Source organism: Anastrepha obliqua, chromosome 4 (assembly GCF_027943255.1).
Source record: "Anastrepha obliqua isolate idAnaObli1 chromosome 4, idAnaObli1_1.0, whole genome shotgun sequence".
Taxonomy (NCBI): domain Eukaryota; kingdom Metazoa; phylum Arthropoda; class Insecta; order Diptera; family Tephritidae; genus Anastrepha; species Anastrepha obliqua.
The window spans coordinates 33001480-33119007 of NC_072895.1; the positions used below are offsets into that span (position 1 = coordinate 33001480).

Consider the following 117528-nt stretch of genomic DNA (forward strand, 5'->3'; position numbering starts at 1 on the left):
CGTTGATTTTTGATAATTTTTTATTGACGTTGTTATGCATTTTCTTCCATATGACGAATGCTCGAAATTTTTTTAAATGAGAATATGCAAAAAGAATCGCCAAAAATCAACGCAATTTTCGAACCACTTTAAATTTGCAGTTTAAACTGCCAATTTTTTAGGTATGAATGCCTGGTTTGGTGGGAAGCTCTATAAGGAAGGGCTATAATATCACTAAACTTGGGGGGTCCAAAGGATCACCGGAGCTTGTAAAACTTGCCCCAGTGCCGCCCTGAATGTCGTTTTGCGTTATTTCCATCGCTGCTGAAAGTGCAATCAGGTTAAAGGAGGTTGGTGGTCCCTCCAGGGGCATGGTAGCATTTTTAGGCAGTTAACGCCGTATATCTCTGAACTTCGGACAGATCTCTCTATCCGCAAACTGGAGTTTGATGGTCGTGCCAGGGCAATCTTTCTAAGTAGGCTGTATCGGAACGAGAGGAAAATTTGCACCGAAGCTGGTACCTCTGTCTTCATTGACGACTCTAAGATAGAATTGGTAAAACTGCCGAATATTGCTAGTGTTTTTTATGCAGAAGTCTTTGCGCTCCTGTAGGCATGCAAAATGCTTACGAACGATATAAACATTTTTGCATGCCGCGATAGTCAAGCCGTAATCAAGGCTCTGGCGACGCCATGGTGCAGATCCAAACTGGTGAACTCCTGTAAGGATTAGGTCAAATCTCTTGGGTGTGTAGCTAACATTTCTCTTTGATCTGAGTTCCAGTATATAAGAACATAGAGGGGAATGAAATTGCTGATAAAAATGCTAGGAAATGGTCTAAATTGGTCTCAGAGACTTCCTACCCGATCATCGGCATCCCCCTGACAATTGTTATGGGCAACTATGACAACTTATTTCTCAGAAAAGCGCTGATATTTCGAAAACCCTGTGGCCCCAGTACAATAGACGCAGGATCCAGTAGTCTTGGCGACTCCACTCCAAAAAAATTTTTTCTTATATAATTAAAAAAAATCGAGTTTGAGGCGAAAAACAAAATTGCCGATAACTCTTGAAAAAAAATTTTTTCGGGCGAACAAAAAAATACGTGTCTCATTATTTTGACCAGAGAGCAACATATTTGAGTTACATCGAAATCGAAGAACATGTCCCGAATAGCCCTTTTGAATTGAAATGGAAATAATCTATATAAGAAATTTTTTTTTAATTGCTCATAACTTAGTCAAAAATGAACCGATTTTAATAATTTTGGGTTCAAAATGATCGTCATTACTTACACGAGCGATTTCATGTAGAAATAGTTGCAAAAAAGTAGTTAAAAATTTTTTATTTTGCAAAAACCAAAAAGTGCGAAACAGGGTGTTTACTCAAAAATTCATTACTCAAAAACAACTCATTTTAGCTACTAGGCATGCAGCTCAATTAAAGTTTGACATGTTTTCTTGATTTGGAAAAAGTTATAAAAAAAAAAAAAATACACTTTTTGAAATATTGAATTTTGAAAAAATTTAAATTTTTTTTCTTTTTTACTAAATAAAAAATTTTCAACTACTTTTTTGCAATTGTTTCTACATGAAGTCGCTTGTGTAAGTAATTACGATCATTTTGAACTCAGAATTATTAAAATCGGTTCATTTTTGACTAAGTTATGGGCATTTAAAAAAATTTTTTTCTTATATAATTAAAAAAAATCGAGTTTGAGGCGAAAAACAAAATTGCCGATAACTCTTGAAAAAAATTTTTTTCGGGCGAACAAAAAAATACGTGTCTCATTATTTTGACCAGAGAGCAACATATTTAAGTTACATCGAAATCGAACAACATGACCCGAATAGCCCGGTTGAATTGAAATGGAAAGCATCAACTGTTTCCTGCAGTGGAAAGACCGCTACCAGCGGTGTATTGACGCTCAAGGGTAATATTTTGAAGAATATTAGTTGTATAAGCCAAAAGGTTTAATAAAACTGCTTAAAAAAAATAAGGCTCATTACTTTTCAATCAAACCCTGTAAATATAAGCCCGTTGGAGATCTCATAATGGCATCAAATCGTCACCTTTTTAATAAGCATCGAAATACTCGAAATTTTTCTAAAAATTTTATTTTAAAACTTTTGAAATTTTAATGGAAATATTTTTATTTTTTTTTATTTTTTTGTATAAACAATGTTTTCATAAAAAAAAGAAAAAAAACTAAATACAAAATAAATAAATACGTAGTTAAATAGTTAAAATTTTGTATGTCTGTACGGAAATGAGGGCAATAAGTTCGCACACTTAGTATTTTTAGTTAGAATTAAGTTTATTATTACATTCGTTAAATCGTTGTATGTACATACACTACATTTTTACAACTAATTACATTTATAACAATTTTATGGATACTTTATAAACAATTCGGAAAGTTATTCAAATACTCCATTACACTAAAAATTGCTTCTTCACCACACTTAATTGTATTTGTAAATGGAAATTTTATGGTTAGTACAATTTCAATAAATAAACTTAGTTTAACTAACAGCTAAATAAATAATACATTTACAGTATTCGTGCAATATTCATTTCTTACTTTAATTTAACAATAGTATTTTATTTCATTACTCCTTATGTACAACTACTCACTTAACGACTAGCTCTTAGTACATATTACAAGAAATAGTTTTTATTGTTAACTATGTATGTATGTATGTAATGAATCCCAATGTCTAGTGTGCAGTGTGCATCGGAACTCCAATAAGTAAATGTGCTTATGTGTATGTACTTATACGCATATCTATGTATTAATATACCTATATGTATACGCATCAGCTATACTATTTCATATAGTAACTACTTGGACCTCTTCCTGATGTGTAAGTGCTCATTGGTATACCTTGTGGTCCTGGTATGTGATTATTGCCACTGTGCGAGTGTGAGTGCGTATGCGAGTGCGATGATGACTGATTTTGTGAACCATATAAATGGTCCACACTCGTATTGCCAATGCCATTGCCTGATGGCTCATAATCTACATCATAGTAGATGCCCGATTGATTCTGAAATACATAAAAAAGTATTAATTAATTTTTATACCGAAATTTGCATGTTTTAAGTGATCTATAAATCTTTGGTTTTAGTTTTATTAAGCCTAGAGTACTAATGTTAGCCGTAATACAGTTTTTCTCTCACTTTGCCGAATGCCTACAAATATCGTGCACTCTCAGTTGCCGATGTTTTCTTGTTGTATGCTGTAATGTCATTGCAGGAAGTGTTGCTGTTTTGTAGTTATGAAGCTCGTGTTAATCGCTTCGGCTAATAATTAACATTTATGTAAGCTTTACATTTACATAACTTTCAGCCTTCTTTTTGACAACATTCTGCTCTGGAGTTAGATTTAAAGAGTTTATGTTGTTCGTGCCTTTTCAATTTCAGGGTTGGAAAAATGAGTTTAACAGTCGATTAACAGACAGCACTGAAAGGCCAAGTCTATTTATATGTACATATGCGAAGTGCAATAAAAGCAAATGTGGGGAACACACGACACGCGTTTCCACGACAGTCGGTTCTATGTACGTTACCGAAACGACCCGGATTTATACCCGGCCAAGGACTGTCACTCCAGCAGCATTCCCCGTATGTAAGTATGGGGAGTGTTTATGCTGCTACAACAACAATAAGAACACAAAGTTCAAGTCTTCAACAATTGCTTTTGAAACAAAGAACGTATTATTTTTTAAGCGCTATGTATTTTTTAAATTCATTTTGTTTTGGTTTCTATTGAATTTTGTAATTGCGATTTTTTTCTATTTATGCGTTTGTTTATTTTTTTACGCCTGATCCTAGAGAAAGCTTCTCGAGATGTTATTTAAACAAAAATGAATTTTTCAAATTTTAGTAGTAACAAAAGGGAAAAAGTTTTATTTGATTACACGTAGACAAATAAAAAAAATTTTATTTATTTTATTTTATTTTATAAAGGTTTACATAACAATAAAATTATTATACAAACTGAAAGTAGTGCAGCGCTAGCATCGGAGGCTTTCGGCTGGAAAAAAAAAAAAAATAATAATAATATTTTAACCTTTTGTGGATGATTGATGCCCCGAGCATAACATAACTGAAAATCCAAACCCTTACAGGACTTCGTCATATAATTCACCAGATGTTCCTGGTATTCTTCCTTTTTGACTTCGTTTTTTAATTATTAGTAAGCTTACAATAACAAACAAAATCGTGGTTTTTTGTTGTCTTCCAGGTGTTACGAAAAAATTGAAAATTGAAAAATGATTATCCCAGGGATACCTAGGGCCACATTTCTTTTAACAAATGATTGCCAGACAATTTAGAAAAATGTTGCTTTATAAAGGGTTTTCAGATTGGAGGTGCTTTTTCCAATAGGGGTATTTTGACAGATCACGCGTAACTACAAATTTTTTTTTTCAGTATTCAGCATGGAAAGACTTACGCCTCAACATCGTTTACAAACCGTACAATTATTACCAAATATTACGAAAATGGACGCTCTGTGAAAAATCTTCATCGCGCACTCAGGCTCACTTATGATGATGAGCGAATGGCCCATTTTTGGCTTAATGGCTATGTCAGTAAGCAAAATTGCCGTATTTGAGCAATCCGCAGCCATTCAAGAACAGCCATTACATCCAGTGAAAACAAGCGTTTGATGCGGCCTATAGGCTGGAGGAATCATCGGCCCATATTTCTTCAAAGACGAGGTTTTGGCGCCAACCTGGCGAACTCTATCCCGCCATGATATACGACTTTTTGCTACTAGAAATTGAAGCTCGTGATCTACACAATGCGCTCGTGGTTCCAACAAGACGGCGCCCGTGAAAAAGTGGATTTACTGCGTCGTCGTTTCGGTGAGCAATTTCTCACACGTCTCGAGCCAGTAGATTGGCCACCAAGTTTGTTTAATATCACACCTTTGGACTCTTATTTGTGGCGGTATGTAAAGTGTACTCGTAAATGCTTTGTGAATAACCAGCTTTAATGGAAGCATTGGCAGCCAGAATTACTAAAATTATTCACGAGATACCGACTGAAGTCCTCCAGGGAGTCACTCAAAGTTGGTGTTTACGGATGACCGAATTATGAAAGGGATTTTCTTTAAAAAATAAATATCATGAATGGTTCTACACTAAAAAAATAAAAATTGTACAATCAATTTGAATTTTTGTTTTTTTTATTTCAATTTAAAATCCGATACCTCCGAATTGATCACCCTTTATATGGAAATAGACTGAATAAACTAACACTAGCTGCATCCCAAAAAAAATTCATAAAACCATGCCTGTGTTCACCGAATAAACCTTTTGTCCCCATTCACATAGCAAAAACTATTTATTAAAAATCCTTTGTTTTTTTAATTCTGAAAAACGTACTTCTGCTTTTATTATATTTCTATTACAGTTTTCGAAAACTCACCGCTATGCTGCCATTGCTTCTACTCTTTGGTCGTGGTACTTGAAAATTACGTCCGAGCAGATCGGTTCGATCCTCCTCTTCGCTCGAGCTGGAATTCTCCAGCGTTCGCATGCCGTTCGATCGTGAACTCAACCCCAGTCTTCTGGAAAAAATGCAATGGTTAAAAGAGGAATAGCAATTGGATGGAAATGGAACAACTTTTTATGCGTATTTGAGGAATTGTCTGAGGGGTATACGCACTCATACCGTGGCAGAGGAACCGGTGGTGCCATACTGCCAGACTGATGCATCTGCATGGTGCTCTGCATCGACATGCCGCCAAGGGTGCCTATACCCATTGTCTGTAGATTTGGATAAGCGAACATTGCCGATGACGGACGTGTGGGTCCCACTGGTTCAGCCTGTAAAAATAGCAGATGCCATTAAACCCATACCAAATGTACAAATATTTATTTCTATTACAGAGTTACTTTAAGGTTTCCAGTCTCTGCAATTTCTCTTCGATATACTCACAATCGGACTTACCCCGTAATGGTTTGTCTGTGCCATTACATCAGCAATCTGCGCCCAGCGCATGCGATCTTCCAAAGTCACTTGATAGCCCGGTTGTCCCGGCAAACCGGCCGATTTCATTGGTGCCGTATTCATGTATCCAAACACCGGCGAACCTATGGCATTTTTCTGTTCGCGTTGCCAACGACGCGACCACATTATCAGACAAACCAAAGTCAATACAATGATAACAACAGCAGCTAAGGAGGCACCAATGGCCACACCCAGCACTTCGCCATCGATTTCACATTGGCCACCATAGTGGCTAGAATCGCAAGAGCAAACCTGATTTCCTTCTTCGTTATAGCTGCAAGTGCCACGATTATTGCAGTACGAGTCTGGACACGATTGACAGTCACGACCGGCGCGCTGTGGTTGATCGGCCCATGGATCACGCATGCCCGTCTCGCAGGCGCAACGAAAACTACCCCATGAATTCGAACAGGTGGCACTCGCATGGCAATCATTCAACTCGCGCGACTGGCATTCGTCCAGATCATGCAAGGCAGTTATGGCGCTTTCCGGTGACGTCACATAGAGTACAGAGTTGCCAATGTTATTGTTGCGCCGGTGGAGCACACCAAGCAAGTGTTTTTGTACATCAGCGCGCAAGTTGGGACGAAGCGTTTCAACACTTTCATCGAGCTGCAAAGGATTAAAGACAGTATTAGCTCCGGCGAAGCTATAATTGATGTTTACTCACTTTAATCGTCATGTTCACATACACACCGCTGCCACCGAAATTTGGGTCGCCACGGTAGATATTGTTGACGCGCGCTTCCATAAACTCATCCGAGTAGGGTGTCATCGACATGGCGGAGTCGATCTAAAAGCAAGGATTATAGCGTAACTCTTCATATTCTGAAAACATTGGACTTACTGCGCGTATCGACTCGTAGCTCAGCTGTCCGTAGGGCTCACTATGCTTATCCAACAATTTATTATCCCACACAATGCGATGCTCATAAATACGATCGACGCGCATGCCCAGGTAAAAGGATATAACTTTTCTACACGGTTCCCGATGCTTGCGGCGCGAGTAACCTAAAGAGCATTAATTAAATGAAGGCATTCTTGCGTGAAATTCCTTTTCGCCATAACTTACCCGGTCGACAGTGACAACTCGAGACTCCATTCTCTGTTTTACAGCGTTCATGTTGCGCTTGGTCACAAGTTGAGTCATCGCCCACGATGCAAGTGTCTATACGCACTGGCGGTTGCGTCGGTCGTGATCGATAAATCGGTCGCGTTGGTCCAGCATTAGTGGTGGGCGATTGCGTTTTCACGCTGTTCGATTTCGTCGGTTCTAAATCCACAACCTCCGTCTCCGGTATACCATATCCCGACCCCAGGCTGGGTAGAGTGTTTTGAGTAGCTGCATTATTACCACCGCCGCTACCATTTCCACTGCTTCCGCTTCCGCTACCGCTACCACTACCAGTTCCAGGTAAATGTGTCACTCCGCCACCAGGTAATTGTGGTATGGCCGTTGCTGGCGTTGTGGGTACTCCAATGGGCGAATCTGTTGGATCACCAAAGAGATTGATGTAAGTGCGCTTACCATCGATTGAAACAAAACCATCATCACCTGCCGCAGACACTATGATGTCGCCTTGATGACCACCACCGCTACCATAGGAGCCATACGGTTTGATGTTGATCGTTTGCTGTGAACCGCCCACAGACCCTGGTCCTTGTATAGCCGAGAGTGTAACATCAAAGATTTCGCCATAGCCCGGAGGCAAATGTTGTCGTGTGGGTTGAATATGGGTTGGCGGCATCTGTTGCGGATCTAAAGGACGGGATTGTTGAGGTCGTGGGGGTCGGGGTCTTCCACCTGGTTTGAATTCAGGGTCATCAAGTACAATACCTGGACGTGGTTGGTAGTCGTTTGGTGGTTGTGGTAATGGCGTAGGGATGGTGTTAGCAGTGGACGTCGCTGCTGTCGTAGCGACGGACATAGAATTGGTTGTAGTGGTAGTAAAAATTTTGGTGGTGGTGGTGGTAGTGGTAGTGGAAGGTATGGGAGTGATATTAGTTGGAGCGGGTGCAATAGTTGCCAGCAGTTCAGTGCTACTCGCTGAGCTCAACTCAATTGAGCTCGTAACTGTGTCTGGTAATGCAGCCGTTGCTATTGAGTTCTGTGTGGTTAATATATTAGATAAAGCGGCATCAGCCTGTTTGGAGGTGCTCTCGAGTACAGGCGTCTTACTCGGCGTCATGAAAATGACCTCTTCGGTAGATGGATCAAGACCAAGACCCTCGATATTCTCCATGGGCATAGGTGCGTAAGTTGAAGACATTTGCATTTCAGTGTTTGCAACAGAGCTTGCCTCGATTTGTGCCGTAAGAACGCCTTGAGTTGGTTTCTTCTTGTCGGCCGTCTTATGCTTCGTGGGTTTCTTCTTGTTGCTGTATTCATCTTTCTTCATAGGTGGCGGTGAAGCCTGTGTGGGCGCGGATTCTTCCTCTTCCAATTCTGCACTCTCCACCGTCATAGGCGCTGCATCGGCAGTTTCATTAGAGTCTTGATCGGACACCTCAATATATTGTGAATTGGTATCTTCATTTGAAAATTCAGAATCATAGGAGGCGTCGGTTGGCTTGGGCATGTCTGCGTTTGCATCATTGTAGTCCGGCGGTACAGATATTTCAGTTTCTGCAGAATGTTGTAATGTCGGCGCCTCTGGTGTTTCTTTAGCAGGGATTGGAGATTCTTCCGCAGCCGGCGGTGCCAATTGTGAAGTCGGCAGCGGCTTGTACTGCGGTATGGGGCGTCTGCCACCTATAGCTGTAGTAATCGGAGGACGTGGTTTGGGTCTATGCCACGGCGGCCGTTGACTAATGAAACCCGGTCGTAAAGGCACAATTTGTTCCGGTATTGGCACACCTGTAATAAACGGCCGCTCGGGACGATCAAATAGTCCAGTATAAGGTGGTGGGCGATTGGACGAACCCAATGGTTTCTTTTGCGTATCGTAATCGATCGGTAACGTCTGCACATCAGAGATACGTGGCGGTCCGCGGTTATTGATGCGACTAGCTGACGGACGTCGATGGCCCTGTGTATTTGCATGAACGTTCACATTGCCATTCAACAGCTTCACGATGCCCGTTATGATATCTTGTATATCGGGGTTAGAGTTTTGACGCGGATTATGTGACAATGCCGTGGCAGTGGCCGCCGTCGAGGTAGCAATACTGCGCGTCGGATTGATCGGGGACCCCGACATAAGCGGTCGTAGGTCCCCTTTCACTAAAAAAGAATCCGATGCTGAAGCTGAAGCTGTAGCTGCCATAGACGGCACTGCAATGCCACTAAATGTTGGCTTAAATGTTTTGCCTGCACGAACGCGTTGTGTGCGTTCCGGTGCCTCAGAGCTTGCGTCGTTCAGTGTGACCGTCGGTTTGATGTTGTATTGAAAGTAGCGTCCAGCACCAGCTTCCTTCTCTGTATCACTAGGAAAATGCACATCATTGGGACCAGATTTTGGGTAATTGTCATTCAGTATGGGCAAGGCGGATCGTTCTATGCGTATATGTTGGCGTGTTTCGTTATCTTCGTGACTCAGCGGGACCTCATCAATCGGTAGTATATGATCGGCCATGGATGTGTCTGCAATTGTGCTCTCGATCCTCAGGTTCGATGTGGTGTGCAAAGACAAGCCGTCGGCTATTACTTGATTGCTAGATTTCGGAGATATTTGTGAAATGGAGGGATGTGCGAATTCGTCCTGCAGACACTCTGAAAGAGAATGAAGGAACACATAAGCGAATTAGAATGTATGAGTAAACAAAGAAAATTTGGAATAAATTATAATTAGCGCTTAGATGCATGCATGTATATGTGTGTGTAATTATAAAAGTTGAAGTACGTAATGGCAGTAATAAACAATTTTTTTAACTACATGCATTTTAACACACACACACACACACACACCCAAGTTTATGCTCTGTTGTAATTCTTGGCTAATAAAGCTTCTCACAATCTCAATTAGCACATTTTAACCATTACAGAAAAGAAATTAAATTGTTAAAACATACTTAGTTAGCCTTTGGGAGCACCAGTTATGCGCGGGTAGAATACCGCGGCCAGCATAACTCTGCTTTTATAGGCAGATCTCACTCAGCCAGTTGGCTAGCAGCGGTCCGAAAAGCGGCATTTAACCAACTTGGGCATTTAAATGCTTATGTGCAGGTAAGCGCGTTTTTATAAGCCACTAAATGCGCATGCACCCTGCAGGAAAACCCAAAGTTAGTGAAACCGAATTGCAATCTTGTCAAGTTAGGTTAGCCAGGTTGCTTGTCTAATAAGAGACACTCGGTGGCCCTAAGACCCAATCTGATGCCTGTATTTGATTTCCACGCCCTTACTAAGTTGCTTAAGCTACTTAGATCTTTTTAAGAAGGCAACTAGGCGGCCGCCGTAGCCGAATGGATTGGTGCGTGACTACCATTTGGAGTTCAGAGAGAATGTAGGTTTGAATCTCGGTGAAACACCAAAATGAAGAAAAAGTTTTTTCTAATAGCGGTCACCCCTCGGCAGGCAATGGCAAACCTCCGAGTGTATTTCTGCCATGAAAAAGCTCCTCATAAAAAATATCTGCCGTTCGGAGTCGGCTTGAAACTGTAGGTCCCTTTATTTGTCGAACAACATCAAGACACACGCCACAAATAGGAGGAGAAGCGTGGCCAAATACCCAGAAAGGATGCAGTCCCTCCAGTGAGACTTCTTACAAATTTCGCAGGTCTTCGAAGAAATAGTCGCCAAGATATTTGCACGGCTTCTTTGCAGTATATTCAGAGAAGAAGTGTTGTATCGACTCAACTTCTTCTTCATCTCCATAACTCCTGCAGAAGTCTTTGGCTGTTATCGCTCTTAATCACGTATCCGCCAACTGGAAGAAAACGAGGGTTGTTTTCATACCCAAGGCAGGGAGGAAGGTCGACGACTCGGCCAATGAATTTGGGCCTATAAGTCTTACCTCATTTATCCTAAAGGTGTTTGAAAGATTGATTGCTTATCATATCCGAGCGCACATCGAATCCAAATTATCTCCAGCGCAACATGCTTATCTGAAAGGGGAATCCACGGAATCAGCCTCGCACGAGGTCGTAGGGACTGTGAAAAAATCTCTAGAAGGCACAGTTCACTTTGACGGAATTCGTGGATATAGGGAGTGCTTTTAATAAAATCAGGGTGGAGCCAATTGTTTCTGTGTTAGATAGACTAGAGGTGGAGACACCTCAGTAATGCGGTGGCAAGAGGGGATAAAGTCACTAGATTCGTTCACAGGGGGACGCCGCAGAGTGGTGTCGTTTCGCCACTACTTTGGCTAGTTGCTATTGACAAAGTTCTGATAATGCTAAATAAGTGTGGGGTTAAGGGACATAAGAACATAGGAACATAGAGGGAAATGAAATGGCTGATGAGCTTCCAAAGAAGGTGACTGAATTGGAAGACCTCCTACCCGGTCATCGGCATCCCCCTGACAGTTGTTAAAGCGGAACTGCACAAGTTATTTCTCAAGAAAGCGTAGACAAGATGGAGCTCCATTTCTTCATGTGCTATTTCGGAAACCCTTTGGCCTCAGTACAATACACGGAGGACTAAGAAAGTCCTTTGGACTCCTCGCTATTCAATTTCCAACCTCGTAACTGTGTTTACCGGTCCTGGACGATGGACACACACGCGGAGAAGCTAGGGTTACCATTTAACCCCCATTGCAGAAGTTATGGGGACCTTTCAGAGAAGGAGACTGTAGAGCATTTTCTCTGTAAATGTTTGGGTTTGGCAGCTAGACGATTCAAATCACTGGGTGCTCCTTTCTTCGATAGCCTGGGGCAGTGCGCCAACCTAAATCCAATCAGTATCTTCCATTATATCAAAAGCTCTGGCTGGCTGTAGAAATCTGCCTGTTGGAGGTCTTGTTATGGTATCAAAACGGCGCTTCAGTGCTGTCTGAGGAGTGCCACACCGGCACTTCAACCATTTCACCTACCTACACCCATTCCACTGGCTAGGATGCCAATAGTGGAGTGCCACGTTTTAACACCTGTGAGGGCGCTGGTAGTTAATCTCTTGAATCTAAACAGATATTTTGTCCTTTTAAGATTCAATTTTGGCCAGAGAGCTTTGGAGACCCTGCAGTTAGTGGTCAGAAACCATGGTTTCCGCGATTACGTTCAAGCCAATCGCAGTGTAGAGTTCGTTAAATTGAAATGCTTATGTCCTCCATCACTCGCTGAAGGTCAAGCTCAGAGCTTTTCCATGTACAGTCTGTGTGAAAAGAAAAGAACCGGTTTTTTTCTTATAACTTCAAAATATATTTCGTTCTGCTTTTTGCTGCATAAAAGTCCCACTCAAGGGCTACGATGCCAGTGCTAACTCAGGTTAGTGTCATTCGAAACCTTCCCGTAAGCGCAACCAAACAAAAATGAGTGCGAAGTAATGATATTAATGACTTTTCCGAGCGTGGCTTGAAGCGAGTGTCGACAAAAAAGCAGGGTAAAGTGATCGTACAACTTTTTAAGGGGGACCCTTCTTTGTGACTACGCCAAGCACGCACAATTCTTGCTAAAAAGGCAATAGATGTGAGTATCAACACCATCGAATGTCGACTGAAGGAGGCGAACATATTCTACCATCCCACATCGTCAAAACCACTGCTCTCAGAAGAACACTTTGAAAAACAACAAAACAAGAAAATGGTGTCACAGTAATGGACTGGCTTTCCCAGTCCCCAGATGCCGACCCCATTGAAAATGTGTGGGGAACTATGAAAATGCGTCTTGCCGGAACGCCAGTCCATGATTTAAAGCAACTCGTGCGTCAAGTTCGCAAAATCTAGTCCTGCTTGTTGACGAGCTACGCAGAAAAGTTGGCTCAAAGCATGAAGAAGATGCCAGGCTATACTCGACAACGATGAAGACTACACGGCTTATTGAGTAATCTCGACTCGTAGTTTTTTACTTTCATGCAAATTTTTTTTAAAATATATATATCTTTTATACTTCATGAATAATCGGAGTTCCTTTTTTCTGGCATTCATTTCCCTCCACTCCACAGTGGCCGGAGACCCAACAAAGTGTGGTGTTGTGTTGTTCGATAAGCGATAGCGACCTCCTGCATTCTTTAACACATCTTGAATTGATGCGCGCTGAGGCCAGTGTCTTGAACGCGGCTTGACTATCAACAAAAATTGTGAGTCTTGCTGGAGGTAAATCCATTAGTCTTATCGATCTTATCTATTTGTTGTTTTGTCTTTAGCGTAGATCTCAGCTTGGAAGGCGTTGCACCGATTTGGGAGTCTAAAGGATCATTTTAAGGTAGAATTTTGTTAGAGAGTTATCAAAAATAAAAGCCAAAATTGCTCTTGCCCTTTCAAAGAATCTGTGCAAGTATCTCCTAAAATGTAGACTCACTTTGAGTTATAATTGCGCGTGCAACTAAAAACAGCAACAACAAAGCAAATTAAGAGCAGAAAAACGGTATTATCCCAGCTATCATTCAGTTGAAGACAATTTTAATACATTAAACGCAGGCGTAAATATTCTACCGAGAAGGCCAGAGTAGAGATTTTGTGCAAATATGGGAAATTTTACCATTTTTTCTCAGATAGACCTTTGGATTATTACAACAGCACTTACGGAGCCTAAATACACTCTGTCCCATTTAGAACTAAGTAATTTAGAACTAACGAAAAAGAGATGCAGCGCGTGTCTATTTACACTTTTTAAGCATTGTCGGGTACAATTCACCAGTTGCTTATATAAAAAAGAGTGTTTTCATTATTTAGCCTTTGTGCCAAATTAGCTACAAGGACGCCAGTTAAGAGCTAACGGACTTCCCTGCAGGGTATTAGCTACAGCTCTCGCAGCCGATGCATCAGCACGTGAAGAACGGTAACGTTGCGTTCGATTTAGCAAATAGAACAAACAACTTCAGGCGATCTGCAGTGGAGCAGATTTAAGTGACTGTTTAATGAACACGAAATTGTGTCTAAGAAATTACATATTTTCCTTCAGCAAAAAACTAAGCTTTTTGCTAGTTCAGGTCGAGATTCGCCAACCAGTTGCACATATTTGTCAAAAATATGGAGATTCCTTGACTAATAGGAACTTTTATCTTTATAAGCGCATTTTTACTAAAGGGAAATTACTATTAACAGGTGGCGCAAAATTAATCAATTATGGAAAGATTTATAATATTTGCAAATATCGTCCTACGGCAATCATATTTGACACTTGTGAGCTAGACAGCTGTAGCATACAAACAGACAATCAATGGAGCACGTAAGGGTCATTCCGTCATTCAAAATAATTTGTTTTTTTAGTAAACAGTTGAATGGTTAATTTTGCGCCACCCTTTAGATAAATTGTTTTTTTTTTTTAATTTGCAACGATTTCTTTTGTTTCTGTTTGATGAAAGTTCGGCGCGAAAACTTTATCGCCATGCAGCGAAACAAATTTGTCGATTCTCTGCGTTAACGCGATATATATTTTTTTTCATGCCCATCCAAAAAATGAAAGGTTAAAGGTGCTTGCCAATCGCTAATTGTCATTTGTACTGCCTTCTGCATATGGGTACTTTTCTTAAATTTTGTAAAGACAAAATTTTGAAGTTGGTTTATGTGTGAAGCCATGTTTTTATATATGCCATACAATTTCAACTTACTAATTTTTATTAGTTATTTTATTTATATTTTATATGTGTAATATTGAAATAATAAAACAATTTTTTGTTCTATTTTTAATTATTTTTACTTTTAAACAGTAATAACTTTTTAAATACAAAATAAAAAAACCTGTTGATTTTCGCTACATTTCTTTAAAAGACTCCCGAGCGTCAAGTGATTAAACTAATTTCGTGAGCAATATTTTGCAAAACCCTCAAAACGCTATTTTTAAGTATTGGCAAAAAATGTCCAAATTCAAGATTTATTGTCACTATTGCGATATGGACGTGTGCAGCTATAGCTCGGTCAAACCAGAATAAGCACATGAAACCAGAAGTGTATATAGAGGGACGATGGGCCATAATCGTAATGAGAGGCATAGTGATATTCTTTCTCTTTTAGATATAATTCTCAGCAGCATTTTTCCAACCGTTACATCCACAAAATTCTCAGCTGCATCGGTTATAGCACAGTCATATGGGAGATAATACAACAAATACTTGAGTCTCTTCGTCGCCATTTAAAACTAACCTCGTCAATGTGACAGAAGTGTATATATCATCATAGTAATTATAATGGCGTACATACGTATATAAAGATCTTTCAAAATACGCGTCTAGATGTTGTGTGAAAATAAAACATATACAAATTTAACTTATTTCAGGTTTCACAATTTTCATTCAAAATACGGCTCTTAACAATTATATGTGAAAAATTACATCATTCAAATGTCCAAAACTACAAGTAAAATCCGCTGTTAATTTAGGCACCGCAACATTACATTTGGTTCACGCCACAGCGCCAGTTCTGCTTACTAAAAGTGGCCCACAGTAGATTCAGGAATTCCTAATTATTGAGAACGTCGAAATAGCAATGTTGAAGGTTTTTCAACAGCAGCCATACTTTGCGCTACAGCAGCAATATTCTCAATAGAACGTCCAGTTTTTTTTTTTTGTTTTTCTCTGTCAGTCATTTTTCCTCGCCAGAAGCTTTTCCTTGAAATTTTTTCATCAACCTTGACATGTCGACTCATTCCGACGATTACTTTGACCAAAAAAAATCGAATTTTGCATATTTATATTGCGTTGCGAATTTAAACGCGTCATTCTATCATGTAAAATTATTCTGTCTACTTGACAAATATCAAAGATGACATAAAAAAGGTACCGCCTACGAATTATTCACTACTGGCATCACTTTTGAAAGATACTTTGCATACCTTTTGAACCTTTTGCAATTCAAAATTAAATCAATTTTAACCTTTTCAATGCGTATTTTGGACAAAAATCTTAATTTCATATATTGGCAAAATTATCAACTTTTTACTTCAAAATATAGTAAAATGTGAATAATTGAACGGTGGATCGTACTTCCCGTGCATGCTCTGCGTCTAAATATTTTTGAGAATTGTAGGAAATGTGAATGTTATATTTGATTCTACTTTTTAAATAGATAAATAATAAAGATGTATTTAAATTTTCTCAGAGCAACTGGAAGAACCATTGCGCTTAAAATACGGGCATTTTGATGCTTCTGCTTCAATCAAAAATGTAAAATTAAACAACTTGTCGCTTGTTACCTCCTATTTACCAAGTAATAAGTTCGACTACAAAATAGGAAGAAAAGTTACTCAAAGGTAAATTTTAATACGAGTGGAAATTGCATTGCCACTCTAAAATAAGCCTGTAAAGCGACAAAATAACAGAGGAAAGTGTGAGTGTAGTTAGCATTCAGGAGGCATTAATACGCAGTAGGTATGTTGCCTTTGCAACTTTGAAAAAGTAAACATTATCTTATTAACTTTTCAATTTCCCTAATATGATCCTCGTAATGATATTGAAATTCGTATTTGAATTCATTTTTTTATACTTATAAACTACCAGCGCACGCACCCATGCGTAGATTCCAGCGCTTTACTGAACAGCTTTCCATATAATCCTAATTTTTTATGAATAATAGTAATACTCATGATGATCAACTATCATTCAATAAAACTTAATTTGAGTTTATGTGCAATTACCAAAGCTTTTAAAAATAAGTGGAAAGTAAGTAAATAAGTTCTACACGCTTCACTTATGAATGTTCACACTTTCACACTTTCTTCATAGCGAAATCTTTTCACCTGCAAGATGAGTATGTATTTTATTGATATTGACATTCCTCCCGCCCTCTCATTATGCTTGTTCTTTTAAATTCACTTTGAATTGTATGTAGATATGTACATACATTTGTTCACACACTCGTAGTATCACGCGGGCGCACTATTTTACTATATTATTAACACTTTTACTAGTTTTTTCCCCACTTAGTGGCATTGATTCTTTAATTTCAAATGTGTACATATCACATTACTCCACATAGAGTCGTTGGCAATCGTAGAGCCACTGCACATATGTACACACACATATACATATAATCGGGTGAGCTCTAGTGCAGAGAATCAGATATACTGGCAAGAGAGGACATGGAAAGGCAAACAAGCAGTTGAAGATGATAGTAATCTTATTTACAACGCAAGATTATATTGCCACCAGAATCACTAGACTACAAGTACTTTGTTGATGCTAATCGGTATCTGCAAGAGCGAAACCAACGTCTTGTTACAAAGAAAGCTGACAGGCACGTACATATTTGTGCATTCATACGTACCCATATATATGTTTGTATGTATTTCAGTGCCTTAAAGTTTGTATTGAGTTGCACACACCTCTTCATATATTTATTTAGTACAAATGCGAACGTTTCTTATCAACGTAAGAGAATCGGAATGACATTGTTTTAGCTTATTTTGTTATTGTGCCGACGCATTGTATTTCACTTTTCAATGTAATGCGAAACTCACACTCTCATTTAAATTTGAATAAGCTCTCCATTGCCTTTCAAAGTGTTGGTCTGCACATGCATAAATTCGTTTATCTTGCACTACCATTTTCAAATGACATTAGTGCCAAGGTTTTAACAACAATAAATATGTATTTGTATTATATTATATTACACTTAAGAATTCAAGCTGTGAAGAATGGCTGGCTATTTATTCTTCTAATGCACTAACAAAATACATACAAAATATGAAATGCCTTTTCTAACACAAGTAGAGTACGAAGGCAATTAAAGCGAAGTGTTAGTGTTAGGTTCGTGACAGAAGGCTTTCGTCTCTACACAGTATGTGTGTATGTAAGCACATACGTATATAAATACAGGGTTGGCCATATTAAACTGACCCATTGAGTAACCCTATAACTTTTTACTGTAATTTGAAATCTAAGGTTTACGTCAACAAGCCAAAGACACTAGGCGCACTTAAGGCCAATATCCGACGGGAAATAGCCGCCATATCGGCCGAGACGCTGTCCAAAACTATGGAAAACGCCGAAAAACGGGCACATTACGCTATACGAGCTAAGGGCGACCACTTGCGCGATATCATATTCAAAAAGTGATGTAAACGAATCTCCTTGAACTAAATTAAATGTTATTCACAATGAAACACAAAAAAATGTTTCTTTTTCCATATTTTTTTAATAATCACATGGGTCAGTTTAATATGGCCAACCCTGTACATATCCAAATACGTGCTAAGGGCGACCACTTGCGCGATATCATATTCAAAAAGTGATGTAAACGAATCTCCTTGAACTAAATTAAATGTTTTTCACAATGAAACACAAAAAAATGTTTCTTTTTCCATATTTTTTTAATAATCACATGGGTCAATTTAATATGGCCAACCCTGTACATACAATAGAATTTTGACATTGATAATAGCAGCATGCGACTATTTACAAATACAAATTACAAGATGTAATGACTTCGCCTTTATTCGTCTACGAGTACATACAAACTTCATATATTTCCCTTCAAGTACACAACCTCCAATGCAGAAAAGGCATTGCAGCGTAAAGTGCGCTCATCCACTAACAAGTGAAGCACTCATTTTATAGCTTGCATCTTGTGTTGCGAATAAAAATAAGCCCACAATAATAGCAACGCGACATATTTCAAAGTTTTGACCACATATTTATTTATTTTCTATTTAATTTTTCTATTTTTTTAATAAACATGTATGTAGTTCGTACTGCAGCAAAAACTGTATAATTTAAAGTTTGAAACTTTGTAATAAAATACAAAAAATCAACAAATTTTCTTCAAAATTTATAACTTTTTAATTAGAGTTTTTAGAAGAACTCCAGATATACAGTTTTGAAGCCCATTTAATTTTGATATAAGATTATGCCAGTTTAAAGTGGTTCAAAATCACGTTGATTTTTGATTATTTTTTTGTTGACGTTGAATTGAATTTTTTAGTTTGCGGAAAATGCACAAAAGAATCAACAATCAATTTTTGACTACTTTATTGCACTAAATTTGAATGGGCCGAAGTTTTGTAAAAATTGTGATTAAAAACTTAAAAATGTTTTGAAACTTCTTAAATTTAGTGAGTTTTATAAAGAGTTTGGAACTTTAACTTATACGATTCTTGTTATATGTATAATGAAAAATATTTTTTTAAAAAAGTAACAAAAAAATAGCATAAAAAATATTGTGAATATTGTAAAGAAATTACTTAAATATTTTCGCACGAGTGCATTTACTGCAAACGGCGCATAATCCAAAAACAAATTTTTTTAGGAAAGTATAGTATGCAGAAGTGCAACCAACCAACCAATACAGAAGTAATCAAAAACACAATGTCCAGTGATTGGGTTCCGAATAAAAATTTCGCATGCAAATGTACAAAAACAGCATTGTAATCCTGATAGGAATCTGATTGAATTTATGATCCGTTCCATTCGTTTTGTTTTTCGCCCTCAGTTTGGCTTTTTCTAATTTCACTGACAAGCGAATGTATACGTAAACATAAAGTTATATGAAGTAAATTAGAAAAGATTTTATTTTTAATGAAAAAAAAGTTAGAATACACCTATTGTTTGTTGCATAGAGAAAAATTCTACGAAAAGTAATTTTGCAGAACATTTTAACTATTAGCAAAAGGGTTGTTGTGGCCCCTCTTTTGGAGAGACCGGATGAAATGGCATTTTGAAGGCTAGAGAGTTAAAATGTGGTGGAAAATTATTTGCATTGAATTTCACTAAGGGTCTCCTCAGACAAAATCTTTGTAAAAAGAATCTGTAGGTTAGGTTAGGCTGAAGCGGTTATCCATTGTAGGACACACTCAGGCTCATGGCCCATTGTGATGCCGCGTGGTGAACTAGCCATTATCCTTCCTGAAGTCAATGTGTATTATTCAAATCGAGGTCTTCTAATTCGGTAAAGAAATGTTCGTCCGGAGCCGAGGTCTTATAATTTGTTAAGCTTTGTTTTATATATTGTTCATATTTATTTATATTTTTCATTGGGAAATAATTTTTGCGGGGCGGGTCCAAATCCAGCGCAAAACCAGATATCGTGGGTTGATTCGCCTTCTTACATTAGCTGGCTCCCAAACAGTAGTTCGAATGCTATGCAGAGAATACTTGGGCGAAGCCCGAAAGCTGTGAGCGGCTTGAACCATATGCAGAAAAATCGTTCTGGCCGCACCCGAGTGAATGGAAAACAAGTACTTCCCCCACTTACGTGGACTTCTACATACGGAACCATCCTCCAAATATGCCGTCAAAATACCCCAAGTCCTGGAAAAGACCCATAAAACGAAAATTGACACACACCATTTTTTGCCGATTTTAAAGCTGCGGTGCCGCGATGTCTGAATTAAGTATTCCCACAAAACTAACACGCCTATGCAATATGACGTTGCTCAATACCAGCAGCGCCGTCAGAATTGGGACAAGCCGTTTGATACCAAACGAGCTTTTAGACAGGGTGACTCGCTGTCGTGTAACTTCTTTAACCAGATGCTGGGAGAGAACGTACGAGCCGCAGAACTTAACCTCCCAGGCCCAACAAGAGCGTACAATTGTTGGTCTATGCCGATGATATCGACATCATCGGCCTTAACAACCGCGCTGTTAGTTCTTCCTTTTCCAAACTGGAAAAGAAAGCAAAGCGAATGGGTCTGGTGGTGAACGAAGACAAAACGAAGTACTTCCTGTCATCAAACATCATCAAACAAACAGTCGGCGCACTCGCGTATCGGCACCCACGTCACTGTTGACAGTTATAATTTCGAGGTTGTAAAAAACTTCGTTTATTTAGGAACCAGCATTAACGTGTCAGCCTGGAAACCCAACGGAGAATCTCTCTTGCCAACAAGAGCTACTTTGGATTAGGAAGGCAATTGAGTAGTAAAGTTCTCTTTCGACGAACAAAACTAACACTTCACAAGGCTCTCATCATGCCCCTCCTAACGCATGGCGCAGAAGCGTGGACGATGACAACATCCGATGAAGCGACGCTTGCAGTATTTGAGAGAAAGATTCTGCGCAAGATTTTTGGACATTTGCACGTTGGCAATGGCGAATATCGCAGGCGATGGAACGATGAGCTGTATGAGCTTCACGACGACATAGACATAGCGCAGCGAATAAAGATCCAGCGGCTACGTTCATGTCGTCCGAATGGATGCAAACGCTCCGGCTCTGAAAGTATTCGATGCGGTATCAGCTGGTGGTAGCAGAGGAAGAGGAACGCCTCTTCTGCGTTGGAAAGATCAGGTGGAAAAGGACTTGGCTGCACTTATTGTGTCGAACTGGCGCCGGTTAGCACGAGAAAGAAACGACTGGCGCGCTATGTTAAACTCGGCCAAAACCGCGTAAGCGATTATTACGCCAATCAAGAAGAAGAGAAGATAATTTAAATATATGTGAACTTATTAAAAATTATTGTATATGAGTGCAATTAAAATCGAATAAGTCAGGCTGTTCAAAGAAAAAAATCATATCATCAACATACGCGCGGGCATATCTTCACTACTTTTATTTTATGCAATATTTGCTCCACTGGCATTTTCTGTTATCCACATTTGAGTTAGACGCTCAGTTGCCGATAAAACTGAAGTTATTGAAGCGTACGAAAAAGTAAAAGCGAATTCAAGCCACAAATGGTTATCGAATGACGCGAAGAGCAGCATTTAAGAAATACAATAATATTTTTAATGAAAATAAACTTTGAAAATCATTCAAGCAACTGAATAGTTAGGCTGTTGGCTGCAAGTTAGGCTCTGTTAGCTGTAATTGCCATCGTCTTTTATAGTTAAACTTACTTTGGCCTATGAAGCAGAAGAGGAATGGGCAATGCAAGCATTAGAGAAAAATGTAACATTAAATTAAAGTATTCCAATCAGTTTTGAAAAAGGTAAACACTTTCACAAAATCCGCGCAGCATCGATAAATATTCGAAGAAAAGCGATCACTGTGACAAATGTTCACCGAGTTTTTGATAAACACACACACACACATAAGCAAACCAGTCAAGTAAACATGGCGTGTGTGTAGGTATTTGTGGTCTAATTGTCAAATGGAGCCAGTTTTGCGCTCATCCAAACGAAGGTAAAAGTGTTTGGAAACTGCATAAATGGAATGGATTTAAGTTATGTCAAAAAGCGATAGCAAAAAAAAAAAACAGAAAAAAAAAAATACCGTAACAAACTTTTACTTTCTTTACAGCGCCTAACAAGTTTACAATATTTATAATTAATAGACAAAGCATTAAAATGCTTTACAGCTATGACTGGGTGGTGCCACTTTTTTGCAGATCAACCTCTATACAAAAACAAATATCAACAAAGCGTAATTGCTTGCGGGTATCGAGCGTTTCAAATATTCAGTGGCAAACCAAAAGACTCATAAATTTCAGCGCATAATACAAAAGCGAAAAATTTTGCAAACAACTTAGGCGCAATTTTAATATTTTTTCAAAATATTTTATCTATTGTTGAGTAAGTTCGTTGGCCAATCGTTGCTATTGTCTGTTAAGCGTTCGTCGACGTCTGGCTGTCAAGACATTAGTTCCACTACTTGACTTAATTAGTACCCAAATCGTATGTAAAACAACCACACACACACACACACACGCATGCTAGGGTGTGTATGAAAGAAAATCCACGCACGCGTGCACGAGTATTCATTAGGCAAATGCATGAAATAAGCCCATAACGGCGCAACAAAATCATACCCGCGGATATGTGTAACTTTTTCGACCTACAGCAACACTCGCGCGCGCCATTACGAAGTTTGTAGGAAAATACTTTCTATTTCGTTGAGTCGACGTCGCCGAAATTACTTCAAATCACTTTGCAATGACTGCGTAATTCACTCGCTCACTGACTGCAACTTCCTGTCACGGAAAACGATAGTGCACCCCACCGAAGCGCGCAAAGGTGGTTGGCATATAAACGCAAATTGTGCAAACAGAAATGTGCCGGGAGACTTGAAGCTCATAAAAATCAAAATACCGTGAATGAAATCCAATCAAACGCCTTGGTGGCGACACACACTAATTTCGCCAAAAGGGAAGCCAAAACGCGGCTTACAACACCGTAGCGGCGGTGAAAAATGGCACAGCAGAGAAGCAACGCAAACGGCAATTAGTCACAAGCCAACTGGCAGTGCTGGCGCCAAGTAACGCGGGACATGCACACTCACACACACATACACGCCCACTATACAAATTTGGCTACCTTTGGCGACAATAATTACGAAACACTGACGTGCTTGCATTTATGCACACCAAGCGCGTGTGTGTGAGTATGCATTGGTGTATGTATGCATGTATGCACATGCCCAACAAGCACCAAAAAGTGGTTTATCCGCCCTTGAGAAATTTTTAATTCTTAAGTTGAGCTAAAGTTGAGAGTAAATATTTTCGCACAGAATAATAATTTTCCCACCGCCAAAGGCCTTGCAGCCAGTGCTGTAAAATTTTGCACGCGGTATAATTATTTGTAATTATATTGCATTTTAATAAATAAAGATAGTAGTTTTCTCCAAGTTCCCAACATCGTTTTAATATATAAAAACATGCAATGGCAGCACTGGCAAATCCTACATATTTTAGAAAAGATTCTTTCATCCGCGTATGTACTCACAGTGAGCAAGCAACGCAAGTACAGTGTGTTTCCCAAAATAGATTCGCCTGTAAAATTTTTCGGAAAAAGTTAGTTAGTTACACCTTCCCTATTTCATTTTCTTTAAATCTACTCGACCCCCAAAGAAATCTGAGTAGATCTTGTGGTGCCAAGGAGCTGAGGTGATCATGTCTTAAGATATCAGGGCCAAAGACCTCAAGCCTGATTCGAGCGAAGGACGGGCAGACGGCAAAGTGGACCGCCGTCTCATCCTCCTCTCCTCATGCTGGGCAGAGTGCACTGTCCGAGGTGCCCACCTTTTCCATGTGCTTTGCCCATAGAAAGTGGCCCGTCATCAGTCCAACCAGCCTCCTACAGTCCCCTCTGCTTAATGGCAGGAGGAACTGCAATAGTCGATCAAACATTACAGATAACATCAGTTTTGTTCATCTGCAGCCTCTCTCAGCCTGTCAAGCTAGAGTAACTCATTTGCTAACCGTGACTTTGATGGCTGCAGAAGGTAGTGGCAGAATGAGCTCCGGGCCAAGGAAGTTGGATAGCTGGATTGTGACTCCTTTTAGCTTAGGCAGAACGAATCCATCAAGCTTCCTCCTTCTGGTGAAAAGGGCAATGCCAGTCTCGGTGAGATTTGCCGATAGCTCATTCGCACAGCACCAAGTTTCAATCATATCCAGAGTTTCCTGCACTTTCCTACAGATGTTCATAAGCGAAGGGCCTGTTACCAAACAGGTAACGTCGTCCGTATATGCTTGTATGTAGCCTCCCGAATCGTTTAAGGTGGTGAGCAGAGGATCGATCACCATGCACCAGCGCAATGGAGGCAGCACCCCGCCTTGGAGGCAGTCTCTATTAATCCCGTATGACACCAGCAGATCTTCCTCTGCACGCACCGAAACGATTTTTTGGGACAGCATCGAACACCTTTTGCTTTTAATTATACAGGTAGCCCTCCTTCAACACGGCGTCTTACAACACGGTTTCGCTATAGCACGACAAGAAAATTGCAAAAACCTTTGTAATGTACTGTACTTCTACAGCCGCGGTTAGGTTTGCCGTCTTAAGGATGTATACATTTCTATCTCAGTGAGTGTTGGGGAAGTTATTTCTTTTCCTCTCCGTGGCCTGAAAACAAAAGTGTTTCACTCTGCTGGTCGGCAGTCTGCGTCGAGCCACGGTGTGTTAAAAGAATACATTTTTCTTTAGAAGTGAAGAAATAAATCTTGGGTCGTCTTTTGAAAGGAGAAAAGGCACTTCACATTGGAAGGAGCCTTAATTTTAATGAAGCAACAGTCCGGACTATCAAGAAAAATGAAAAAGAAATAAAAAGTGCAGTAACTGCAGAATCATTGGCATCCGCAAAACGTGCAGCTCGCCGCCGGGCGTCAATAATTGAGAAAATGGAAAAGGCACTCAGCATTTGGACTGGCGATTGCTTTAAAAAAACAAAAATCCACCAGATGGCAATATCACCAAAGAAAAAGCACTAAAAATTTGCAAACAAATTAATGTGCAGGGAAAATCCTCTGTCAACACAGATTTTGTGGCAAGTAAAGGTTGGTTCGAAGAATTCAAACAGCGTTTTGCAATTCATAGTATAAGAATCCAAGAAGAGGCTGTGCCAGCTGATTATAAAGGCGCTAGGATGCATCCAGAAAAAATTAAAAACATAGAAGAGTAAGGATGCACAGCAGATCAAGTTTTCAATGCCGCCGAAATTGGGCTTTGATGGAAAAAAAGTCATGGCTTGTGCCTCCGGAATTTTTTCTCATGAATACAGAAGAATTTATAAAGACGAGGAAGAAACAATAAAACACTTCCTCTGTAATTGTTCAGCCTTAGTTAGATGCAGAACAAGGTTGTTAGGAAAGAAACAAGAAAAAACATTTAATTTTTTTGTTTTGGCGCTCTGAACGATTATGACGAGAACCACATTTGAAATGAGGTTGTGAATTATTCTGAAATATTTTGCCACCCAAAAATGAAATGACTCTTTATTGTGAATGCGAGGTTTCTCAATTGGTGGTATTAATGAGAGCCAACCTAAAAAGCAATACCACAAACTCCAGAATGGAGAGACTAATAAAGTGACGCCGATTGTGGTACCGCTACTTTGCTCTCAGCGAGTTTGCAGAATCGCTGTGTGTGTGATGTCGCACTTATGCAATTTATTCGTATGTTGTTCGTGTAATTTCTTCTTGTATTCTTGCTCGCATTTTCACATCTCTCTCATGCACCAAGTTACGTACTCTCTGATGGGCACAATCTTGTTTCTATCCTTCTTGCTCAAACTCAACTCAAATCTAGGTTAGATTACTGTGGTTGCCACTCTCCATAAAGGTGTAGAGGGCCCCATCTATGTGATATTAAATCTAAATGTTTGTTGGGTTTATAAAAAAATATTTCCATAAGAGCACACCCAGGCATGCATATATGTATGTATTTACTTATGTATGTTTGTATGTCTACTACATATTCACGTTTTCAATACTTTTTTGTTTGTTTTTACTTTCGCATTGAAACCACAACCGCACTTGTCATCAGCCATTACTTTATTATTATGAAATAAATTTGATGGGCGCGTAAACGCAGGTAGACTTATAATTTTTATTAACATTAATTACAAGCACTCACCCGTCAACGTATGCATGTACGTGTGCATGTAAGCCTACACAAGCGCTTGAAAGTGAGTGTTTATGTGAGCGGTTGTACTTTTAAGTATTTATAGGTAAGTGTTACAGCACCATTTTTATGCATTTTCGACAGTCACTGACTTGTTTTGTTTGGCTATGCGTTCAAAGTTTTTGCTGTACTGAAGCAAAAGTGTAACTTGCATTTCTTTAACTAAAAATATTACTATTATATAATAAAATGTTTCAGCCATCACCAAAGGGACCCAATACGCCTTACCGCATTTGCATAGAAAAATTAGCCAAAAAGATGGACATATTTTTATTTTGAGCTGACCACAAAATATTTCCAATGAATGAATTTGAGTTAAAAATTGGGCCAAACGAATTTACAGAGTTTTACAAAACCGTCATTCGTCAATCGTATTTGACACCTATAAGTTAGGAAGCTGTTGTATACAAACATACAAGCAATGGAGTGCGTAAAGGTCAAACTAAATATTTCCATTTCTCAAAATAATTTTTTTTATTTAGTAAAAATGTTATTCAATAACCAAACAAGCAGTTTCGCGCCACCTTGTGTATATATAATTAGTATAGCACTTATATACGTGTGTGTATTTTTAATTTTTAAATATATTGCTCAGTAGAATGCCGCATTGAGAAAAATTTTAAAATTCCGTACAACGCCTATTGCAGAAGCTGTGCGGATCCTGCAGAGAAAGAGACTGTGGAACACTTTCTCTGTAAATGTCCGGCTCTGGCAGCTAGGCGCTTGAGATTCCTTAGCATGCCCTTTGGGGATGACTTGAAGAAATTCTCCAGCACAGGATGGCTGTAGACGGTTTTTTTTCTGTTTGTCTCTTCCCTAAATCCTTTCACAGGTAGTGGTTCACATTATTTAAAATTCATATGAGGGCATTTGTATGGATTATTTCGAAGTAAATATATGCTAAAATATGTACAATGAAAAAAAAAAATATTTTTAAAAACCTTATAACTAAAATTTTTGGCTATTTTGTAGGGATGACCACAAATTCCAAATAAATGCCTTTTAAAGTTTAAATAATTTTGTGATAGGATTTTCAACTTTTTTTCGTGTAAAAGTTCTTATAGTTAGTTGATTTAATTTAATTGGGGCCTTCTAAAACCCCAGTATATAAAAATATTTGAAAATGGAAATTGGACCGCTGAAAATTCATTTAGAAACTACCTTACCGCAAATTTTAAAGTGATTCAAAATTGCTGATTTCTTGGAAAAGAGTAAGGTTCGATTGAATACCAGTTATATTGAAAAATTTTACAGAAGAGCTGAGGAAGTTATCTAGGTAGGTGAAATGGTTGAAGTGCCAGTCTGGCACTCCCCAAGTAGCACTAAAGCGTTGATACCATAATGAAACCTCCAGCAGGCAGATATCTACTGCTAGCCTGAGCTGTTGATATAATGAAGAAGATTGATGGGATTTAGGTTGGCGCAATGCGCCAGGCTGCCAAAGAAAGGAGCACGCTGAGACCTTAATCGCCTAGCTATCAAACCTGGCCATTTACAGAGTAAGTGCTTAACAGTATCCTTCTCTGAAAGGTCCCCACAGCTTCTGTAATGGGGGTAAATGCTAACCCTAGCTTTTCCGCGTGTGTGCCGATCATTCAAAGACCGGTAAACACAGCTACGAGGAAGTTACAAAAAAAAATTAAAATATTAATAAAAAAAATTTTTATTTTTATTTTTTTTAGTTATCTGAAAAAATTAAAATTTTAGACAGTTTTCTATTGTATAATTTTTTTTTATTTTAACTAGAGTTTTCTAAAAAAATGATCTTTAAGTTAAACTTTTTTTTATAATTTTTTTTTTTTTTTTTTTTAAAGAAATTTTTTATTTTATTTGTAAGGGTAACGTAAAAGAAGCACATAAAATAAAAGAAAAGTAAAAAAAAGAACATGAAAAAAAATTATAATAAAAATAAAAACACTTGAAAATGTGCTGCTAAAAAGTGAGGTTATATGATAAACCAGTTTTGTTCAAAATTTTTACAGAATAGCTTTAAAGCTGTGGAACATCCACATCAAAAAAGTTAAGATTAAAGCCACTTTGCTAAAAAAACTTTTTTTTTTTAATTTATTACTTATGTATTAACTATTAATTAGTGGTTTAGCCATTTTGCTAGAAAAACTTTTTTTTTATTTTTTTATCCTAATTTTTTTTTAATCTTTTAAAAACTTTTTTTAATTTATTTATGAATAAATGAAAAGTAAAAAACAAAAACACAAAAGAAGAAAAATTAGGATGAAAATAAAAAACACTTGAAAATGTTTTGGAAAAAAGTGATGTTATGAACAAAATTTTTACAGAATATCTTTAAAGCTGAGGAAATTCTTCACAAAAAGTTAAAATTGAAGCTAGTTTGCTAAAAAAACCGTTTTTTTTTTTTTATGTTGATATTGATTAATTAGGAGTTTAGCTAGTTTGCTAAATTTTTTTCTTTTAATTTTTTTTTTATTTGAAAGAATAACAAGTAAAAAACCACATAAAAGAAAAATAAATTAAAAATATGTAATTAAAAATAAAAAACACAGGAAAATCTGTTGCAAAAAAGAAGTGAGGTTACATTAAAAATCAGTTATGTTCACAATTTTTACACAATAGCTTTAAAGCTCAAGAAGTTATGTGCGAAAAAGTTAAAACTTAAACCAGTTTGCTAAATAAAGTGTTTTTAAATTTATTATTTATGTAATAATTATTAATTAATGATCACTCTTTAAAAAAAACTAGTGGTTACTCTTTCAAATAAAAAACAAAAAATTTTGTTTTAAATAAAAAACCAAAAAATTAAAAAATTTTTTTTTTTAAAACACAATTTTTTGTTTTTTATTTGAAAGAGTAACCACTTGTTTTTTTTAAAGAGTGATCAACAATTAATAATTATTACATAAATAATAAATTTAAAAACACTTTTTTTAGCAAACTGGTTTAAGTTTTAACTTAAAAAAAAAATTTTTTAAATTTTTTGGTTTTTTATTTGAAAGAGTAACAACTTTTTTTTGAAAGAGTAACCACTAATTATAAAAAACAAATAATTTACTTTTTTAAAAATTTTAACTTTTTTTTAAATGTATTATTTATGTAATAATTATTAATATGTGGATACTCTTTCAAAACAAAAAAAAAAAAACCGAAAAACAAAGCAAGTGGTTGCACTTTCAAGTAAAAAACAAAAATTTTATAAAATGAAAATGTTTTTCTTTTAATAAAATTTTTTTTAAACAACAAATACTTCAAAAATTTGTCTACAATGTTTTTTTTTTTAATTTCTTTTTTTTTATTTGAAAGTGCAACCACTTGCTTTGGCTTTTTTTTTTGTTTTGAAAAAGTATCCACTTATTAATAACTATTAATATATATAAATAATATAATACATTAAATTTAAAATTTTTAAAAGAGTTCATTTTAAATTTTTTGTTTTTCTAATTACTTGTTACTCTTTCAAAAAAAAAGTGGTTATTTTTTAAAATAAAAAATAAAAAAAATATAAAAAAAATTGTTGGTTTTTTATTAAAAACAAAATTGGAACAAAATTTTTTAATTTTTATTTGAAAGAGTAACCACTAATTAATAATTATTACACAAATTAAAAATTGAAAAACACTTTTTTTAGCAAACTGGCTTAAATTTTAACTTTTTCGTAATTAACTTCCTGAACTTAACGTTTATTACATAAACAATACATGTAAAAATGAATTTAAAAAAAAATTTAAAAAGTTAATTTTTTTTTTCAAAGTTAAAAATGTTTTTTGTTTTTTATTTTTTTTTATTTTTTTCACTTTTTTTTTAAACAGGAACCTCTAATTAATAATCACCTTGTTGTAGGCCTTCGGCTAAGCCCCAAAAAACCAACAACAAAAAAACACACATAAAATAAAAGAAAAGTCAAAGGAAAAAAATATATTAAAATCAAAGACACATGAAAATGTGTTGCAAGTTGTCTTTTTTATCGTATATTACATAAAAATTAAAATTTAAATGGTTCTCGATCTTAAGATTTATGATTCTAAATTTTCAAATACCATATTCACGAAAACTGCAGCCAACCTGACAAAACGGAGGACGCCATTAAATTAAGAAGGTCTCAATTCAGTAGATTTACCTAAAACCGTTACCTAAATTTAGTTCTTCTTCTTATTTTTGTTTTTGATTGGCGCGATAACCGCTTACGCGATTTTGGCCGAGTTTAACAAAGCGCGCCAGCCCTTTCTTTCTCGTGCTAACCGGCGCCAGTTGGACACATCAAGTGAAGTCAAGTCCTTCTCCATCTGATCTTTCCAACGCAGAGGAGGCCTTCCTCTTCCTCTGCTATCACCAACTGGTACCGCATCGAACACTTTCAGAGGCGGAGTTTTTGTATCCATTCGAGCCAGCCAAATTTTGAACTTGCGCAGTGTAACTACCGGATTTATTGTCGCTAGAAAGTAAACAAATGCCACAAAACTTGGCTACGCAAACTGGAAAATCAACTTACGCATGAATATATTAATAATTTCTCCTTTCCCTTTCCCTCTTCTTTTCACACGCACATTTGAGCCGTAAATTACCAGGTTTGTTGCTTAACTCTTTCGATGTACTTCAACCTTCAAAATGGCTTCAAGTATTCCTATTAGAGTGTGCTTCACCTCTATTGGTTCCAGCCAATAACAACATCAAGCAAAAAAGCAACAAGATCATATAATCGTTTTCACATAACTTGTTGCACTTGTTGTTCTTGTTGGATTGTCTTTGCTGGCTTCAAGAGCAAAGCAGCGCATTTCTGGGAAAGCTAAGTGGCCACAATCAACCTCAACTCTTGTCACTTGCACACCTCGCATATGTAGAAATATGTAAATGATATTTCTAATTCAAAAACTTGCCTGTGTGCCTGTACTTGAAAGTATGCAGAAGACTTCTGAGTGAAGTAATGGCCTCGGCGGTGGCCAGATGAGGCCGTGTTTTCCCATTGCGCTGCGATGCATACAAATTGCAACAGCAAAGGCAACACAAAGGCTACAAAAACAAAATAAAATTTATGGCAGGAATACGAAGACGTGCTTGCAACAAATTAAATTACACTTACACATTTCTATGCAACGAGTGGGCAGCTGCACCGCTGCGGTCACCGCGACTGTCTCGCTGCTTCGCTACTTCACTTCAAGCACATCGTTGCTTTGCCAGTATACTCGCACATAAGTGTGCATACATACTCGTACATAGGCGAGCAGTTATGAGTACTGCATATTTGTGGCTTTCTTATACAACAACAATATTTGTTGTGGGCCTATTGTGTAGGTGTTAAGTGCATGGGCGCTGAAGTGTTGAGTTGCAGAGTCGATGCCGCCGAAGTTGTTATTGCAGAACTACAAAACCGGCTACGAACTTTTGCCGCCGTGCCACAAGTGCATTCAAACGGAATGATGTTGCCTTCAGATGTTATTTTCCTTCGTTCGGCCCCTACATGCCTGAATACTTTTGCAAGTGAATTATGTATGCACGGCACTTGTGTGTGCACATTAGGGCGGCCCTTTCATATATATTCCACTTACAAATTTAAAATTATGGCAAGCAGCTGCTGACTGTTGGTAGAGTATACAAGTAGTTCAAGTGTAGTTATAGACTAACCTCACGAGGAACCGGTTAATTATACAGGGTGACAAAAAATAAGTGTATACAACATTTTTAATGAAAAAAATTTATCATTGATAGTAGCTCAAAACAAATGGAGAAATTTTAATAGACAATGTTTGAGTAACATTATATTCAGCCAGTTTCGAAGTGGCCACCTTTAGCACGAATGCACAAGCTCAAACGTTTCAACCATTATGCGATCCTACTCTCGACGCAACGCTTGCTTCAGAGACTCCAAAGTTTGGTGGCGTTTTGCACAGGCCCTTGCTTCCAAAATCGACCATACGCTGTAATCTAGCGGATTCAGATCCGGTGAGCAGAGTGGCTATTCTTGAGAAAGTAATGAAAGAGGGGAAATTGGCTTTGCAATTGGGTTATTTTTGCTCTGTGGGCTGGATTTTGACGATGTTCAACAATGGCTGAAGGTCCAGGGGCTTCTGTAGACCAATTTCTTTCGTTTTGATGATTGTGAGCTTGTTCAACGGTAAACAGCTTCTCATCCGTAAAGACGATTTTTTTCCCAGCCCGTACCTGCGGCCCGACATTGGAGCGAGCGACATCTTTCGAGTCTTACTTTCTTGTTTTCATCCGTGAGCAGCTGGCATTTTTGTAGTTTATAAGGCTTAAGTCCAAGTTCGTTTTTTGCTATACGGCGAACTGATTCACGATTGATGCCTTTCTAACCAGCAATTTTCCTCATCGAGACCATAGAATTTCGTTGAACTTTTTTTCGGTTGTTGGAAGTGTTAACAGTTCGTTTTCTTCCTCTTCCATTACCAAGCTCCTTAAATCGTTTGATTGCACGAGAAACCAATGAACGTGCAATTCCCAGCTTCCGTGCTATCTCGCAGTTGCGTGCTCCTAGCTGATGTAGGGCTATAAGAGCTGAGCGACTACTTGACATCGTTCCACAAATTAAAGGGTGGTTAAATTTCAAGGACTGATGTTGAATGGGAACAACACCTAAACGTCAACGACACCGTTGGACTTCTTTCTTTGGGATTATTTGAAAGAAAAGGTATACGTCGATAAGCCAGCAACAATTCAAGAGCTAAAGGATGAGATAATTCGGCACATTAACGGCATAGAACCTCAATTATGCCTCAGCGGCATCGAATATTTGGACCATCGGATGGAGGTGTGTCGCCGAGGCTGCGGCGGCTATTTGGCCAATATATTGTTCTATACGTATATTATCATAATAAAGAGAAATGACAGTAATTTTCTAAAAAAATTGTATTTTATTCAAAATCAACACCGGCCCTTGAAACGTAACCGCCCTTTATTTAAAAAGAGCTAGAACAGAAACGAATACTTTTTTTGTACTTCAGAACACACACAACAATCACAAAAATAAGAGCATTCGTTAAAAAATTTTACATTCATCTAATTGCACAGAGAAGTTTGTATACAGTTATTTTTTGTCATCCTGTAAAGTACAAGTAGAAGCACCCCCGCTGTGGTGGGGAGAAGTGAGTATTTACTTTGAAAGGGGAGTTTTGCCCTTCTTTGTTTTTGGATAAAGGGAGGGCTCAATGGCTCAAGTAGGAAAATACTCCTCGAACCAGGGGCGAATTAGACTACTGACGAAGTGTGTCACTCCATTCTGAAGCCATGAAGTCATTAAGCAGAAGGGACTGTAGACAGTTGGACTCATAGCGACCCACTGTCTATGGCCAAAGCATATGGAAAAGGTTGGCATCTCAGACAGTGCATTTTGAACAGCATTTGGAGAGGAAGATGAGACGGCGAACCACTTTCTGTACGTCTGCCCGGCCTTCGCTCGAATCAGGCTTGAGGTCTTTGGCACTGATGTCTTAAGATGCGGCCACCTTGGCTCCTTGCCACCGCCAAATCTACTCAGATTTCTTCGGAGAATGCGTAGATTTAAAGAAAATTATAAAGGGAACTCAGGTGCAGTGCAATGGACTTAATGTTGTCTGGACCTATTGTTGCTGTACTTGTTAGTTGTTCCGACAAAACAAAAAAAAAAGAACGATAGTGTCCTTTGCCTCAAACTACCACCAGGATCTCAAATCATTGGGTGCGCTGATGGCTTTGCCTTCGTGATTGTTGCTAAATTCCTCAACCAGGCAAAAGCAATCTGTAATCAAGCCATCGAAATCACAAAAGATTAGCATTGAAAGTAAATGAAGACTGACTACAGAAATGATCCAGTGATAGTCTTAGTCTTAGCGTTTCCACGACAGTCGCTTCTACATAACCGGAACGACCCGGATTTATATCTGGCCAAAGACTGTAACTTCAGCAACATTCCCTGAATATATATGGGGAATGTTTATGCTGCTACAACAACAACAAAAACAAAAGATTAGCTGCGCAATAGTGGCTTGTGGCCTTGCATTCCATAAAATAGAAGCAGTTCTTATCAGTAACTGGAAAATAGTTGGGACAGCAAATCTTACGTGCTGGAGTCCAAGCTGTGCATCAAATATCTTGGAGTAATAATTGACCACAGGCTGAGCTTTAAGCAGCACCTAACATACGCCATCGGTAACGCAGCGGGCGCTGTAACTGCACTAACTCAGATTATCATGAATACGAGTGGTCCTAGGCAGGCTTCTAGGAAGCTACTTAGCAGTGAGATATCATCTATCTTGCTATAAGCTGTTCCGGCCCGAGTGGAAGCAATAAACTGTAGCTCTTACATGCAGCTCTTACGCATTCCGCACCGTATCGGAGGATGTTGTATTAGACAACGCGGGTATTTTACCAGTTAAGCTGACTGCATTCAAATTTGGTGCGATAAAAAAACACCGAGCAGATCCAGCTCAGCTGACCAACCGAAAGACTGAACCGGAGCGAAGCATTTGTACGGGGCGGGAGAAGTGGAAGAACTCTATGAGCGGACGATGGACGAAATATAAGAGCGGCGCTGGAATGATTGCGTTTATCTCGATAGAAATTACATTGATAAATAAAGCTAATTTTGAACAAAAACAAACTCGTTTTCTTGGTTATGGCCGGGTGTTAAAAAAAATTAAGAGGCAAAGACAAAGGCAAATACGAGGGGTGCCTTGTATATGTCGGGATTTGGCAACCCTGGTATTGCAATCTAGTAACTGACAGCTGTATAGCAAAGTTTGACATTTTTTGGCTTTTACGTACTCAGCACGTTTTGAAATACCAGCGCTATTTGTGTTGTTTACAGTAACTTAAAAGATTCATCTCGGTCCAAAAATGGAATTAAATCGTGAACATTTTCGTGCGATTATTTTTTACAACTTTCGACGTGGATTAACTCAGCAACATTGCATGGATGAACTTAATTCATTTTTTGGCAATGAAGCTCCATCAAGGACCAGTGTTTATCGATGGTATGGTGAATTCAATCGTGGTCGTAGTTCACTCGAAGACGAATTTCGTGAAGATCGGCCAAAAGCAGTTGTTGTTCCGAAAACCATTGATGCTGTACGCGAACTGATATTGCAAGATCGTCATATGACCTATCGTGAGATTGAGACAATCTTAGGTATTAGTGGGACCAGCATACATTCAATATTGCATAAACATTTGACTGTCAAAAAAATTTGTTCGCGTTGCATCCCACACAATTTGTCAATCGCTCAAAAAAAGGCTCGTGTCGATTGGTCGAAGGAAATGCTCAAAAAATACGATCGCGGGGCTTCGAAACACGTCTATGACATCGTGACAGGTGATGAATCATGGATTTACACGTATAAGCCCGAAAGTAAACAGCAGTCGACTGTATGGGTGTTTCAAGATGAGCCAAATCCAACAAAAGTTGTTTGCGCACGAAACACTTCCAAGCAAATGGTCGCCTGTTTTTTCAGAAAAACTGGACATGTCGCAACCGTACCACTAGAACAACGCAGAACAGTAAATTCTGAGTGGTACACAACCATTTGTTTGCCAGTTGTCTTCCAAGAAATTAGGAAAACCAATCGCCAAAGACGGATCACTCTTCACCAGGACAATGCGAGCTCTCACACATCGGCTCAAACAACTGCATTTTTGAGCACCCAAAACATCGAATTAATGGGTCATCCGCCGTATAGTCCTGACTTGGCACCGAATGACTTCTTTTTATTCCCGTACATAAAAAACAAACTGAGAGGTCAACGTTTTTCGACACCTGAAGAAGCGGTTGCGGCATTCAGAATGCATGTTTTGGAGGTACCTCATTCAGAGTGGCAAAAGTGCTTCGACAATTGGTTCAAACGCATGTAAAGTGTATAGATCTTCATGGAGAATATTTTGAAAAACAACAACAAAGTGATTTTCGATGATTAAAATTTGTTTTTGTTCTCTAATCCCGACATATAAAAGGCACCCCTCGTACCAGTACTTTTTCTTCGTTTCCCCGACAGTCTGTTCTACGTTGCCGTAACGATCCGGATTTATATCCGGTCAAGGACTGTCACTCCAGCAGCATTCCCCATACATACAATTTTCAACCATTTGACAGCAAACTATGCCTCAGTAGTCTTCTATTTGTGCACCCAATATATTTTTCGCGAATTATTTACTATAAAGATCTTCCTGCCTCAACTGTCACAGCTCAACATATTTTACTTTGTCTAACTTGAAATGCTCGAAAATAATTGGATAATTTGATTGTCGCTGCTTTGGTGTATCCCGATCAATTCAACTGCAAAGAATTCTGGTCGCACAGAAAAATTCAATAATTTAATTTGCTCTATTGTCGTGTCAATTTGCATTACCGAACTTTGCAACAAAATGCAAACAATTCAAGATGTTGTTGTGCACAAGCGACTTGCCCAACTGAACAACTACCCATGCACCTTGGCAGCGTAATTTACACACCAACAACAAACACATGCGTGAACATGCATTCTTGGGTGCCAGCAGTAAAAAACAAGAAACTTCATTGTCCACAGTTGCGTCAACAACACCAACAACAACAGCAACTAAGTAGACTAACGTTCATATTAATTTATATATATAGGGACACACATATATATATATGTGTGTGTGTGTGTGTGTGTAAGTAGCCATCCTGCCTTTTCATATTCTATATATTTCCACGACCAAAGTGAAGCGAATGACCTTAATCAAGGTCTCTTCTAATATGAAATTCTCCGCTGCCGACTGCCTTCTTGTGCTGGCATTGCCGCAATTGCCTGCATTGCCGCCGCCACCATTGCAATATCGCCATTATCTTGGCTAGTGTTGCGGCAAGAGCAAGTAATTTACAATCAAAATGCTGCCAGAATTGGCGTGCGATTGCATTTCGCAGTGGCGGGCAATTGTGTGGAACCAAAAAGCAAAGCCAGTTGCAACTAAGTAGCACAAGTGCTACTAGTTCTTGCAGTTGCTTTCCACACGGCGTTGCGCTGCACGTTGCAGCTACCTGCTCGTATTGCGGACTAGAGGCATGCATGCGTGGAAAATTTCGCTGGCACAGTAAAACCTATGAAGTTGGACACCCGAGGAGATTGCAGGCACTCGCACAATTCGGGTAAAATGTTTTGCATAAAAAGTATGGATCATTTAGGAAATCGGACAAAGTTTACATAATTCAATTTTTAAGCTGCAAACTGCTGCTCTAGGTTAGGTTAGGTTATGAGTTCTTTTGAGCCATTCCTTGAGCCAGTTTGCGATGCTCTCATAAGAAGTGAACCGGTCTCCAATAAGAGCTGACTGTATTGATCGGAACAGATGGTAATCCAAAGGATCAATGTCTGGCGAATACGGCAGGTACGGCAAGGTTTCCCTATTAGGTTAGGTTGACCTGGCTGGCTGAAAGCTATCCCATAGACCTATTGATCCTTAGTGTTACCAGATATAGCTAGACCCTTACGTTTCTTTGTAATAGACATCTTGTAATACGTCTGCGTCTTTTGCGAATCTAAGTAAACTTTAGAGCTCTATCCCCGAGAGGTTTTCTAACTTCTCATATTGTAAAGCTCCTAAGCATATTAATCTGGTTCTAGCTAATGCAGGACAAGAACATAGAAGGTGTTCTGGCGTTTCAGTTCATTGCAAAATCTGCAGCTATCGTTGTTTGGGATTCTTATCTTGTATGCGTGCGCCGCTAGCAAATTGTGGCCTGTCAGCATACCTTCGATGTTCTGCTTTCTTTTCTAGACAGAGCTGGTACGAATCGAACGACTTTCCTATTCAGTCCCTCTAAATATTTCTGGACCGATTTAGCAACGTGTGTCCTGGCGTTGTCATGCAGCAAAATTAGTTTGTCATGTGTACCGTCCCATTCCGACCGCTTTTCTTTGAGAGCTCAATTCAAATGCTTTAGCTGCAGTCGGTAACGATCGCCAGTGATGGTTTCCGATGGTTCAAGGAGTTCATAATAAGGGTTGCCCATATTCGACGTACCCGACGGATTTCGCTGACTCTTTGGGCCCATTCCAATCGACGAAGCTTGTCCGCAGGCAACAATCTTTGGGTCAATTGAATCTTATACGGGAATAAATGCAAATCAATGTGGATAATTCGTTGTAAAGTGGTCCGAGCAATGCCCAACTGCTGAAAACGGCGATTTTGGCGACTTTGGCGACACCTTGGTCGGTTTTGATTTGGCCACTTTGGATTAGAAATAGCATCACCAGTCGGAAACCTTTCGTACAAACGTTTAATGGTGTTCTTAGAAGGTGTTGAGTTTTCACAATTGACTTCTTTTGTTGAATGTAAATTTCAACAATTTGGGAGAGCTCGCGTGGCGTGTACTGTTCCATGATAAAAATTTGCTTGGACTGACGCCTCCAACGCGGTATGTCATTATGTCATTATAGCGATCTGACGTCTTTGTCAATAGATACAGGGTTGCCAGATGGGTCCGTCGAATATTGGCAACCCTGTAGATGACACCCTTCTGATCCCACCAGATGCACAACATAACCTTTGAAGCATAAAAATTTATTTTTCGCTGTCGATGGACTTCGTTCACTTGATTCACCTAGCTGGCTCCAACATTTTCGACACATATATATATATATATATATATATATATATATATATATATATATATATATATATAATTGGCGCGTACACCCTTTTCGGGTGCTTGGCCGAGCTCCTCCTATTTGTGGCGTACGTCTTGATGCTGTTCCACAAATGGAGGGACCTACAGTTTCAAGCCGACTCCGAACGGCAGATATTTTTATGAGGAGCTTTTTCATGGCAGAAATACACTCGGAGGTTTGTCATTGCCTGCCGAGGGGCGACCGCTATTAGAAAAATGTTTTTCTTAATTTTAGTGTTTCATCGAGATTCGAACCGACGTTCTCTTTGTGAATTCCGAATGGTAGTCGCGCAGCAACCCATTCGGCTACGGCGGCCGCCGACACTTAGGGTTATCATAATAGATCCATTTTTCATCACCAGTGACGATGCGATGCAGAAAACATTTTATTTTCTGCCGTTCAAGAAGCATCTCACACATCACCAAACGTCGCTCGAAAGCCCTCTTCTTCGATTGAGGTGGCACTCAGTTATTTGCTTTGTGAACCACTCCCATCGCCTGTAAACGTTTACCGACGGTTGATCTATCAATATCCAACTCTTTAGACATAGCATCAAGGATGCGACACGTGTCTTCATCCAATAGCTTTTTTGTAGTTGAGTATCTTCGATTTTTTCGATGCCCCTTCGCGATCTTTATCGCTCATGTCGAAATTGCCACTTTGGGAGCGTCGAAACTACTTTTTAAAAGTGGTATTTAATAGAGCGGATAACCGTAAATATTAATAAATACACGACACGTTTCAGCTGCACTTTTCTTTAAAAGGTAATATTGAAGTATGACTTCCCACAAATGGGGTTTTTTGGGACGGATCTGTACGCTTCAAACGAATGTCAACTAGTGCGAGCGAGACCCCACAGATAAACCTTCAAATCACCAGTAACATATATTACAAAAATATTGTAGCAACCCCTCTTTTATGAAGGCGGAAGCTTATTCCCATACTCATTATAAAATTTATTTATTGTATTTAAAAATTTATTTATATAAAATAAAAATTTAAGACGCGATTTTTTAGATTTTATTATAATTTTAATTCTTTTTTTAAATGAAAGTGTTTTTAGAAAACTGAAAAATTATTCAAAATTATCACTTTTTGCTTTAAATCAGACGCTTAAACGTTTCGAATATTGTGCTATGGTGGCGCGTATGGTTTTCATAGATATGGTCGACGCTGCTGTATATCAGCATCATAATCAGTGATTGCTTGAGATTCTCCCAATTTTGGTCGCGTACTTTGCAGGTCATTCCCTCTAGCTTCGTTTGTAGTCGAGCGGATCTAATTCTGGACAGACCGAGGACAAATTTTCAGGATATTTATTATCACCTTTGCTTTCTTCTATTTATTGAAATGACTTACACACGTGATGGTTTAGGAGGGAAAGTTGATATACATATATACAAGTTGAAATAAACAAGACTTAGCTAAAATAGAAACGACAGGAGCTTTGTTTCGAGTTTATTTATCTAAAAGCTTTTCGAAAGAGCGTTCCAGGTCATTGACCGAAATGTCCTTCAGGATGACGGTACAAGCTTTTTAAATGGCCTCTACGGACGCAAAAGGTTTTCCTTTCAGGACAAAATGCAACTTTCCGAATAGGTAGAAGTCACAGGGTGCCATATCAGGCGAATTGATTGATGGTTGAAATGCGATTTCAAATCAAAAAATCAGTCACATGAGTGGATCGTTGAGATGGTGCATTATCATACAATAAGCGCCAGCTTCCTCCTTCGCGGTATTCAGGCCGAATTCGACGAATGCGATGCAACAAACGCTTCAAAACGCCTAGATAGAAAATTTTATTGACGGTTTGGCCCATAGGCACGAACTTCTTGTGGACAATTTCCTTGAAATTGTAAAAACAAATGAGCATCGACTTGATTTTTGACTTCACCAAACATGATGTTTTGGGTAATGGCTCGTCTGGGGCCACCATTCGGCACTTTGACGCTTAGTTTCAAGTTCATGTTGGAAACACCACGGTTTGTCACCCGTTACAATGTTGTAAAGGAAGTTCTCGTCTTTTCTCGCCCCTTTAAAGAGGTCTGTCGAATATTGAATTCTGAGCAAATTTTGGTCCTCAGTTAACTTGTGCGGAATGAAACGTGCACAGACCTTTCGTAAGCTCAAATGATTAGTTAAAATGCGATAAATCGATATTTTGGAGATATTCAACTCCGATTCCATGAATTTTAACGATGTTTTTGGTTCAATTGTAATAAATCTACGAACAATTTCGATAGAATTTTCGGTTATTACTGAGTTTTGGGATCTTTGGTGATATGTTCATTGGCATTTATTTTCTCACAACCATCTCTGAAACGTGTAAACCACTCATGAGCTCTGGCACGAGATAGACAATCATCGCCATAAACTTCTCATCAATTCAAATGTTTCGGTAAACGTTTTGCCTATTTTAAAACAAACAAACCATTTGATATTAGCTCTTTGTTCGAAACTCATTTTTGTACCGAGGACACAAACAGACTGACACTTTAGACGCAATAACTGCGCCTCCACTGAACCGGATGTCACCAAGCTTTCACTGGAAGTCAGCTAGGCATGTAACTTAAAACGCACTAACTCAAAAGATGGCGCCATCGAAAACATTTTTATGACGCCAGTCTTGTTTATTTTTGAATTCATTATAATTAACGCTTACACCTATTTTGGGTGTTTTGCCAAGCTCCTCTTCCTGTTTGTGGCGTGCGTTTTGATGTTGCTCCACTATGTCTAGCACTGCTAGTGTTCAACGTAGGCAGGTTTTACTGTACCAATTTGATCAGCCACACAGGTAAGCTTATTTTTCAACGCCAAACGCCAGGCTTTTGTTTGAAACTCATAGCAGCAATATTTCTTACTCTCTTTCACGCTATCCCTCAAGTCTCCATGGCTTCTTACTTCTGTACTAAGTTAAAAAATTTACACGATTTTTGCGTTTACTAGCTTTTTAATTTTTTCGTTTTCGGATTGTTTACTTGTGTAATTTACTAGTACATTTCCGCACCAATTCAGGCATGCAGCACCAATTGCTAATACACAAACGCCTCTCAAAAGCAATGCAAGTTTGCTGCTTAAGTCTTTAGTAAATGAAGCTGTGTGTATATGTATGTAAGTGTATATGTAAGTATATATGTATGTATGTGTTTATGTGTGCAGTAGAAATTGCTTTTCAGTTTACGGCGCACGTTCTTAGTTTAGTTAAATGTACGCAAAACTTGCAGTTCAAAGATTTTCTATTATTTCAGGCGGTTCAGGCTAAATATTCTTGTTGGCTTTGCATTCTCATGGCGCCGATCTTTGTAGCCGCTTGTGATTGGCTGCGATATGCATCAGCGCATGCCTCATTGAGGTTTCCACCTCCGAAAACAAAATTAAAATATGGATTTCTCTGAAATATTTATGTAACAAATATTTGCTTTTTGGCGTAGACTTCAGACTGCAACATTTTCCATTTATACGAATGAATCAAGGCCTACCACCGGTGAGAGAACTTACAGATAGAAAGAAATGTACATACAGGGTTTGATTGAAAAGTAATGAGCCTTATTTTTTTTAAGCAGTTTTGTTAAACCTTTTGGCTTATACAACTAATATTCTTCAAAATAGGACCCTTGAGCGTCAATGCACCGCTGGTAGCGGTCCCTCCACTGCAGGAAACATTTTTTAAACTCATCCGCCAGAATCGCGTTCAATTCGGCTGTCACAGTTTTTTGGATCGCCTTGATGGAGCCGAAACCCCTCCCCTTCAGCTTTCTTTTCAGGCGCGGAAACAAGAAGAAGTCCGGAGGGGAAAGGTCTGGGCTATAGGGAGGGTGGGGAAGCACCGGAACCCCATCTTGGCCAATGCAGAGGTGCAGAGGAAGGCGGTGTGCATCTTCGTCTGTTCGCGTCGTCGAAGGCCTTCCAGATCGCTGTTCCTCTTCGACGTCCTCCCGACCTTCCTTGAACGACTTGTGCCACCGTTTTACCTTTTAATATAACTCGAAAATTTATTGAAGTTCCGCTACGAAACTTTCAAGCATTACTGAGCATTGGTTTAGAAAAATTAATGAAAAAATAGAAAAAATAAAATAATATAAAAAAAATCTTTGTTAAAAAATAAAAAACTACTTGCAACCACACAAAAACAGTAAAAATAAAGTGTTTGAAATCAATCTGCGATTTAAGTGCAACGATTCAGCCTAACACATTTTTATTACCACACTTAACGGCTGAGTGCAACTGTGATCTTGATTGATGAAAAGAAGTTAGCATGACTTTCCCTTTTGCGCATTTCGTGGCACGCAAGCGCACGCACTGTTGAACTCAGGCAACTCAAGCACGAGGGAACCTGTTAAGCAGCATTCATTTTTACATATAAACAAAAAAAACAATCGTCAGTACTAAGGGCCTCCACGAAATACCTTTAATATTGAATGAAATTCTGGTCAAGTTCGTTCGCTACCTGTTGCACGCGAAAGCCATTCACTTATTCTCACTCTTACCTTTCCACAGGCCTGGAAATATTGGAGGTTTTTATTCGTTTCGACAAGTTCAAAAGCTCTGCCGCTTATTGCTTATCATCGATTTAGCGAATGTTTTTGAGTAAACATTTTATTTTTAGTGATTTCAGCTGTGAAATCTGGGAACAGGTTTATAATTTTGAATTGCGTCGAAAGAAAATACTGAAAATACTTGAAAGCAACAAAACTGTGCTGAGTTGAGCTTGGAGTTGAAGTTGATCGGCAAATCAGATATTAAAATTATTTAAAAAAAAACGTATGAGCATTTTAGCGAAAATAAATTGGTGCTGCAGTAGAAGTGAGGCTTTCGATAAAACAAAACACAACAAATTTTAAAAAAGTGGCAGTTGGGAAAAACATTTTTATTAAGGGTTGACCGGCGGAAAAAATAACCACATTTTAGGTATTTTTGTAGCGAGTCAATGAAATAAATCAAAACAGAGAAAGAGGTTTTTATTGTGCATGTCGTAAGCTGTACAAATTATTTCGTTCTTAAGTAAAAAAGCTTAAGCTTTAAAGTTATGTTAGGTTAGGTTGAAATGGTGGCCCATAGAGAGAGCATAGAGAGGGCACGAAAATCAAAAATTTGTTTTTGGGATATCATTGAAAAGGAGCTAAGAAGGCTGGGAAGAAAGAAAGGCGGAGTAGTGGGGAGGGATGTGTATTTTGTGAAGGCAACCGAACGATGACTGATTTACGTTGATGTTAGCAGCTTCGTACTGCTGTTAAAGTTAATTAGGCTGTTAATATCAATGCCTGCAGGTTTATCAAAGAGATGAGAGCTAAGATACTTAAACCTTTGTCCCGCGAAGGAAAAGAGTTTTAAGTTAAATATTAAAAAAAAAAAAAATCAAAAACCGTTCATAAAAACTACGAGTATATAGAAAAAATCAATGAATTATAGAAGACACGATTGCGACAAAATGAAAATTAGCTGTTTGAGGACGACGTGTTGTGAATTGGCCAAATTGCCATATTTCATTTTAGAATTTATTGTTGGCAATGACAGACTTCCTCAAGATTGCAGATGGGCCTTTCAGAGTCAGCTTAAAACCGTAGGTCCCTCCAACATCAAGACACACACCACAAATAGGAGGAGGAGCTCGGCCACACACCTAACCGAAGTGTACGCACCAATTATTCTTTCTTTTTTATTTCTTTTATTTAACCAGTTTTTGTGCAGTGAATTACACTTAAAATACCATCAACTTAATTCCATTCTTGCCTGTAATTACATCAGAAAAGAAGTTCTAAGTAGTAAAGCATCTTACAAATTTTAATTAGAGATGAAATAATTGTCCTAAAACAAATTCCCACAACTAAGTGCCAAATTTATTAACTGCGGCAACTCTCACTCAAAGCTTCCAAAAAATTATATGGAAGAAAATACAGAACAACGTCAACAAAAAAGTTATCAAAATTTTTTTAAAATCATTAAAGTTTTTTTTTAATTTTCTTAAATTTTTTTTTAATAAATGTCAAAATTATTAAATACCAAAAAAAAATGTGTCCAAAAAAAATCAAAATCATTAAATAATTGTTAAAATGTTCCCAATTTTTTTTTTTAATAAATCGCAAAATTATTAAATATTTTTTAGAATTTTTTCAATTTTTTTTTTTTTTTAATAAGTCGCAAAATCATTTAATATTTTTTAGAATTTCCTCAAAATTTTTTTTTTAATAGATCTCAAAATCCTTACATATTTTTTTAAATTTTCACAAAATTTTTTTTCAATAAATCTCAAAATAAAAATTTTTTTTAATAAAAATTAAAATCATGAAATATTTTTCTAAAATTTTCTCAAATTTATTTGGAATAAATCTCAAAGTCATTAAATATTTTTTAGAATTTTCTCAAAATGTTTTTGGAAAATAAATTTTATTTGTTAAAATAATCTCAAATTTTTTTTGTAATAAATCTCAAAATCATTAAATATTTGTCAAAATTTTCCCAAACTTTTTATAATAAATCCCAAAATCATTAAATATTTTTTTAAATTTTAACAAAATTTTGTTTCAATAAATCTCAAAATAAATATTTTTTTAATATAAATCAAATCAACTCTCACTCAAAACTTCAAAAAATTATGTGGAAGAAAATACAGAACAACGTCAACAAAAAATTGTTAAAAATCAATGCGAATTTTTTAAAATCATTAAGTTTAAATTTTTGCAAACTTTTTTTAATAAATCTCAGAATTATTAAATATTTTAAAGTTTTTTTTAAATAAAAGTCAAAATCATTAAATTTGTTTTAGAATTTTCTCAAAATCATTAAATATTTGTTAAAGTTTTCTCAATTTTTTTTTAATAAATATCAAAATCATTACATATTTTTTGATATTTTCACAAAATTTTTTTTCAGTAAATCTTAAAATAAATATTTTTTTTTTAATAAAATAAAAATTAATTAAATATTTTTCAGAATTTTCTTAAAATTTTTATATATTTGAATAAATCTCAGCATCATTAAATGTTTGTTAAATGTTCTCAATTTTTTTTTAATGAATCTCAAAATCACTAATATTTTTTCGAATTTTCTCAAATTTTTTGTTTGTAATAAATCTCAAAATCAGTAAATAATTTTTAGAATTTCCTCAACATGTTTTTTTTGGATAAAATCTTTAAATATTTGTTAAAATTGTCTCAAATCTTTTAATAAATCTCAAAATAAATATTTTTTTTAATAAAAATCGAGATCATTAAATATTTTTTAGAATTTACTCAAAATTTTCTTGGAATAAATCTCAAAATCATTAAATATTTGTTAAAATTTTCAAAATTTTATTTAATAAATCTCAACATCATTAAATATTTTTTAGAATTTTCCCAAATATTTTAATAAATCTCAAAATCTTTACATATTTCTTTAAATTTTCACAAAATTTTTTTTTTCAATAAATCTGAAAACAATTTAATTATTATTAATTATTAATAAAAATCGAAATCATGAAATATTGTTTAGAATTTTCTCAAAATTTTTTTTTTTTTGAATAAACCTCAAAATCATTAAATATTTGTTAAAATTTTCTCAATTTTTTTGAATAAACCTCAAAATCATTAAATATTTTTTAGAAATTTCTGAACATTTTTTTTTTAAATCTCAAAGTTATTAAATATTCGTTAAAATGTTCCCATTTGAGATTTTTTTTAAATTTTCACAAAATTTTTTTTTCAATAAATCTCAAAATAAAAATTTTTATTAATAAAAATCGAAATAATTAAATATTTTTTAAAATTTTCTTAAATTTTTTGAAATAAATCTCAAAATTATTAAATATTTTTTCAAAATTTCTTCAGTTGACTTCTTCTTATACTCCAGCCTACAAATAAACCAGTTTTCAGAGAAATTTAAAACCACGTTCAAAATACTTGGATCACTTAATATGGAATGCAATCGGTCCAACGTGTCGCTTAGTCTTTAGTCTAATGCTAAAAACAACTCGAATGTCTTGCGATTCTCCTGATCTGACTCCATGGAACTGCTTACCATTTGATGAAATCGGAGGCAACACTAATAGCTTTACGAAAAACTCATTTCCGAAAAGCCTTCGAGAAGTGGTTGGCAAGCCTACTTCTGAGTGGCAATCTGAATTTTGAAGGTTAACCAGGTACTTACATTCTCTTTCATGAATAAATTCCGAATATTTTTGCTCACGGTGGAGAGTATATTTTGCTTCAAATATGTGGTTTAATAGTACAACACTTCAGCGGTGAGTGGATGCCAAATTGCTCCACTCTCTCCAAGTCATAACCCAAATGCTCGTTCGTCAAAAATTAAATAAAAATAATCAGATGGACGTAGTTGCCATACGGGTACATCAGTTGTTTTCATGGTAATTTAAATACCTTTCATTTTTAATTAATTTCTTCATGGTCTTATTTATGTTTTTTTCTTGCTATTTTGACTTTCTGAATGGCTTTCAATATTTAACCGGTTATGCGCGCCGGCTATCGCTGCTTTGGTAAGCGAATTCCTATCAAATTGACAACGGGGCTCTCTTTCACTGCGTTGAACATCGCTGAGTTTTTGCTAAATTCCACGAAATTGTTCAATCAGTTTGTATATGTAAATAAATGAAGGTACATATACGAGTAGTATACCATATTATAAAAAAAAATTCAAATTTCGGGATATCTTAAACTTGTGCAGTTTTCTTTCAGAACATTTACACTGGGTTAAATAACTGCAGCTTATGGACTTGTTGGCCAGATTTGACAGTTTATTGGTCTCTTACTTGATTTTAATAATTTTTTTAGAATTATTTGTTTCTATAGATTTTATTTTTACAGTTCGTTATCCCAATAAAACCATATAAATCCAAATTTGAAGCTTTTCAAAAATTTGAAAAAATTCAACGAATTTTCATTAAAATTTCACACTTTCTAATCAGCGACTTTTTGGGTACGCAGTTAATCAACTGAATTTTTGTATAGTAAAGCGCAAATTTGCAATTTTATTCGCTCGCAGTTTGGTACATTTTTTCCCATAAGGAATGTCCTTTATTTTGAGGAAAGCACCCAACAGCGTCAGCAAAAGAAATTATGCAAAATTAACGTGATTTTTGAGTCTATTGAGACTTGCACTTTATTACACCAGAATTTAATGTACGTTAAAACTGCATACCTGAAATTTTTCTAAAAAATCTGATGAAAAGTTTGAAACTAATATGATAAACATTTAATGATTTTTTTATTTTGCATAAAGTTTGAAACTTAGATTTATACTGCTTTTGTAGGAGTATGAACTGCATTTCCATAAGAAAAATTATTAAAATTAAATAAGAAATTAATAAATTGTCAAAACTGGCAAATAAAAGAAGATTTAAGGGGTCTCGGTGGGCTAGAGCTCGAAAATTTATGGTATTATTTTACAATAAAAAAAATGAAAAACGATGTTAAATTTTTTAGACCTTTTATTTAACTTCTTTTACATACAAAAATGAAAAAAAATATTAGTTTTAATAATTAAAAAATGGCGCTGAATTTGACTCTCCCAAAAAATTTGACCTGGACGATGTTGTCCCGTTTGACTCTTCTATTTAACTGAAACACAAGACCCAAACAAATTATTCATCAGTATGACTGTAGCTTGACGGCCGCCGTAGCAGAATGGGTTGGTGCGTGACCACCATTCGGAGTTCAGAGAGAACGTAGATTCCAATATCGGTGAAACACAAAAATTAAGAAAAAATATTTTTCTAATAGCGATCGCCCCTCGGCAGGCAATGGCAAACCTCCGAGTGTATTTCTGCCATGAAAAAGCATCTCATAAAAAAAATAGCAGCCATTCGGAGTCGGCTTGAAACTGTAGGTCCCTCCATTTGAGGAACAACCTCAAGACGTACACCACAAATAGGAGGTGGAGCTCAGCCAAGCACCCAAAGTTTTTTAATAAAAAAATACAAAATACTTGAAATAATAATATGATTCTAGTACGGGCGATAGCTATTAACTACATATTGGGTTGGGGAAAAAGAAATGTCGTATTTGTGATCGAAATTTAAGGCTTTATTTAACGTACTTAGAATTATCCGATTCAAGTCAAATATACCCCCGTTTTGTTCGCAAACTTGTTGCCATTTAGAAGACAACTTCATTATCTCCCTTTTATAAAACCCCCCTCCTTTTTTGCAAAAAACTCAGACAACCAGTTTCCGCAAGCCTCTTTTGAGGCCAACTTGGTATCACCAAGGGCGTTTTGCATGGACCGGGAGAGATAAAAGTCACTTGGAGCCAGGTCCGGATTATATGGTGGGTGCGATAGGACATCCCATGCGAGCTCCCGTAGCTTCTGACGGGTCATCAAAGATGTGTGAGGCCGAGCGTTGTCCTGGTGGAACACAACACCATTCCTATTGACCAATTCTGGCCGCTTCTGCTCAATCGCCTGCTTCAAACGGTCAAGTTGCTCACAGTAGAGGACCGAGTTAAGGGTCTGGCCATAGTTGAGCAGCTCATAGTGGATAATTTCCTTAAAATCCCAACAACCGCACAGCAAAACCTTACTGGCAGTCAATCCGGGCTTGGCGATGGTTTAGCCCGGCTCGCCACTTCTCGACCACGATCTTTTTCGCTTGGCGTTGTCGTACGTGATCCACTTTTCATCGCCAGTCACCATCCGGGTCAAATTCGTTCCGTTTTAGCAGAGAATCGCAAGCGTTGATTCGGTCCAAGAGATTTTTTTGCGTCAACACGTGTGGCATCCAAACATTCAGCTTTTTTTGGAATCCAATCTTCTGCAAATAGTTCCAAACGGTTTTGTGGTCTACACCTAGTTTCTGACTAATCGAGCGAACGCTCACATGCCGGTCTCTTTGGAAAATTTGAACGATTTTATCAGTCTCTACGACGATTGGCCTACCAATACGGGGTGCATCTTCGGCACTTCATGCCGCCTTCGTTGCCTTTTTACCTCTAAGGTAGTAAAAACGTAAAATATGACGAATTTCTTGCTTGGTGGACTCCATCTTTGACGCGCTATAACTTAAGACTGAAACGTACGATCACAACACTGTCAAAGAGGCACTTATAGTACAGAATGTCGTCTTCAAATCGCCGTTTAGTGTGACCCGATGCAATAAGTGCAATGCAAGATATGTTTAAATGTCGCACTCAATTGACAAAATACGAGATTACTTTTTCCCCAACCTAATTTTATATTAAAATTTCAGACGATTCGGTGTAATATATTATTTTTTTTTTTTTTTTGAGACCGAAAAAAATCGTTTCGAGATAATTGAGTTTAAAGTTTGAGAGTGAATATTGATGCCGCCGCGTGATGAATCTGACTCTACCTGCTAAAATGGCTGTAGAATCGAAAATACTGCGAATATTCTTCCAAAAATTTGACAGTAAAATCGATTTTTTGAAAATTCTAGACTACCCTTAAGAACTTCGAAAAAAAATTCAAATTCAAATTTTTGACATTTACTTCTATTCACTGCAACTGCTGTATGTTTTGCTGGACAAGTGCAAATTTGCAACGCTCTGCGCGACTATGGTCGCTGTGACACTAAGGCCGACAAACCTGAAATGATATTCCGTTAAAGTTGAGTATTTGTGACCAAAGACATAAACTACAATAAAACATTGTTAGTCGCCTCGATGTTTGACTGACTCACTGACTTGTTGACTTGCTGCCGTCGAAGAAGTAGAACCGCATGAACTGGCAATCAGTGGACGCACCCAAAAGAAGCGCAGCAGCAGCGCAAAAACAACTCGCGAGGAATACAAAAATGTTAGAAATTGTAGAATATAAAGTAGTCGCAGGAACGCAGCGAGTGGAATGGAGCTACACATGCATGCATATGTATGTATGTAAGTATGTGTCTAATTCCGAGCCAGTTCTGGTTCTGCTGCGGCTTAGCGGATATTACTGTTAAACTGTATTTATTTTTTTGTATGTTTTGTTTTTTATGTTTTCGGTTACGTATGACTGGCGGTGATCTAAAAATGTGGAAATATGTAAACATCAACTTACTAGCACAGATGTTCATATATATGCATGTAGCTGGCTAACATCTGTTGTCATAAATATGTATGTAATTATTTACATAAATGCAAGCAGTGGTCGATTAGCGCTTTGAAGGGGCGCATCGCTGATGTTAGCCTACTGCGTATGCCCTGGGCTGATGTTGGGTAACTCTCACGGTTATATATGTATGCACATATTGTAGTTTCATGTGTATGTGTGTGTGTGTATTCACTTGTGCTATGTATGTATGTAGCACAATTGTTGACACAATTATCATTTCTTCTTTCTTTTTCTTGCATTGCCACCTATATTTGTTGTTTTTTTTTTGCCTTTTTTTGTGCTTTTTGTCTTCACCTTTTCTTTGTTTTTGCCAAGAATTGGTCTACTCAATAGAGCCTGTTACCACATAACCGATTATCAGCAACAACAACGGTGGAGAACATACAGATATGTTTGTATGCAGGTGCACACATACTCGTTCTCATACATGTGTGGAGATTCATAAGTAGATCTAACATTTCTTCACTTAGTTGAAATGCATGTCTGTGTCCCCTAAGAACGAATGTTAACGAACGACAGCTTCTACACAAACACCAACAACAATAGTATTGTTAAGCTTGTCGCCAACAAGATGTATTCAATTCAAAGTTGGCCAAACTATTAAATTAATAGTCTTATTGGCTTATAAAAGCACGCTTTCACATAAACATACAGGCACATACTTGCATGTATGCATGTATGTATGTGTGTATTTATAATAAGGTGCGTATATGAATATTTTTTGCTCTTGTGTAAATGTATTTGTTGCTTTTCTTGTTATGCCATACAAATGTATAAGTATGTATGTATGTATGCAGTCATTGCCAGTAATTGGTTGTTTATCCGGTTTCATTGGTCATTTCGCCATTTCGCCATTTCCCCTGCTGCTTAGTTGGATGCTCAGTGCAAGAAAAGTGGTTGACATGTTTCAGTGAGCTCATTTTAGGAATCAATGCTCCAATTGCAATTAAATGTGTAACAGTATTGAACATTTTTGTGTAGTTTGAGAAGTTCTAAAGTATAACAACACTACAACGAGAGATTGTTTTTGTACATATACATACATACGTGTGTTATTATATACGCAGGTGATTTATGTTAATGTTATAAGTGGAGAAACGAAGCGCAGAGTATATACATACATATACACTACTTGGTAAGCATTAATTAATATTCTGTATACATCGAAGCCAACTTGCAAAATTTGCATTAATTTTAAATAAGCAAAGAAGATGCTACGGACGGGTAAAACCGGACTTTATAGGCTTACATTATTGCTGAAATGACGTAATCATTGTCATATTTATACTTTTCAGAATGTTTGAAATATTACGGAAACATGGATGCTGCGTAATTTTGTTAATTTTTAGGCCACCTCCTAATATTACAGCTAAAACATTACATGTATTTAGTTTGGGGTTATGTCAGGTTAGAATAGTTAGCTGCTCCAAAACAAAGTGTGCTGAAATGATAGATTTGTATATGCAAGTAGATTATGGTAATTCAGCTGTAACTATATACAAAATTAGAACCAAGATGTCTTAAGCTCAGCCTCTCGAAAGCAATACAGCTGAGAAATAAATGCTGATATGATTCTATCTCCCCTTCCTCCACACCGCTACCTCAGCAGGGACCCGATATGTTGCTTAATCGCGCATTTGCTCTCTCCTTTGCGATATCGAACTTGATAGCGATATATTCAATTGGAGTGGGAGGCAAAGGCAGTTGGAACAGCGTGCGACAAATATCATCATTTGGATATGAAAGATTTTGTATTAGTTTGGGGAAAAAGAAATTCATTATTTTCTCGGTATATGGCTGTAGTGATCGATATCTTGTGAATTATCGATCAAACAATTCAAAGTTTATGGTCGTTGTCAAGGTGATATTTCACTCCAAAAAAAAAGTGCGTGTAGCGTGAAACTTTCAAAGCAGACAAAGAAAGAGGTAGAGACCCGAGAGAGAATGAGAGAGAGAGAGAGAAAGAATATATATCTAAATAAATTCGCAATATTTGCAGAGAATACAAATAGACAAAATTTACAACAAACGGAGAAGGGTCAACCGGTGTAGATAAACGCCGAACACAAACCGTGGTAACAACGCGTACTACTCCGAGCGTTTATCACTCGCACAAACGCAGCGATTCCAGGACCGCAGCAACGACACAAATTACCGCAAGGCAATACCAATAAATCCGACGCCGGAATGGATAGCACTTTATAGTACGCACAAGCACTAGCCAGGAAACGGAAATAAGCATCAAAAAGTACGCACCAAAAAAAATGCCAAAAAATTGGGACCAAAAACGGTCCCAAACAGTAGGCACCAAGGAAATATAAGGACAAAAAGTAGGCACCAAAACTAATATTTCCTACAAGTATGCACCAATAAACAAGCGCCAAAAAATAGGCAGTGTTATTTCTCACTAGAACTTAGCAACCACAAGGAAAAACTCAGGAAAAATAACCTAAAGTGTATCTCAGATATATATAAGGTATAGCTCTCTCTTTCCTTTTCCTCTACGTTATATCTTTTTTCTCTCTCGCGGAACGAGAATGCCCAAAACGTTGCATGGCCTTGAAGTGTTACTCTCCATTCTCGCTCGTCCATCGACGCCTAAGAAGTTTCACTTCAAAAAATCTTTTGCTGTTTTTTTTTTTGCCCCATTCAGTTGTGAGTTACGGGGTGTTACCAATGGAACTCAACAAAGAGAAAATTCTGTATATTGTACACTAGGGCGGGTCGATTTAAAAATTGCTCATTGCTCTGTGAAAATCGTATTCTAGGGATCAAAATAAGAAACTTTGCCGAAGGAACCATACCTCTAAAACGAATTCTGATGTCCCCCAATTTGGGTCGAACAAAAAACCCCACTTTGACCCATTTAGAGTGCTCCAATCGAGTCCAAATGTATGACCGACCCCCACTAACTTTGGACGGCCGATCCACCCATGCCAGTGGCACACCGCCTGGAACTCCCCTGGGGGGTTCCCCATACAATCATTTCAAAATATCACCAATTTTGGCCTTTACATGAGAAAAGAAACTAAAAAGTTCGACCCAAATTGGGGCACATCAGAATTCGTTTTAGAGGTATGGTTCCTTCGGCAAAGTGTCTTATTTTGATCCCTAGATTCACAGAGCAATGGGCGATTTTTTTGCCTCCCCACAAATCGACCCGGCCTATTGTACGTTGTATGTGAAATAAAATGTCGAAAATATCGATAAAATCACAGAAATAATCGGAGTTGGCCGGCATGTCAGTAGTCGTAGCATCGCCTAGGAGCTAAAGATCAACCACTAAACAGTTTTAAGCCATCTATACAAAATTTTTATACAAAATTAGTGAATTTTTTGGCCCCCAAACTAATATGAATAATAAATTTGTCACAAAAATAGCGAATCGTTAAAAATTTGCAATTTCATACAATTCCAAGTTTCACACTCTGTGCAAATTAAAAAGACAAAAACAAATTTTTAAATATAAAAACATTTATTAGAAAATTTTTTTCAATTTCTTAAATAATATAATAAAGTGCAAATTTGAAGTAGCTCGAAAATCGCATTGATTGTTGACAATTTTTTTTAACTGTCGGAGTTGGATATTTTCTTCGCGTATTCGTGATGTCAAAAATTAATGCTTATTTTTTCAAATTTTTTCCTACTTCAAATTTGCACTTACCCATTCAATAGTTTTTGAAAACAGTGTCGGTACCGAGAAAAGCCTCCATCTGTCTTACTGCGAAGAAAAAGACTTGTCTACATCTAACCTAATATTAATAAATATAAATAAAACTATTAATATTAATATAATATTATTATTATTAAATTTTGGCGATGACTGAACGAAGAAAACAAATTCTATGCTAACTGTTAGCCGACTAATTGCTGCTTGATGGCGAAAAAAATAACTGAAGTTATGACTAGTGATACTCGGGCTCTCAGAAGGTTAACAGTGAAGTCCACGGTGCCAGGGCATTTCTTATATTCAAGTCAATCAACATTTCAGAAGCTTTGGTAAGAAAGAAAATAACAATGATTTAGCTGAGAGCGTTCGAAGTTACTCTCACGATAAGCCAACGCCCGAAAATGTTGCCTCTGCCTCAGCAGATGGTAAGCATTTCAGCTCGGTTACTGCAAACCGATTATTTCAATAGAAGTTCGGAAAATATTTAAAACTCAAACAGAAATGAGGAGCATCGAGGACCGTAGTTTTTGTCTGATTTCAATAATTTTAAAAATCACACTTTTTAAGATCAAACGAATGCTGGATTTGGTGTAATGTAAAAAGTGGGTTTAAACTTTATGTACGCATTTTAATTAATAATATTTAATAATAGTATTTCTCACACCCGCATGCTGTTTTGCAGATGACCAAATAATTCGACAAGCTGAAAAAAAAAAAAATTCTTATATGAAATTTGGAGAAAAACACACCAGCTCAACAAACTACTCCTCATTTATCTTTCCCTCGATATTTCTATGGCATAATCTGCTTACTTCCACAGCTTCACTTGTCCGGCCATCATACAATCTCACACATTTTTTGGCGTTTATTATCTTGTTAAAGCGCAAGTAGGTCACATTACAAAAACACAAAGTCTAACTGCATAAGCGAACACTAACATATTTTCGACTAAGAATATCTAAGCTTTAAATATTTTTGTCTTTCGTTTGTCTGCCTTTTACACGTAACTAAAAAACGGTAAAGCACACACAGACATGCACGAAAATCGTAAAATATGCTATGAGAAATTCACCAATAGATTGGTCGCTGTATGAGTTTTGTGCTTGGCAGTTGGCAGTATATAGCACCTCTTGGCGGCAACAGGTGGTGTGCACGCGCGCAACATCACCAATACAGGTGAGAATTGCGGTATTAGAAGCTGTTAGGAAGCCACTCGAGCCATTCGGAAATTATTTTCAATATTCGACATTTCTAGGTTGAGCAAATATTTTCTTGTATATTTGGCTGTGTCAGTGGGGCGTGCAAAGTTGCCAAGTTAATCAACAGCGAACATTTGTGAGCAAACAAGCGCCTGTTTCACTAACCCATACAAATGCCCAAAAACGGTTTCTGCATTGTTCTTGTTCATACTTAGTTTTCACTCATATTTAACTACTTTCCGATCTTGCAAGTATTTCTAACGCACGCACTTCAATTGATTTGTGTCATCTGTAATGCCAAACGGTATTCGCTTTAATGGGCTTTGTAAGGCCCTACAATTAATCAGAAACGCTTCGCACAAAGCGTTTTCGTTTGTATGTCTTTTTATTTAATTTTAATAAATTCTTATGAAAATATAGTTTATTCACTTACGAAAAAAAGCATAAAAAGCTAAGTCTTAAGGGGACAGATACCTGTAAACGGCCGTAGTTTCTCCGATTTTCATTAAAATTAATGAAAATGAAGAAGTCAATATATTTTTTTCAAAATTGGCATACAGTTTATTTATACATTAAAATGATATAATAATTTTATTTATTATTTTAATCATTAAAAATGGCGGATGTACACTCAATTCTTCTAGGAAGGTTGCAACGTGGCTTCTTAGCGGTTTATTAATGTCATGATTTCTAAATGAATTAAACAAAAATGAAAAAAAAAAATCGCGGAATAAAAGACTTCAAAAAAACAAAAAAAAAAAATGAATTTTGGGGCGAATTTTCCTATAATTTTTGCTTCGAAAAAATTATTTTTCGAAAAATTTAAAAAAACTTGTAAATTCACATAGAAAGTAACATCATAAAAAGATGTGTGCAAAATTTCAGGGAGATCGGTCAATAACTTTTCGAGTTATCGTGTACACCAATTGGAAAGATATAGTTTTGAGAAAAACGCGTCTAAAGTCGGCAATGAAAATAAAACATTTTTTTCGAAATTTTACAGGTATCAGTCCCCTTAAACTGTGTGCAAATTTAAAAGTACTTCAACAAAGGTTCATCAAAGTTTTTCACTTTTAAATAAGAATTTTTAGAAAAATTCAGAGTATGCAATTTTAGAGAGACGGAATTTGTTTCGAAGATATTTGTATAGTCAGCATTAAATGACTGCAGAACAAGGACTTATTGACAAGTTTTGATAACTTGTTTCTTTTTTATTTCATTTTACAAGTTTTTTATGAAAATATACTTGTAGTTCATTCTTTTACAAAGACCATAAAAATTCAAGTTTCAAACTTTGCGCAAATGTAAATTCCGAAAAAGTTCCACATCTGTTTGCCAAAAGTCAAACTTTTTAATCTGAGTTTAAAGAAATATTAGTTTGGGGAAAAATTTCTTGCGTAAATTTTTTGTGTTTTATATTCGATCTTTACCTCTTGGGCAATGCTACGAGTACTAGCAATTCGAGTACTTAGCAACTTCGATTATTTCTGTGATTTTATCATCTTTAACATCAAAACGCCTGAACGGAATCAAGAAAAACCAAAATTGCACGTAATTAGCTGTTACAGCATCGGCATCATAAACACTATTCACAATTTCAGCGGCCTGGCTGCATTTTCGCCTTTATCAAAGAAAAATTGTAAAATGTACCGAATTTTCACCTTGTTAAGCCAACCATTGTTAACACCCTGTAACTCACAACGGAATGGAACAACTGAAAAACAGCAAAAGAATTTATCACCTTGACAACGAGCATAAATTTACTTTACGAGATATCGATCACTACAGCCATCTACGGAGAAACTAACGGAGTTCTCTTTTCCTAAACTAATATATTTTTAATATTATCAATAAACTAAATTAACTTTTATTGAAATTGTAAACTTTCTGTTTAACAAATGTTAAAAGAGGCAAAGGATCGTAACAACCGTCAAAACTAAATACCGCTAAAAAATAAACTCGAGCTTGAAAAGCCCTATATAAGGAATATTTCGCATGGTTGCGAATAAAGTTCGCAGCTTAAGTCTTTTGCTGGTCGCACTTCTCCATCTAAGTGAATGTGTGTGGGAGAAAAATAGCGTATCTAGGTGACTGAACGAGAATAATATTCTCATGGCAGTTAATATATTTACGCTCTTAATTAGCTCCGCAATTTTTTTAGTTTTTTCTAAATATGAATAATGTATGTGTGTGTGTATGTGTATGTACAAGTGTGTTATGCTACGTCATACTCAGCAAGGCAAAAGCGCCGTGATTGGGAATGCGCATCATTTAACGGCTTCGTTTACATTCAAATAGCTGTTTTAACTGTACATTTTAAAATATGTACATATTATTATACGCAAACCTATACACGTTTGCGCGCATTGGAAAAAGAGAGTTGTTTGAATAGCTTAGCTTCGCATACTCTCACATAGCCTACTCTGCTAGTCCAAACAGCAACCGAAGACGCAATTTGCATATATATGCAGCTCTTACATACACATACACACATACACACTTATGTGATTTTAATAAGAAAAAATATAGCGCTGAGCATCGAAATTGAATTCGCTTACGCATCTTTGACATTTTCTGATTCACAAAATTAATTTCTTTTGTGTGGATTATGAAATCAAAATCCATATGCCTACAGTTATGCCATTTTAAAGAAAAAATAATTATATTTATTTACATTGCCACAATAAATGAGTAATGGCTGTAAATTCGCTGAATAATCGCCAGTTAAGCAATGGGTATCTGTGACTGTTATGACTAAAGGGTGTGGAGTAACGGTTTCACAATGAAAAAGATAATTCATTCCATGACAAAACCATATTAATGCAAATTTCAAACTTTGTACAAAATTCGTCAACTCCTCGACCAATTTTCATTAAAGTTTTAAATTTTTTTTTAAATCGTTTGGTTAAAATTTGTGAATTTTTTGAGTCCTTTCCAACTTGCGCTTTAATATCCTACAATTCAATCGGCAATAAAACTACTTACCCAAATTTCTTTTTTAAATTTTTATCATCACCCGTCACGATGCGATGAAGAAAACCCTTCCTTTTTTGCCGCTGGAGCAGTTGTTTACAGGCGAAAAAACGACGTTCAACATCCCTTGGTTTTAACTCATAAGGAACCCAGGATCCCCTGTTTCTAAATCATTCCCAAAGCATAGATTCGCTTGGAAACGGATTGACGGGTAATTTCTAATACTGAAGCAAGCTCTTCTTGCGTTTGATGCAGATCCTCATTGAGCAATGCCTCCAATTCAACGTCTTCGAAGGTTTTTGGCCTTCCTACACGCGGACGGTCGTCAACATTAAAATCACCATTTTTGAAGCGACGGAACCAATCTCGCCGCATTGTTTCACTTAAAGCAGCATCTCCATAAACATTTTGTAGCTCTCGATGCGCTTCAGCCACCGTTTCCGCAAATGACAATTATTCGGCACAAAATCAGACTCTTTCACAAAACCATGATAATGACAGGCATGATACCAAAACAGAATCACTAATGTGTCGAAGCAGTTTATTTACCATATGTCTAAACTTGGTTTACGACCTTTAGGTTATGTTAGAATCAACTAGCACACACTGCTAGCGGCATCTATTGACGAACAGCGGGAACTTAGTTGTGCACTTATTAAAAATTTAGCTAATAAATATCAGTTCGTTAATATTTAACTAAAATTTAACACTTTTCAAACTTCATTTCCACGTGTCGTTCGCAAATTCTCGGTTTTCTCTAATCTAAAATGGGGCAGTCGTCGCCGTTCATCAATGCAGTAGAAGAAAAACGATAAACAGATATTTTGTATGCGTACGAGTGCGTGGCTCCTCCAATCCACCAGCCCACATGCGTTTAAGTTTAGAGTATTTGCAAGCAAAAGTATTCAGGGCAGTGCCAGCATTTCATTAAATACTTTGTGTTTTTTTATATTTTTATTTATTTTTTTTAATTTTTTTTTTTTTTGCTTTTTGCTTTTTGCATTGCCAATTCCCGTACAAAGCCTTTATAAAAATGAAATTAAGCCTTCTTTTATTTTGTGTCACTTTGTTGTTGTGAACATTTTTTTCCGGTACATTAAACATCAGTTTCACAAAGCTGCCACTCATATGCGGGCATAAGCTCGTTCATGAATATTTGTAAATATGTACATTCTTTTATATCCCTTCAAAATGTGGGTATATGCAAGTTCATTCATACATACGCGTCCCTGCACATGAATTGACGCCATTTCGAATTGACAGTACGACTCACAGCCTGACGCGCTTTCTCAACAAAAATGACAGAGCCACTGAATAAGTGAAGAGACTGCAAGCACAATTGTTTATGATTGTACTTTATACGCCTACATGCCTACAAAAGTGGCTAATTGTAAAGTTTTAAATTACTTACAGGTAAATAGACAGATAACAAAGTGAGCAATCGACTACACAGCCTCATACCTACACCCAACTTCTGTGTGATGGGATATGTAAATGGATGGTAAAACACAGTTCAATGTATGGAAATTTGTTCAAAATAATAGTCATAGCCTACTATAGTCAACAGGGATATCTCGACTGAGCCCTCATCTAGCACGGAAATTAAAACCGCAATCCACAAGCTTAAAAACAACAAAGCTGCTGGCTCGGATGGTATACCACCTGAGTTATTAAAATTCGGTGCTGATGAAATAACCCCACTACTCCGTCCCCTCTCACTTCAAATCTGGTCAACAAACACCATCCCGATCGACTGGAAAGAGGGCATAATAATATCAATTCCGAACAAGGGCGATTTAAGTCGCTTTGCAAATTGGCGTGGCATAACTCGTTTAAATGCCGTAATAAAGATCTTGGCATTTGTCATTCTTGAGAGAATCGCCCCAGTTCTCAAGAACATATTGCGCACCGCACAGAATGGTTTTCGCCCCAAAAGATCGTGTGTAGATCATATTAACACGCTGCGTATGATTATAGAGCAGTCAGCAGAATGGCGGTCGCCATTGTTCCTACTCTTTGTGGATCTTGAGCGCGCTTTTGACACCTTGAACAGGCGCGCAATTTAGTCTTCCTTGAGGACTAATGGAGTACCGGAAAAAATGGTAAAAATCGTCACCATCATTCAAGAACTTTATGAGGGAGCTGACCTGGTCACAGTGACATTGCAGAAAACTGCGAAGCCGTCGAGCTGGCCAGACAAGGGACCTGTGAGGTAGTGTGCCCGCCAAAGGAGAGTTTCAGGATCCCCTTGACAACCTGCGCTCTACTCCTGCCAGAATGAGCTTTGCACCAACTTAGCGAGCGCTGGGCAAGTACACGAACGTGTAAGGTTGCGAAATCCTTCTAGCCCCGCTTGCATCTGAGGCGTTCGAGAGATATTCTGAGGATGACAAAATCTCAGCTCTCAAAGAGCAGAGCACTATCCGCGAGGTATACATGCCGTGAGACTTGGTATTACTCCAATCCCTTTTTGAGTCAGTTGTATGAAGGATAAGGTCGAGTCATCTGAGCACCTACTCCTTAGCTGCCCCGCTCTAGCAGGACTAAGATTTAAACATCTTGGGTCTCACTTCTTTTCTGCGCCTGCTGACATAGCAGGTCTTGATATCAAAAATTTGATGAACTTCATCAGCAGCATAAAGAGGTTAACACAACCGCAGACTAGTCACCGTTCGTAGTCCACAAACACTCACCATTCCCCATCCCTTCCCTCTCTCCCCTTTTTTCCTTTACCCTCTTGCAATGGTATCACAAAGAATGAACCAAACTTTTTTCGCCCAAGTGGGCCCTACTCTCTGGGCAACTATCACTACCTAACCCAACCATGAGGGAGCTGTGTGCAGTGTACTCTTCAAAGGCAAAAAGAGCGAGTTTTTCAGTATTCACAATGGTGTGCGTCAAGGTTGTGTGTTGTCGCCGCTGCTGTTAATCACTGTACTTGATGACATTATAAGAAAAACAAATATCGATATTCCATCGGGTATTCATTGGCGCCCATATCAGAAGCTCTGCGATCTGGATTATGTCGATGATATATGCTTTTTGACACACAAATTGTCTGAAGCACACGCTAAACTTACTGCCGTAATACGATAGGCAAGCCAAGTTGGATTGCGAGTCAACTTCAAAAAAACGAAGCTTATACGTATCGAAACTCCAAGCCAGGACGCACTGACGAAAACTTCTGCTACCATGGCAGCATAGTGTCAAAAAATGGTGGGGCGGAAGCTGATGTAAGTTGCCGCATAAACAAAGCTCGCCACGCTTTCCACAGGATGAATCGAATCGTTTTCATCACAGACATGGTGGTTGGTTGGTTTAAGTGGTGATTCTTCCAGAATCCAACTAGTGCTTCCGCATCATTTTGTTGCCACATCCTCGTTACCAACTTGTTTATCAGTTATTTACAGCATGACTATATTCAGTCTGTACGGTTCAGGAACCTTATCAGGTTGTTAACATCTAAGCCAGACAGCTTTTCCAGACTCTCGAACAACGGTTTACCCAGGGTTAACATTCTGTCCTTCCATAGGACAGGGCATTCACAGAGGAAATGGAAGATTGTCTCCTTTTTCTCCGGTTGTTTACAACTGTGACAGTATGTGTTATGAGGGATGCCCATTTTGGCTGCTTGTTCTCCCACAGACCAAAACCCAGTTATGACTGCCGTTAGTCTCCAGGCGTCCCGTCGTTTCATGCTTATGAATGTCGACGATTGCTTGAGGTTGTAGGTAGGCCATAACGTTGTACTAATTTTGCATTTCCTCTGGTCTCTCCATCTACGATCTGCGATTCGAAGGTATTTTAGGGAAATTGCACTCTTGACTGCACCTAGTGGTTTGAATACCGATTCTACAAGAGCATTATTCATGGCAGATCGCCTTCTTGCCAGTTCATCCGCTTTTTCATTACCTTCGATGTTCCGATGTCCCGGGACCCAGATTAAGGTCACTTTATGGTTTTCACTCAAGGAGGTGAGGCTATTCCTGCTTTGCTCCGCCACTTTAGAGGTTGTTGTAGCCGAACCCAGTGCCTGGATTGCAGCTTGGCTATCCGAAAGAATAGCGATACTGCCCTTAAAAGAGGGATCTGCGATTAGTAGCCTACAAGCTTCCCCAATTGCCAGTACTTCCGCCTGATAGACACTGCAAGCATTAGGGAGACGCACAGATCTTTCAATTTTAAGTCTATGAAAATATAGGTATACCAGCTCCAACACCACAATCCATTTTACTGCCATCTGTATAGACTGCAGAGTCGAAGTTGTTTAGTGAGAATCCCTTATTCCATTCTTTCCGAGATGGAAAGAGATTGACAAAATTTCTGCTGAATGTCACCGTCGGGACGATGTAGTCAGTCCTCTTCGAGGTATACTGGGTTTGTCGCAGTAAAAGACTAGCATGGCCATGAGCTTTTTCCTTCCAGCGACCCGCTTCATTTAACCTAAATGCACTCATTGTTGCCATCTTCTTGATATGTAAATCTATCGGAATAACGTGTGTCAGCGCGTTCAGGGCCTCCCTAGTACATGGTCTGATCGCACCGACTGTTATTGCACAGGTTGATCTTTGTATTCTGCTAAGTAATTTGATGTTGTATTCTCTCTCTAGAGCTTTCCACCGAACTACCGAGCCACACGTTAAAATTGGTCGTATAACCGCCTACTACAACCAACTATATACCTGGGTTGAAGACTCCATCTTCTTCCTAGCATACGTTTACAGGCATATAAAGCGATTTCTGCTTTCTTTACCCGTTCTTCAATGTTTAATTTCCAGCTAAGTTTGGAGTCCAGAATTACCCCTAAGTACTTTGCACTGGGTGAAAGTGAGAGGGTTTGTCCGTTAATGCTTGGTAGAGTAAAAATTGGTACCTTACCTATATATCTGGTCGTAAATAGCATGAGTTCAGTTTTACGCGCGTTTAAGGGGGGGCTAAGGGATAAAAATCGATTTTTTTTTTTGCATGTTATTGTAGTAAAACATTTCAAAAGTACCGTGTTAAAATTTTAAGTCAATCCGAGCAAAACTTTTTAAGTTATAGAGCATAAGAACCATGGCACACGTACAAAGAATGGCCAGTCTTTGCATTTGCGGGGCCCTCAGAACCACACCCACAGATGCACTAAATATCATGCTTAACATCTTACCAATAGAGCAGTACGGTAAGCAAACAGCTGCCAAAGCAACTCTCAGACTAAGAGAAATCGGCCTACTCAGAACGAACCAAAGAGGACACTCCTCAATTTTAGAACAATTCCCCTGCATTCCCAACACAACGGATTTCTGTAGAACCAAGGACATCAATTTGTATAAATCCTTCGTCACAGTATTTCCTTCCAAAGAGGAATGGGATAACGGGCTCATTGTTAAGATAAATAAAGTAAACATCTACACAGATGGCTCAAAACTGGATAACAAAGTAGGTGGAGGGGTCTACTCCGACAAACTCGGAGTATGCCAATCATTCCGCTTACCTGATCATTGCAGTGTATTTCAGGCGGAAGTCACTGCCATAAAAGAGGGGCTTAAAGAGATAAAAACGAGAGTATTATCCACAAATGAAGTCTTCATTTACTCGGACAGTCAAGCAGCAATAAAAGCGCTGGAATCAAAAACACACTCGTCAAAAACAGTTCTAGAATGTTTTAAACTACTAGATGACGTATCTAAGTGCTACAAGGTGCACCTTATCTGGGTACCGGGCCACAGGGACATTCCAGGAAATTGTAAGGCGGATGAACTTGCAAGAGCCGGTACAACGCTCGATCTCGAACCGGATAAGGCGCTGCTACCCATACCTATAGCCACTTGTAAATTACTTATAGACAGGGAAACCATCAAAAAGGTAAATACAATCTGGCAAAACCTCACAACATGCGAACTAAGCAGACAGACATGGCCGAACTGGAACAGCGGTCGATCGAAGATCTTGCTAAGATTCAACAGGGAATCTATAAGAAAAATGATAGGTGTTTTAACAGGTCATTGTTTAATAGGCAGCCACGCTAGAAGGTTAGGACTACCTTACTTCGATTTCTGTAGAAGCTGTCTAAATACAGAAGAAGAGGAAACAGTCAGACACCTTTTATGTGAGTGTGAAAGCCTAGCTAGGAGAAGGCTGCGCACCCTCGATACAGCATTTCTAACCGATGTAGCGGATATAGCCCATCTAAAGCTAACGAAGCTCTGCTCGTTTATTAAAGCAACCGGATGGTTTGAAAGGGAACACGTAGAGTAAGGATAAGCTCCAGTGGCATCACAATGGACCTGCCGAAGGTCTAAGTGTGTCTTACGACAACCACCCTACCTACCTACCTACCTATAGAGCATAAAGCCGAGCCGCCTCAAACATCTGCCGAGACGCAGCAGTTGCGCGCGTAGTCCGTTACAAACTTTAAACGCGGTTTTCTCGAGCCTTTTGGCGGCATTTTTTCGTCAAAAATCACTTTTTACTTCAAACGACTACCAAATGGCTGAAAATGAAAATAAATCGTCAAAATAAACGTTGGGGGGAAGTTTAACTCATACTTTAACTAAATTATTCGATATTTTTGATTTCAGATGATTCTACGCTGAGATATGCTGACTACTGCAAAATGTATTTTTGAAAAGACGTCTACGTAAATGTGCTCTCATTCGCTCATTTTTACATGAAAATTTTATCAAATATTCTTGAAATGTTACTTTATAATATGCAACAACTTTTAGTAAACTAACTTGAACCATTTCGCTACAATAAATTCATGAAAAAAGTGTTTTTTTTTAGCGTTTATCCCTTACCCACCCTTAAACTTAGGCCACAGCCTGTAGCCCAAGAGCTAAGCTCGCTTAGCGCCCTTTGAATGATCCCACTGATCGTATTTGGACCATTAACACCACATCATCAGCGTACGCGACCACTTTTACCCCTCCTCCATTAAGTTTGTTAAGATTTTACTAATAACACATAACCAGAGGAGTGGAGATAATACTCCCCCCCGTGGAGTGCCCCTGTGGACTCTTTTTGTTATGTTGATATTGCCCATATTAGCTCTAATTATCCTGGTTTCTAGCATAGAGATGATCCAATTGCTGATACAATTTTCCACCCCTAAGTCCATTAACGCCCGTTGGATAGCATCGGCGCTAACGTTATTAAATGCGCCTTCTATGTCAAGAAAACCTGCCAAAATCATCAAGACATATCAGCAGAAAAACAAAATTGCGAATTTTCAATACAAGCATCAAACCAGTGTCACTTTATGCGTGCGAAACATGGAAAGTCACAGATGCCATATGCATTAGCCTACAAACATTTATCAACAGATGTCTGCGCACTATTCACCGCATATTTTGGCCAAGAGTTATCACCAACGAAAATCTTTGAAATATTTCAATGTGCAAGCCCATCGCAGCTGATATCAAAGAAAGGAAATGGCGTTGGATTGGGCACACCTTACGCAAAGAAGGCAATGACATCGCAAAGATGGTCCTAGAATGGAATCCACAAGACTCCAGAAGAAGAGGACGACCACCACGAACAACTTGGATGCGATCAACACACGCGGAATACCAATCAAGAGGATCCTGGCATGAAATTCGAAAAATAGCACAAGATAGCTCACGTTGGTCTGAGTTTGTTTACGCCCTATGCTCTGATTAAGAGCGGTATTTCCTCATATACAAAAAGTAAGGTGAATTCATTTGTCAAACTTCGCGGAATTAAATTTTCGCTCTAGTTATTTTTTTCATGAGTTGGCAGCACTGTTAATAACATCTGGGCCAACTTTCATGTGAATGTCATTATCAGTAATATATTTACGCTTGTGTTTACCAAACGACCAAGAGTGCATTTTTCGATTTTTACAATGTCTTATTTGATTGAGCAGAGAAGTGCCATCAAATTTTGTTTGCGGAATGAAATTTCGGCTGCGGAAACGTTAAGTATGTTGCAGAAGGCATTTGGTGATTCGACCATGTCGCAGAAAAATGTTTATAAGTGGTACAAAGACTTCAAAGAGGGTCGAGAACGTGTTGATGATCAATAAAGTGAAGGAGTTAGTGCTCAAAAATCGTCGGTTGACTGTTAAAGACCTTACTGATATGATCGGAATATCAGAAGGATCTGTGAAAACTATTTTGAAAGACCATTTGGGCCTACGAAAAGTCAAATCTCGTTTGGTACCGAAAACTCTCAATTTTTTTCGATTTTCGTGGTGTGGTGCACTATGAATTTCTTCCACCTGGGCAAACTTTTAATAAGGAATATTATTTGAGCGTTATGCGTCGTTTACGTGAAGCAATTCGTCTAAAAAGACCAGAATTATGGGCCAACAACTCTTGGTTTTTGCATCACGATAATGCACCGTCTCACACTGCACGCGTTCTTCGTGACCATTTCGCCAAAAATTCCACGCATATCGTTCCGTAACCACCGTATTCGCCTGATTTGGCTTCGTGTGACTTCTGGCTATTCCCAAAACTCAAGAGACCACTCCGGGGAACGCGTTTCGAGTCGATTGAAGAGATAAAAGCTGAATCGAAGAAGGTGCTGATGGCAATAAGCGGAAATGGACTATTTGGCATGTTTCGGGGATTTGAAAAACCGTTGGCATAAGTGTATTTCATCGAGAGGGGATTACGAGTATTTTGAAGGGGATGAAATTGATTTACAAGAATAAATAAAGATTTTTCATTTTACAACCAAATTCACCTTACTTTTTGCCCACAGTAGCAACTATATAAATAATTTCATGTACAAACTCTTTATTGTTAATTTGACAAGAGACATCTAGGAATAAAAAAAAATAGTCATAGGTATTTTTTAATAACTTATGCATGCAAAACTTACCAATATTACGTGTGGCCAGCAATAGCAGCTGCAGCGTCAACAATCCCAGCCACCTTACTGTGCATGTCGGCCCACTGTGCTGCATTTTTGCCATTGAAAGTGGCCAACTGAGCGTTCGCATTATTCTTGTGGCCGCCGTTGAGGAATTTTGGCTTTTGTGGGGTTTTGGTATTTTTGTTACAGCCATCACTGTTGCCGTAGCCGTCGCTGTAGCCGTTGGCTGCAGTGCGCTGCTGTGTCGCTCCACTTTTCGACGCATCACCAATGATAAGAATGTCGTTAAGTATATTCGTATGTATGCGTTTCACTAGCCAACTAAAGTATTTTTTCAATTTTGATTTTTAATTTAAGTTTGTTTTGTCTAAAGATGTATGGTAGGCATTCATGTTTGCTCAGATTCACGGCTGTGCTTCATACTGAAATAAGAAAAAAAAGATTTTTTTAGAAAAATTCATTAGGTCAAATGTAAATTTTATTTTCTGTGAATTGAATTATAAGTAGAAAAACTGCATGTAAATAAAGGTAGCGCTGGTTGACGCTTCATGTGCTGGCGTACACTGTTCATATATTATAATATAAGAAAAATGTAGGGTAGGGCAGACTAACTTTTGGGTGTGAAAGGTATTAAATGTCTGGTCATAATTTTTTAATATATCTCAACTAAAGTAGTTTTGAAGATAATTAAATTTTTTTTTTTTAATTATTGAAGTAGCTATGTAAAGCTTCAACGATGCACTAACCAGGCCAGCATGGACTTAAATTATTAAAATAAATAAAAAAAATGTATACTCCGACATATTAAAAAGGGCAATAAATAGAAAAAAACACTATAATCTCTGGTCTCCATAGCACTTTTCTGAGAGGTTGCGAAAAATAAGAAGGCACGTATCATCACCACCTTCCCAACAATTACAGCCCGGGATGAGTGCGTGCTTCCTTCACAATCACGTTCCATACGACTCGGTCATTAAGTCGCTTCTCCTGGCGTTTATAAGGCATAAATCTGCATCAACATCGTCTGCCTATTTTTTGGCGGTCTTCTACGCTCTTTACTCTCCATAATAAGAGAATTGAAGATATTTTTCGTAATTCTGCTGTCGTTCACCCTGAAGAGGTGACAAGCCATATCAGCCGCTGGCTTTAGTGAAACGCCCAATTTTTTGGTTTGATATCAGCTGTTCGAACTCATCGTTGCAGACGATTCTGTAGAAGGTCGTTCTCTATGTTAGATGTCAGTACCCATCCTTAGCAGCCAAATGTTGCTACTGGTCTTAAGTCTTATGCTACTGGTCCTGCAGATTTGTAGCTTAAACGACCTCGATACTAATTTATTTTTGAGAAGTTTCAGGTGAGCAAAATAGTTTCTATTAGCAGTTTGTAAGCTATCATTCACACCGATTAGGGGATTTGCAGCGCTGCTAAATTTTACACCCAGGTATTTAAAACTCTCCACTTAAATTGAAAAATATATGGACTGACCTCCAGATTGCCGTAGCCTGTGGCGCTTAAAGACCTAACGAGGCATTTTATCTTATCGGCATTAACTTCAAGGCAATTTTCATGTTATGAAGCTCAAATTCAAGGTAAATCTACATGCAATATTTAAAAATAAGATTTACAAATATTAAAAATTGGTTTGGAGGATTTCAGTTGTTGCCACAATATCTCAGTTCCATAAGAAAAGCGAAATGTAAGCTTTGAGATGGCATAAAATGGAAAAAAGAAATACTGACACAAATTGCTTGGCAAAATTCGAGTTTCTTTATTTTCCATAACCTATCAGAAAAATACAAGACAGATGAGAAGACTCTTCACAATACTTCGTCTAACCCACTTTTCTTAAAAAACTTGTAAGCTAAAAATTCTGGTTAAAAATGTGGAAACATTAGCTTGTGGAAAAAGAAATCCATTATTTTCGCGATATCTCGTAAAACATCGATCAAACAATTTCAAGTTTATGCTCGTTGTCAAGGTGACTTTTCACACTAAAAAAAATCGTTTGCTATTTTTCGTTTGTTCCATTCAGTTGTGAGTTGGAGGGTTTTAACAAAGAGAAAACTCAGAACATTTTAGTTTTTTTTTGATAAAGGCGAAAATGCAGCCAGGCCGCTGAAATTGTGAATGGTGTTTATGGTGCCGATACTGCGACAGCTAATTAGGTGCAATTTCGGTTTCGTCGATCCGTTCAGGCCTTTTAGATGTCAAAAAAATGTCGATAAAATCACAAAAATAATCCAAGTTGAACGGCACATCAGTAGTCGTAGCATTGCCCAGGAGCTAAAGATCGATCATGAAATAGTTTTAAACTAAAGAGTGGCTAAATTTTAAGGGCCGATGTTGAATGTGAACCACACCTAAACGTCAAGTTGTTTCTGCATTTCATTAGACATTTTTCAATTCCAGATTAACTCAATTTGAACCATGGAAAGATACACAATCGAGCAACGCGTTATAGTTATTCAAACTTATTATGAAAACGGGCGTTCAAATCAAAATGCATATCCCGCACTTCGTGATTTTTTCGGTCAATTTAATTGTCCAACTGTGCGTACAAACGGAAAAATTGTGCAAAAGTTTGAGCAAACCGGGTCTGTAGGAGATGTGAAAACACCAGTGCATGCTCGTACAGCTCGTACTGCAGAGAATATTGCTGCTGTTCGCGATAATGTGGTTGAAAAGCCGTCCACCTCAACTCTTCGTCGTGCCCAACAATTGAACCTCTCACGCTCGTCGTTGATGAACATTATGCATAAAGACTTGCATTTACACGCTTACAAGGTGCAATTGACTCAAAAACTAACGCCTCTTGACCATTGCAAGCGTCGTCAATGGTCAGAGTGGTGGCAGGAAATGGCAACAGTGAATGACCAATTTTCGAAGAAAATCATCTTCAGTGATGAGGCACATTTTCACCTCAGTGGATTCGTCAATAAGCAGAATTGCGGCATTTAGGCGAATGATAATCCAAGAGTTATTGCTGAAAAACCAATGCCCTACAAGGAGTGACTGTTTGGTGCGGTTTATGGGCCGGCGGCATCATTGGGCCGTATTTTTTGCAAAATGAGGCCGGTCAGGCAGTTACTGTGAATAGTGCTCCCTATCGAGAGATGATAACGAACTTTTTATGGCCCGAATTGGATGATATGGATGTGGACGATATGTGGTTTCAACAGGACGGTGCCACTTGTCACACAGCTAACGAAACAATGGCTCTTTTGCGCGAAAAATTTGATGGCCGAATAATCTCAAGTCGCAGCGATGTCAATTTGCCGCCAAGATCATGTGATTTGACACCGTTGGACAGGTGTTCGTCGATAAGCCAGCAACAATTCAAAAGCTAAAGGATGAGATAATTCGGCACATTAGGGGCATAGAGCTTCAATTATGCCACAGCGTCATCGAAAATTTGGACCATCGGATGGAGGTATGCCGCCGAGGCCGCGGCAGCCATTTGGCCAATATTTTGTTCCATACATAATTGAGCCATACCAATATTATCATAATAAAGAGAAATGACAATAATTTCTTAAAAAGGATTTTTTTTCTAAATCAACACCGGTCTTTGAAACTTAACCACCCTTTATTTGTGCAAAATAAAAAATTAAAGTAATGGATTTATTTTTGCCCAAACTAAAACTATACAGTACACGCAATAAATTTTAACAAAATCAAAAGCCTTCTCATTTCAAGTCAGTCCTAAATCCTGAGATTAAAAAACGGGATCCCGAAAATCAATAAAAATGCCGAAAATTTACAATTTACTGCTAAAACTTAAGTCTTTAACAAAATTTTATTGGCACGCGGTTCAATTGCGACATTAAGGGGTTAGGGGTTTTTTGCTAGACAGTTGCTTTATTTTACAAAAATAATCATGTTTCGACTTGACATTAGCGAAATTTCAAAAAAAATTAATAATTGTAAAAATTATCGTTGTTTGTGAGGAGCCGGTTTCTCCAGAAGTCCCTTGCGGTGATCATCACAAGTCCTTGGAGATTCATCTAGAATCAATCGGACAAGAGAAATCAGTTTTATTAATAGGGAAATTTGGGATCTGACCGAACCTTTTTTCAAAATTAACATATGGCGGCCTCAGGAAATATTTTTCAGATTTTCGAGAAAAAAACCGACAATTAATTGTAAAAAAAAATCGAAATTTTTGAAAGAAAAAAATCCTTCGATCAGGCACGAGTTTTTTTTGTGTTTTTCAAAAGCTGTATAAATTTTATTGAAATCGACGAGGCGATTATTAAGTGATCAATGATCACCAGTTCAAAAAACATTGAAATTGAAATTTGAAAAGGTCGAGCCAAGGAGCACCAGGAGATTTGGTGGATCCTAAAACACTCAGACTAAAAAGCCCATTGTATTTAAAGCTCTGGGAAGGGGGTGGATAGTCAAGGAGGGAAGGAGAAAAGTATCAGAGAAAGAGATAGGAAAGAATAGAGACAGAGATAGAGATAGTTAGTCCTGTGAGAATTTTCCAGATTCTTTGGCAAATCTGTAAATATCCTCCAGTTTTAGAGAACGAATATTACTCATTCTCATGAATCGGAACCCAAAACTCGTAGACGTGCTCTAGCAAAGGCAGGACACTCACAGAGAAAGTGCTCAGTGCTATCCGCCTCCCCCAAGCATGACAGGCACACCGGGTCCTCAATGATTCCAATGGTGGTCCTATGCTGACCCCATGGGTTGTGTCCCGTAATGATACCGACCATCAACCGAACGTCTTTCCTTCTAAGTTTTAATAGAAAGTTTGACAGTTTTCGGTTTTGATTTGTCACAAAACGCTTTGCAGTTCTGCAGCGTTCTAGACCGGACCATCGCTCTTTATGCAGATTGCCTACATAATCGCTGATCCAGTTCATGATTCCTGCGGAACTGATTTCGATTATTGGCTCTGGCCCCTGTGAAGGCACTGCTGATTCACGGTTGGCCAATTCGTCGGCGATTTGGTTTCCTTGAACACCGGAGTGTCCCGGAACCCATATAAGTACAAGCCTGTTTCGTCTTGCGACAGAATTGAGCTTCTTCTTACATTCTTGAACAATCTTTGAGGTTTGCTTCGCGTTCTCCAGGGCCTTCAGTGCAGCCTGACTGTCACTGAAAACTCCAATCTGTTTCCCGCTCCATTCCCTCTCGATTAATCAAAAAAAATATAATAGTTTTGAGAAAAACGCATTTAAAGTTTTGCTGTCGGCTCCGAAGCGCCCGAGCGCCCTTTGTTAATTGTAGAATAACTCGAAAAGTATTTGTTGGATTCACTTCAAATTTTCACACAATATTTTTAGGAAAATAAAATGCAAAAAAATCCAATCTTTTGAAAATTCTGACTACCCCTAACTCCTTAAACTATTAATTTCTGATTTTTTTTTTTTTTGTTGCTTCAAATAATATTTGGCGCAATCCATTTTAAGACTATTTAATGGTAATAGCAGCGTTAGGTCCTCGTGCAACAAATATTTGATCACTATAGTTATACAATTTATAGCTTCACTAAATTTCCACTAAAACTGTTAATTAAATATTTATGTATATTATGTTGAGTATTCTTAAGCCAGCGCCAGCGCCAGCGCTCCGTGTCCATTCGCGAATGATTACTCAAACAGTTTTAGCAATCGGAAGAAATCGTCTGCTTCTTTGTATGTGAAAAATTCTCGAGTTCAATGGCTCATTTAAGTGATATCGCCGCTTAAGCTTGCTTATAAGTGCACATACATACATATGCATACACATACACACATACACTTATGTACTGTGATGTAAGTGTAATGACGGCGCAAATGTTGCATTTTATGGACACTAAACAATAAACAAGTAAATATAGTGAATGTCATTAAGCTCTCAGTGGCAAATGGCCAATCATTAAACAAAGGAAACTTGTTGCATAATAAAAATTAGTGATGACAAACAACAACTCTTTGGCAGATTACCGCAAAAAGGTAGAAGACAAAATGGCAAAAGAATAAATGTGAAAGAGTTAGCGAAGTAGCAGCGGATTAAACAAAAATTCTTAGATATAATCTGGGATAATAAAAAAAGTGGCAGTAAACAATTTGCATAAGATAGAAAAACTATAACTAAAACTATTTAAAATGCAAATACATACATAAACACATACATACATACATATGCTTGTAGACACATGCGACTTGATTACGACCACATTTACAACACTACTGTTATGCAAAGAGTACACACAGTATTGAGCTCTTGCTGGGTATTCATGGCGGTCGTTAGACCAAAATGCATACGTGAAAATATTGGAGAGGCCGCAAGGAATTGGAATAGGAATACCCTATGATCTGAAAGTACCGGGAATGTTTAAAAGAGACAAAACAGAGTTAAATTTCAGGCAAATTTATTTTATCTCCTTCAAAATATGCCCCGTTTGAAGCACCACCCAGTCCTCCGTGCACCCCTGGTAGGCCGACGAAGGGATGGCCTTCAGCTCCTTCGTCGCATTCTATTTAATCTCCTCTATCGACTGAAATCTTCTTCCACGAAGTGGTAATTTCAACTTAGGAAACAAAAAGAAGTCGCACGGGGCCATATCAGCTGAATGCGGTGCTTGCACGATGGTATTTACTTGGTGTTTGGTCAAATAATCCAGCACAATTTATGCTCGGGGCGATGGCGCGTTATCATCATACAAAATTCAAGAATTGTTTGCCCATATTTCCGGCCGGCCAGGCAGACACTAATGATCAGATGGCGCCACATAAGAAAAAAATATGGTCCGGTTCTCACGCGCGCGGTTCATTTAAATTAAGCATTTCCGGTACTTTCTGATCATAGGGTATATGTAACCGCCGCTATGAGCACAACTCCAACAGCGGCAATAGAAAGACTTCTCGACTGGCATGCAAGCAATTTAGTAGTGAGAAACTCAGCCAAAAGATCTGCACTAAGCCTGAGGTTGACTAGGCAATTTTCACAAGGGCTTTTTGGTCACAGTAACATACATACAAACTCCTGTAAGGAGGAGATCAAATCGCTTGGTGTGCAGGTAACATTTCTCTGATCTGGGTTCCAGGACATAGGACCATAGAGGAAACTGAAATTGCTGATGAGCTTGCCATGGAGAGAACTGAATTGGCCTCAGAGACCTCCTACCCGGTCATCGGCAACCCCCTGACAGTTGTTAAAGGGGAACTGCATAACGTATTTTTCTGAAAAGCGCAGAAGAGATGGAGCTTAATTTCTTCATGGGCTATTTCGAAAACCTTTGGCCCCAGTAAAATATACGAAAGACTCAGAAAGTCCTTTGGACTCCTCGCCACTCAATTTCCAAACTCGTAGCTATGTTTACCGGTCACTGGACAATCGGCATACACGCGGAAAAGCTAGGGGTACCATTTAACCCGCATTGCAGAAGCTGTGGGGATCTTTCTGAGAAGGAGACTGTTGAGCACTTTCTCTGTAAAAGTCCGGGCTTGGCAGATAGACGTCTAAGGTCATTGGGTGCTCCTTTCTTCAACAGCCTAGGGCAGTGCGACAACCTAGATCCCATCAATCTTCTCCATTATATCAACAGCTCTGGCTGGCTGAAGATATCTCCCTATTGGAGGTCTCATAATGTCTTATCAAAACGGCGCTGTAGTGCTACTTGAAGATTGCCAGACCGGCACTTCAACCATTTCACCTACCTATCTAACATACATCGCATAAACGGAAGATCAGACTACGTTATGCCACAAGTAAACTTTGTCAGGAAGCCTGGTTTCGTAATAGAACAGAATGGCTGGCAGAAGGGTTTAGAATCCGATTGCCACGCATACAATTTCTTTGCGGATGAATCCAATGTGACGAAAGGAGTAGAAGCGGTTGTCTTCTGCCCGCAATTTGATGTCCAAAAGCCTTTCAGGCTTCCCAATCACTGTAGCATATTTCAAGCTGAAATCTACGCTGTAAAGAAGCGCTGTAAGTTAGCGTTGGAATTGACGCCCCTCGACACTCGCACAAACATCTTTATCGATAGTTAAACTGATATTAAAGCAATCAATAATGACTGTAAAGACTGGGCAACACTACAGATACAAAATGGATGAGAGCCCTGCGAGAATAGACAGATCACAATTTACTGGGTACCAGGCCACAAGAGAGTAGAGGGAAAGGCGAGAGTTCACAAGCTTGCTAAGATAGGGCTCCGCTTGCCTAGGATGAGTACATTGAGCATATATCCCTCACTCTCAGTTTTGAAGAGGAAACTAACGACGAGGAACTAACTCTGACAGCTCAGTCTATATGAGAAACCTCGACCTCCTACAGGTTTGCCAAAATAATGCTACGAACTTACAACATGAAAACAACCAATTTTACTCTGTCACTCCCAAGTAAGGAATATAAAATATTGATTGGAGTACTGACCGAACATTGTCTCACTCCATATCACGCAGCTGGAATGAGATTGGTCAAAAACGACGCGTGTTACTTATGCGAAGAAGAAAGCGGTACGTTAGAACACCTCTTTGCCCACTGTCCTGCTCTAAGCCAAACTCATTACAACTGTCTGTGATCGGTATACTTTTCATCTCTGAAGGATGTTACTGAAAAAAAGTTAAAGTGTTTATTAAAACTCGTCAAGACATGCATCATAAACTCCTTACATGTATGTTTAACACGACTCCAACAACACTGGTAACACTACGGACCCTTGTGGTCTATGTGAAATCTATTCAGATCAACCAGATATACCTAGATAGGCTAGATAGTAAATAATGCTCACAAAATAGGAATTGCTCGCACGGACAAATGCAGGAAATGCAGAGAGGATGTTGAGGGAGCTTTAGAATACCTTCTGTGCGTTTGTCCGGCATTATAAAAAACGCGTTTAAAATGCCTGGGAGCCACACTGTTTGATGATCTGGTGGACGTCTCAAAAGGGGATCTCCCAGTTCTGCTTAGATTCCCCAAAAAGTGTTGACATCCTACATGAAGTCTACTTTCAGTATTCATAGAGGTCGGCCTCCATCTGGTATCGCTAGGGACCAAAAGGTCAATGCGTGGCTTAATGCCAACCAGGCTAACCTAACCTAACCTACTAAATAATAACAATATTTTTTTGTTATAAAAGCGGAGTTTATGCTCGGACAAGAAAGTTCATTGGACATCTGCTCTCTTCTAAGCAATATTGTGCACCAGTCCCTTTGCATAAATCACAACAAAAAAATTTTTTTGGCATTATTCTGATAGTTGTGCATTATGCCATTTATCAGTGTCATATTGATGAACGTTCTATTTTAAAAGCTCGTTCAAAGTTACCAAACGCACCTTTTTCCAAAACGCCAGTCGCAAATATTAAGGTTCAGCATTGGGTGTGAAAAAGAAACTTCAAAGATTTTTTTTCTGATTGAATTCTAATAACAAGTGAAAAAGCAGTTTCTTCAGTTTTAAAAATGTATGTCGTAGTAGGGCTTCAATGAGCCTTATTAGAGCTCTATAATGTCAACAAAAAGAAACCCCAAGGAAAGGAAAAAAAAAACTAATTTTAGACAAATTTCCCACTTATCGTCGTGATAATTTAATAGAAGCAGCAGAAAAAGCACAGCGCCATCAGAATTGGGGAGGACCTATCCGAGCCGTTTGATACCAAACGAAGTTTTCAGACAGGGTGACAGGCGTACAATTGTTGGCGTATTCCGATGATATTGACACCATCTGCCTTAACAACGGCTCTGTTAGTTCTGCCTTTTCCAAACTGGATAAAGAGGCAAAGCGAATGGGTCTGGTGGTGAACGAGGACAAAACGAAGTGCCTGCTGTCATCAAACAAACGGTCGGTTGACAGTTATGTTTTCGAGGCTGTAAAAGACTTCGTTTATTTAGGAACCAGCATTAACACCGATAACAATACCAGCATCGAAATTCAGCGGAGAATCTCTCTTGCCAACAAGTGCTACTTTGGACTAAGTAGGCAACTGAGTAGTAAATTCCTCTCTCGACGAATAAAACTCGCCCTTTACAAGGCTCTCATCATGCCCGTCCTAATGTATGGCGCAGAAGCCAGGACGATGGCAACATCCCATGAGACGTCCTTTGGAGTGTTTGAGAGAAAGATTCTGTGCAAGATTTTTGTACCTTTGCACGTTGGCAGCGGCGAATACCGCAGGCGATGGAACGATGAGTTGTATGAGCTTTACGACGACATAGACATAGCGCAGCGAATAAAGATCCAGCGGCTGCGTTGGCTGGGTCATGTCGTCCGAATGGATACAAACGCTCCGGCTCTGAAAGTATTCGATTCGGTATCAGCTGGGGGTAGCAGAGGATGAGGAAGGCTTCCTCTACGTTGGAAATATGAACTGGAGAAGGACTTGGCTTCACTTGGTGACTGACACGCTTTGTTAAACTCGGCCAAATCGCGTAAGCGGTTATCGTGCCAATTAAGAAGAAGAAGCAGAAAAAGCGCTAATAATTTGAAAAGAGGACAATATAAAATAAAGTTCCTGTAGATTCTAATTCGATAAGATACAAAGGTATTTTAAATTCATAACGAAGGAGTGATGCTGAAATTTCAATAACAACTTTAAATTTTTCCGAACAGCACAGAAAATCAATAGATAAAGGCAGCGTACTTATTTTAATGACCATATGTGTATATATAAAATTGCATAGCGAGAAATTTTCTAAAAATTATAATTAAAAAGTAGAAAAAATTTGAGATTCATTTTTTGAAATTTGCTAAATTTTTGTGAATTTTGTGCAAAGCTTCGAGCTTTGACTAAATTATGTGAGCCAAAATGTATATATGTATAATTATACATATGTATGTATGTATATGCTAGTATATTCTCATTTATGTACATATACAAATATTCACATGCATGAAGGTATTGTACCAGCAATACGAATAGAGCAGCAGGGAATGAGAAAATACCATCAAAATGTTTTCGACGCTTCTACAGCGAAAGTAGTCAAAATCCATGTTTGTCATGCCACAATCGGCGACCGCCAGTTTGGCAGATCACAAGATAATAAAAGTCCAATATTTTTTATTTCTCTTTTGTCACATTTTGCAGCAGATTGCCAACTAAATATTTATATTAAGAGCCGCCTATACGCAGCAAGCAATCTGATTCAGCACTTGTATGTGTGAGTAGCTGCAGCTGTGCCCATAATACAATAATTACTTTATTTCGCTTTGACTCTGCGCATAATTTTTTTTTTTTCTTGTAAGTATCTTTTGTTTTCTCCGCCACTTTCTGGCTAAAGATTTATTCAAATGTTTGAAAGTTTTGATTTGAAGAATTGAAATACGCACATATTTTTTAAATAAAATTAAACAAAACAAACAATTAGCATTTCAATCTGATCAATCGCCCAGCCATAAACACGCTAGCAACAGCAACAACAACACCAAATGCAGCATCAGTCGCATGTTACTGATTTTCGGCATTATTTCCATCGCCATTTTGCTGCTCATTTGTGTGCATTTTTTGGTTATTTTTGTGCGAAGCGCAGTCGTTTTGCCACGTTGATCCAAATGCCTTTTTACTTTCTCAACAAAAGCCTTCTCAATAAAGCAAGGTGTGTAAGGCTTGTGGGTATGTATAGATATGTAAATTCATGCGTTTGTTTATGAAGCTTACATTTTGTTGGATATTAGTGCCGCTACAGCGTCTACGAATAAACAAATACCTATCAATCTTCGGTGATGGAGAAAGGTTGAATGCTAAATATTTGAAACTCTGAAGTTAGAAGAAAGACCGACTGCCATTTCTACCTACCTAATGTATAAGAAAAGCGCTCAATGAGATGACACCTCCAAAGCGTGTTAAGTATGGCCTCTAAGCCGCAAACAAATGATTCGTGCCTTTAACACTGATTAATGAGTGCTGCTAGACGGGGCTTCAATGCGGATAGTGAAATAGGAATTAACGTTAACGAAATTATCTAATATCAACTTTACCGTTAGAAAATCTATTTATATTTCTATTTTACTACAAAATAAGTTGATTCATAATTTTAATAAACAAAATATTGAAATATTGTTGGAATTCGTGTGTGAATTTACATGTTCATATCTGCTTATGTGCATTTGGATTAGATAGATCACAAGTTATTGTTGTATTATATGATGTACTCTGTGGGCAAAAAGTAAGGTGAATTTGGTTGTAAAATGAAATATCTTTATTTATTCTTGTAAATCAATTTCATCCCCTTCAAAATAATCCCCTCTCGATGAAATACACTTATGCCAACGATTTTCCAATCCTCGAAACATGCCAAATAGTCCATTTTCGCTTATTGCCATCAGCACCTTCTTCGATTCAGCTTTTATCTCTTCAATCGACTCGAAACGCGTTCCCCGGAGTGGTCGCTTGAGTTTTGGGAATAGCCAGAAGTCACACGAAGCCAAATCAGGCGAATACGGTGGTTACGGAACGATATGCGTGGAATTTTTGGCGAAATGGTCACGAAGAACGCGTGCAGTGTGAGACGGTGCATTATCGTGATGCAAAAACCAAGAGTTGTTGGCCCATAATTCTGGTCTTTTTAGACGAATTGCTTTACGTAAACGACGCAAAACGCTCAAATAATATTCCTTATTAACAGTTTGGCCAGAAGGAAGGAATTCATAGTGCACCACACCACGAAAATCGAAAAAAACTGTCATCATGGCCTTTATTTTTGAACGACTTTGACGCGCTCTTTTCGGTCTGGCCTCGCCTTTAGCACGATATTCGCTTGATTGGTCGGTTGTTTCAGGGTCGTAAGCGTAAATCCAAGTCTCATCTCCCATAATGATGCATTTGAGCTTGCCCTGATAGTCTGAAAGCATTGTTTCACACACATCAACGCGACGACTTTTTTCCAAGAAATTGAGAGTTTTCGGTACCAAACGAGATTTGACTTTTCGTAGGCCCAAATGGTCTTTCAAAATGGTTTTCACAGATCCTTCTGATATTCCGATCATATCAGTAAGGTCTTTAACAATCAACCGACGATTTTTGAGCACTAACTCCTTCACTTTATTGACGTGTTGGTCATCTGTTGACGTCGATGGTCGTCTGGAGCGCTCCAAGTCATCAACACGTTCTCGACCCTCTTTGAAGTCTTTGTACCACTTATAAACATTTTTCTGCGACATGGTCGAATCATCAAATGCCTTCTGCATGCTAAACGTTTCCGTAGCCGAAATTTCATTCCGCAAACAAAATTTGATGGCACTTCTCTGCTCAATCAAATCGGACATTGTAAAAATCGAAAAATGCACTCTTGGTCGTTTGGTAAACACAAGCGTAAATATATTACTGATAATGACATTCACATGAAAGTTGGCCCAGATGTTATTAACAGTGCTGCCAACTCATGAAAAAAATAACTAGAGCGAAATTTTAATCCCGCGAAGTTTGACAAATAAATTTACCTTACTTTTTGCCCACAGTATATGAATGTAAAGGGTGGTTAAATTTCAATTTTGTTCCATACGTAATTGAGTTATACCAGTATTATCATAGTAAAGAGAAATGATAATAATTTCTTAAAAAAATTGTATTTTATTCAAAATCAGCACCGGCCCTTAAAACTTAACCACCCTTTACAGAGTTACAATAGCAAAAAAAAAAATTTTCGTGAGATATGCGTAGTCGATATTTCCTTTGTTGAAAATTTCTTCTGTTATTAAGTACATCAGAAAATTTTTAAGTCAGTTAGCTACAGCTTTCGTTAGATTTTTCATGGATGTCCGCTGTCGGTGTGAGGCCATGGCACTCAAAAGCACAGCGGATCAAGTCAGTAAGTTTCCATACTTCTCAAAATATACACATTAACGGTTTCAAGAATTAGCACCAAAGGTCATACCAAACACCTTGGTAAGTTTGAAGGCGCATCTAAGTCGCCTGCCATGCTTGGGTGTGGTACCCAATTGTTAAAAACAGGTTGAAACGAGCTCCAAGGACTTCAGTTCCACATATTACCAGACTTAAGTCTTAAGTAAGGCTTCATAAATTGCGGATACTGCTCCTGATTAGTGGCCAGAGGCTGAGTCTCTTACATCTACGGTTGGCAAAAGGATCAAAACAAAAATACCAAAAAACCCAAAAGCCAAAAAGCCAAAAAGTTCGAAGTGTTTTATTGATTTAATAAAAATAAAAATAACAATTTGTGTGCATATGACGGCTGGGTTTATGCGTGAATGTTATTTGGAAGTGCGTAGGTTGGAAGCTGCGTGCATGAAACAGCAAAATTATAGAACACGTTTTTTCTAATAGCGGCCGCCCCTCGGCAGACAATGGCAAATCGCCGAGTGTATTTTTGCCATGAAAAAGTACCTCATAAAAAAATATCTGCCGCTCGGAGTCGGCATAAAACTGTAGGTCTCTCCATTTGTGGAACAACATCAAGACGTACGCCCCAAAATAGGAGGAGGAGTTCGGCCAAACACACAAAAAGGGATGTAAGCGCCAACTAAATAAAATAAATCGATAATAATACTATTTGGTTGTTGTTGTTGTAGCAGCATAAACATTCCCTATACGGGGAATGCTGCTGGTATTACAGTCCTTGGCCGGATATAAATCCGTGTTGTTCGATAACTTAGAACCGACTGTCGTGGAAGCGAATACTATTTGGTATATCAGACTCACTTTTTACCTCAACACAATCCTTCTCAAGAACTAATTGACGATGATGTACCTTTAACTTTATTGAAGTTGATGAAATTTTTCTTCAGCTAAACTTTTTTAGTTCTCGAAGCTTATCAAACTTCTGGCTTTTTTTGGCTCTGCGCCAAAAATGACCCGTACGTCAACTGATTCTGCACCTCGTGTCGGTTGGGAGGATGAAGGCAATAGTTTAATACTAAGCTCTCAATGCAAATTTTTTCTTGATCTTGGCTTTACTAATGCCACCAGCAGAGCTGAGTGAAGGGCAAAAATTCGCAGATGTGCGCAATACGTTCTACAGGGTCCAGTACTCGAAGTGTAACCAATTAAAATGGCCATAAATTTAGTTTGGAAAATTACTTTTATTCAATTCAAAGTAAAAAATGTGGGAAAATAACACAAAATCAAGAATCTATTCACTTTTGCTCGATATGACCACCTTTCGCCTTGACTATGGCCTTGAGACAGTCCAGAAACGAATCGCAAGCTGACCGAATGTGACTTGCAGATATTTTTTGTTGGCCCACTCGCGGACGATGTGTTTTTTTCAGCGCCTCGAGACTGGTGAAACTTTTAGTTCGGACTTTGCTCTCCAAAATAGTACAAAGGGAATAATCCATCGGATTCGCATCTGGTGAATCTGAGAGTCATTGTGCGGACGTTATGAGGTTCGAGACTCGAGCTTTGTGAGACGGTACCGAGTCCTGTTGAAACATCCACCAGTCTGCCACCGAAATGTTTGTTTGCCCACGGCTTCAAAGCAACCTCCAGTATACTTTCCCTTGACGTCAGACTCGATGAAAACGATAGGAGAGCGCCTATCTGCGGTTACAGCGGCCCAAACCATTACCTGTGGCGAGTGCTGCCTCCTGTGGCTGGTGGCCAATCGATAACGCAAATTCTCGTATGAACGGTCGGTCAAATAAACTCTATCGTTTTGAGAGTTTACGAATTGCTCAATTGCTCAGAAAACACAATTTTCAGAAATTGACCGCTTGCTGCCCAGCGAAGCAACTCCTTCGCTCTCTCAGGTCTGACTTGTTGCTGTTTTGTTGTGAGATCATACGCCTTTAGGATCTTGTAAGGCTTGGCTTTGAGATCAATTTTCAGTATGCGACCGATGCTAAGCTCAGATATTTTCAGTTCTTTCGCCATCTGATTCGCGCTTCATCGGGGAATTCGCTCAACTCGCTTCTTCACTTTTTGAACCATTTCATGTGACGTTGCAGTCTTTTGATGACCACCTCCACGGCGTTTCGCGATGCCACCAGTGTCATTGTAACGAGTAATGAAGCAATAAACAAAACTTTATTTACTTTAAGATGCTCGAGCTCACGAACAACCGCTGGTTGTGATTTTCGAGCCATATAACTATAATGCAATCACACTATTCAGTTTGAAATCCATTACTGATTTTCTTTTTTCCCGTTCACTTTCGGCAAAATGCTTCCGCGCCCTTGTAGACAATACTCTGGACAGTCGTTTTAGCTGATGCCCTTGAATCAGCTGCGCGAGCGGATCGAAGTTGGTTACACTTCGAGTGCCGGACCCTGGATATTCTTCTTTTTCTTCTTGATTGCCACTTAAGCGGTTTTGGTCATGTTTAACAAAGCGCCTTCTTTCTCGAGCTAACCAGCGCCAGTCGGGCACACCAAGTGAAGCCACGTTCTTCTCCACCTGATCTTTCCAACGCAGAGCAGGCCCTTTACTTTACTTTAATTAGTATCAATTCAAAATCTTTTACCCATTCGCATGTCCTGAGCGCATCACGTCCTAAACGCAGAACACAACCACTTCAAAGAGTTTGTCGCCATCTAAATTTATATTCCGATCCACTTGCTTTTAATCGGCACAACTCCTGGTGAACAAATGCAGCAAACTTCAGAAGTTTTGATTCAGAAAGCTTCGAAGCGCCGCATTGATTTCGCTCAAGCGCTCTCTTCGTTGATATGAATAATCAAATCATAAGAGTCGCTGCTGCTTAGTTACTTCTATGGTGAAAAGACGTTTAAAGGTGTACTACCTAGCAGACAGTTGTTGGACTCTGGGCGAGTTTGACAGATATGCAGACGTCATTCGTTTTGTGTTTCACTAAGCTAAAGCTAAATTTTGTGAAACACAGAACGAATGACGTCGAATCCAAAGTTCCCCTAAATGTTTTATATTTTCACTGTACCTAACGAGCAAACCTGTGTTGTTTCTCATCTACAATTATAATTATTTATACATACCCAGATGCTCCAATACAACCCAAATTCCCCTCTCCTATAGTGCGAAATTCTGCAGAAACAACAAAGGTAAGGTATGGCACGTTTATAATTTGTTGATCATTAGGTCACCGCCAAACTGGCATTGGTTACACCATCAGCAGCTGGTCGACAACAACAAAAATTGAAAATGTACAAATTACCAAATAATTGCGCACCAATACTATGGCAAGTTTTTGAAGTGCATTCCCAATACGTGCACTAGATTTTTGTACACCGCCAGAAGTAAGTGAATGCAGCTGTGAAAATAGCTGCGTCTGCAATAATTTGCCCTTCGTAAAACGCCAGCAGCACAGCAACAACGTTTAAAAAGAAATACAAAAACTCTTGTTGAACTGAATTAAAAATAGAGAGAGAAATTTTAAACAGAAATAAACAAAGCATTGAATTGTAGCGAACTGGCCAAAAATATCCAAATAGAAAACTGTGAGCTGTGAATAAAAATCACACAAAAGCAAATGTAAATATGTAACGCAAACGGGAAATACCCAAAACTACAAATAAAATAGTGAAATATAAAGAAAAAATCTATGTAAATTTGTAGCAGAAAAAGGAGTTGTAGCAAAAGATGCAGAAAAATGAGTTCACTCACTCTAAACTGCAACAAAACAACTGCACACAACAGATATCAAATTAGCATCGAGCTCAACTATTGTTGCAGTTGGAGTTGAAGCTGGCAACCCGAAGTCGAATTCAGCAGTAGCGTCTTAATGAAAGTGAAAGTACTTAGAAAGGTTGAATACGCCGCAAGCATTGTACTTCTTCTTCGTCTTCTTTGTGCAGCAGACCAACTGCTGTCATGTTTTGTTTTTTGCTTTTACTGCCCAACGAACTACCGTTTGCAGTTCTTCATTGTAACGCCAGCGGCACTTGAGAGCAAACTTTTAACAGCCAATTGAGTAGATTTCCTCTAAATTGCCTTCAAAATGTAAACAGCGGGAATTTTACAAAAAAAAAAAAAAAAAAACATTTTTGATTTTCTACGTTTGATGCACTGGCGAACTTAACTGAGTGCATGGCGACTTTTTTTTTTTTAATAAATGGTCTTTCAAAAGACGCGCCTAGGTGTTGTGTTTGCCCAATTGTTGAGAACGTCGAAATATCGATGTTGAAGTTTGCTCAACAACAGTTTGCGCCACAGCAGCACAAGAAATATTGCAGCAAGAAATAATTGACACGACTAAGACACTTTTGTGTGAAGTTCCCCAGTTGATCGCGCAAAATAGTTATAGGTTCAGTTGAGAGTTTCCGCCTTGTGCACAAATTTCAGAATAGCTGCAACAGAGGTATTCTTGATTTCATTGATCTCAATGAAAGAGGTGCCCTCTTGTCTATGTAAAAGGTCTTATAAAAGTACGTTCACACATACAGTGATTAGCAATAAATCCACAAAAATTAATCTATGGACCCGTTCACATATGGCAGATTAGCTGTAAAATTGACAATCACCAGTCAAACTGTTTTGAAAGGTTTTGGATTGGTGGAATAATTTAGCGTTGGTTTGCTTTATTATTATTAACGATATGAAGAAAAGGCAAGAGAAGCAATAATTAATTTAATTAATTTAAAAGGAGTCCTTATAATCTAGTATTATTTTATAATCTCCGATTTCAGGAGAGAAATTTTGTATGCGTAAGCAAGCCTTTTAAATATGGATTGGGAGTTGAGCTCGAAAAAGTAGATAATCTTGTTAAATGAGAATCTATTATAGGGCACATTTCCGTATACGCACTAGATTTTCATCGAATTACAACATAACAACCATTCAGTATCAACTGATCCTAGTAAAATCATTGGACATTGTCGTAAAACCTTCTGAACTTTGGTTTATTTGTAGACTTGGTTGTAATAAGCCAAAAAAACTTGAAAAATAATTAAAAATTTTGAAATTTATTCCATATTGGAAATTTTAGTATACAATTATTTAAAGTGATTTTTTTTTTGATTTTTTATTAATTTTTAAGGATAAAATTTTAGAGTTTTATTTTTATTTTTTTAGGAAAAAATTCACCAAAAAATGTATTTAAAAAAATTAAAAGAAATTTTCATTTTCTAAGAAAATTAGACTTTTTAAAAATAATTCTGGGGAAAAAATTCAGTTTTTGCTAAAATTCACAAAAAAAATGTATTTCAAAAAAATTAACAAAGAAAATCATTTCCAGCAAAAAGCATACTTTTTAAAAATATATTTGTGGGAAAAAATCATTTTTGTGCTAAAATTTTTTTTGGAAAAATTTCATTTGCTAAAATATTTGTGAAAAACATTTTTTTCATTTTCGAGAAAGAGCTCTCTTCAGATTTTTTCTTAATTTTTTTTAATGTTTTTAAATAGTTTAGGATGATACTTTCCAAATTTTTTTTGAAATGAAATTTTTAATTTTTTTTATATACATATAAGATAAAATTATTTAGATTTAATTTTGTTTTCTAGGATAAAACATAATTTTTAAAAATAATTGGATGGGTAAAATTTTTGTCAAAAAAAGTTTCTTTTGTCATTTTCGAGGAACAGCTCTCCTCAGATTTTTCTTATTTTTTATAAGAAAATTTTGAAAAAATTACAAAAAAAAAAAACCCCATGAATATCGAGAAAGAAGTCTCCCCAGAAACCTTTTTATGAAATTTTTGTGAACATTTTTTTTTGTCATTTTCTAGAAAGCGCTCTCGCCAGATTTTTTCTTAAATTTTTTTTTTTAATATATAATTTAGCATGATATTTTTCAAATTTTTCTAGAATTGAATTTTTAATTTTTTTTTTAATGTTTAAGATAAAATTATTTAGATTTTATTTTTAGTTTTCTATTATAAAACATAATTTTTAAAAATAATTTTGTGGGAAAAAATTAACTTTTTTTTGCAAATATTTTTGTAAAAAAAATTTGTTTTGTAATTTCCGAGGAACAGCTCTCCTCAGATTTTACTTATTTTTTATAAGAAAATTGTAAAGAAATAAAAAAACACGGTGTCAATTTCGAGAAAAAAATCTCCCTAGAAAACGTTTTATGAAATTTGTGTGAACATTTTTTTCTTGTCATTTTCTAGAAAAAGCTCTCGCCAAATTTTTCCTTAAATTTTTTTTTTAATTTTTTTAAATAATTTAGCATATTTTTCAAATTTAGTTTGGAATAAGATTTTTATTTTGTTTTTATTTTTTAAGATAAAATTATTTAAATTTCATTTTTAGTTTTTTAGGATAAAACATAATTTTTAAAAAAATTTTGTGGAAATGAATTTATTTTTCTGTGTAAAAATTTTTGTTTGTCATTTCTAAGAAACAGTTCTCCTCAGATTTTTCTTATTTTTTTATAAGAGCTTATACTCTACTCAGTAATCTTTACAAATTTTATAATTGGCTTCCTATAACTTTTTAGTCGAATCCTCTTACACTAGAATTCAGTGTGCAATATCTACTCTCTATTTGAGGCTTACTAGTAGCACTAGCGGCACTAATAAAATAAAAATAATAATTGGCGCGTACACTCCTGTTAGGTGTTTGGCCGAGCTCCTCCTCCTATTTGTGGTATGCGTCTTGATGTTGTTCCACAAATGGAAAGACCGACAGTTCTAAGCGGATTCTGAATGGCAAGTGGTTTTTATGAGGACCTTTTTCATGGCAAAAACACTCTCAGAGGTTTGCCATTGTCTGCCGTAGGGCGACCGCTATTAGAAAAAACTCGTTCTATCATTTAGCTGTTTCGTGCTCGAAGACTCGCACCCATGCACTCCTAAAAGGTAATCACGCACGAACTCATTCGGCTACGGCACCCACTTATGGCTGCTATCTAAAATCCTCTATGAATATTTTTAAACATAAATGTTTGTTAAAAGGATTAAATGTTGAAAAATATCATATTTACTTAACATATAACACCCCTCCTATCCCACCATGCGAATCTTCCATTGTTCGAAAGAGAGCTGAAATCTTCTTCTGCTGGATCCTTTAGGAATATTTTCCCTTTCAATGCTTGAATGGACTCAAGCACCGTGGCTTTAAATGTGTATTTCAGCCATTACGGGCAGACAAGGCTGGTGGCCGTGCGCTGGCATGCTATACTGGGCCATTAAAGCCTCTTAACAAATGATGCGCAATTAACTATTTTGGTAGAAACCCCATGACTTATCCTTCCTCAATTAATTATTCTTTCATGGAGTTCAGCAAAATGGTGCATTTAGTATTGCTGACTAATATTTTAACCTTTGGGGGCCCATCAATATCGAAAAAGAAAAAGCATTATCACTGCTTTGAATTTCGATTCACCCAAAAGTGAATCAGTCAAATATGGGTGCGTGTAATAAAAATTTATTACCATATACGAATACTTCTTCCATGGGAAATTTCACAACAACTCGTTGCTCAAATACTCGAAAATCGGTGAAACAGAAAAAAAAACACCAATCAAAATGCTTACAGAAGCGAGAGGCACCGCTTTCGAAAGGGAAGACTTCATGCTAGACTGTTGATGGCTGCTGACGTCCACGTCTCTAGCAGAGTCAGTCTCACTATTTAATAGCCTCATCATTTCTTACTGGCAACTAATATTTAAAGTCGTTGACTCATAATTTTTTTATGAAATTCAAAGAGCAATCAGCAGCTATTTTAGTAATTGGTGGTCACTAATAATGCCTGCAGGCCGCTGCCTAAATAAAGTTAAAGTAACAGTTTGGCTTAAGCTTAGGTGTGATGGCATTAACGTTTCATTTATTTAGAAAATGTTCTGAAACCACTTCGATTTGGTCCTATTGTACGTTTAAAAACCGATTGTAACTCGCACAATCTAGATAATTTTTTTAGAGGTATTTATGAGCTATGACCAGAAATAGTCAAAAAAAAAATCTTAAAAATTTCGGTTAAGAGGATGAATGAGAATTTTTGTTCTATGTAATAAAATCATAAATATCTGCCTAATGAAAGCGTGATCACGATAACTTTGAAACTATTTGCCCAATTCAATTCTAACAAACTGCTTTGTATTCTTATAAAATTTATTATAAGCAATTAAATACGCATTCAATAAAAGGTATAGTCCACACCCTTAGCTATAATGACCTCACATCTACGAGTCAAACTTTGTGTTAATTTCTGCGTAAGCTGTGGAGGTAATCGGCTCCGAATTAGACGAATTCGCCTTGATAACTTTTTGACGGTCCATGTTTGTTTTTCTTTGAGCTTTTGCTTAACCCACACACATTTGTTATAGGGCTGGCATCAGATGACTGTGAATGCCAATCCAACATTTTATTCACATTTTGCTGTCATTCTTCGAACTCATTTTGTAAGATCTATGTACGCTTTCTAAATTTTTCACAAAATTAACAACTTGCTCAACGGTTATTGCGAAAGGTGTCACCCCTTTAACAGCATTTAAATTTTTTTTGCAACGGAACTCTAAGTTTGAATTTTGGCGGCCACGCTTCTATAAGACATACTCTATTTATGTTTCATTGAATTTTCGTATTCTTTTTATAAAAATATATAGTTTATTTTACGACAATAACCACATGAACTTTAGGGTCACAAAATCGAAATTTTTTGAAGTGAAACTTCTTTTGTCTCGAAGGATGAAACGCTGTGAGGAGTAAAACCATAGCGTTTCATCGATATGTGACGCTACGCCAGCGCCATCTGTTAAAAGCGTGGCGTGGATGAAACGCTGTGAGGAGTAAAACTACGCTAAACTACGTAAAACTCACGCTATGCCAGCGCCATCTGTTAAAAGACTGGCGTGGCGTGTCGTCTTATCGAATGTAATTTGTAAATATGACATTTGATTGATGGCCGCCGTAGCCGAGTGGGTTGGTGCGTGATCACCATTCGGAATTCACAGAGAGGTCGTTGGTTCGAATCTCGGTGAAAGCAAAATTAATGAAAACATTTTTCTAATAGCGGTCGCCCCTCGGCAGGCAATGGCAAACCTCCGAGTGTATTTCTGCCATGAAAAAAATCTGCTCATAAACATATCATAAAACAAATTGAAATAAATGTATAAAAAAAAAAAAAAAAAAATTTTCTTGTGATTCGAACCAAGGATTTCGGATCGGAAGCCCACATTGCTAGCCGCTGGGCTATCGCGCTGTGCTGTCGCCGCAAAATAATGTATCATAAATCTGTTTACCATACCAAAGACCATACACTTTGCGAACGCATTTCAGTGGAAACAGTTGACAGTTATCCCAAACACAATATTATTAGTAACGCGAGACGCGTCATAGAGTGTGTGTGTAGTTTTGAGCAAATCTTACAAACATATTTTGTTTTGTTGATTGATTTCTGTTAAATATGGCATCAAATCAACAAAAACGGAAACCGAAAACAGGTGCTGAACGGCAACGTGAGTATTTGGAGCGTAAAAAATTAAGAGCTACTGTTGAACACCGTGACAGTGAATCCTCCGGTTGTACGATAAGTGATAATTTGTAGTACCAACAACAAGATGCGGAACTACCATTGATGCAGTATTTCATCGATACCTTGATAGATTAGAATGTAGATCATTTTTTACGTATTTCAGTTACCATAAAGCCCTTGTTTCATTTTTGGAAAACGAATCCAATAATGATAATGACAATGCCGAGAACCAAATGTAATTGAGTACAATAAATTCATTTCTTTTTATATTAAAATAAATAAATAATTCTGTTTAATAAAATTCCATTCCATGCTTTCCATGACTTCTGCATGCATTATATTGAAATAATAGTTAAATTATTGATTTGTTGATAAAAGAAGTTTCACTTCAATCGTGCGGGTTCCGTGAACTACCACACACTTTCTTTTTTTTCTTCACTCATCTTATAGTAAATCATTTCAAGAATATTGTGTCAAAATTTTAAGTGGATCGGAGCAGAACTCTCAAAGTTATAGCCTTTGTAGGCACTCTACCTCGAATGCGGAGCATCGATAGTTTTTCAGAGTCATTTTTTCAAACGCGTTTTTCCCGAAACGACTTCTTAAAAGTCGGTGCCAATCACAACTCCGAAACTATTCAACCGATTCTTTTCAAATTTGGCACACGTTTTCTAAATCAAAAATACCTCCCCCCCCCCCCCCCCCCCCTGTTAATTTTTTTATTTTTTTTTAAGTTGTTTTTCACTTACAAATATGGCGAAATTTTTCGCCAAAAATGCTCGTTTTACGTTTTTTTGCCACCAAAACTACAAAAATGAAAAAAAAAAAAATTTATTAATGGGGGGGGGGGGGGGGGAGCATTACGTCATACTTTAACTGAAAAATTCGACTTTTTTAGTTTCAGATGATTCTACGACGAATGCCGATTGGCACCACAGAGCACCTCTCGAAAAACATAATATCTCCAAAAAAACTCTGTCATGGGCTTATTTGTCAATATTTTATTATTAATATTTTTTAAAAACTTATTGAAAAGATGTACAATAACATGAAACTGATTTTATTAAAGTATCTTAAGCCATATTTCTGTAAAAAATCCAAAAAAAAAGTATTTTTTTTTAACGCTAAACCCTACCACCCCCTTAACTGAAAATTTGTAGGAATTTTTAAAAAGTTCAACAAATTTTCCTCAAAACTTCAAACTTTTCAATCTTTCTCATTCTAAGTAGTCTAAAGATCGCGTTAGATTTGGAAAAAAAAAACGTTTCCGATCTTGTGCATTTTTTTCTTTTAAAAACTTCACATTTTCTTGAAGAATTCACACTTTTATTTTTGAAACAATTTTTTTGCGATCGTCTTGTGCATGCTTTCCTTATAAAAAAATTCGAGCATTCGCCATACGGAAGAAAGAAAAATATCAAAAATCAATGAGACTTTCGAACCACTTCAAGCGTACACGCTATTATATCTAAATTAAATGAGCTATAAAACAGCAAGCCCGGAAGTTTTTCTAAAAATTCTGATTAAAAAGTTGAAATGTTGTTGGAATTTTGAAATTTTTTTTAAGTTTTGTGAATTTTGTTTTTGCTATACAAAAAATTTAATTAAATTAAATTGAACTATTGATATTAAAAATTTGTGAATATTGTAAATAGATAAAGTGACTTAATTATGTAATCACGAGTGTATACATGTTTGACTGTGTGAACAGCACAAGATAAGGTTTTGTAATTTCTATTTTCACCTACGATCTTAATTCAATACATTTAAATATTTACTCAGTATGGATATTGATTTATGAGCCATTCATTGGAGGTTCGTGTCAAAACTCTTCAGTTTTGCAATCGCCTCTGACTCACACAATGCATAAATCAATAGCATTGCATAACAGCAGCCAAAGCGTAATTGTGCGACTTAAGTTACATTTATTTGTGCAAAGTAAGACTAATTCAAGTGCACGTACGTAAAATAAACAAAATGAGTATTCAAAATTTTATGAGGCCATGGTGAATTTGGTGCGCAGATCCGCATTCGGTTGTCTTGTGTGTTGTCAGCGGAAAGTGTTTATGAGTCATATATTGTACAATAATTCCTACTCATACGCTGTTGATTTCCAAAAAGCCAAGACGAGAGAAAATAAATAAAAGGCACAGAAACACCGTAAGACGAAATGAATATAAAACCGCAGATGAAGGCTGCGAAAATTTTCACCGGTTAGTGCCCTTCTGCGAAAGCAAAAGTAATTTTGTAAACCGGTTTTTACTGTGACAAAAAACCAAATTGTATACTTGTGATTGCATAGCCTTGTATGAATACACATACGCGAGTACATGCCTGTGTGCTATATTCGTGTTTTTGTCCCTTCCGCATATACTGGCTCTATATGCAGTGTGTGGATGAACATAAATTTAATGGACATCCATGTCCATTACTGCAAATGGGTATGAGAAAGACATAATGCGAAATGGAAATGTATAGCTCATACTCATTTATTAGGGGCAATATGCTGATATTTAGATTACACACACTAACCTTTAAAGTACTACATAGATCACTTTATTGGGCACACATAAATGGCAAAACCGATACCCATTAGTTTATGATTGTGGTGCATACTCGTATAAGTGCATATATACTTATTAGAGATACATTTATGAAAATGATGTTGGCATACAGACCAAAACTTCCCTTAAGCTGCCAAGTATTTACTTATTGTTTTTATTTCCAACTGTAGTTTAGAGAAAATCAGCATTTATGGCGCTGCTCGCAGCAACACTTTCTATTTCATAATCCGCAGCGCCTTTCGCATTTTGTCTTACCTCTGCGTTCGTTCGTTGCTTTTAAGTTGGTACATTTTCTTATTAAACGGCTTTAGGTCTAATGAGTGGTTGAATGCAAGCTTTTTTTACAATATACAGTCTCTCTAATGGAAGCGGAGCCGGCAAAACTCAAGCTTCACTAAAAATCTACAAAAATGGACTTTGTGCCAAATGACCGCAAAACTACTTACACAGAGTCTATCTAATGGAAGTGCGACTGGCAAAATTCAAACTTAGAATTCTTTATTATTAAAAAAAGTGTAAATGCTACCAAAGAGGCGTACATTTTTCGCCACACCCGTTGTGCAAACTGCTAGTTTTGTGAGAAATTTAGAAAGCATACCTTGTTTTTATAAAATGAGTTCGCGTATGAAAAACGATGTGAAGCAGTATTCGTATGGGTACACCCTAAAGATACAAAAATGTCCTTTGTATCTGCAGCAAAGTATTAAGACAAGTTGGAGAAGATCATAATTAAATGGGTGCAATGTTATACGAAGTGAAAAATGGTGACAACTTCCTCGAACGAGGCCAAAAAAAAAAAAAAAAATACTTCTCCAAAGCAAAATCAGAATATCATTGATTTCTTTGTGACAACTCGAATTTATCGTTGCGTGAAGCTGTGAAAGTTTTAAGAAAAAGTGGCGTTAATGTATCGAAAGACACGATTCAAGTAGGTTTACATGCAGAAGAGCTCAAATTCCGGGGCACATTGAAAAAATTCTTGCGTGTGCTTAACACGTTCCCTGTCCGCTGAGCCACATATGGTTCAGGAAACGTGCCCCTGATAAGCACTGATACGTTCCTGAGCCATATGTGCGTCAAGGGGTATATGAAGCTTCTAAAGCAAATTATTCGACTGGAGTAACGGAACTGTACAGTTTCTGCACTGGACGTGCTGGTCCGATAATAAAGTAAAGAAAAACGCAAGGACATACGAAAAAATATTTTTATTTTACGCAGAAATCACAAATTATTTTTAATTATATCTTATTACGACACTCCCAGGCTTATCCAAATCAGCAATCTCGGTGTCACGCCTTATGTAAATATCATAATTCCAGACAAAACCCTCTTCTGTGCACAGTTTATAGATTTTCAAGCCGTATTTATGAGCTTTTGATGGGTTGTATTGACGGAAAGATATCCTGCCTCTAAACGGCATCATCGACTCGTCAATGACGATACATTCACAGGTGTTAGTAAGCTCTTCCAGTTATTGGAAACAAGGTCCAAAAGTGGTTTTATTTTGTATAGACGTTCGTTTTGATCCCTCGGAGCTTCATTATCAACAAAGTGCCAGCAACGTAATATTGACGAGAACCGATTATATGACATGTTTACGTTGTGAAATATTGGACTTGTCGGTCAATTTTGCATTTTTGTATTGGCACAGCGAACGTGTTAAGGAAATTCAGACCGGATTTGGACAAACGTAATATTCACGGATGAATTTTTCCTTTAGACGAATAGTTGCATACATCGGTTCTGGTGTACCGCTGATACTCGACAACTTCATCGAACTGTAAAGCAACCAGTTACGGCTCATAGTTGGGGCTACTTCTAGGAAAAATAATTTTGAGGTTTATTTGTATTCATAACATAACATAACATAACATAACATAACATAACATAACATAACATAACATAACATAACATAACATAACATAACATAACATAACATAACATAACATAACATAACATAACATAACATAACATAACATAACATAACATAACATAACATAACATAACATAACATAACATAACATAACATAACATAACATAACATAACATAACATAACATAACATAACATAACATAACATAACATAACATAACATAACATAACATAACATAACATAACATAACATAACATAACATAACATAACATAACATAACATAACATAACATAACATAACATAACATAACATAACATAACATAACATAACATAACATAACATAACATAACATAACATAACATAACATAACATAACATAACATAACATAACATAACATAACATAACATAACATAACATAACATAACATAACATAACATAACATAACATATAACATAACATAACATGCTGTTCAAGCAAGGTAACGACGCATGAGCAAGATAACGACGCATTTTTTGGTGCGTGCAGCCGGCTACATAGAATTATAAGACGTTATCACGTCAAAAAATAATAATAACATTAAAACAACAGGTATTATTAACAAACTTGGTTTGATTTTAAATTCTTCAAGTAAATCAAATTAATAATAATCAATAAGAAGGCATATGCAAATACAAATACGTGAATTTATATATGTACATATGCGCATATACATACACACATACGCTCACTTAAGTAGGAGAGAGCAAGATGTCGAACGTTGCCGTTCGTTTGCTTTGTCGTTCGCTCCGCGCTTTCGCTTGCAGTTCATTCAAGGTAACGGCAATGAGCAAGGTAACACTAATGAGCAAGGTAACGACACGTTTTTTCGTGCGTGCAGCCTGTTAAATCGAATTATAAGACGTTATCACGTCAAAAACCAATATGAGCAGTCAAATAGTTATCAAGGCGAATTCGTCTAATTCGGAGCCGATTACCTCCACAGCTTACGCAGAAATTAACACAAAGTTTGACTCGTAGGTGTGAAGCCATTATAGCTGAGGGTGGTGACTATACCTTTTAATGAATGCGTATTTAATTGCGTATAATAAATTTTATAAGAATACAATGCAGTTTATTAGAATCGAATTAGGCAAATAGTTTCAAAGTTATCGTGGTCACGCTTTCATTAGGCAGATACAGGGTGGCTGATGAATTTTGCTACATTAAGAAACTCAAATAACTTTTTTTTTTAGTGTATGGAATTCATTTATTTTTTTTTCAAGTTGAAGGTCATTAAATTTTATTAAATGTAGCTTAACTAGTTTTAAAAATAATTGAATTTAAATGCTCCCCATGCTCGTTGACACAAGTGCGGCATCTTAGTAAAAAGTTGTTCATTGCTGCTTTGAGAGTTGCGACAGGAATAGCCGCAATTGTTGCCCGAATGGATTGTTTTAGTTCATCCAAATTTGTTGGCTTTGTTTTATAAACTTCTTGCTTACATAAACCCCACAAGAAAAAGTCAGGTGCAGTAAGGTCAGGCGACCTGGGGGGCCAAGGAAATTCGGAGTTTCTTGAAATCAGTTTATTGGGAAATTTTCGTCGCAACTCTGTCATAACAGTCTGGGCTATGTGAGACGTTGCCCCATCTTGTTGAAACCACACAGAATTGAAAGGAATTCTCTTTCGGCGTAGTTCTGGATAGAAAAATTCTTTCAGCATTTTCAAATAACGGTCTCCAGTAACCGTAACGGTGTGACCATTTTCTTCAAAAAAATAAGGCCCCACAATACAGCGTGAAGAAACCGCACACCACACTTTCACGCGAAGAGGATGCAATTCCGTCTCGTGGAGTATCTGTGGGTTAGAAGTACTCCATATTCGACAATTTTGTTTGTATTTAAGATTTTAACATTCGAGCTAAGGGTGGTGACTATGCATTTTATTGATTATGTTGCCTATACAGTTTGTTGAAATCGAATCGATCAAAAAGTGTCTAGTGAAGAGCAAGGCGAACGGTTCCACCAAAATATCAGAATTGTGGAAGAAAGACATCAAGGAAAATGGGATACTCACATGATGGCGGACCATTGCTGGGGCCTTCAGCGGGATCGACCAGGTGCACTAGTTTCCTGGAGACCCTTGAAAAGAGGATGCAAAGCCGTTGAATAAAAGGCATTTAATTTAAATCATTATTCAACCACTACTCATTTGTTTTCGATCAGCTTATCTTATTGATATTGATTACATACTATCTATAATGACATAATACCTTATGTATGATATTGTTCATGCTAATTGTAATGCAAAGTATAATAAAGGAATCGATAAACAAGATGTAAAGTAAGAAAGAAAAATTATTAGCTTTTTTAAGCATTATCAAAGATTTTTTTTGAATTTTCTGGTCATACGTAAATCTCACTGTAATTTACACTGTTCCAGAAATTTTTTCATACTCACTGATAGTTTTCGTTCGATTGATTCACAATTCCCACATATTTAAGTGGTTATAATAAGCAAGGAAATAGAATTTACAGAAGGTAAATTTTATCGCCAGCCACGATTATATGTCCATGCGAATTCCATAAAATTGTAAAATCGAGAAAAAACCATGTTTTCGATAACTTTTAACATTATTGAAGTGAAACTTCTTTTGTCTCGAAGGATGAAACGCTGTGAGGAGTAAAACCATAGCGTTTCATCGATATGTGACGCTACGCCAGCGCCATCTGTTAAAAGCGTGGCGTGGATGAAACGCTGTGAGGAGTAAAACTACGCTAAACTACGTAAAACTCACGCTATGCCAGCGCCATCTGTTAAAAGCGTGTCGTTGTGAATGTAATGCGGTCGTTTATTATTGCATTCTTATCGAATGTAATTTGTAAATATGACATTTAATTGACGGCCGCCGTAGCCGAGTGGGTTGGTGCGTGATCACCATTCGGAATTCACAGAGAGGTCGTTGGTTCGAATCTCGGTGAAAGCAAAATTAATGAAAACATTTTTCTAATAGCGGTCGCCCCTCGGCAGGCAATGGCAAACCTCCGAGTGTATTTCTGCCATGAAAAAAATCTGCTCATAAACATATCATAAAACAAAATGAAATAAATGCATAAAAAAAAAAAAAAAAAATTTTCTTGTGATTCGAACCAAGGATTTCGGATCGGAAGCCCACATTGCTAGCCGCTGGGCTATCGCGCTGTGCTGTCGCCGCAAAATAATGTATCATAAATCTGTTTACCATACCAAAGACCATACACTTTGCGAACGCATTTCGGTGGAAACAGTTGACAGTTATCCCAAACACAATATTATATTAGTAACGCGAGACGCGTCATAGAGTGTGTGTGTAGTTTTGAGCAAATCTTACAAACATATTTTGTTTTGTTGATTGATTTCTGTTAAATATGGCATCAAATCAACAAAAACGGAAACCGAAAACAGGTGCTGAACGGCAACGTGAGTATTTGGAGCGTAAAAAATTAAGAGCTACTGTTGAACACCGTGACAGTGAATCCTCCGGTTGTACGATAAGTGATAATTTGTAGTACCAACAACAAGATGCGGAACTACCATTGATGCAGTATTTCATCGATACCTTGATAGATTAGAATGTAGATCATTTTTTACGTATTTCAGTTACCATAAAGCCCTTGTTTCATTTTTGGAAAACGAATCCAATAATGATAATGACAATGCCGAGAACCAAATGTAATTGAGTACAATAAATTCATTTCTTTTTATATTAAAATAAATAAATAATTCTGTTTAATAAAATTCCATTCCATGCTTTCCATGACTTCTGCATGCATTATATTGAAATAATAGTTAAATTATTGATTTGTTGATAAAAGAAGTTTCACTTCAATCGTGCGGGTTCCGTGAACTACCACACATTTTCTTTTTTCTTATGAAGTGTTGAATAAAAATACAATTACAAAAAATTGTGTCGTTCACCGGGTATATAGTGGCTCGACTTGATGTGTTTTCGATAGGAAAATTAGCGAAAATATTGTTAAGAAAATGATGAATTTTTGCATAAGTAAAAATTATTTTTTCCCTATATCTTTAAAACTTGACCTGATGGGGCTCAATGGACATGATTTTCGGATACACCACATCCAAATTACTAAAGATAACACACCTAGACACCTCAACAAAAATGGCTGTGTGGCAGTGTTATTGTTACTGTTATAAAAATTATAAAAACTGAAAGAGGAATTTATCAAGGATTAGTGCGTAAGATTAACGTAACTTATCAGCGATGACTCTCTTCGTCCAGCCTGTAAATAAATCGGCCAAAAATGATAAGAGGAAGTTCGTTGAAGACCTTTCAAGCGATGCCGAAGCGACAGCAGGAGTCAACAACATGAGACAGCTGTACCACATAGTTGGCCGCCTAACCAACCAGAGATCTGAATGGTGCTTTGCTGATTTCCAATGATGATTAGATCCGCAGATGGAAGGAGCACTTTGAAGCAACTAGCAATATTGCTCTTAGCAGTATACCTAGCTTAAAAAAGGGCATCACAACAACAATAGCAACAGCAATAACAGCACTACAGCAACATCAATAAAATAACAACATCCTGCCCCAGCCAGCAAAGATTAATGATGCAATTAAGAAGCTTAAGCTCAACAAAGCGGCGGGCGAAGATGGCATACAGCCTGAACAAATGACTGCCGACCCGCAAATATCAGCGGAAATTCTTTATCCCCACACCACCGCCGTCTGGAGCAATGAAAAACTGCCTCCGTCCAGGACAAAAGGCATCATAGTGAAGCTGTCCTAGAAAGGAGGTCTGCGTGACTGCGGAAACTGGCGAAGAGTAACCCTACTTAACACCATCTACAAAATTGTAGCCGTGATCATACAAAGCAGGCACAAAAATATCGAACGCTCCTTAAGAGACGAGCAAGCTGGTTTTCGCCCTCACCGAAGCTGTGTTGACCAAGCCAACACACTTCGGATTATAGTAGAACAATCAGTTGAGTGGCGCTCCCTGCTCTACATGTTGTTCGTAGACTTTAAGAAGGCGTTCGACACTATCAAACGAGACGCAATGTGGCTGGCACTGAGTAGAATGGGAGTTCCCGCCAAGATAATCCGCCTCATCAAAGCCCTCTACGAGAACCCCGAACTGGCAGTGCTTCACAAAGGCGATATCAGCGATCCATTTACTACCAACGCATGCTAAGGCAAAGTTGTCCCCTGTCGCCCCTTCTCTTCGCCATCGTCCTTGATGACGTCATGAGCCAACTGACTCTGCACACAAACGGCATCGTATGCAGTTTCACCAGACATCTTGAGCACCTGCACTTCGCCGATGACATCTGCCTTCTCTCTCACAAACATGCAAGCGAAGGCGTACAAAGTAGTCGCGCTGGCACACGCTGTCGGACTGAAGGTCAACATCGCCAAGACCAAGGGCGTGAGAGTTAACCACAATAACGCAAGGCAGATATTGGTTGACGGATACCCGGAGGAATTCGTCGAAAACTTCTGCTACCTCGCTGCATCATCACGGTAGACGGTGGAGTAGATGGAGATGTAAACTGCAGGCTAAACAAAGCAGGGGCGGCTTTCGGGCGAATGCATACAGTATGGGGGAGTTCGCAAATCCCCAGATGCACTAAAGTACGAATATTCGGCTCATGCGTGAAGTCCGTCTTGTTGTACTGAAGCGAAACATGGCTGGTCTCTAACACCATCACACAGAGGCTACAATCCTTCATCAGCAAATGCCTCCGCATCATCTGCAGAATATTCTGGCCAAACACCATCAGTAACGACGCACTCTGGAGATTAACGAACGAGGAACCCATCCTTAGGCAAATCAAATGCAAAAATTGCCGATGGTTAGGTCACATATTGATAAAACTACCAGATAGCATCATGAGAATTGCACTGGACTGGAACCCGCAAGGAAGCAGAGTTCGCGGTCGACTAAAAACCACTTGGAGAAGGTCGATGCTGCGCGAACTAGCAGATGCCGACATCTCATTGGACGGCGCAAAAACAACAGCGCAGAACCTCTTGTCGAGGCCCTAGGCTCGCGAGAGGAGTGAAAAAGGAAAAAAAGTGCGTAAGAGAGAAATTACTGCCAGAAAGGCCTCTTTATTTCACAAAAGTGTAGCTTTGTAAATAAAATTTACGTTCTATTAAAATTATGCCTCTGCATGGCTACAATTTTTCTTACGAAAATTCACAGCAAGATAACTTACGATTACGCTTAAAATTATAGGTATGAATATAAATTATTTACAGTAATACCAATACATATATACATATTTATATACATATATATATATATATATATATACATATGTACATGGATGTACCTATGAAATTCTAAATCCGGCATAGCAACGGTTTTTCGCACAGATTTAAATTTCACCGCCAGACTTTTACGACCGCGCTCCATCCATGCTTAAATGCACAGCCTAAGTAAGCCTCGTTATTGCAGCTACGTCTGTTGAGCTTTCTATTATTTATGTAGCGTGAAAAACTCACCTTCACTTTATAGGCGCGTCTCGTTACAGCAGCAGCGGCAGCAGCCTAATCCACACACACACAGCCACACACACTCGTCTCACGCTTGCCTCAGATGCCGAAGAAATAGCGATATGTGCAGCGAAACAGCAAAAGGCAGAGAGATGTTGATTAGCAGTCAGCGAACAGCAAACAGTATTCAAGTGAATAAACAACACAAGTGCATGCGCATCTGCTCGTGAGCGCAACAACGCGAGCGCTTCAAAACGCAGTAGGATTAGCACGCACTTAAACACGCACAATCACGTACGAAAGTAAGCCACTTGAGGGATATGCTCGCATACAGTATTTTTCATAGATATTTTTCACGCTGGATTTTGAAACTTTTCTTTTGAGTACTTAATTTCTCCGAAAAATATTTTAGGAGCTCTCAACACAGTGCAGCACAGTATTTATTAAAAGTCATAGAACGAATCTAAAGTACATAAATGGGTGTGAAATGTGTAAATTAGTTCTTCAAGAGTCAAATTAATCACTTGCATAAGTCAATCAACAGGAAATATGGAGTAGCAGTTATTATTTATTTACATACATCAATACATTTGTGTGTACAATAATAGCAACGCAACATACCAAAATGATTTAACTACTTCGTTATTTTTTTCTCGTTTTTCATAAAAATATATAAGTAGTTTATACTACAACTAAAACCATGCCACTAAAAGATTCTTAACTTTGTACAAAATTAAAAAAAAAAATTCTTGAAAATTTCAAACTCTTTAATCAGAGGTTTTAGAAAAATTTCGTGTATGCAGTTTTATAGCACATTGAAATTTGGTTCTCTTTTTTATTTCGGGTTCTGTTGAACGATTCATTATATTTACAGTGAAGGACTTAAGTCCACTTACAGCAGCGTACTCTCTTATTTCTCAGAAGGTTTACAATAATTGAAAAAACTGTTGATATTTCATATTTCTTTATGAATTATAAAAATTAAATTAAAGAAAGTGAGCTTTATAATAAAAAATTAACTAAACAGCAACATAAAAGCGGTATGACAAAAGTCTGCATGCATTCAGCTGTTTTGGTTCACTCAAGCAAAGCAAACATTGAAAAGTATTACAACAGCTGTAAAGTACCGTTATTCGAACATTTCAGTTGGTAAGTCGTCGTTGCTATTAATTTTTCATTGTGATAATTCGTATGAAAATAAGAAGCGAACCGGCCGCCAAAAGAAGCTGTCCAGAAGAGATGTAAACTCTATTTTAAGAGAACTCGACCAAAATGCGACGATTAATGCTCCGAAATTGGTCCAACATATCGTTAAAACATCCTGAAAAAAAGTTCATCCAAGAACTTTTAAAAGACATCTTAATAGTAGCGGATAGTTCAGCAGGACACCACGTCAAAAACCTTTGATTCCAGAAAAAAGCCGTCCCTTTCGGTTTCAGTTTGCACGAGCACATATTGGCAAGTGAATGGATTTCTGGTCTAAAATTTTATTTACTGACGAATCGGAGTTCAATATATTTGGAAGTGTCTGGCTGGGCTAAAATATGGAGGAGAAGCAATGCGAATATAGAAATGAAAAATGGCATGCCTACCGCTGTCAGGCACGGCGGTGTTACCATAGTGGTTTGGGGAGCTATAGCTGCATCTGGCGTTGGAAAGCTGATCTTTATTGAAGGTTTTATGGACCGATACGAAATAAAAAACATATTGGAACAACATTTGGAGCCATCAGTAGAATAATTGGGTCTTGGACAAGGTTGGGTTTCCCAACAAGGCTGGGTTTCCCAACAAGGCAATGACCCTAAGCATACTGTCCTAATTGCCAAAGATTGACTTTTATATTACGCACCCAGGCAACTAAATACACCACCACAGAGTACAGATTTAAATCTGACACTCTTAGAAAGAACTCTATTACTTGATTTATTTCATATTTCGTGTCTAGGATTTCCCAAATGGTAGTCACTCACTAACCCATTCGGCTTTCGAGCATTCGTTATATGGAGAAAATTGCATAACACCTTCAACAAAAAAAATTATTAAAAATCAACGCGAAATGTATGCCAATTTTCAGTATTATTATTATGAGAGCAATAAGTGCTACGGCCTAAAAGATCTACTGCGCCCGTTGAAGGACTGAGAGTATTACTTATGTATATTTCTCTATTTTTGAATAAATTTTAGCATTTGTTCCATTTTATTTTGTTTTCTTTCCTCCTCTGGTAAATTTGGTTTACCCAGGTGTTGGCCCCGCTCAGTGCTGCGCACGACGTCACTACGTATTTGGTAGTTTCATATTCCTTTCTACAGCTACTTCAGACTGGCGCAATAATATATCAAGCTTTAATAATTTACAAAACCGCATACCTAAAATTTTTCTAAAAAATCTGATAAAAAGGTTTCAAATTTTAAGGGAAATTTGTCAACTTTTTTTTTTTGTAATTTGGTACAAAGCTTTTTTTCTTGGTAGTTTGTCTTAGTTTAAACTATATTTTTATAAAAAAAAAAAATACAAAAGAAATTATTTCATATAAATGAATAGTAAAAACTTTGCAATATGTCACGCAACTATTATTGTGAGCACAGACGGCTGTTTATGTTTCTCCTCGAGCTCATTCATACTAAATTATAGATTTTCTACTTAAATTTTCTAGATTTTCTACTGTCAAAAGTGATGCCATCGAAATGTGCGTTATAGTAGTCAAAACAAAACCCTGCTAAAACATAAAATTTAAACTTGAAATACCCTGTATATGCACACTTCTACACTACATCATTGAGAGGAGTAGCAAAACCAGCCACTGCAGCTGCTTTGGAAAATGGCACAAAGAAATAGCACAAGTAACAGTTTCTCAGCTGCAATTTTTGGAACGCATTTAAATGTCAAATGCACCAACAACACAACAAAACCGAAGTTGTTGTAGAAATAGTACCTAGTAGTAAGAATAAGAACATCGAGTATATTCTCAAATTTGGCCTCAGCCTGTTGAAAAGAGTAAACAAAATGTTTTGTTACTGCTATTTTACAGTTCTTACGAATTTGTTGCGTTGATTTTGTTGTTGTCTGCTGTTGGGTTTTATACTCATTCGCAACTATTTAAGTGGAAAACTTGAATGACTCTGACGATTTGGCAGGTTTGTCACTTGGTCGACAGGTCGGTTGTTTGCATGGCGGCTAGTCATTCCTGTTTCATTTCACCTGAGTGTCCGGTTGGCATTTCTACTCACTCTTAATGGCATACAAGTGCACAAAACAACTCTCATGAGCGCGATTTAGCAAGGCTAACAACCAGCTAATGTTTGTGTTGGCGCTGTTAGAATTTCAGCTTTGAAGTATGTGCATGCGTACATACATACACATGTATGCATACATACATGCATGCATGTGCATACATGCATTATAAAAGCACACACATATGCATGCATTTATCCTTACATAAACTTGTTACTACTCTTATTTGCTGGGCAATGTTGAGCTAAGATCAATCAAATGGAAGCTCATAGCTTGCGCAGCTGTCGATATGATGTAGAAAAATCCGAATTAAAGCGGAAAAAATCTGCTGTTCTCTTCGTAACAAAGAGTACCAACACCTTTACATTATTATGTATGAAACCTATTAAGCGATAAATTAGCGAAATTAACGAGCCTTTCAATGAATTTTTGGCATCGTGCCGGTATAATTTAATTAGTTGCACTAAGTCCTTCAGTTTAGCAAGTTAATAGGTTTAATAAGAGCATTGCTAGTAGCCTATTTTTTCTTATGTTGGTACACTCTTCATTCTTTATTTACAAGCCATTTAGTATAGACGTTTCACAGTATTTTCTACAAAGGAAAAAATCAAGTATCGGGCAGTGATTGAATTTTTATTTTTGGAAGATTTAAAAGCAACGGAAATTCATGAACGGATGTTGGAAGTGTGTAAGGACTTTTCCCCATCGATTTTTTATTTCCTTGTTCACTCCTTTCGGGAGCATAGGGCCTCGACAAGACTCAGTCTTGTGTTGGTTTCGTTAATCTATTTTTGATTTCTGACAGAGTAGGTGATTAGCCTGCCGCTACCAGTTCTTAATAGTGGGAATGCCCACCTGTCGTTGCTTAGGAATAACGCCTTCTTACTGCTTGGAGCGTCATCTATGTCTCACATTTTTCTGGCAGAAGGATCGCAAAAATGGTTCAGGACTTCGGTAAATTTTGGTGTGTCTGCGCGGTTGCCCGCTTCCTCTTACTGGCGCCACTGATGCAATGTGTAACTGTGTATTTTTTCTTTGCTTTTGCTTGTTTTAGCAGCCACAATGCAATTAATGCGCTGACTAATGTGCGGGAATAAGGATGGAAAAGATAAGTTTTTGGGTTTGAGGAATAAGATTTTTTTTTTTTAAAACAAAGAAAGTAGATAAATGTGGAAAAGTGCGAGGACCGTGTTTTACGAGGTATTTGCACCCAAAACCTCTGGGATGGCAGGCTAGTGCACTTACGCTAGTCCACCGAGGCCGCCATCGATTGTTATATTATAGTATAGAAAGATGGGCAATAATAAAACGCAAAAAAACTCTCTATGATTTTGTGACATTTTGAATTAACCTCACTTTTATGCAAGTGGGTGAAGAAACAGAATTGAAGTGCGAGTGATTCATTTTCAAAAAACGAGAACAGTGGGCTTTTACACTTTTTGACAAAAAATAATATCTTCATAGAGTCGATATATTCATCTTTCTCGAGGGATAACAATTCTTCCGCTTCTCAACTGTTTTCTATACTTTACAACCTGTTTAGAGAGAGAGAGTAATTTGTTCAGAAATTTGTACTTTTCCCCCTTGTTCACTCCTTTCGGGAACATAGGGCCTCGACAAGACTTGTCTTGCGTTGGTTTCGTTATTCTAACTTAGACCTTGAATTTAATTTGAAGAGGACGAGCCAAGGAGCACCAGGAGATTTGGTGGCTCCTAAAACACTCAGGCTAAAAAGCCCATTGTATTTAAAGCTCTGGAAAGGGGGTAGATAGTAAAGGAGGGAGGGAGAAAAGTATCAGAGAAAGAGATAGGAAAGAATAGAAACAGAGATAGAGATAGTTAGTCCTGTGAGAATTTTCCAGATTCTTTGGCAAATCTGTAAATATCCTCCAGTTTTAGAGAACGAATATTACTCATTCCCATGACATCGGAACCCAATACTCGTAGTCGCGCTCTAGCAAAGGCAGGACAATCACAGAGAAAGTGCTCAGTGCTATCCGCCTCCTCCAAGCATGGCAGGCATACCGGGTCCTCGATGATTCCAATGGTGGTCATATGCTTTGTGTCCTGTAATGATGCCGACCATCAACCGAATGTCTTTCCTTCTAAGTTTTAGTAGAAAGTTTGACAGTTTTCTGTTCGGACTTGTCACAACTTAGACCTTAGTATAAGAAAAAATGTCCACTCATAATAGATGCCCGTTAGAATAAGTCATTGTTAACACCCTGTAACTTAAATCTTAGCACCCACTGAAATGTCACCTTGACAACGAGCATAAACTTTAAATTGTTTGATCGTTACTTTACGAGATATCGATCACAACAGCCATCTACCGAGAAAATAATGGATTTCTTTTTCCCCAAACTATTATACAACTTTTTCATTATTTTTCTTTTAATATGTCTTACAATTTCCTATTTCAACGCTTTATTAATTCATGCAGTAAAGCGTTTAGTTATATTTTTTTAAACCACTCCAAGAAGCGATATATCAAAATCCACGAAGAATAAACCAAGACCACAAAAAAAACCACATGGTTTTCAGTCAAAAAAGAGAGCGCTGCTCACGGTATTTATGGATTTCAACGGTATTGCACACCATGCATTTTTTCCAGACAGTTAATAAGAACTATTATTTGTGCGTTATGAGACGTTTACGTGATGCAATTCGCCAAAAAAGAAAGAATTTTCGGGAAAACAACTCCTGGCTTTTGCACCATAACAACGCGCCATCACACAGTGCCATCATTACCCCTGAATTTTCAACCAAGAACGAAACGAGTGCCATTCAACAGCCAACGAATTCCCCTGATATAGTTTTCTGCGATTTTTTTCTGTTTGATCAAGACAAAAAACCACTGCGGGGAAGGCGTTTTAAGGGGGGGAGCCTGGTTTATGAGGTCTAAAAATTGCATCTCTTTGCGATTTTTTTTTTTTGAAGCAAAAAATTAATTTAGCACTGCAAAGTTTTTTCTATCTTTTAATGAACATTTAAAAAGTAAAAAAAAAGTTTGTACTGGTTAAAATAAGTTGAAAAAAAATGTTTAACAAAGAAATTAGTAGAGCGCTGCAACGCTGGAGTTTCCAACTGGCGTACAAGATACAGCTCGTAATTATTATCTAATCAAATGGATTTCTAGTTATCATGATTTTTTATTCTAGATGAACTAATAAAACTGAGAGAAATTCCAAAATTTCAACTTTTTGGAGGTTTAAAACAAAAAAAAAAATGCCTTTCTATAAAAAAAAAAATTCACTTCAACTTGGTATAAAAAGCTTGAAAATTTTTTTTTTTATCTATTTTGTTAGTTCAAATAAAAGAGAATTTAATACTGAAGGGAACAAGCTATGATTCATTTCAAAAGGTTCATTAGTTTTTTTCATTCATGTACGCCAATTCAAAGAAATCATAAAAATGAAAAGTCGAGAAAAGAAGATAAAGTTTGTACCATAGCTGTCCGGTCACAGCGTAACTACCTAACGCTCGCCTACCTTTGGCTTTGTATCTACGGAAATATTGAGAATTAGGCTCTGTAACTTTGTGTGAATATTCTGAAAGATATTAGGAATCGCTTAAAACGAAAAAAAAAAATTGATTTTTTTGACCTTATAAACCAGGCTCCCCCTTAATAGTAGAAAGGAAATAATGAAAAAATCGAAGACGACTCTGTTGGCTACACCGAAAATATAGTTCCAGAAATGTTTCGAGAGCTGGTTCAAACGCTGGCATAAAAGCGTTGCAGTTGATGAGGACTACTTTGAAGACGATAGCATCACTTTTGAGGAATACCATAAACTTGTTTTTTTTTTTTTAATTTCCTGAATATATTCCACGAACTTTTTGATCGGAATGATGTGAAAACATTTATTAAAAGTCAAACTAAGACGTTTTCTCCCACACCAAGATATTATAATGTTAAACTCCGATTGGCCTGAAATGGAATTCCCAAAATCTTTTATAACATTTTTATCAAAAAATTATTGTCATCCTCAGAGTGCTAGTTCTTGAAGACAAGTAAGTTGATAGTTAATCGCCAAAAATTCAATAACATACAAAAATCGACAACTACCGAATCATTCGTATAACCAATAATTTCCCCGTTGTTGTAACGGAGCCATCAGACAATAAAAGCAGCAGCCACGCATTCATTCAACAAATGTCGACGGTGATTGCCAAATTGCCAGTTTCCAATTGCAACATTGCCAGCAGCAACAACAGTGCTCTAGCAAACTGAAACATAGGCAGCGTCGGCGTGGATGTCAATCGTTAGACGATCAGTGTATTTCTACAACAACATTTAAGCTGCTTAAATGAAAATGGATGTTATACTGAACCACTTCGTGATTATTCTTGTAATGAGGTTTTCAATACGAGTGCCACAGCTTTTGACTCTCAGATTGGCTCTTTGTATTATTTTATTTGAAAAATGATAGTGGATTGTTAGGCAGGTCAAAGAGGTTTATAATCGTTGGAAATTTATTAAACACATCAAAGATCAGTTCATCAAACTTATAGAGCACATCGTAAATTCCTTTTAATGAAAAATTCACGTGGTAATTTCCTAAAATTGATTTATGAAAGCATTATTCGTGTTACTCACGAAACAATGGCGACAAATGTTGGAAAAAGTGACTGAGAGATAGAAACTTCGGGTAGAGTATTTGGCAGAGGTTTGGTGTATGGCACTGAAGAAATTCTATATACAGTAGGTTCTGTTTTTATGCGGCTTTTTTTATGCGGTTTTGAAATAGTGCGGTTTTTTTTTAATTACAAAATGCATGTCGACCTATCGGGAATTGTACATATAAACAAGATTCTAAACCAGCTAAGCAAAAACTCATTACAGATTACATCAGAAATGCTAACCCTACAAGTATGGAACCGCCTGCATAACTATCTAGATCAGACGTGTACATTTCCTCAAGTGACGAAAGTGATTTTACGCCAAATCCTAAACGAACGCGCAACATGTGGGTATTGTCTGATTCTATTTCTGAATTAAATTTATTTTTCGATTCTGACGTTTCTTAAATAAAGATATAATTTTCAAAAATACAATATTTTGTTTATGCGATTTTATTACATTATTTCAGATTTATGCGGTTTTAGCATTTTGAAACGTATCCATAGTTTTACTATAGAACTTGTAGCTTTTTTTATGCTGTTTTTTTTTTATGCTGTTTCTTGCGGAACGTATCTACCGCATAAAACCAGAACCTACTGTAATTATTAACTACAAAGAGCACGCTTTCTTAAGGTTCGGTTACTCCAGCCTTCATTACCGTAGCTTATCTTGACTTACCGTAAGAAATAGCTACGTTTACTCAGCATGTAATTTTTGGGCATTTAATCCGTTTTGCTTCGTATTCTATTTTGTGAAAAGCAAAACGCTACCGATTTCTGCTACGAAAATATTAGGTTGGGGAAAAAGGAGTTCATTATTTTCTCGGTAGATGACTGTTGTGATCGATATCTCGTAAAGTATCGATCAAACAATTTAAAGTTTGTGCTCGTTGTTAAGGTGGCATTTCATCCTGAAAAAATTCTTCGAGGGTGTTAATAATGGAAGTTAACAAAAGACGAAAATGCAAGTCAGGCCGCTAAAATTGTGAATGGTGTTTATGGTGCAGATACTGCGATAGCTAATTACCAGCAATTTTGGTTTAGTCGATTCCGTTCAGGCATTTTTGATGTTAAAAAAAATGTCGAGAATGTCTATAAAATCACAGAAACAATCAAAGTTTAACGGCATGTTAGTGATCGTAGCATTGCTCCGGAACTAAAGATCGACTAAAGATTCACGCAAAAATACTGGATGTCTTTTTCCCCAAACGAATATTTTTTAAGATTCTCTTAGGAAGTTGGGCTATAAAAATCATGGAAAACTTTTGATATTGTATTTATATTCTTACTAGCAAACCCGGCCCGCTTCGCTGGGCAAAGACACGGCGGGTCCACGTTTTGGCATATATTTCGAGACCCTAGTCATCAATAGGTATGAAAATTACCCCGTATTAAAGCACTTATCAACAGCTTTCATTTGATACCCATATTGTACATATACAACCAAAGGTTACCCGAGTCCACGTTTTGACCTATATCTCGAGACCCCAGTCACGGAGCGGCATGAAAAATACTCTGTACTAAAGCATGCACCAACAGCTTCAATTTGATATCCATATTGTACAAACACATTCTAGGGTCCACGTTTTGGTCTCTATCTCGAGACCCTAGTCACGGAGCGGCATGAAAAATACTCTGAACTACAGCATTCACCAACAGCTTCCATTTGATGCCCATATTGTACATACACAACCAAAGGTTACCCGCGTCCACGTTTTGACCTATATCTCGAGGCCCCAGTCACGGAGCGGCATGAAAAATACTCTGTACTAAAGCATTCACCAACAGCTTCAATTTGATATTCATATTGTACAAACACATTCTATGGTCCACGTTTTGGTCTCTATCTCGAGACCCTAGTCACGGAGCGGCATGAAAAATACTCTGAACTACAGCAGTCACCAACAGCTTCCATTTGATACTCATATTGTACATATACAACCAAAGGTTACCCGCGTCCACGTTTTGACCTATATCTCGAGGCCCCAGTCACGGAGCGGCATGAAAATTACCCCGTATTAAAGCACTTATCAACAGCTTTCATTTGATACCCATATTGTACATATACAACCAAAGGTTACCCGAGTCCACGTTTTGACCTATATCTCGAGGCCCGAGTCACGGAGCGGCATGAAAAATACTCTGTACTAAAGCATTCACCAACAGCTTCCAGTTGATATCCATATTGTACAAACACATTCTAGGGTCCACGTTTTGGTCTCTATCTCGAGACCCTAGTCACGGAGCGGCATGAAAAATACTCTGAACTACAGCATTCACCAACAGCTTCCATTTGATACCCATATTGTATATACACATCCGAAGGTTACCCGGGTCCACGTTTTGACCTATAGCTCGAGACCCTTTTTTTTAATAACAAGTATCCTATTTTACTTCTAACACCTCCAAAAACATGTGTACAAAGTTTCATAATAATCGGTTAAGTAGTTTTGGCGTGAAAGCGTAACAAACAAACTTACATTCACATTTATAATATTAAGTAGGGATATTCATTTTTATTTTTTATTTTTAATTGGAAAAGTAATGAATTACAATTACAATGATTTTAAAAGCATTAGCGGCCTTATAGTTTATTAATCTAGTAAATTACAGAAAATATTTGAATATTTCAGGGATTTCTCATCTTTTATTATTAACACTTTGAAGTATTTTTGAAAAACTTTTCATTATTAAATCAAGTTTGAAATTTGTGAAAACTTTGACGTGGAAATATCAGAAAAATTTTATTTTTTGTTCGAAACTTTATTTTTTAAAGTACTTAGAAGCTACTTGCTCAGTTTTCATATACTTTTTTTTCTTTTTTAATTTTTTATTCAAAACTTTTCTTTTTTAAATTTAACTATTAACCAGAATTAGGCGGCCGCCGTAGCCGAATGGGTTGGTGCGTGATTACCATTCGGAATTCACTGAGAGGTCGTTGGTTCGAATCTCGGTGAAAGCAAAATTAATAAAAACATTTTTCTAATTGCGGTCGCCCCTCGGCAGGCAATGGCAAACCTCCGAGTGTATTTCTGCCATGAAAAAGCTCCTCATAAAAATATGTGTCGTTCGGAGTCGGCTTGAAACTGTAGGTCCCTCCATTTGTGGAACAACATCAAGACGCACACCACAAATAGGAGGAGGAGCTCGGCCAAACACCTAACAGAAGTGTACGCGCCAATTATTTATTTATTTTTTTTTTATCAGTTTGGTTTTCATATAAATTTTCTTGTATTTTATTTGTTTTATTAAAAACTTTTATTTTTTTTAATTTAACTAGAAGCTTACTTATTTCCGTTTTTATATAAACTTTTTTTTTGTTAACTATACTTTTTAAATTACTTGCTTGGTTTATATATATTGTAGATATATGTTTTTTATTCAAAACTTTTTTTTAAGTATATTTAAATTTAATTTAAGATGTTTTTATTCAAAACTTTTACTTTTAAAGTACCTAAGAGCTTACTTGTTTGGTTTTTATATAAATATTCTTTTATTTGATTTTCTTTTTATTCAAAGCTTTATTTCTTAAATCAACTAAAAGCTTACTTGTTTGGTGTTTATATAACTTTGTTTTTTATTGTTTGATTTTTATATACATTTTATTTAGATTTTATTTCAAACATAATTTTTTTAATTACTTCGTTTGTTTTTATTTAAACTTTTTTTTCAAATTTTTTATTTTTTTATTTGGTGTTTACATAAATTTTGTTCCTTTTTATTCAATTTTTTTATTTTTCAAGGTACTGAGAAGTTTATTTATTTGGTTTTTATATCAACTCTCTTTTCTTATTCAAAATCTTAATTTTTTAAATTACTTACAAGCTTACTTGCTGGCTTTTTATATTGTATAATTTTGTTTTCATTTATAATTTTTTTTTTAATTAACTTGAAACTTAGTTGTTTGTTTTTCTATATAAATTTTATTTTTTGGTGAGGTTTCTCCATAAATTTTTTGATCAAAATTTTTATTTTTCAAATTATTTAGAAGCTTACTTGTTTGGGTTTTATATCAACTTTCTGTTTTTATTTTTTTTTTAAGCTTTTATTTTTTAAAGTCCCTAGAAGCTTACTTGTTTGGTTTTTATGTAATTTTTTTTATTAAAACTTTTTTATTTATTTAGTGAGCTTCTAACTTGTTTGTTTTTTATATAAATTTTATTTTTTTAATCAAATTTTTTATTGTTTAGTTTGGTTGGTACAAAAATTGTATTTTTTTTCATACAAAATTTTTAGTTTTCAAATTACTTAGAAGCTTACCAAGCTATGTTATATAAATTTGTTTTGTTATTAAAAACTTTTATTTTTTAAATTAGCTAACAGAAACTTATTTGTTTGATTTTTATATAAATTTTATTTTTTTGTGGAATTTTTTTTTTAATTACTTAAAAACTTAATGGTTTGGTATTTATTTAAATTTTTTTTATTCAAAACTTTATTCCTTAAATTTTCTAGAATCTTACTCGTTATCAAGTAAATTATTTCCGAGTATAAATTCCACAATTTTTTTGTACCTGCAAAGCAGGCGAATACTTACAAATACACACAAAAATACTTCGAAACCAGTCTCATAAAAAAACAAAAAAAAAAAAATTTAAAATGTTGTAGACCAGTGTTATTAGAGCAAGTATTATAGAGATTTCAAACCATTCAACAAATAGTGCGAAGATCTATAAATCGATCTAGTGAATATATTTTTCTATCTAACACATAAAAAAAGACGTATTCTACCAACAACTCCAACACTATTACACAAGGCGTCATATTAAAAAGAGGCTTCACATATAAGAAAATGGAAGACAAAAATTTTCGTACCACCAAAAATTGCAAATAAATCGTGCAAAGGTGCATCTAATTTTTTAAAAAAGGACTTTGGTTGCCCCACAAAACTCAAGTATCAGAGGCAAGCATAAAATATTGAGGGCTCCATGATATTTCAGAAGTGTCGCTCACGAAGAGCTTTGATTTATTTGGAAGATTAGGAGCTTTTTAATCATTTCTTACGCCACACATCGAACAGTCAATTTACTTTACACCACAAATACGACATATATATGTATGTATGCATGTATGTATGTCTGTATGCATGTATGTATGTATGTTTGCATCTATCTGTAATTGCTAATTACCGCTGTGCAACCTCATTTAACACTCGCGTACCCATTTGCTATCAGTAAACAAAAACAATAAGTCACAAGAACATACGCCCAAGCTGTTGATGAGTCGCACATAAATATGCAATTCAATTAAGACGCATCGTTACACTTTTATTTTTTCTTGCACTATTTTCCATGGCAAGTTTTCATATTTCAATTTTTTTGCCTTTGTTTTTATTTTCTTTCGCAAATTTTATGCACATACATACACTTTGTTTTCTTTTTTTTCCTATTACATTTTTTCCACTTTTTCCACAATTTCTATGATTTTTTTTTCGATTTTCTTTTTTACGAGTATATCAACTCTTTCCATAAACATCCATCCGTGCACGTATCAGCATTAAGCGAAGTTTTGCGCGCACATGCGTTCATATACACACAGAAACATGGAACTATACACACACACACACAAACATGCATATATTCAGACAAATGAGCGAATGCTGACGAAAAAGAAAGTTTTTTAAGCCATCTTTGCAGTCACATCTGCCACTGCATATCTGCCTCTCTGTGGGACATATACTTATGGCACACACATTAATAACTGCGTATGTATGTCTGTATGTGTGCGTATAGGAGTACGTGAATGCAAAGTGTGTAAGATATGCGTTTGGTTCACAAAAATTCACTACAAAGCAACTCCGGCTTTGAATTTATATTATGTATCGAATTCCATAAGGTTCAATTGAGTTTGATCTTCTAAATAATTGAACACATTTTTATCTTTTACCGTTTTCTTGTTTTCTTTTTGGCGAAACACACTTATTTCGGAATCTGCAAAACCCGATGCTTTTCACCTGTCACATCAGTGCGCCTGTATTATCAGATCATATTCGCTGGTGTGCTTGCATGTACATTTGTATGTGTACAGTTGTGTTGTATTTGTTGCTGTTGTGATTTTATTTTATTTCCACAATTTGCACACGACCATTTACGCGACCGCTTTTGAACAAATGATTTGAAAAAAAAAACGGCTTTTATTCACGCACTTTACCTCCACATCGACACTGCACTTCTTATGTTTCTCCTTTTCTCCCCAAGTTCAGTTTCTGCGCCGCACTTACCAATGCTAGTTTTAAACGTCTTAACACAAGCGCGATCCGCCTTTAACTGATCACTCAGCACCAGCTCAAATTAGTTGGTTACCAGCCAGTCCAAACCACAAGAAAGTGTGGTGAATTCCGCCGCCAACTTAATGCCAATAGCTAATAAAAGACCAACAGAAACAATAACAAAAGCGCTCGTTACATTGGTGCGCAGACAAGACATGGTCGGCAAATAAAAGAAGAAACACGCGCAAGTAAAGCAGACAAACTTTGGCAAAAAATGAAATAAATAATTTAAAAAAAATAAAACATGCTAGCTGAAGCTTTTGTAGGAGCTTTCAAGGTTCAGGTGTAATTTGATTGCAGTTTCTGTGTTTGCTGTTGTTGACTATTGCATGGACAAGCATAAACATGAGAAAAATTCCAATGGTAAGTCTGTAATGCGATGCTGCGCCGTAAGAAAATACCAATTCAAAGGAAATAACCTTTTTGCATGAGATTTTTTACGCTCACGCTAAACTTATTTTTTTACTAATAAACTTATTTATTTTCGCTTGGCCGGCAATGGCAAACCACTGAGTGCTCTGGACTTCTTTTTTTGGGGTTATTTGAAAGAAAAGGTGTACGTCGATAAGCCAGCAACAATTCAAGAGCTAAAGAATGAGATGATTCGGCACATTAACGGCACAGAACCTCAATTATGCCTCAGCGTCATCGAAAATTTGGACGATATTTTGTTCCATACATAATTGAGTATTATCATAATACCAGTATTATCATAATAAAGAAAAATGACAATAATTTCCTAAAAAAATTGTATCTTATTCAAAATCAACACAGGCCCTTGAAACTTAACCACCCTTTATTATTCTTCCTCTGCTTCCTACCTGCACTAAACAGATTAATCGAATGTGGCTTTTAATAAAATTAAAAAAAAACTGAAAAAAATTCTTAAAAACGGAAGGCAAGAATTTAATTAAAAGCATGTAACGGGTTACTTACATTCACACCTTTACAAATACATTCACAATTCTCTCATTTTCTTCCTCACTAACTACGATTTTTCGAAGACAGTAAATTTGGCAGATGATTTGCAGTAACTGTCCACTTCGGCAACGTTTCGTTATAATTCGCGAAAGCATCGTAGCCAAAGCAGGTAACACGGTGCTACAGTAAATCAGAACTTTTGAAGTGACATGATGAGCACTGTAGATCTAGCCGAGAACGACCCGGAACCGTGTTCAAAAAATTTTTAACACACGCAAATTTTTTATTAATCGTTAAAACCCCGATTTCGGGGTTTTTCCGACACTTAAAAATTCGTAGCTCGTCTGCATTTTATCCGATTTCCAATCGTGAAAGAGTTTTATTGAGGTAAATGTTAATCCTTCTGACGTATGTCTTCTATTTTTTACGCTAACCAAAAATAACCACTGATTTTTCAACACAAAACTTAAATTGTAGTCAATTTTTCCAATTTTTGCGAGTTTAACGAGATGTTGTCGATAATATTGAAATGAAAGGTTTATTTATTAGTACAAATTCTTATATGTAGCTGTGTCTATTCTGAATGCAAAAAGCATTCAATTTCAAAAATCGATCAAAATGTGTCGAAGTAATGGATTTTTTTGTAAAACAAAAAAATCAGTAAACTGAAAGTTTTGTTCACTACTTTCATATTTGCAAATTTTATGCGATTCTCCGTTATTATTCGCGAAA

The 117528-nt window shown here is 37.1% G+C and overlaps 1 protein-coding gene across 1 annotated transcript; it reads right to left on the minus strand.

Annotated features, from left to right (window-relative positions):
- Positions 1-2804: 2804 nt before the first annotated feature.
- On the minus strand, positions 2805-102209 carry LOC129245209 (uncharacterized). Its single transcript, XM_054883247.1, has 10 exons — positions 101762-102209; positions 67612-68027; positions 7560-9716; positions 7077-7493; positions 6852-7015; positions 6675-6797; positions 5945-6616; positions 5666-5820; positions 5420-5561; positions 2805-3030 (listed from the first exon to the last, which is right to left on the minus strand). The coding sequence occupies exons 2-10, from the start codon at positions 67868-67870 to the stop codon at positions 2809-2811; spliced, it is 4311 nt and encodes a 1436-aa protein (XP_054739222.1). The 5' UTR covers positions 67871-68027; positions 101762-102209; the 3' UTR covers positions 2805-2808.
- Positions 102210-117528: the final 15319 nt, after the last annotated feature.

Bases quoted from the DNA above. Each gene is read 5' to 3' on its own strand.
- LOC129245209 (XM_054883247.1), bottom strand. From the start codon at position 67,870: ATGCGTCGAAAAGTGGAGCGACACAGCAGCGCACTGCAGCCAACGGCT. The intron at 7,494-7,559 runs GTGATGATGGTT...GTGATCCAACAG, and splicing joins CATCATAGTGTCTGCGGCAG to ATTCGCCCATTGGAGTACCC. The intron at 7,016-7,076 runs GTAAGTTATGGC...AATGCTCTTTAG, and splicing joins GAGTTGTCACTGTCGACCGG to GTTACTCGCGCCGCAAGCAT.